We start from the raw sequence: 109,299 nt of genomic DNA on the forward strand, positions 1-109,299 counted from the left end.
TGGGATTACAGGTGTACCACCATGCCCAGCCTATAAACTCTTATTCAAAATCTGAAATACTCCAAAAATCTAAAACTTTTTTTTGTTTTTTGAGATCGAGTTTTGCTTTGTTGCCCAGGCAGAGTGCAGTGGCACAGTCACGGCTCACTGCAGCCTGGATTTCCTGGGCTCAAGCCACCTCCACACCTCAGCCTTCCAAGTAGCAGAGACTACATGTGCACGCCAAAAATGTCTGACTAATTTTTATTTTAGTTGAGTTTTTGTGGAGATGGGGGTTTCAGTATATTGCCCAAACTGATCTCAAACTCCTGGGCTCGGGCTATCTTTCTGCTTCTGCCTCACAAAGTTCTGGGATTACAGGCATTAGACAGTGTACCCAGCCCCAAATTTGAAATTTTTGAGCACTGACATGACACCACATGTGGAAAACCCTACACCCGGGTTTAGGTGGTGGATTGTAGTCAAAATGCAAGTGCACAACACGCAGTTTATTCAGTAACCCCAAGAGAAAAATAAAGTTATCTTCAGGCTATGTGCAGAAGATGTGTATGAAACATAAATGAATTTCATGTTTAGATTTGGGTCCCATCCCCAAAATAGATCATTATGTATATGCAGATATTCCAAAATTTGAAAAAATTTGAGATCTGAAATACTTCTAGTCCCACACATTTCAGATAAGGGATACTCAACTTGTGTATACACAATATATAGACAGTCCCCAAATTATGGTGGTTCAGTTCACAATTTTTTGCCTTTACAGTGGGTTTATTGAGACAGCAAATGCATTTTAGACCCACAATGAGTTGTATTGGGAAGTAGTCCCATCATAAGTCTAGGATCATCTGTATATATGTTTTATTGTATTAAACAGCCCATTTTAGTATGTTGGCTATTTAAGCATTTCAGTCTGTCCTGGTGATGATAGCAGAGTAGATTGTAATCAAAGAAAACTGTTTGCCAGCAGGCAGATGCAGATCAGAATAAAGGTGAGGTTGGGTGCTTGTCGGAAAGACCGTCTCAGCCAGAAATCAGAATGAACTACATTTTTCAGGGTCGTGTTCCACATATTAAGGATATGCAAATTAGCTTCTCCATCAATTAACACAACCACAGAAGTCCAAAGAGGCAAAATCTGGAGCAGCAGGTGAGCAAGAAGAGGCACGGCTTGGAGCAAACCAGGGGGTACCTAGAAGATGGCTTGTGGTCATCACAGTGATGAGCAAGAGATGTAAGCCAGAAATATTCACCAGCTGGTTAGTTTAGCCTTAAAGGCTACTGACTGTGGGCCAGGCTAGACAGAAACAATCTGGGTTAATCTACTCAATTTAAATCCAGGCAGCGGGGAAAATGGATACTTTCATATGTCTCTGTACCCAACTATAAACTTTTGGTTCTCATGCACCATTTTCATTTTGCCTTCTCACTCCAAGTACCACTGATTTTACCAATTACTCTCATAATTGACTTTGCTACTGGAAGAAACTCTTAGAATGTTGGAATTTCTCTATTACACACTTTGCCTCAAAGAATGTGTCAGTCAGGACTAAAGCAATAGTCTCAGGGCAGACAGCCAACCTACATCTGATGACAACATTGCAGTACAGTAGTCACAATATGCTGACTTCTGAGCAAGCCCGTGGCACTACCCTGGAAGGATGGCCCCAGAGAAGCTGGGATATGCAAGCTACCCGCCTCATAGTTCGGAGACCATTGAGTGGAAAGTGCTTCCCCTTTGTTCTTTCTGTTTATTCACAAGTGGGTGAAATGGATTTCTGAGTCTCCTAGCCTAAAGCAAGTTTTGGCTTGATGACTTTTATGGGCATTTATGTTTACTTTGTAAAAGTGTAAGAAACAATAAGTTATAGTAATATGGGGGAGTGGGAGGTTAGTAGTTGTTTAAATCTTTTTAAAAAGAATGCATTTGCAAGAGATTAATGTTTATGAGTGGCTAGGACATTCAGAGAGCATAAAGTGCTTTTAGGGTGTGTTGAGATGGGGAGTTTTCAAATGAGCCCAGAGTTTCTGAATTCCTTGAAGCCATTCTGATAATTTCTTTGAAAGAAAACTTGCCCCTGTAAACATGTTTGCTGTGTGTCTGTTCCATCGTTGCAGGGCTGGTTCTAACGCTACATCAGGAAATGGAATTCTTGGGCACAGTAATAATAGAGAAGTGAGTCATTGGATTAGAAGGTCACCTATCCAGACGAATCAGTGGGAAATTAGTTCTATGGTCTGTTTGGTTTGGTAATAAAAGGAAGTATATTTCTCCAATCGATAAAGTTCCTAGTTCTTTAAAAATTTCTCTCAAATCCTTGGTAGGACATACTTAAGACTACAAACTTGTCATTTTCTAGCTGGGGAAGATGGTTCCTTAAAAAGGATCCTGTTTGTCACCACCCTGTGGGCACTTTTTTGAATTCTTCATTTGAAGGGCCTTGGAAACCATTTCATCATGCCTCACCATATGAATATATAATGTTTCCTAAGTACTGAATAGTTTTCCTTCATTCTGGGTCCAAGGGGTGGCAGTTGAAGACAGGCTGGGAACTGCTACCAATCATCACAGTGGCCTGGTTTCAGAAGGGCTCTATGTTCATCTCCCCTCGTTTTTCTTCTCTTACCTCTGTTGGGAGATCATCTGCAGAAATCCTTCTGTGCCCTTCAGTAGACTTGGCATCAAGGAAGACTGAGGTTTTCCAGCTCTCCAGTGGCAAAGACCTGGGGCTGTCACTGGGGAGGCTGCACCTGGGCTGGACCCGTTTGTACTGATGGCACTGGGTCCTGCACTATCTGTGCAGCCCTAAAAATAGCTCTCAATTAACATTGCATTTCAAGAATTGGAAAATTTCCCAGAAGTCCATTCTTTCTTCCTTTTCTATTTCATTACATTTTGCAGTAATAATACACAAGCCTCCAGAAAACATGACGGGTAATGAAAAAATGTAATTAATATAAGCAGCGTAAAGCATGTTTTTTTTTCTCTGTTGTCCTTGCAGAAAATTGCTGCTTTAAACCAAGCAGGATATGAAAATGCATAAACCCCCCCTAATCTGCTGTGGTTTGTAAATATCTTATGCAAAACAGTTAAGTCAACTGTCAGATTTTTTTTTTTTAACATTAAGCCACATATTCTTGTAAAATTTGTTTCCCCTGCAGGACAAGTGGAGTGATTTAGATAAGTATTTGTGAGGGGGAAGAAATGGCAGTGATGGTAAGGTTTTTCAACAATAAACCTAAAAGCAGAAAGAACCTCCTTTTTGAATTGCTGGTCTGTCCATTGGTTTCATCTGAATGGCATTGTGTGCTGCCTCTAGGTACACTCAATTTTGGTATAGTACTTGCGAAAAGTAAATGTCCTTGCTACAATTTCACACCAGTACACCTTATCCCATTCATTGAAATAAAGTGATTAAGACGCCAAGAGGCTGTGGTATAGTCAACATGCTGGAGACCATTTTGGTTGACTTATCTGTACCACTAGTAATTATCTATAGGTGTTTGACTAAGAAGCCACAATAGAATTTCAAAACTGAAATACAGAGCATTATTCTGAAAACATCTTCCAAGGCCAGTGCTTACGGTTTGTTCGCATTTGTTCTTTTCTTTGTCCTTTAACAGCAACAACAACAAAAACTACAGTTAATATAACTTATGGGTCATTGTTAATTTCTATCTTGTCCTGAGTTCTAAAGGTTTCCTACGGCCTGGATGTGCGTGAACTTTCAGATTTCGCTCTCTGTGGAAACTCCTGGCCTTGTCACCACTGTGCCACTAGGCTCCCTCGTGAAGGTAGGGTTCCCCCAGCTGAAAAGCAGCGCCTCTCTCCTGTGGCCTTCTGAGCTGCCGTTTGGAGTCCCAGATGTAAGAAATGAAATAATCCACGCTCAGACAGTCACAAAGTGCCCATCTGGCACCCAGAATGCTTGTGAGATAGAAGCACACAGGCGTGAGCTCACTTTTGCTGTGGCATTTCATAAACAGAGCTGCAGCCTGCTAAAGAAAGACGTTGGGATGATAATAATCACTTTCCACTCCCCTCCCTTTTGTGCCTGCTCCCTTCAAAACACACACACACACACACACACACACACACACACACACACACAGCCTTAGCTTTTTTAAAACATAGGGGCTAGGGAGAAAAAAATAGAGAGCCATCCTCAAAAAGGTAACATTTTTTTTCAGAGGGTCTGAAGGAGAAATTTCCATTAACAGCTAAATCCCTCCCCACCACCTCTCCAGCCTGTGTTACTGTTTTTATGCCCTCCATCCTAGGATGCACAGGCAATGATGTGAAATGTGACCAGTCAACTATTAGCTAACTCACTCCTTGTACATCACCCTAAAAATCAGGAAAAGCAGCAGTGGGAGGGATTACATAAATCACGCACTGCTGCATTGCTTTCTAGTCCTGAAACCAGATTCACAGGAGAGCCTAATAAAGGACCTCAACACTTCTTCTTTAGCTTCCTTTTGTGTATTTGAGCCAAAGTAGGAGTAACAGAAGCCCAACCAAGGGGGTGTTGTTCAGAGAACACCTCGGGATGAGTGTGTTCATGTGTGAATGCAGAAGGGTGACCGTCCCTACAAATGCTTGCAACTGACATTCAACCCCAAGTTATAATTAAGGAGCAAGGCAGATGTGTAAACTAAGCCTGCTGGGGCAGGGTGTAATTGTTATATCAGATCCCCATTACTCTATGGCTCTAACTCTATTATTATTATTATTATTATTTATTTATTTTTTTAGACGGAGTTTTTGCTCTTGTTGCCCAGGCTGGAGTGCAATGGCGCGATCTCGGCTCACCACAACCTCCACCTCCCGGGTTCAAGCAATTCTCCTGCCTCGGCCTCCCAAGTAGCTGGGATTACAGGCATGTGCCACCACACTTGGCTAATTTTTTCTATTTTTAGTAGAGACAGGGTTTCACCATGTTGGTCAGGTTGGTGTCGAACTTCCGACCAGGTGACCCACCCATCTCGGCCTCCCAAAGTGCTGGGATTACAGGCGTGAGCCACCGCACCCGGCCAACTCTATTATTTTTAAAAAACACAGATTTCTAAAACATGTAGTACCCAACGACAAGAGTGAGACCCCTAAAGTAACAGATGACTATGGACACTGTGAAGAAGTCGAGCAACAAGCATGGGGCTTCAATGAAAGACTGGTAAAGTCATGTTCTGATTTGTATTATCATAGCATTAAAATGAGGAATAAAATCACCTTAGACATTTCACTTGATGTTGTTCTGAACTATAATAAAAAAAAATCAGGTTGCATTATCCTTCCCAAATATCACATCCGCTCTCTCAGCAGGTCTAGCCTTGCAAGGAGATATTTTCAAAGTAACCAGAGTTTTCGGCCCCAGAGCAGAGAATGATCACCATAACACAGGCAGCGTCCATCCCTAGCCCCTGCTGACCAAATGGCATGCAGGAGAAATGAGGTGGCTGGAAGATGTCTCCGTGGAATAGAGGTTCCTAGACTCATGAACCTTAGGGAGGAAGAAACAAATGGCTCTCTCCTTGGGGAACTTTCTCACTCTTCTCCGGCACCGCTCCTGCCTTTCCAGAGAATGGGGTCTGCTTGTTTGCAAATCCAGAGTACCAAGTGGGTAGCACAATGCGATGTTTGTAAATATGATAAACCATTACAATATTATAGCTTTTCATTTGGAAAGCCATTTAGGCAAGAAATGATTACTGACCCATGATATGTAAATGATGGAAATGCAGAAATTAGTATTTGGGTCAACTCATGTATTTTTCAACCATGAAATGAAAATCTCAGTGCTCACATTCCAATTCATACATGAAAGCATCACGGTGCTATTAGTTGACTATTGTGTTAATTTATTATTGTCTTAGTTAATGTTTTCAGAGCCACCCTGAAGTTATACCTCTACTTTCAATGCACTAATATCATGGCGAAAAGAGGGGCACATGTTCCTCTGGGTCAGCGGGTCTCCTGAGGGAATTCTATGTTAGCTGAGGGGAAATAAAGTGATTTTGAAGGAAGGTGAGGGAATCTCCACCCCAAATATTTCAAATATGGGATCAGTCTTACCCACCCACCGCCTTTTTTGAGTTCATAAAAACTACAAGAATGTGTTGGACACTCATATTACTGTGACAAGTTCCTAGGTGCTCTTGTGAACACAAACGAATCCAAAAGAGACCTTAGTATTCAAGGTTAAAGCAAAAGAGACTCAATATGAAAATGGCACAAAAACTCAAAGGGAGAGCATTTAGGAAGGCTTCCTGGAGGAGGCCATATTTAAGCTGTTTCTGAAGGGCTGTTAAGACTTGAATAGGCAAAAGGATGGCAAAAAGTCATCCTAGGTGGAAAGCAAGAGAAAAGATTCCAAAAATGGAGTGGATGCCATGCGAACAGATATCTCACCTTACAGAAACAGAACATGGGTGCAGCAGAGCAAAGAGTACAGGAGTGCCTTCAGAAATGTCAGGTTGCAACTGAACTTACATGCCATACATCTTGGAGACCCCTCAGAGTTCCTTCCCAGAGAGAACCAGAATAAGCGTGATGGAAAAAGTCTGGCCTACTTACACCATGTAGACATGCAGCCATCCTGGGGCTGAGAGAGACCGAGGTGGGAAGGCAAGTGGAGAGGGAGAAAGAGGAATCCAAAGACTGGGGAAAGAGAGTCTGGAGTAGGGGTGTTTTAAGGGATGGAATGGAAAGGGTGAGTTTGAGAGACAGGAAATGAAATGTAAGAGATGAATCTGAATGCTGCATGCAGAGGGATAGATTTACTGTCAACCCTTAAATTCGATGAGTTTAAAGAGCAAAATGAGTATATGATGCAGAGAGTAAGTGGAGTAAGGAAATGCTGATGGTTTTGCTTTTTAATCTAATTAATTGGCTAGAGGGAAACTTCCATATTTCCACTGTGCTACTAAGACTCCTCTTGTAACCTCAGGGCATAACAGCCTCAAGATTGGGTAGTGCTGAGATCTTTGGCTCATCCAACCTTGACCTTGGGTTATGATCTGGGTTGTGCCAGCACCTTCACAACAGGCACTCACTCAAACCCTTTACTCAGGGTGTCAAGGTCAGAAGAGATGCTCCGCCTTCAATAGGTTCTGAATGTAGGACAGTTTTTAATAGGTAGGTTAGATCAGTAGTTCTCCATGGAGGTGCTCTTGCCCACTACAGGGTGTTTTGGGAATTTCTGACAGCGTTTTTCAGATGCCACAAAACTATGTGGGAGCCAGAGATGCTAGACTTCTGCTATTCTCAGGACAGTCCTACTCAGTGAAGAATTGTAGAATCGTGCAGCATCCCACATAGCTTTTGAATGCACTGCCAGGCTTTCATGTAGGTGAAACTGTTTATAATGATCTATACCTATGACCTAACTCCAGTTGACATATTTTGTTGCCCAATTTTAATACACACTAAAATTTCCATGAATTTACATCTAACTTGTAAGTTAGGGGAATATTCTATTTTGTTTGGTTCAGAACTTTGCCAAGAATTAGACACTGAGAAAATAACATCACTGGCAGCAATGCTACTCTGATATTTGAGTGGCATTTGTGGCTGTGATTTCACAAATAGATACAAGCATTTGACCACTTCATCATGCCTTTCATATGTACATATTTAAATATACACTTTGTTATGAATTAGTTTCCTTTTGTTTCTCTTTTATATTACATTTTGGTCATTATATTGATATTTAAAAAATATACGTGTGGGTAATATGCTATTATAATATATATGTTCAGGATAGTAAAGGGAGGATTATAAATGTTATAAAAAGGAGATGTTGGGTCTGATGGGTGGGAACCACAAAGTTAGAAACACAAGAAACTTAGATATGACCTACTATGAATTGTGACCATCTTTTATCTTATTTTTAAAGCTGGGTCAACCGATGGATCTTTGTGGAACTCCTCTGATAAGCCTACAGTGGTTCAAGCACCGTACAGGCAGACTGAAGACAGAAAGAAGTGTGAGTCACAGAGTCTCTTCCAAATTTCAGACCTGTGGCAGCTTCCCAGAGGCTGGAGTAGACCAGAAGAGAATGACTAAGGCATGATGTTCTGGGAGTTACAGTCCTGGCACGTAATTGTGAATATGGCACAAAATGAGGCGGTGGGTGTCCAGACTGCACCTAACAATGGGAGCCTGAGAGCAAATGGCTGGAAGGTCAGGAAGGCAGGAGACTGTCAGTAGCAAGAGCAGGTGGGTGCACATTATGTAGCCTCGAGCACCAGGCTGGGATGAGAGATGGGACTCCACCCCCTGTGGAGGGGCAAAGTAGAAGCCAAGCCTGGACTCAAATCACCAAGATTGGGGCCCAGAAACAAAGGAAGAAAGCTGAAAGTCAGTACCCAAAACATGGGTAAAGCAGGGACCCTGGGCTCAACCTAGCAGGCAGGAACTCAGAGGGGCTGACGTCCAGGGCAGACCAGCAGCAGACCATGTTGGGTCATGGCCTAGGGGTTAGAGTGGCTTAATATGTTTTGCTGAAAGGACAGATGGATTTCTGTGCCAGGTTTTAAAGAGGAAGCCAGGTGTGGAGTCTGGGAGCCACGCTGGATCTGACACTCAGGCAGTTTGTCATCTAATTGGAAGAACCAAAGTATGAATACATAACAAATGAGTCACCTGAGCTGTTGTTAACTGAACATGGGGCAATATTTCAAGAGTACCTGAAAGCCCTATATTATGCATTGTCTGGCTTGGGCCAAGGAGGGCATGTGACTCTAGGATACAAAAGAGTCCTCTGCGTTGGAGTGGTTTCTGAAGGTTTCATGGAAGGGCAAAGGGTTAAGCTGACCCTTGAAGAGTGGATGAATGGATAACTGAATTAATTCAGTCACTCATTCACTCAAAAAAATACTTAGAAATCCCTGCAGTGAGATAGGTGCCAAGAATAAAGAGGTGAACAATAGGGACACTGACGTTGGCTGCATAGAAATTGCAGGCTCATGTAGGTTTGAGAGAAGCAAACAAGCAAGCAGGGAAGATGCAATTTCAGCCGGGACTGGAGGAAGTACATAAGGCCGGTGAGGCACACCTAGAGCCAGCTTCTAAGGAAGTGTTCTTTCTGCTAACCTGGGCTGCTGCCAGGCCCAGCACTAATTGTGCATACTTTCTACCTGCTTTAAGGCTTGATCCTAAAGAAAACTAAAAATGTTATTAATATAAACTCTTTGAGCTAGGGGGTGGCAAACACTTTCTGTAAAGGCCCGGATATTAAACATTGTAGGCTTTGCAGGTGTGTCATGAAATACTATTCTTGTTTTGATTGTTTTCAAGCATCTAAAAATGTAAAACTCATGTTTAGCTTACAGGCCAGATTTGGCCTGCAGGCTGCAGTTTGCTGACCCTGGTCTAGGTCAATACAGTTACTTTTGTTCATAGACCAACAAGGTGTTCAAGTGCATTGGTGGATAATAATAAGCACTATTTATTATAAGTAACATTTGTAGAACATGAAACATTGTCCAATGTTTTTCATATTTATAAATATATATATTTACATATATCCCACCTGGCTCCTGAAACAATAGAATTGGAGAAGGTAAGCCATATAATGTCTTTATTCCTCATTTCAGAGATAGTTTGAAGCTCAGAAAAGTTCCCTTGTCACATTAAGTTACAGGGCCACAAAAACCACTGGGTCTCAGATCCAGTGATTCCAGAGCATGTCCTTGATCTACAGCTACTTTGAACTGGCCATCCAGCCAAATAGTCGCAACTTTCACAGGACGCTTTAGTTTTGAGTGTGAAATTCGAGGCTTACACTTAAAAAACAAACAAATAGTGGATATGGTCTGAATTATTGTCAGTGCTATTAAGAGAGAAGGATTGAGTAGACTATTCTATATCCAGGCACTGGCCTAAATGCTGGGAACACATCACTAAATTGAATAGACACAATCCCTGCTTTTATTAATAGTTTGCTTTCTAATGAAAATAATTCTAATGATAATGACACAACAGTAGGACAAGTAGCAGCTACTTAAAAGCCATGTATTGTGTTTGGAGTTATAAATGTCTTATCAGTAATCCTCAAAATAGTGCTATAAAGTGGGTCTTATTCTCCTCATTTTACAAATACATTAATAACAACAGCTAACATGTGGAACTTACTCCATACTTGGAAGGAGCTGTGCAGAGGAGATAAGGGAGCAGGCGGGTAGCCAAGGGGGATTTGAACTCAGGTTTATACACCCTAGAGTCTAAGGCCTCCCTACTTGGTGCTGAAGCAAAACCCTAGGCCATGGCCATTTGACTGCATCAACTCACTTCTACTTGTCCATGCCTAGTGGATTTCAATCAGATGTAGTGTTCCTTCATTTTAGTAGTCTGTCATTTATGAGCTAAGGCAGCCAGAGAGCACTTATTCATTAGTGCTTTACACAGTGATGATTGCTGAGATGGCACTTCCGGAGTCATATAATGCTATTTTCTAAAGCTTATAACTCTGAAGTAATTGCCTCATGGATTACAATTTCATCCATGTTCCTTTTGTCATAGGTTTACTGGGGGAAACACTGCCATTGACGTGTCGTTGGCAATTTTGAGGCATAGGCATCGACCTTAAGGTTTCAGGGGACACTGAGTTTAATTTAAAACTGTTAGAAAAGAAAGAAGATGGGAGTGATGTGCTGGTTGAAATTCTTCCCTTCCTTTGCTACGCTCATTCTCTTTTTACTTGCTCTATTCAAAGTGAGGCCACTGACAGACACCTCTCTGTAGGACTGTTAACATTATTATTTAACTTGCATGAATGTAGCAAAATTCAAGGTTCAGAATCAAATGACCTTTCTTTAGCTTCTCAACTTATTGTGGCACAGGTGCACAAAGGAGGTTTTGTAAGCGCCCTTTTTTCTTCAGTCTGGGAAATTACCGAAGCTTACGCATGAAGGGGGACCCTAGCAGCCTTAATTTTAAACTTCCCAAATTTTCTGCGATTAAGACTTTGGCAGAAAATAGATTCTTTTTTGTGTATGTGTTAAAAAGAAATACTGAATAACGTGTAAATGGTTTTTCCTTATAAATACATTTATCCGAAGAACTTCATTATTGCATAAATTACTTCTTCAAAATTAATTTCTATTTTTTTAAAGAGATGAAACCCATGTTTTCAATGTGCCATTAGGAAAGCTCAGTGATCACATATAATAACAATATATTAAAAGCCATACAGAAAAGAACCTATTTTTTAAAACCCATAACTCAACAGACTAGAAAAATGACAGACTAGCCATTCATGCAAATTAGCTAACTCACATTTATCAGAGAAAATATTTCATAGCATTAACAACGCTGTCATTTAAGAAAAATTAAATGGGGCCCAGAACCACACATTTATTTTTACTGCATTCATTATTCATTTGCATGTTTCTTTCCTCCCTTTAAAAAAAAGTATGTAAGTTTTGAATTCAAAGTTCAGTAGAGGAAGAAGCAGATGATTTTCTCATTTTAGTGACCCTGTGGTTAGCAGCAATAAAGCAACAGGAACAAATCTGGCTTGAAATGTGTCCAAACCCACATCTCCCAGTGTGCACAAAAGGCAAAAAAGTAAGATGTGCAGCGGATATTAACATGAGTAATCTTGGAAATCTAAATATTAAACATATGTCAAAGATTATCTAATACACATCCACATGTCTTATAGAGATGTCTTTCATCTGAGGAGCTCCAACCCATTTCAATGTGCGTAGACTATTTTCTAGCCCTGAAGGCCTCATCAAAGCTTGGCATATCCAGCATCTACAGCACAGTTTTTTAGATGGGTCCTTATGAGGTAATAACTCCTCAGCTCCCACATCTTCCTGAAAGACAGTCTTTTTAATTTCTGCCCCCACCCAGAGATGTTATTTTAAGTCCAAGTTGATTAAGTCATTTGCCCAGTAAACTGTGCAATTGGGGAAATTTCCTGTGGTCTTTGACTTGTGTTCTGATGCTGAGGTCACTTGAACCCATGTTTGACTCCGTCTACAGGACTCTTATTCTAGCAGTCCAGAGAATAATGTTCCAGACGAGACACTGAGAAGCTGTATTGTCTTATCTCCTGGGCACCGTGTGAAGGCTGTGACTTAATTCCTCTTCTCCATTAGTAAAATACGCTTATAATACTTGGCATCTTCTTCCCTCTAAACCTTATTCTTTGGAGTAATTGAAGATATATTTTGGAAGTACTTACAGTTCCTCCTAAAAGGGCGTAATATTATAATAGGGAGCCAGCCCCCCCTTTTTTTGTATATTGGCCATTGAATAATATTATTTTATAAAACATCTTAGCGCAATGTGTCCTTAATTTTTCTTAGCCTCAGTTTTGTCATCTGTGAATTGCAAAAGACAAGCTGACTCTCAATATTTCACAATGAGATCATGTATATGGGAAGACTTTGTAAACTCTAAAGCTTTATACAAATGTAGAAAGGCACATGTTGCAGAAAGAGGCCCCAGCCCCAAGTGATAACTGGTGCACTGAAATCCAATTTCATTTCCACATTCGTCCTTCCTTGGCAAATGTCACAGCTTTGTGTAATTTGTAAAGTCTTCATTATTAGCTAACTGTGTTGTCCTGTGCAGACAGGCTGTGAGGCAGAAACCAGATTACAGTACTTACCTTTGTGCTACTGCCCTCTTGGGGAGTCTGGCACGTAGTAGGGGCTCAACAAATGCGTGCTGAATTGAACTGAATTGTGCAGAGGGTGTGAGGACTTGGAGTGAACAAAACAACTGAATGCAAGATCAGCCACTAGCTTGGTTGACCCTCTCCAGGGAGGCGGTGTTCCAGGACACTGCCTTGAGACAGGTCACTTGAGGACTAGGGAAAGGACCCAGCCATTCTCTATAGCAGGGCAGAGTGCTCAGAGCAATTGTGATGGGTGGGTTGTTGCAATCTGTCCCCTTTTCTCTCCTGTCCGCCGAGGGGAGAAGTTGTTCTCCTGGGTAGCTTTCCTTCTGATGCTTTCTCTCACCTTCCCTTCCATCTTTTACCACTTGGAGGAAGGAGAAATGCTGAGCCTTTACTTATTTGTTGCTTATAGGCTTTTTCTTACTCTGAGAAAGCTTAGATTCTTTGGGGAAATAGCATGGATTCCCTAGCTCTCTTCTTTAGGGAATGCACAGGAGCTAGAAAAGGCGATCTCCAGATTATGTCACATGGTGAGGGTAGGGAAGAAAGGAGAAAGGATGGCATTTTGGGGAAATACGTCAGCACACAGTTTTGGGAGGAAGATTTGCTTACTCAATTTGTCTTTAAACCAAAGCATCTGTTTTGGTCATTAAAGTAAAACATCTTGGATGATTAAAAAAAATGCCCTATTCGTTCATTTTGACCTATATATGCTCCTAGACCACATTTTGAGAAATAATCAAGAAAAATGTATCCTCCAATAATTTTACTTGCTTTGTCAATGTGTTCCCAAATAACATGACTTGATTCTTGATTCTCCCTAATCCATTTGATTACCTTCCTTCCTGCCCTCACCACCTTTGAAATAAAAACTACTGTTATCAGCTAAAGAATCTCAGAACACGCTTTTCTGTTACCAGAACAAAGGGTTAAGCTAAAGGTGTGGTTTACTTTCTATCCTCTGAGTCATGGAGCGTATACATATACTCATCATTGTCTTTTCTGTTCCTGGCTACTTATCTTTCTTTCATCTTCATCTTTATCTGTAACCTACATCTCATAAGCTGAGTATGCAAGATTTTCAGTCCCTCAAAGCATCATCTACCCTGGGTAGAGACACAAACAGATCTGGGGCTGCAGCTGTTGCCTGAGTCTTCTCCTTCCGGACTAAGGGAACTGTATTCTGCAAGAAAAGCCTACATGCAAAAATCACATTTTACCTGCTCTTTAATAATTTCCTTTTCATCCTTTTCCCAGCCACTTTCTCAAAAACACATAGAAAGCTTTGCTTTTGGTTCTAAGCTGTAAGGAATCAAAGAAAGAAGAGAGGAATGGCAGAAGATCTAGATCTGGGGTCATTGAGGTAGAGCATTATTCTTTAGCTGATTCAGGTGAGACTATCAAAAATTAGTGAAAGTTGCTGAATGTGATGGCAGCTCAGAAGTCAAACACTTGTACACTTTCCCACCTCTGTTTTAGGGTAAAATATTAGATGAAGACAGAGAATGTGGCTAGAATGAAACTCTAGTGACTTACAAGTGCACATTTTCAGAGAATGGAGTACATTTAAATGAAAGCATTTATAAAACATTTATTCGAATATATCACATTCAACCCTTGACTCATCAAAGCCCTAAAGTCTGTTTATACTGAATAACTCTTTAAAACAAGTCACTTGTCATTTGCATACATCTGAACATATATTTACTGACATTAGCCAAAATAGTAAACTGCAGCCAATTGGAAAGTCAAAATGTTCATTGCAATTTAGTTTATTAAAGAATGTGTTTGGTTCTTTAGAGACACCATATGAAGAATATCATGGCAAGCTAAAGGCATACATATTTTTGCTTGTGGCTTCATTACTGTAATTCAAGTACAGTTGACCCTTGAATAACATGGAGTTGAACTGTGGGAGTCCACTTAAATGTAGATTTTTTTCAATAAAAGTTACACTGAGTGTGATTGCCTCTCCTGCTTCCTCTTCCACTGCCTCTATCTCTTCCACCTCTGCCATCCCTGAGACAGCAAGACTATATTCTCTTCCTCCTGCTCCTCAGCTGACTCAATGTGAAGATGATGAGGATGAAGACCTTTATGATGATCTACTTCCACTTAATGAATAGTGATATTGTTTGTCTCTGTCCTGACCCAAATCCCACCTTTTACTGTAATAATCCCCACATGTCATGGGAGGGACCCAGTGGGAGGTGGTCAAATCATGGAGGCAGGTTTTTCCTGTGCTGTTCTTGTGTTAGTGAATAAATCTCACTAGGTTTGGTGGAGTTCCCCTGCACATGACCTCTCTTGCCTGCTGCCATGTAAGACATCCCTTTGCTCTTCCTTCATCTCCCACCATGATTGTGAGGCCTCCCCAGCCATGTGGAACTGTGAGTCAATTAAACCTCTTTCCTCTGTAAATTACCCAGTCTCGGGTATGTCTTTATTAGCAGCATGAGAACAGATGAATACAAATACTAAATATATTTTCTATTCTTTATTATTTTCTTTTTAACATTTTCTTTTCTCTAGCTTACTTTATTGTAAGAATGCATATATAATACATACAACATACAAAATTGTGTTAATCAACTGTTTATGTTACTGGTAAGGCATCTATCTGGTCAGTGGTAGGCTATTAGTAGTTCAGTTTTTGTTTGGAGTGTTGGAAGTTAAACTCAATTTTAGGCCAGGCACGGTGGCATATGCCTGTAATCCTAGCACTTTGGGAGGCCGAGTTGGGCAGATCACCTGAGGTCAGGAGTTTGAGACCAGCCTGGCCAAAATGGTGAAGCCCTGTCTCTATTAAAAATATAAAAATTAGCCAGGTGTGGTGGTGCATGCCTGTAATCCCAGCTACTTGGGAGGCTGAGTCAGGAGAATTTCTTGAACTTGGGAGGCGGAGGTTGCAGTGAGCCAAGATCGTGCCACTGCACTCCAGCCTGAGTGACAGAGCAAGACTATGTCTCAAAAAAAAAAAAAAATTCATACTCAATTTTCAACTGCATAGGGAGGGGTCAGCACCCCTAATCCTTGCATTGTTCAAAACTGTTATTCAGAACCAACAAGAAGCTATAGTTGGATCAGATCTTTAGAATCTTTGAAGTTGGAAAGAATATTAAAGATTGTCTAGTCCAGTGTTTTTCACATGCTCCTGATGATGCTAATTCCTTGTTCTTATTCCATTCCTGTTGAATTTGAATCTCCAGGGATGGGGACTGGGAAACTGTTTACACAACATGATATTTTTATCATCAGGGCAGTTTTAAATAGATTTTTAAAATTTTTGTTGCAAATAGAGATGCAAATAGAGATGTGGCCTTACTATGTTGCCCAGGCTCATCTTGAACTCCTGGGCTCAAGCGATCCAACTGCCTCAGCCTCCCAAAGGGTTGAGATTACAGGCGTGAGTCACTGATTCTCAGCCTTATGTGTCTTATATATCAGAATTATCTGCAGAGTTGTTAAAAATACAGGAGGCTGGGTAGTGGACATCATGTCCTTAGATTCTAATTCCATCTATGCATCTACATTTTTAACGAGCTCCACAGGCAATGCCAAAGCAAGTTTGGGAATCAGTGATGTACTTTGATTTCTTACACGTGAGTAATCTCTCCCAAAACATTCTGCTTAAACAAGTAACTCAAAAGCCAAGCTATTTCCTCGTTGGGGGGATGCCTAATTTTAGATATTACCTCTGTTTGTTGGGCCAAAGTATGACTTCCTGTAACCTCTACCCTCAAGTCTCAGCTTATCTTCCAGAGCAACAAAATAATTATTTCAAATGTGTAGCTTGCAGATGGTGCTAGTAAATGTCAAATCTGTTCCCCTGTTTCTACATAATTGTCCTCCAAGTACAACAGACCCTATACTTGACCTATTCCTTCACATGTGATTACTCCATAAATTGTCTCTTTTCATACAAAACATCTCCACTTTCAAAAGCACTTTTTATGGTGTCTATATTCATAGAATCCTCATTACCTGACAGCAGACATGCTGCAACATCTGTATTAAAATTAATTTATTCCACAAATGGTACTGAGCACCCACTATATGTCAAACTCTGCTTTAGACACAAGGGTTACCACAAGGACCAGAACTGAACCCAGGATGCCAGATGGGTTCTAGGTGAATCTAGTGGGAATACAGTTCTGACTCCATTGTTCCAGTAATGCAGCCCATGACTACAGTGGCTATTTTGAAAGCCACGTCAAACTGTTAGTTAACTCTGGGTTAGAATTTAACTAACTAAAATTTCAGGACTTCATATAAGTTACTATTATTATTACCATTACTATCATAAGTACTATAGACAATAACTTTTGTCCAATGACATATAGTTTGTAAAGTTGTTTCTACATACCTAATTCTCACAACATCTCTGTGAACTTGTATTATTATTTCCAGGTTATGGATGGTGTTATAGTCAGTTTGGGATGCTATAACAAAGTACCATAGACTGGATGGCTTATAAACAACAGAAATTGATTTCTCACAGTTCTGGACGCTGGAAGTCCCAGATACCAGCATGGATGAGTTCTGGTGAAGGCCCTCTTCCATATTGCAGGCTGCCAACTTCTCATTGTATTCTCCATGGCAGAAAGAGAGTGAGTTAGCTCTCTGGTCTTTTCTCATAAGGACACTAATCCCATTTATGAGGGTTCTAGCCTTATGACCTAATTACCTCCCAAAGGCTCCACCTCCCAATACAATCATATTGGGGATTAGATGTCAACATACACATTTTTGTGGGAGAGACTACACAAATATTCAGCCCATAAAGACAGAGAAACCGAGGCTCAAATAAGTTTAGAGTGATGCTTGAAATTACATACCGATGTCAGCCAAGCTAGGACTTGAACCTAGACCTTTGACTCCAAATCTGAAGCATTTTCTATTGCCTCACAATGCCGTAATAAGCCAGGGATTCCCTGCTTGTACTTCAGCAAGTGGGACAAATTTGGGTGAAACATTACTTTTTCTCATTTAATTATATATGATTAACTTTGACCCTTTATTCTAGCCTCTTGAAATCTTTATAAATTCATGGTTGACCTATTAGTATATTGGCTGTCCTTGTCTTCAATTGGTATCATGTAGTCTCTATGTCCTTATCCAGGTTATTACAAACTTTGAGCAGGACACAGCCAAAGAGAGAACCCATTGGCATATCGCTGCAACCTTTCTCTGGGTTAACATTAACACAATAATGAACACACTGGGGACCATTTTTCAACCAGCTAGGATTTTATATACCTGTGCCATCATTCTGCTCACATGTCCCAATCTTGACATTCAAAGAAATCATGAAAGCCTTAGTCAAGGGTCTGCTGAAGATGCATTATGTCTACAGAATTCTCCTGATCCACCAAAGAGAAAATGGTCACCTTTTAGCTGAGTGGACAATTTTAACTGTCCCACAAATCAAGTTACCTCATCATTCAAAATAAAACAACTCAAGGTGTTCTTTTACGTCTTGGAAAAGCCTTGTGAGTGCAACCATCCTTTAAGATCCAGCTCAGATGTCACCCTCTCTGGGAAGCCTTTTTCGATCCCCTAGGCAGATTTAGCAACACTCATTGCTCTGTCCCAGCATGATACTCATGCTGACCTAGCACTTCCCACATTATCTGCTGTTATTTGCTTCCTTTTCACCCCTAATATTTCAACTTCTGAGGGCAAAAACTGCATTTTATTCACCTTTGAAATCTTCTGCAACATAGTGTAGTGATTGGTGCATATAAGAAATTCACAATAAATATTTGCTGAATGAATGGGTGATTGAATACATATATAAGTGGGAAATAAAGTTCCCTTGTAACGTTTTTACAAGATAAAGAATATTAACAAGAATCACTTTTCAATTTCTTTTGGACTGTGACACTTCTTATTGAGGATATCTAAAAACAATGGACAAAGCCTGATCAAAAAAGTCCAATATGTATCCAACTTTTCATAAAGAAGAAATAATCCTTTGGCCTGCTAGAGTGGTTGTTGTTTTAAGATTAATCTTAACTTATTTGTAGCCCATAAAACAAAACTAATTGCAGAATTCAAAGCTTTAGAGCATTCTTAGGTGGCTTGATGGGAAAGCATTGAAATAAATACAAACGTTTAGATAAAACAACCATTTTAATAGTATTAACTCTGCCAATTAATGATAATGGAAGAGCCGTCCAATTAGCTAAATCGCTAATAGTTTTATCAAGCAGAGGTTGGTAATTTAAAGCAAACAAATTCTTTCTAATTTTATCCACTTGCACACCAAGATATTTAAAGGATAACAGGGGATCCAATAAAGAGTATTGCTCAAGAAGAGCTATATTTAAATCTCCTAATGGCTATAACACAGAGTTACCCCAATTAGTCAGAAAATCCAAGCAGTCAGTAAATTCTTTCAAGCTTTCACAATTTGGGGTAAAAATAAATGAGATACAAGAAAGGTGCTACTTGCAATCATTAGCATTATTACTGAGGTACATTTGGAAGATGGAGAGTGTCCTGAGACAGTCAGGGGTATAAACTTAACTCATCAAATGCAGCAATTGTGAGCACTCTGCACTCATGCTCAGCCTCACACTGGGGCATTTCTGAGCAGTTTTCTTGGAGGTTACCGCTATATACCCCTACTCAGTACAGAAGGTCAGGGAGAAGTTGATTCCACACCAAGTTTGGGACTGGGACTGCGCCTGTCAAACCTCCACAGAGAATCCAGGCACATAATTGGATAATTCAGGAAGATCTTCTTAGGACAAGAATGATGTTAACATTTCTTACAATACCTGTTTTATTATTCTCAAGAGAATAGACTTTCAAAAACATCTGTGTTATCTGAATATGTGAACTTCATCAGTAGGGACATGGTCAGTTAAGGACAAATGGCAAATGATCAACTAAAAAGGGCCTTTGTTGTCCTTCTGCTTGGGTATAAGATAACCTTAAAATTTTCAGAATTAATGATGCTGTTAACCCCACATTAGGGTACTGCCAACCAAGCCACTGTGCTTAGATGGACAAATGTTAAAGAGAAAAGAACACAATGAAGAGCCTTTCCAGAGCATTATCTTTGCCAGTGCTAGCAGGTGGAAAGTATTATTTGACTATCATAACTTTCTTTTATTGAGCTACTTACTAGGAGCCAAGCACTGTGTCAATATCTTCATATTCCTTATTTCATTAAGCTTCCCATCAATAAAGTGAGCATTACCTGTGTTGTATAGATGAGTTTACTGAGGCTTACAGGTTAAGTAGCTTGCCCACAGCTATTAGTCTGGGAGCCAGGATTCAGCCTTAGGGCTCTCTCACTACAAGGACCTTGCTTTACCTGGATTGTGTCCTGCCATCCTGGTTCCGTCATCTGGCATGTTGTCAGTGTTCAGTGTATATTGCAGGAGGATGATGGTCTCCATGTGTTCTAGTGGTACAGAGAACAAATACCCTATGGATAGCCCTGTGGGGTAAATAAAGAATGAACTGGGCCCAGCTGGGCATTTGCATCAAAGTGCCTCACCAGAGTTCCCAGCTGCTCTGGCAGAGTGCCCAGGCTTGCCCCAGAGCCCAAACAGAATGCTCTTTGAGATGCCTCTGGTTTTCATTTTCCAAACCTTGCCACACACAACAAGTGGGCCTGGGGCTGGCCTCAAAGTCCCCACCCTGCCTCACTTCCTTTGGGGGTTGGGGGAAGGGTTGTAGAAAGAAAAAGAATTGGTGACACCAGTATCTTGGTATGAAGAACTAACTTTTCTCTAAACTGTTAAAGGTCTTGTCAAATCCATCCATAGACTCAAATATTAACAAGGATCTTTAGATAAAAGGTTGTCAGTGACATAAACCACATGGAACTTGTGTTTACCACAAAATAAGAGCAAGGGCATATTTCTTATTTTTGTGTGTACCAAGAAATACAATCAAAGACTAATGGAAAGACTTAAACGTAGTTCAGTTTCAGGACTGAGAGCAGGATGGGCTGAGAAAACACTTCCTAACCCAGACGCCCAAGCAGGCAGGCCAGCCTGAGCAAGGCCTGGTCAATGTTAGGAAGCAATCTTAATTTCTCTCCCTTTATATTGTCTGCTGTTTGGTTTAGGCTCTTTCAAAATTTTTTTTTTTTTTTTTTTTTTGAGACGGAGTCTTGCTCTGTCGCCCAGGCTGGAGTGCAGTGGAGCTATCTCGACTCACTGCAAGCTCCGCCTCCCGAGTTCACGCCATTCTCCTGCCTCACCCTCTTGAGTAGCTGGGACTACAGACACCCGCTACCATGCCCGGCTAATTTTTTTTTATTTTAGTAGAGACAGGGTTTCACCGTGTTAGCCAGGATGGCCCTTGGCCTCCCAAAGTGCTGGGATTACAGGTGTGAGCCATCGCGCCCGGCCCCATTTAGCCCCTTTTCAAGGACAGATCTCATGGAAAAAAGCACCTGGCAGGTCACAGATACTCAATGAGCAGAGTTTTTTTTCTTTCTAGTTCTACTTTTTAGTAGAACTTTTCTAGTAGTTTCTTTACTACTTACAGAACAGTATAAATGAGGATAATTTTATCCTCAGCAGAAGTGGCACTTTGGTTTGAGAAAGAATGAGGGAGGGGGGTGGAAAACAGCTGAAAAATACCAGCCATTATCTGTTTGGCCTCTTGGTTGGTCCTAGAGATTTTCACAGTAAATTCTACCCACCATCAGCTGGTGTGAGGGGAAAACACTGGGCCAGGAGTCAGGATCCTTGGTCTTCTTCCCACCTAGGCCTCTATGGTAGGGTAGATTTCCTGAGAAACAGACTCTGTTACGGAGGTTTTCTTGCAGGAGGTTTACTGGGAAGTGCTCTCAGTAACACCTATGAGGTGTTAAGAGAAGCAGGCTTGGAGAGAGGGAGAAGATGAGCTGTGATGTTGCTATAACAAAGCCTCAGCAGATCCCAAAGGGAGCTCTGGAGCTGGGTGGCCTTTATAATGTCTGGAATGGAGGCAGGGGTCCGGGACTTTGAACGTTGCATTGATCAGTCACTCCATGTAGGCTGCTCCTGGGGAGGCACCATAATCCTAGCTGAGACCGGTTCCTTCCTCTGAGGCACTTCCTGCAGAGGGTCTCAGCTGTGAACCATCGGCTGGCAGCACTTCTCACAGCTGGGAAAATGAGTGCCTTGGTCCTGAAGGGAGGAGGGGTCTGGGCAGTGCATCATAGCATCCACTATTGCTCCCAGATGGGTGAGGCACCTCACTCCTTTGGTCCTCACTATCCTAAAATCGAACAGTCCTTTCAACCAGTACCTGTGGATACCTACTGTGAGCGTATTGTTTCCTTAGCATGGAATGTCTTCCCTTCATACAGAACTACCCAAGAAGTTAATATATCACAATTCTGATAAAATGCCAGGTCCTCTAAGGAGTCACCTTTAACTATAAGGCACAATTAAGACTCTGTCTTCCTTATGTCTGTGTCATCAAAGCATTTCATACAAATTCCTCCTAGGATTTATCTCACTGTATTAAAATTACTGTTCACAGAAGACTCTATTTTATTTATACTTATATCTTTTTCTCTTTTCCTCCAACACAAAACTTTGGTGACCAAGTCATTATTTAAAGTCAGTTTTGTCTGATATGAGCATAGTTGATACCGTCTTTCTTTTGGTATTTGCATAATTTATTTTTTTCATCCTTTCACTTTAAATTTTTCTATATTTTTATATTTTAGACATGTCTCCTACAAATGACATTTAATTCAACTTAAATGTATTATTATCTATTCTGACAATCTTTGTATTTAAACTGTAGCACTTATCCCATTTATTCTCAGTTGAATTAGTGATGTGTTTAGGTTTAAAAAACAACCTTTTTTTTTTTTTTTTAGACAGAGTCTCGCTCTGTCACCCAGGTGGAAGTGCAGTGGCGCACTACAACCTCTGCCTCTTGGGTTCAAGTGATTTTCATGCCTCAGCCTCCTGAGTAGCTGGGATTACAGGCACCTGCCACCATGCCTGGCTAATTTTTTTTTGTATTTTTAGTAGAGATGGGGTTTCACCATGTTGGCCAGGTTGGTCTTGAACACCTGACCTCAAGTGATCTGCCTGCCTTGGCCTTCCACCATGCCCAGCCGCAGCTAATTTTTTGTATTTTTAGTAGAGACATGGTTTCCCTGTGTTGGCCAGGATGGTCTTGAACTCCTGGCCTCAAGTGATCTGCTTACTTGGGCCTGCCAGAGTGCTGGGATTACAGGCGTGAGCCACCGCACCTGGCCAAAAAACAACCGTCTTATTTTGTGCTTTTAGTTTGGTCCACCAGATCTGTGTTTCTTTTTCTCACCTTTCTTGCCTTTCTTTTGAACTGATTATTTTTTCTTACCATCTATTTTTTCCTTTTCTGTTGGTATGAAAATAATGTACTCTTTTTCTATTCTTTGAGCAGTGGCTCTCTGGCTCTAGAAATCACAACATTCCTTTCCTTAGCAAAGTTTTTTTTTTTTTTTTTAATTTAAAGACAGGGTCTCACTTTGTGGCCCAGGCTGGAGTGCAGTGATGCAATCACAGCTCACTACATCCTCAACTTCCCCGGCTTAAGCAATCTTCCCACCTCACCCTCACCAGTAGCTGGGATAACAGGCACACACCACCACACCTGGCTAGTTTTGTTTGTTTATTTTTTGTAGCAACGAGGTCTTGCTATGTTCCCCAGGCTGGTCTCAGACTTCTAGGCTCAAGCAATCCTCCCACCCTGGCCTCCCAAAGTGCTGGGTTTACAGGTGTGAGCTACCATGCCTTGCTTAAAGTCTAATGTTAATCAGTACTTTCACTGTCCTTCTGGAATGAGTATAAGGACCTCAGAATAACTTTTTTTTTTTTTTTTAAGATGGAGATTCACTCTTGTCCCCCAGGCTGGAGTGCAATGGTGCAATCTCGGCTCATGGCAACCTCCACCTACTAGATTCAAGTGATTCTCCTGCCTCAGCTTCCCAAGTAGCTGGGATTACAGGCGTGCACCACCACACCCAGCTAATTTTCATATTTTTAGTAGAGATGGGGTGAGGCAGGTGGATTACCTGAAGCTAGGAGTTCAGGACCTTAGAATAATTTAACAAAACTTCCCTTTCTCCCTAGTTTCTAGCTGGCAACATGTAGTTGCTATAAATTTTAATTCTGTATATTTTAACACGCTGTAAGACATGTATATTACAGCTTTTAAGGCCAATATTTATGTTTACTCATGTATTTACCATTTTTAAAGTTCTTAATCCTTTCTGTGTCTCTGATCCTTTAGCCTAAGTCAGTAGGTTGTGAACTCTCTCAATTCTTGTTTGTCTGAAAATGTCTGTATTTTGCTTTCATGCTTGAAGGATATTTTGCTGGCTATAAAGTTCTTTAATAGTTTTTATTTTCTATAAGAACATGGAGAATATATTCCCATTTTTCCTTTGGTTTTCATTTTTGTGCTTTAGAAATTTAAATCTAAGGCCGGGTGTGGTGGCTCACACCTGTAATCCCAGCACTTTGAGAGGCGAAGGTGGATGGATCACGAAGTCAGGAGATCGAGACCGTTCTGGCTAACACGGTGAAACCCCGTCTCTACTAAAAATACAAAAAATTAGCCGGGCGTGGTGGCAGGCGCCTGTAGTCCCAGCTCCTCGGGAGGCTGAGGCAGGAGAATGGCGTGAACCTGGGAGTCGGAGCTTGCAGTGAGCCGAGATTGCGCCACTGCACTCCAGCCTGGGAGACAGAATGAGACTCTGTCTCAAAAAAATAAAAATAAAAATAAAGAAATTTAAATTTAAATCTTTTTTTTCTAGCTGCTTTAAAGATTTTTTCACTTTTTCTTTTGTTTTCTGCAATATCTCAGGATGAATGTTGGTGTAGATTTCTTTCTTCTTTATCCTGCATGGGATTCTTAAGTTCTGTGAGTCAGTCCTCCAAAATTGTCGGCCATTTTAGTCATAAAAATTTAAATATTGCCTTTGCTCCATTTCTCTCTCTTTTAAAACTGCAATTAAATATATGTTAGACTTTTTCAGGTTGTCCTCCCTCTCTCTTATCCTCTCTGCTATATTTTCTATGTTTTTGTCTCTTTGTGCTATAATAAGGAAAGTTTATTCTGACTTATTTTTCTGTTCAATAATTCTTTCTTCAGCTATGTCTAATATGCCCTTAAACTCACTCAATTAATTCATAATTTGTTAGTATATTTCCCCTTTTCAAAATTATGTCACTTTTCCCCCTCAGTTTCTTTCTGAAATTTTGAAGATTTTCTTTTCTTTCTTTTCCCTTTTTTTTTTTTTTTTTTTTTTTAGGCTTGGTAGGCATAGTTCTTTTATAGTTGATATCTAATAATCCCAATATATGAAGTCTTTGTTGGTCTGTTTCTACTATCTTCTTGTTTTAACTGGTTCTTGCTCATGGTATCTTGTTTCCTATGCGTTTTGTTTTCTTTGTGTGCTATACAATGTATTTTAGGAATACTTTGAGACATGAGATGATAGTGCCTCTTACAAGAGAGTAATTTAATTTGTTTCTGTCAGGATTCTAGAGATGCTACTAATGCAGGACTATCTTAATCCAAGTTCAAGGCTTCAGGTTCCCTAAAAGAGCCAAATGATGAGAAGCTAGGCTGCAAGTCTTTTGAAAGACTGGTTTAATTCTGGTTTACCCTTACCCTTAAGTGATAACCTTGCTAGGCTCTACCTTACAGTGGCAGGTGGTTTATCTGAGTCTTAAACTTCGGTGGACCCTGAGCTTTAGGCCTTGTTTCCTCTGCCCTGAAAGACCCCCACCCGCCCTAAGCAAATGCAGTTTCGCAGTTATTTCTTCGACACAAGCAAATGTCATTAGGGCCAAACAGATTTTAATATAGGGGTTACATTTTTTCTAGATTTTGACTGGGCAATTTCTTATTTGATTAACTTTTTGGTGCTTTTGGAAGGTGTGAGTTTTTTAAAAATATGTTTCCCCAATTTCATTTTACTTTTTCTCAGCAGAGGGGTTACTCTGAGATAACTAGTCTACCACTATAGGAAATAATATATATCTATTATTATATTTCAGTCTTTGGCACAGCTCTGGTCATTCAATATTTGTTAAAGAATGACGATATGAATGGCCATGGGCATTGGAATCAAGTTGTAGAAGCTATGGTTTCTTTCTTCAAGGAACTTATCATTTAATAAGTGAAGAAAAAATCACAAATAAAACTTAAATAATGACTATACTTTCTTAGTAGAAGTGTAAATTAATATACCTTTCTGGAGAAAAATTTGGCAATGCTTATCAAAATTAAATATACCCTTTGGCTAAATTCCACATCTAAGAATTTATCTGATGTATACTCCACACAGAGTTGGACAGGTGCTTAAAGATGTATATATGAGTAGTTTTTATTGATAACAGCATGTTTGTAATACAAAAGACAAAATGATCTAAATATCTATTGAGATGGGACTGATGAAATAAATTATGATATATTATAATATAATGAAATAATGTGCAGCCATTAAAAAGAATGAGAGAAGATTAACATATATTGATAAGGAATAATTTGAAAGATATATTTAAGTGAAAACAAAGAAATAAACAAGAAGCTTGATAGGACAGTTGACCCTTGAACAACTGGTCGTTAGGGGCACCTACCCCCTCAACACAGTTGAAAATTTCATACGACTTTTGATCCCCCAGAACTTAAAAATTAATAGCCTACTATGGATTGGAAGCCTTACTGATAACATACACAGTCAATTAACACATACATATTTTGTGTGTTATATGTATTATATACTGTATTCTTAAAGTAAGTTAAAATGTTATTAAGAAACCATAAGGAAGAGAAAATACATTTACTATTCATTAAGTGGAAGTGGATCATCATAAAGGTCTTCATCCTCATCATCTTTACATTGAATAGGCTGAGGAGGAGGAGGAAGAGGAGGGGTTAGTCTCGTTGTCTTGGGGGTGGCAGAGGTGGAAAAGAATCCATGTATAGGTGGACCCATACAGTTCAAACCCATGTTGTTCAAGGGTCAACTGTGTATATAATATGCTGCACACATGCATGCACACATATATACACTTCCTTAGAAGTTCATAGAGTATCTCTGAAAGACTATCAGAGGAACTGCTGACAGTAGTTATAGGCTGGGCACAGTGGCTCACAGGTGTAATCCCAGCACTTCGGGAGGCCGAAGTGGGTAGATCAGTTGAGCCCAGGAGTTCAAGACCAGCCTGGGCAACATGGTGAAATCCTGTCTCTACAAAAATGTACAAAAAATTAGCTGGGCATGGTGGTGCACACCTGTAGTCCCAACTACGCAGGAGGCAAACGTGGGAAGATCGCTTGAGTCCAGGAGGTTGAGGCTGCAGTGAGCCACGATTACACCACTGCACTCCAGCCTAGGCAACAGAGTGAGACCTTGTCTCAAAAACCAAAACCAAACCAAAACAAAAAAACACAGTGGTCATACCTGAGGAGCACAGTGGTCATATCTGAGGAGAGGAACTGGGACTTGGAGTACGAGAATAGGAAGTAAACTCTTTTCTGGGAGCTTTTGTGTTCTATATTATAGTTTATATTTATTTTTCCCATGTGCATTTTAAAACCATTACCTTAAAATACAAAAAGTGTGAGGACAGTAGTGTATTAGAAGGCATACTATACTGGTGGTCAGTTGACCTGAGCTGTAGTTTGTTTTTGTTACGAAGTCCCATGATCTTTCCAGAACTCAGTGTCCTCTTCTGAGAAATGTGGACACTGACCTAGCCGGTCTCCAAGGCCTCTTTCAATTTTAACATTCCCCCATTCCACTGACTAACACAGAGATACTTTTATTGCAGAAGTGCTTCGGTCAGGCAGTGTCTTTGAAGATAATTTGGCAAATGAAAGCCCTGGTATTGGATGAAAGTGCTAGCTGCTGGGAATGCTACCCCTCCTTTTGGTTCTCCTTCAAGTATTACACTGTGCTTTCCCTGAGACAATAAACTGAAATAACTGATTTGTTTAGCTTCACAGTTTGAAACTGTGGTTTTTAATATAACCTCACATTTGAAATATTTTAGGCCTGTTTTTCTTTAGGATCGGGTAGGTTTAAATCTCTGACAGATTGACCGAATCTCATTACCCCCTATTTACTATACAACGAAAGCTTATTTCCTAAGTGTTTCCACATTTTACGCTCACATAGATCTAAGTGGCCAAAATATTTAATTAAATGGACTATTCATACAATCTTATTTCCTGGCTGGTCATCTATGTCAATGATAACAGTAGCATTTATCCCATGGCTATGAATCTGAATCTTAAAAAAAAAAGAGAGAGAGAAAAATTATTTAAATCTAAACTATGCTCAGACTAGTGATTTGAAAGCTTTTTTAATTATGAAAGTAATTTAAGTTCATTTTTAAAGGTTCAAACAATACAGAAGTGTATAAAGTAGAATTGAAAGTCTCTTCGCTGCTTTAATCTCACTCCTCAGAGGTGATCACTGTTAAGTATGGCATACATCTTTTCAGGTACAAATACACACACACACACACACACACACACACACACACACACACAAACTTCGCTTTTATAATAATGGGATTCTACTGAACATGCTGTTTTACAGTTTGTTTTTGTACTCAGCAATATGTTGTTCTTGGGGTACACATAGCTCTACCTCACTCTTTAAAGGGCTATAAACTATTCAATCACACTGCTGTGCCATCATTTATTTGCATATTTTCTCAGTGTTGGACATCTAGAGTTAGTTTCCATTTGTATGTTGTGAGAAGCCGTGTTGTATTGAACTTAGACATTTGGCTAGAAGTTTTATAGAATGTTTTCCTTGAATTAGGGTTCTAGGTTACATGGCACTTCCTATATATATGCCAGGCACCAGTGTAAACACTTTACAAATATCAACTTTTAAAATTCCCATGACAACCCCATGAGTTATAGATACTATTATTATCTCAGTTTTGCAGATGATAAACTTAGGGTCAGAGAGGTTAAGCAACTTGTTTGAGATCTCATGGTTCTAACTGGTAGAGCCAGGATTGGAATCCAGGATCTCCGAATCCAGAGTCTGTTCTTAGCTCATATGCATTCTGCTGCCTCATAGGATAGGTATATTTGGAATCTTGATAGATACTGCCAAGTTGTCCCTGAAAAAGGTTCTATCAATTTATATTTCCACAAACTGCATTTGAGTGTTCACCCATTTTCCTGTTTCATTACCAAACCCTATGTCCTCACTTTTAAATTTTTTTGCCAATTTGTGGTTGGAAAAATAGTATCAAATTATTGTTTTAACTGACAATTAATGCGCTATTAACATTTGTAATACTTAACTTTTATTAGACCTGTACTACAATAAAATACATAAAAGAATTCTTCATCATTTCCAGATTATCATCCCAGAGCCCTGAAGCCCACACACAGCTTCTTCAGGAAATGCTGACAACATGGTATACACATGGCTTCCATGTTTGTCGTGGTTCCAAAGTTTGCTTTTGAGTTTAATTTCTTTCTTTCTTTCTTTCTTTCCTTTATTGGCTAAACTCCCCCCCAGGACCTGAGTGAGCAGAAGGCTTTTCAGAACAGCCTGAACTATTTCTTGAGCAGTTTGGGAACTCATTTCTAAAGCAGTCCTCGGATTCACACAACATAGTTTGTGTGAGAGGGTATGCCCAGAGCAGGCAGGAAAGGCAAAACAGCATTTTGACACTGAGGGATTTAGCAGAAAGATCTGATGCAACAAGTAAAAACTCTTTTAAAGGTTCAGTCAAGTTTGTTCCCATCACTTTCCTCTGGAATGCCCAACAGGCACATGTTTTGTCAATGAAAATTATTTTCAATCTCATTGATGTTTTGTTTGGCAAGATTTCTTTGAACAATTTCTTATTAATCATCTATAATTTTTCACTTCTGACATTGTTATCACCAGTGCTTTCAGTAACTGCATATTTATACAACAGCCAAACTCCAACCTGTATTCAGTTTTTATCTGTTTCTTGGGAATGTAATTTGGAAAAAAAGTTACCAATATATTTACAACAAAATTTCAGATCTTCAACATTACAGAAGGTAAGAAATGTGAACCCAATGGAATTCTTCTATCATCCTTATTTTGTGAGATCTAATTACTGTATACTCACCTTCCCAGTCATGTCACATTAGCTTTCTCCCTGTCTTTGTGGCTTGTAGATTTCTGTCTCCAGGGGCATGGTTTGCATTGTGGTGATCCAGATATGGATAAGGCAACACCCTGTGTCTTAATAGGGTCCTGCCTCCCAAACAAATAATTCACTGTGGCTCTAAGATTGTGTCTTTCTGCATATGCCAACTTAAGCTGTTTTAGCCAAACCACCTTCTGCATAGGCCTAATAAAAATACCTTCAGGGCTAGATGAAGGTGTTTGGCATGCTTTTTCTTCCATGGTGGGGGCAACATTGGGCAGTGCTGCCTCCCTGGCTGTGAGCAGCTTGTGGGTCCTCAGGGACCGTTTCACTGGACTTCAGCTTAAACATTGTTTATACATGGCCATCGATTTCCTTTACCAAGAGCTGCCATTCCAATGGAATTAGCCATATCTGCCATGCACTCGCACCCCTCCTCAACCAGGTGGTAAGCACAGGAGATGAACTGGTGTTAGGAGAAAAAGCCATACTGATGGTCTAGTGCAGTGGGATCACCAGGGAACTTGTTAGAAATGCAATTCCCTGGCTCCACCCTACATCTCTGGGTGATTTGGGTGTAGGCCACAACATTTGAGAACTGCTGCGCTAGCTTAATACATGAGAATCTTCCACTTTATTGTTTTATTTCCATATTTGTATATCCCTCTCTTCCCCTTTGACATTTTCTGTCATGGTTTTGCTTTCTAAATGTCTTTGAGCTGTCTTGTTGATGGGGGCGCACCCTGACTAATGGCGTGTTGGCAAAGGTTTAACAACAGGCTCCAGAGGAGGGCGGACTTGAAGTGGAGCCTTCAGGGGGCAGTGTGAGGGGTGCTGATTTCAAACAACTCATCTGGTATTACTGAACATGAAGTTGGGAAGAGATGTGCATAATTGAAGTGGGTGAGAGCCAGTCCAGCACCCTGTGGAGAGGTACCAATAATTCTGTAGGTATTTGCTCAAATTTAACTCAATGGGGGTTTAGATTGGGTTTACATTGAGTCATTAGTTGCAGGTCATTTGTTGAATCATTGAGTACTTTTGGTTGTTAAGGTGACTGAAATACTCGGTTGATGTCCTTTAAGATCACTGAAAATATTTAAAATCAGCTTACATATGGCATTTTGGAAATGCCACAAACGTAATAGATTAAAACCCACAACTATATTTGCTGCCTTTCCTATGCATGCCCTGTCAAAATTATTTTTGGTGGACTGTAAGCCCTAAAACAACATGGACCTTGTTTTGCTCTCCATTCTATTCTCATTACTTATATTCAGCATTGTTTAAAAAAAAGTTTATTGATGTAATAAATGTGTAGTTGAGGTAATAATGTAATAAATGTGTACTGCCATAACAAACTACTACAGACTAGGTGGCTTAAGCAACATTTATTTCCTCATAACTTTGGAGGCTAGAAGTCCAAGATCAAGGTGTCTGCAGGTTTGGTTTCCTCTGGGGACTTTCCCCTTGGCTTGTGGATGGCCATCTTCCACCTGGGTCTTCACAGTCTTCCCTTTGTACATGTTTGTGTCCAAATTTCCTCTTCTTTAAGGACATCAGTTGTATTAGTCTGTTCTCATGCTGCTAATAAGGACATACCAGAGACTGGGTAATTTATAAAGGAAAGAGGTTTAATGGACTCACAGTTCCACATGGCTGGGGAGGCCTCACATCACGGCAGAGGGCAAGGAGGAGCAAAGTTATGTCTTACATGGATGGCGGCAGGCAAGAGAAGAAAATAAGAGCCAAGCGGTTTCCCCTTATACAACTATCAGATCTTGTGAGACTTATTCACTACCACAAGAACTGTATGAAGGCCAGGCATGGTGGTTCACGCCTGTAATCCCAACAGTTTGGGAGATAGAGACATGTGGATCACTTGAGGTCAGGAGTTCAAGACCAGCCTGGCCAACATAGTGGAACCCCATCTCTAAGAAAATACAAAAATTACCTGGGTGTTGTGGCATGTGTGTGTAATCCCAGTTACTCGAGAGGCTGAGGCAGGAGAATTGCTTGAACCCGGGAGGCAAAGGTTGCAGCCAGCTAAGATCACACCACTGCACTCCAGCCTGGGTGGCAGAGCAAGACTCCATCTCAAAAAAAATAAATAAATAAGAACGGTATGAGGTAAACCGCCCCCATGATTCAATTATCTCTCACCAGGTCCCTCCCACAACATGTGGGAATTATGGGAGCTACAATTCAAGATGAGATTTGGGTGGAGATACAGCCAAACTGTATGACCAGTCATATCGGATTAGGGCCCACCCGAATAACCTCATCTTAATATATTACTTCTTTAAAGACTTTATCTCCTCATACAGTTATATTCTCAGGCACTGGAGGGTTAGGACTTCAACATATGAATCTGGGGGAGAGGGGAGACATAATTCAGCCCATTATAGTAATGATCAAAACTTCTATATTTTGAGGATCTAATAGCATAAGGAAAAAACAAAACATCAATTGTGTATTAGAAGTATATTACACATGTACATTTATGTTTACCTTGATATGATAACTAGCATTGATACAACCTTATCTAAGAAGTGACAAACTAATATTTTATAGATTGCAAAAGTGTCTCTCCCACCTCTCTCCTCATCTCATAGTGCCTTATTTTTGATGCATGAGGTTTTTATCCTGCCAAATGAGTTAGAAGAGTGGAAGAGATGGAAATGTAGTTTGCATATAGGTATTATGCAATTAGATATTGAAATGTGTGTACACATACTATATATATAACATATATGTATGTTGTGCTGTAAGAATAAAGTGTGGGAACTTTATCCTAGCACATACTTTCACTTTAAGGAAAATATCACTGGGGAGGTTCAATTGCAAAAGTCTGATCTTCTCACATTTCTGAGATTTTTTTTGATCTGATGACTATAAGAACAACAGAGAAGTTCAAAGTGTGGAAAGCTTATAGAGCCTTTGGGGTGTCATTTTCTTGGGAAGGAGTAGGCTCCAAAGAATCTAGAACTTTCTGGGTTGAGACATAACCCCACTGTAGTCTTCACTCTGACCATCTATGAAGAGGGCATCACGACACCTGACTTCAGGCCAGCTTCTTGTTTTTTCCTTATTAATACTCTGTCATCTTAAATCCTGTGGTGACATGAGTGAATCATTACACAACACTTTGATTTTACACTATAGGTTTTTTTTTTTAGGGTAGGCGTAATTTTTTTGTTTCTTTTTGGGATTACTATCAGACTTTAAAAAATTATTTATTTTATTGCTTTTTAAGTTGGTGTTCCCTTTTGATCAGTCAGCTTTCCTTTAGAGATCCCCAGAATAATTTCAACATACCTTGAGGGCATATGTTCTTATAATATAATAGCATGACTAGGTGGTTATTGGCCACCAGCCTAGCACAGTAAGGCATGCTGTTATTACACAATTACACACATCCTGGTGTGTGTCTTATTACGTAATTGTAATTCAAAGATGCTGCTGAAAGCAATTACATAAGTCCTATTCATTTCACAGGGAATCGAAAGGGCAGAAGTAAAGCAGAGCCAAGCTCCTAGGCATTGAGGGCAGCCATTCTTTATTTATTTTTGAGACAGAGTCTCACTCTGTCACCCAGGCTGAAGTACAATGGTGCAATCTCAGGTCACTGCAACCTCTGCCCCTGGGGCTCAGGCAATCCTCCCACCTCAGCCTCCCAAGTAGCTGGGACCACAGGCGTGCACCACCACACCCAGCTATTTTTTTGTATTTTTGGTAAACACGGGGTTTTACCATGGGTGGCCCAGTCTGGTCTTGAACTCCTGAGTTCAAGGAATCTGCCTGCCTCGGCCTTCCAAAGTCCTGGGATTACAGGTGTGACCCACTGCGCCCGGCTGGGCAGCCGTTCTTTAGATGGCATGTTGCATCTCTTGATAGAAGATTAGGTGACCATTCTCAGGGGATTGAATTGTCACATTTTGACCTTCTTATCCAACATTTCTTTTTTTCCCAGACAGCAAGCAGCAGTAGCAGCACCTGTAATTTGTCGTTTTATATTTACTTTTAAGGTTTTCAATAAAGTAAAATGGAGTGATACAGTGATGATATTCTCTGCCTCTCTAGGAGGACTTTGAATTCTTATTCTATGTGTCCAGGGGTGTGACACATCTAGAGTAAATAAAATAAAGCTTACCTACTCCAAGTATAATAGAAACCTAAAGGACAGGGCAAGGAGAGTTGCTTCTATTACTCAGTGCAGCTCTCAGAGTCAGATAGCAAGGACCACTGGTTATACACATTGGGATTCCCTAGTGTCAGACTATCCCTTAAGGTTCTCTTCTGTTGAAGGTTTTTGCATAGGTGTGCACTTCTCTAGAGGGGCTGGAAACTCTGCCAGGTAGGAATTTTTCAACCTGCTCTGTGGAAGTTGTCCAGTTGAGGATGCATTTGTGTGGCTTCTCCTAAAACATATCAAGGAGCCATACAACAGGAGCCAATACTCATTTTTTTTTTTTTTTTTTTAATGAATGACTTGAGAAAGCAAGCTGCTGCTTCTTTCCTCTTTTTCCAATTTCTCCTCAAATCCCAAGGGAGCTTTGAATATCACTGAGTTACTTGGCAGGTTAGCATCAGGTGAAAATTACAAGAATTTGGTTTGGAAACAGCAGGCTGTCTTCCTATGTGATAAGGAGTCCCTAGATACCCACAATTGTGCCTCTGTGCAGGGGATATCCCAAGTCACCGAAAAGAGAAAGCAAAGCATGGAACCAGCTATTGAGTCTGTAATTTTATTGTGAAAACTTGGTACCAGTGTGATGGTAGATCATAAGTTTCTTGAGGACAAGGAGTGTGTCATTAATTTTGTGTCACCAAGGCCAAACCCACGATTTGATATATGGGAGATCTTTAAAATATGGTCCCTGCAATGGTTAATTTTATGTGCGACTTGGCTAGGCCCTGTATGGGGCCCTTTGACCAGATATTTGGTCAAAGATGTCTGAGTATTGCTGTGAAGGTATTTTTTAGAAGAGATTAACATTTAAATCATAGACTGAGTAAAGCAGCTTAGCCTCTGTGATGGTTAATATTATGTGCCATAATGTGAATGGACCTCATCCAATCAGTTGAAGGTCATAAGGAAAAGGCTGACCTCCACTGAGGAAGAGGAAATTCTGCCAGCAGACTGCCTTTGGACTCAAACAGCAACATCATCTCTTCCCTGAGTCTCCAGCCTGCCCACCTACCCTGCAGATTTTGGACTTACCAGCCTCCATGATTGCATGAGCCAATTCCTTATGAATGAATGAATGAATGTCTTCAACATCTTTGCTTTACTCTGATGCTCTCCCCTACCCTCACAATTCCAATGAAGTGAGGAAAACTATTTTGCCAAGTCAAAACTTTGGATCCTTGCCCTAAAATCCCAGAGTCTTCCCTTTAAACAGAGTGAAAGCCCTGATACTGACAAGGATAAGACAGGGGAAAGATAATTTGGGGGGCGGGGGTGAGGGAGGAGAAGAATTCACCAACTCCCCTCAAAATCTTTGATTTTATATTTACTGTTAATATCCATTGTAAAAACCATTGGCTTGATTTAAATATCTTGTTGGTTTCCCAAGCCCCATCACCACCACCACCACCAGCTCACCCTGCCAAGGCCTGAGAGGCTGAAGACCACTTTTCAGCCTGATGTGATTTCTAACAGCTGAGATATTAAAACACTGAAAAACGGGGTTTATAATGGAAATGCTGACAGACTATTAACTATAGCAGCACTGCTCTAATAAATGGAATGGCCTGTCATAATCTCTAGTTCATAAATATGCAAATACAAGACTGGGGATTTGCTCCAAAGGATGTCTCTATAATTTTAACTGACCTTTACTGATACCAAATGAGCCTGTTGCTTCTGTTTTTGTACATTGGATATAAAGTACAGGAAATCCAGCCGCCTGTCGGCCTAAAGTATATAAAGTTTAAACTGCCAGCTACTAAACTCCGGGCTCAGATTCCATTTCTCTTCACATTCACACTCTTTATTGACATTTTCATTTTTTTTTCCCAGGGGGTGGAAGCTGAGTTGGGGGGAAATCAAACATTGTTCATCCCCCTTCCCCCCCACATTACTTCCACATGTCACAGCGCCTGCCCAGCCAAAATTCATGGATTGCCTCAAGGACAAACAGGCCATCTACACTGAATTATAAATTTGAGTTTTATCCAGTTTTCTGCTTTTGGACCAAATGGGCAGCAAATCCAGTGACTTCATATTTAATAACCTAGATGTCATTTGTCCTGTGTCTTTCAGCACAGAGTAAAGAATTGGATGGCTAGCAGTTTTGCAGATTTTTTCCCCCTAATTATTTTAAGCTATTCAGCCTGGTATTCGAACTATTGATGCAGAGCCAAATTGCCAGCAGGGGAGAGATCTGTCCAATCCAGGAGCTAAATGAGTCACTGAGAGTCAATCTGTTTTTCCCTTGCTGCTGGGGTTTCCTCCGGCCCTGGCCTCTCTCTCTCTGCTCCAGTCACTCACAGAGCTGCAGGCTCAGCCCTCGTTGGCGCCCATCGCCTCCCATTCCCCTCCTCAGCCCTGCTTGCTGCAGCTGTTGATGGGGTCTGACCGGCTGGCTGCGGAGATTCAGGGCCTCAATCACACTGTAGTTGAGGCCGTGCTTTGACAGAAAATGAAGACATCTTTGCCTTGTTGCATTTGCTTCTCCAGTAATACATCAGGTATCTGGAGAGGAAGGCCCACAAGCAGAGTGTGTTGGGGTACGATGCCAGTTCATCACTTTCCGCTGTCCAGTTTTCAGAGTGCTCTTCTACTTTTCCTAAGTCCAAATGGAGTCCTTGGAGCCAGAATCCTGCATGTGGTCATAAAATAATAAAAATAAAGGTCTGTGGATATGCTGGAGGTAGCGGCAGGGCGGAATGCCACAAACATAAGCCAGGCCTGCTGGAGCAGTCGCTCTTCAAGCATTGGAGAAGAATTCACAGCGCTTCTAATAACATATATATATTTTTTCCAGTAAAAACATTTTATTTCTAACAACATTTACTTAAAAACAAAATTCTTGTATTCTTCATGTAGGGTCAGTATTCAATTACACAAAAATAGGCAGCCAACTTAAGAACTGTATATAAGATTAAGACAACTGGTATTTCATGGTAAATGATTAAATTAGCTAACACAGTTATATCCTGAACTTTGCCATTAGGACTGACATTTTTGTTCGATGTGCATTGAGGATTGTGGGTAATCTAAACTGGTATGAGCTTTTTCTCTTTGAAACTCAAACAGAATTAAGGAACAGTATTCTCTGCAAATGGAATACGGAGTTTGAGAACAGCCACAAAAAAATTCTCTTGTAGTAAGCTGAACTGCCCTAGGAGTACTCAGGAATTAGAGAATTAGAGAACTGGAGAAATGAGGGGCATGGATAGGAGGGAGAGAAAAATTGATTAATTGATTTACTATAATTTTCAAATGGAAGTATGTGGGAAAATAAGACAAAACAAGCAGAGTTGTTTTTCACAGTGAAGCCTCAGAGGGGTGAAAGCTTTGTTCCTCTGGGTAGCAAGTTGTATTTCCACATTTCCGACTGCATATTCCATATTTATGTTGATTTTTGGTCTCTCTGTTCGTAGCTTGCTAGGTGGCAAGGGCAGTTAGAGGAAAAAAAGGCAGATTTATGAAACACAGAAAAATTTCTCACTGAAATCAGGCTTGGATTTGTGAATCACTTGTTTTTTTCCCTGTGGTCACTCCTGTGATGAGGTCAACTGCTTCAATCCTTTAGGTTTTGTAGAGGGGTTTCCGGATTCCAGGAGTCCCAGAAGGTCCGGGGAGCACTCCCCACATTTTAGCCAGAAGTAATTAACTAAAACATAAAGGCTCCACTTTCTCTTTTCACATTTTGAGCCACAGATTATCTAATTCCAAGCTTAAGACATCAGATTTCAGATCATTAGTGCAAAGCATCTTCCACAGGAGGCAATAAAATGTCACTTTATATAACTCAGCTACAGTTACACTGCTTTCAGAAAGCAGGAATCTCTCTGAAAAGAAATTTACATGAAAACAGTCGCATTGTTTGAGAATTTATGCAAATGTTGCACAAAGGAGTTTGACAGTGATTTTAAAAACTGAAATCTTTATCACTGCCTCAAAGATATCCTGAAAAACTTAGTTACCTCTAAAGAATTCCATTGCACTTATTTTTTAAATGTCTATAATATAGAGTTGTTTTAAAAATTTTCCCTAAACTCCAAACTTCTTCCTCAGCTTCAAAGCCTTCTATAATGAATATCCTACAGAGAACCTAGTGCATATTGGTTTAACACTTACTAGGATCACTCATTACTAGTTAAGAAAATTGAAGATAACAACCATAGCGCCAAGTATTTTGAACAACATAAAATGTTTCTCCCGTGGGTGTAGCTCTTAGGGACCGCATGGGGATACGTACCCCTCAGTGCTCAATCAGCACAAGATGAAGCTCTAAGTGTCTCAATCCATGTTGATTGCCTCTGAACTCCCCGGTGTTAGGAATCTGGATGTGTCCATTACTGCATTTTCAAACAATGAACTGCCTGCGCCAGGAATCTGATTTCTGTAGAAAGACATTAAGGGGCTGGGTGAGGAATAGGGTGTCAACAAAACGTGGTATTTTCCTTTGATTTTCACTTTCTTTAAATTCTTCTGCATTTACTACCTAGCGACTGTCTGGCATTGGTACCCTCAGTTTCTTTTCTTCTGCTTTTCCTCCTTATTCAATGTGGAAGATGATCAAAGTATGACGTTTCTTCTACCCCAGAGGTTGGCATTTCTGCAGGCACAAATGAGCTTGGTTTTCAAGCACCAGTCTTTGAGCACAAGGAATTCCTTTAATGATCACGGGCTAGATAGACTTTGGAATCAGACTCTTTGAATTCCAGCTCTGCCATTTACCAACTTTGACACTTTGGGCAAGCCATTTTAACCTCTTTAAGCCTCAGTTTCCTTTTCTGTAAACAGGAATAATGATAACTAACAATAATAATAATAATACTTTCTTATCAGTTAAAAATAAACTGAGCTGAAACTGCTATTTGTACGCTCTCAACATATATGTGTGTGCGAGTATATATTTGTTTTATATAGGTACTGATATACTATATGCAGTATGATGTAAATAATAAAATGCAAAAAATGTAAATTAAATAGTAAGGTTACAAAATAAACAAAAACAAATAATTTAATATTTTCATTGTATCCTGCACAAATACTGGGAGCATTATTACTTCCACTTTTGAGAACCATAATGCATGTAGTGTGTTTAGCAGACTGCATAGTACCAAGTAGTACTCAGGATGTGTTAGGTTATTACTTATGTTCATGCCTAAGGAAAAGTTTAATTGGCGAAACTTCAGTCATTCTTGCGATAAAGAACATTCCGTTTCATTTTGGCTTCTTTTTTGACATGACTTTGCTCTTATATAAGTAGCAGAGAATGGCTGAGTTGTAAGTCAAACTCTTCCAACATGGAAGAAACTCATTGCACAGTTCTGGTCAGCATTTTTTTTTTCTGCTCAGGTATGCTGTACATTCACAATTATTTTCCACAAGGTTTCCTATTCGAAGGAGGATTGGTGACTTCCCTTCCTTCAGACAAGCAATGATGATAACATCGTTGTGTTCCCTTGTGTAGGTCTGGGGTGACGTTGGCTCCTTGAGAAATGAAAACTTCATCATAAGAATCTGTGAAAATGGGGAAAATGGGTAAATGAGGACAGATTCAAAATTGGAAGAAAACAGAAAAATCTCTGTTCTTTTTTTCTAATTGTTCTTTTAATGAAATCAGTACTGCCCTTTGGCATTAACGATCATATGCAAAAGGTAAGACACATTGATTTTGGATTTTATTGTTGTAGCATAGAATATAAGTCTAGATATTTGTGTAAATATTCTTGGTAGAGATACTTCTAATTTCACACTCATTTATTTGTTCTTCCTAAGCATTGGTATATATGCTTAGCACTTACGTCTATGTCAGACACTGTGCTACTTTGAGTGTGAATTTATCTTCTGAACAAAGAGAAGCAAACCAAGGGAAATCAGGAAGCAAATCTAGCAAATCAGAAGAAAATCTTGCAAATCAGGAACCCTGGATTTGCTAGAAAATTTAATGTGAACCAAGTGGTGATTAACCTCACATTTAAAAATTAGTATCAACCTTTCTTCTTGGAAGATCATTTCTTTTTTCTTTTCTTTTCTTTTCTTCTTTTTTTTTTGAGACAGGGTCTTGCCCTAATGCCCAAGCGGGAGTGCAGTGGTGCCACCAGAGTGAGAGGTGGCAGCTGGACTTCCTGGGTCCAGTGGGGACTTGGAGAACTTTTCTGTCTAGCTAAAGGATCCTAAACACACCAGTCAGCAGTCTGTGTCTAGCTAAAGGATTGTAAACACACCAATCAGCACTCTGTAAAATGGACCAATCAGCACTCTGTAAAATGGATCAATCAGTGCTCTGTAAAATGGACCAATCAGCAGGAAGTGGGCGGGGCCAAATAAGGGAATAAAAGCTGGCCACCAGAGCCAGCAGTGGCAACCTGCGAGGGTCCCCTTCCATGGTGTGAGAGTTTTGTTCTTTTGCTCTTCACAATAAATCTTGCTGCTGCTCACTCTTTGGGTCCACACTACCTTTATGAGCTGTAGCACTCACTGCAAGGGTCTGCGGCTTCATTCCTGAAGTCTGTGAGACCATGAACTCACCAGAAGGAAGAAACTTTGGACACATCTGAACATCTGAAGGAACAAACTCTGGACACACCATCTTTAAGAACTGTAACACTGCAAGGGTCCATGGCTTCATTCTTGAAGTCAGTAAGACCAAGAACCCACGGGAAGGAACCAATTCCAGACACAAAAGCTCACTGCAGCCTCAGCCTCCTGGGCTCAAGTGATCTTTCCACCTCAGCCTCCTGAGTAGCTGGGACTACAGGCACATGGCACTATGCCCTCCTAATTTTTAAATTTTATTATCTTCTGTAAAGATGAGATCTCTCTATGTTGCCCAAGCTGGTCTTGAGCTCTTGGGCTCAAATGATCCTCTCGTCTTGGCCTCCCAAAGTGTTGGGATTACAGGCATAAGCCACCGTACCTAGCCTTGGAAATTCTTTTATCACCTGAAATGTAAATGCTTGGCAAAAATCTTAAAATAATTTTTAAAATCAAGGAATCAAAGGCAGAATAGAAATTTGCATTAATCTTGACAAAAGTACTCAGTAAGTACTCAGTATTTTAATTCTGCTTTGGTTATTCTGGATCCACTGGGTGTCCAGGCTTAGAGATTTCCTTTATGTTCAGCCTTTTCTCTTGGCTTCACTCTTCTTGAAGCATCAAATCTTAGTGTAGTCAATGGTGATGTGCATGTGTTTGCATACTTTTTTTGTTCTTATTTCTGCACACAGAAAAGACCACATTTCCTGGTACTTAGCGGACTTGTGACTTTCACTAGTTAATGGGCTATAAACTGAAGTGGGGTGATGTTCATTCTGGGCCTAGGCATAGAAGAATGCTATGAGATCCTCTTTGTTTTGTACAGTAGGGACATGACCAGATGGTGTAGTCACCTTCAACCTGGGTCCCTGAGGAACTACCTGGAGTTGCTCCTGGTGCTTGAGTAGCCCTAAGAGTAGAATATTTCACTAACTTGTGATGAGCATGTAGTGAAACAAAATAGAAGCCTCTGTTTTGATGATCCACTGGGGTTTTAGGGTTAATTTATTACCTCAGCATAATCCAGTCTATCCTGAGAGTTGCAGGGTTTTTAGTTTTTATGTTTTTGTTTTTCCTAGAAAAAGCAGAGATGTCTAGATCTTTCTCTAAAAATATTCTACTCTGAGAAATTGTGAGCAAAGTACGAAGATTTAAAGCCATCAGGGGACTGCAGTGAGAGCAACTTATGAAAAGATCAAGGAAAAGAACTCAAATATTTGGAATAAACATACATGTCCTGCTGGTCAGGTGTGCACATTGGAGAGTCAACACTGCGTGGTGATTCTTTAAGGGATTCATCTAGGGAATTTGAATTGTGACAATACTTTAACTTCATGAAAAATGAGGAAGGGTGCCCATTCAGGCTTTTAAAAGTGAGAAATAAAGGGTAACTTTTTAGCATGAGGTTTTCAGAACTTGAAAATAAAGAATTTGTACCACAAATATCTCTGGAAATGATGATCACTTAGGTCTCTGAGAAAAAGATCCAGAAGAGTGAACCACAGTTGGAAGCAAACAGAACTTATCAACACAGGAAAGTCCAAAGGGAAAATAACATTTTGGGTAAGAGCTCTCCAGTGTGTATCAAAGAGCTCCTAGTGTAACATTTTTCGTCATCGAGCTAATCTGGCATTATACAGGATGAAATCATTTTCCTAAATTGCTAACTCAGAGTTGTCATGGAATAAAGCCCCTATGAGTAGAGTGGATATAATCAATATTCTAAGTTTGAAAGATAGTGACATTTCTGATTCCCCTAACGGCCTGGAAGTGGTGGTTGCATGGCAGGCTCTAAGGCTGACTTGTTGATCTGTGAGGCTCTTTACAATGTACTTTTAAGGCTGCTTTCTCCCTAATCTTAAACACTTGACCTTTGAGTCTGATATTCTTCAGTATTATTAGATTAGATGATTAGTTATTAAATATACTGTCTCCAGTAAATAGGTAATTGTGTAATGCAATGGCGCTCAGCCTTTCCAGGCCATGTTCCCATGACATTTAGAGTTAGAACACTGAGTCCTTCTGTAGTAGGAATCTTTAACCCTTTCTGTGGGTCGAAGAATGTACAGGGGTTTCCCTAGGTCTCAAAATCAGCTGACTGATGAAGGACAGTAAAAAATGTAGAGTGTCACATGTTTTTGAGAGCCATAGAATTCAAAGATCACAGAACTTTTATCACATTTATGCCCACATAATAAGACTGAGTAATACACCAAGATTTTCCCTGTGACAAGCTGGGTGTGATGAACACAATCTAGGTCCTTCCTAGGATTTATGTTGGGTGTTTGAGAAAAGCTTAAGCACTGTTTTGCAACCAAAAGCATGCAGGTGTTAAAGTTTTAAATGTCTCTATTGCTTCTTGCCAGATTTTGCCTTGCATGAAGGGGTGGGGACGGAGAGGGGAGGAAGAATAGAGGGAGGGACAGGATCTAGCATGTTTTGATTCCTTAATGTGTGCAAAGCACAGTGCTAGGCATTTTACATATACAGATTCATTTAATCGTCCCCTAAATAGAAATAAAGTTTGTGTTATTAGTCCTCATTTTGCATTTAAGGAACCTGAGGCTCAGAAAAGATAAAGTTGCCTAAATCCAAACAGCCAGGGTAGTTGAATTAGAATTTGAACTTGAGTTCGAAGTGCTTATTCTTTTCAATGTCTGACAATGTCTTTATTTTATTAAGTGCCTACTACGTATACATAAGGTGTTACTCATGTTGGCAGAAAAGGTAAGATGGTCAGGAAAATCTAGGAATGAATTATCCATGTGCTGTTTTTTAATTCAGTGTTTTTGGTAGCACATTGTAAGGAACACAAAAGAAGTATTGAGACACAATGATCTCTCCTTAAATTAGAAGCCATAACCTATTTGAGAAGGCAAAGCATCATGTATCAAACAATTCCTAAATTGGGTGCTATGAATGATAAGTCTAAAAGTTCCCAGAGGTAGAGGTAAGCATGGTATGGAGATGACTACTGAAAGCTTAGAGACTATGATCTTGTAAAATAGCCAGGATTTGGATAGAAAGGGCACACAGCATGGGAAGCCATGAACTGAGGCATGATGGTTTTGCAGAAAGACCAGCCTGGCTGGGGAGGAGGAGCTGACTGCTCTGATTGCCTTCCCCTGTCCTGGTCTGGACTGGTCCTCTCTGCTCCTCTCTCATTGCCTTTACCACACCCAGGTAATTAACCACAGGTGATGCATGCATATCCATCTCCCCCTGTGAACTCCTTGGGAATCCGGGCTGCCACCTATTCACCTTTTTATTCTCAGTGCTTAAAGCAGTCCATGGCGCCCATTAGGTGCTCCATAAATAATTGTGAAGTAGATGGATGGAAAGATGGGTATAGATGAAAGGATGAATAGTGGATGATACACTTAGAAAAAAAAAGGGAGCCAAATTGACACAGAGGCAGGAAAAATGTTAAGCCAGATATGACAGTAAAAAGTTCTTGATTGAGTGTGTAAACAAATACAAATAGTATTTATGAGTGGGTTAGAATGATGAAAGACTAGGAGAACTGAGGTGATAAGAGCATGCATCAGTGAAAGCGAGAATGAGGAAGAATGAGGAATTGAAGTCAGAGAGTAGGGAGCAACCATGGGCTTTGGTTAGAGCTCTGATGGAAGGGAAAAGAGAGAATGGGCGTCCTCTAGGAAGAAATGTGGGGTGCAGGGAAAAGGATATAGTTTTAGGAAATAATGAGCACACTTCTAGACACGTTGAAAAATCATAAAATAAGCTTAAATGATGATACTGAGCGTTAAGTTCTAAGAGGGGCACTCTTGGAAAGTTTAATTCATTAGCAATTAAGTATTTTGGAAAATAAATGGAAAGAGGCTGGAAGTAGAGATGTGGATGGCTGGAGAGAGTTAAGATTCTACCTGTTGCAGTCAGAGTCCAGATGTGTCTGGGGGTGAATGATTGCCTCACCAACTCCTGGAGATTATGGATTCTCCCTGGAAGCCACAGGAAGTTTGAGGTATGAAATGATCCACGTGACTTAATTCACCATGAGATTTCCTAAGGCCTTGATGTGGGATTTCAATCTCCCGTTAATCAAACTAAATTGATTTTTGAAGCCTCTTGACTGATGATGAGTGAAGCCCAGACAAAGGCATCCCAATGGGCTACCAGTGCCTCAGATTTCTACACTGCTTGACTTGACCACGTGTGCGTGCATGCACACACACACATACACACACGCAATTAAGGTTAGGGTTGGGACAAAGAGAAAGGCACACACAACACTTAGGGACATTTCTAGCCATTCTGAATTTCTAGCCATTCGAGATGGTCTTACGTCAGCAAAGGATCCTTGCACTCAACATTCAGCCAAAACAAGGCTAGCGTTCTTATCATAGCACACCACACCCGCATAGAGACAAGAAACATTAACCACAGGACGCTCAACTCTCCTAAAGCCACCAGCCAAGCCCAAATCATGACTCAGAACTCCAGATCTCAGTCATTTCTTCTGCTCATGAAGGCATTCCTTTTTTGAACTGAAAACAAACTCATAAATAAACATCTCCTTCCTCAGTTCTCCCAAACAACTTGATGGACAGAGAACTCTGTATTTTATAGGAAATGCTTGTAGATTTTTATGGTAAGTTTCCAAAAATAAAAGCACAAACATTTCTACTCACATATATTTGTTATGATAGCTACTGGTCCAAGTAGGAATACATATCATCCCGAAGGTAGAGAATGCACCAGGATCGGATCTTGCCCATTTTCATAAACACCATGGAGCATAGTTAGCTCAGAATCCTACAGAGTCCACTTGGCTTATTTATAGAACTCAGACCCACACTGGTGCATCAGGATAGTTTAAGGTTTGGGGAACAAGTTCCCTTACTGACAAATAGCATAATTAGGCATAATGTCTTAAGCGAACATATTAGCTCGGGCTTTTAACAGTGTGCAAGCCTCAGCTTCCGCAATAACAACCTAATCTTGTGTGGGAGCCATCCCAGGCTTCACTTGAACACAGGCACTGTTGTCCACCCGCAGATAAAACTTGGAATGGTTTTATTTATATCGTCCTTGTTAGTCATGCAATCTGTGTGCAAACAAAACAACATTATTCTTATCTCCTTGGAAAGTTTAATTCATTAGCAATTAAAAACTGGTGCAGAAGAAGGGCCAGGCACCCGGAAAAGACTCTTCCTAGCACAGCACACCCCGAAAGAGCGGTTTGTGGGAGCAACTTTCACTGATAACAGCACCGTGACATTTGCTGAATTGTTGCACAGCTTTGTTTTTAATAAATAGTTTAGCCATGTAAGGATTATGCCACTGTAATTAGATAGGATAATGTAGCCAACAATCTCTTCAAAAGTACCGTGTTGAAACTTGCTGTCCTCAGGCCCTCGCCAGAGCCCATTCCTGCTGTCTGCTCCCTGCCCCCTCCCTTGTCTGGCTTGTTTTTAGGGGAGGTTGCCTCTGGGTCAGTTTCCTTTGCTGTGACAAAGGCTTCTTAGTAGGAGGAATGGCTTGGCCCTAGAAGCTGGTTAAGGGCTACAGATTGAGTGAGTCCTATTTGGAACAGGGATGGGCCTAACAGTATTCTTTGCCATCTTAAGGTCCGGGAACTTAAGAATAGCAAACCTGGACTACCCTGTCAAAAAGTCATGCTCAGTCGGGCCTGATGGGGTGCTCCTGTAGTCCCAGCTACTCTGCAGGCTGTGGTGGGTGAATCGGTGGAGCCCAGGAGTTCAAGTCCAGGTTGTGCAACATAGCAAGACCTTGTCTCAAAAAAAAAAAAAAAAAAAAAAAAAAAGTCATGTTCAATGGAAGATGTTAATAATAGAGGAAACTGTGGGAGTAGGGGTAGGGTAGGGAGAGGGTATATGGGAACTCTTCGTACTTTCCGCCTAAGTTTCCTGTAAACCTAAAACAACTCTAAAAGGTAGTCTATTATTAAAAACAAAAGCAAGTCAGGCTCACCCATGGCTCTGAGATGTGAGGGGCCAAGATTTATTTTTAAAAGACTTTTCTTCTTCTCCGTAAGAAGTTGAACACCAGGAAGCACTGAGATTTGGAGGGCTACACCCACCATAGGGAATTAGAAAGAAAACAGTCCCCTGGCTGCCTTCATTGGTGGCATTCCATTCATGTGGAAAGTGAGACATGACCCAACTGATGGGACCTCTAGGTTTAGCACCACTTGAGCTTTTGTCTGACCCTGAAATAAACAATACATCTACTCTTTAGTTTGGCATTGCATGCGTCAACTTGTTACTTAAATATTTTACCTTCAACTGCTTAACTTTATATAGGTCAGCCTCAGTGTTGCTGCAAATAATTTTTGCTAAAAATAATAAACAGTTTTGGAAATAGATTATATCTAAAACAAATAAGTTTAATGTAGAATAATACATCTTAGGGCTAGTCGGGACTTCAGTTATCATTTGGTGCAAATTTTGCCTGCTCTTAAATAGGCATGAAAGAGTTAAATAATGCAGCCCCAGCAAGGCAGGTAGTAGAAGTTTTTTAATCCCAGCTGCTGCCTCCGGGGGTAAGAGGAAGAGATATTTGATAGTCCAAAGCAGAAAGTAAATATAGAGTAAATTACTTCCACATAATTGGGGAGATTATTTCAAGTAGATTGCAACTTGGAAATGGATGGCTTCTTTTCAAAACCTAGGGTGACCTGTAAATTTCCCATCCTGGTTTCAAGGTGGCACCAAGGGAAGGAGCAAGTCCTGGCTTTCAAGGGCAGCTATAGCTGATATATTTAGTAAAGTGAAAGCTAACATCTTTAGTATTTGCATTACTCAGATCCGTGCAGTAGTTAATAGGAACAGAAATAGAAAGAGACATAGAAATGTGGCCAACAGAAAGACACTACCTTAAATGTTTGAGCTGTAAACTTTGGTAGATGGAAAACAGAAAACTTTTTGCAATTAATATAATTGCCCTTGCTCAAGGAAATAGTCAATTTGATTTGAAATGGGGTGGAAAAGCCTGGGAAGGGATCTGTGTGAGACACCTAAAAGAATTAGTGTACATTTTTCCACATAGTGGGCCAATTTTCCCATTCTTTGGTTTTAGTGCTCCCTTTTATAGTCAGTATGACCATGCACCAATACTATTTCCAAGTGGTAGTCTTTCTAATATTTGTCTTCTCCTCTTTTTTTTTTTTTTTCAGACAGGGTCTCATTCTGTCAGCCAGGCTGGAGTGCAGTGGCACTATTATAGCTCACTGCAGCCTCAAACGCCTGGGCTCAGGCAGTCTTCCCACCTCTGCCTCCTGAGTAGTTGGGACTACAGGCATGTGCCACCAAGCCCAGCTAATTTTTAAGTTTTAAATTTTTTGTAGAGATGGGGGTCTTGCTATGTCACCCAGGCTGGTCTTGAACACCTGGCCTCAAGTGATCCTCCGGCCTCGCTCTCTCAAAGCTCTGGGATTACAGACATGAGCCACTGCACCTGGCTCTGTCTCCCCTTCCTATGTGTGTTGGCTCTAGAACAAGAGAAGCCTTGTTGAGATTCATGGCTGCCCCTTGCGCCCCATCACCTCTCTGACTTTGGGCAAGTTGCCTGGTCTCTCTCAGCCTTTATTTTCTTTTTGTGAAATGGGGATAATAATAGTACTTTCCTCATAGGCAAAATGTTGTGAGAACTAAATGAGAAAATACATGTAAAGCTCTTGGCACTTAGGTCTTTTTATGATTATGATGATAATCACACATAATAAATTATTTCCCACATCACATGCTGTTTAGCCTATTCACTGTTCTATTTTTCCTGAAGTCAGTTCAGTGTGTAGCATCCAGAATTGAATAAAACACACCAGTTGTGACCTGATAGTGCAAAGTAAACTATCATCTCCTTCATTCTAGGTTTTATGTTTCTATTAATGCAGTCTAAAGGTAGGATATGAGTTGTTTTTGTTTATGTATTTTTTTTTTTTTTTTTGCAGGGATGGGGAATGACTGTCTTCAATTAAACTGCTCAGTAAAATCTCTCCTCTTGTGTGTTGTGCTTTAGTATTTAGTTTTGGATACTAGTGCAGGATCTTAAATTTATCCCATTACATGTGATTTCTTTAGTGTTAGTTCCTTTTCAAACCTGTATAAGCCATTCATTCATTCATTTTAGAAAGTCAAACATATATTTATCATGAGCCAGCACAGTGCCAGTTATTTGCCATATTCTAAGATTTTAAACATTCATTGACATTTAAATTGTGCATGATTTCTATACCTTCATCTGAATTGTTGTGTAACATGTTTGGATAATACAGAGCTAAGGGCACAGGCTAAGAAATATCTTTAGAAACTTTCCTCTAGGCTCACCAGCACCCTTAGGTCACTGTCATTTAAATATTATGAATTCATCTTGTGTGGTATCATTTGGTACAAATTATTTTCCAACATGACCAGCAAAAAATCTTGAGACTTTCTCAGAATTCTTGTTCAAGTCAAGATTCACTATATCTTTCTAGTCACCTAACTCAGTATTCCTATCAAAACAAGATTAATTTGATATGATTTTTTTAAAAAAGTGAAATTAGGCTGGCTTGTTTCCTAATGGGCTCAGAGGACATATTCCCATTCCAGAACTTTGAAGAATTTAAGTGCAAACAGCACAGTGCCTAAAGCATGTCAGCTGTCTGTTTCGGATGCTCGTCCTACCACGTGTAGCATGGCAAAGACAGGAGTCAGAGATTGGGAAGTTTAGCTAGGTGAAAAAGTCTGCCCTAGGGCATGCCCTTCCCACTACTAGAGAGCAGTTGCTTTACATTTTATTTTACCTAGCTTTTTGTAAATATTTCTCCCTGGGTTACTTGTGATCTAGGGGCGTGGACTTACTCATCTCTTGTAATTCCAATCAGTGCATGACACATCATAACTGATCCTCGATTATTTTTTAAGTTAATGTACTCAAGGTTTATTTTTCAATCAAATGCCTAAGCTATTACAATTAAGGAGAGAGAATACTACCCCCTTTCAGTCCAGGAGTATGGCAAATGGAGATGTCTATAGGTATTAGGACATACCTAGAAACTTTTAGAAAAGCATTGGAGGAATGCCTCCTCAAACTGTATGAAACTCCAGTGATTAGCAATGGAGTCTGATGAATGAGAGGCAGTACAATGCCTTTCTCAAAATATTGGGAAATTCGTGATCTTTTTCTCTCCTTTATCATTCCTAGGGTTTTGGAAATCTGGATTGTAGTGGGGCATTGTATGTTAAAAAATCATCTTCCCATTCTGATCTTTGCAAAGATTTTTCTGTTCCTTAAATTTGTTCAGGTTAAGAGATTGCAGATTGCTTCTGTGGACTTATTGAAGGTAAGTATTATCTCTTGATATTTGTATCTCCAGTGTCTGGCACAATGCTTGGCAGTGAGGAGGAACCCAATAAATGTTTGTTGGATGAATAAGTAATATTTGTGAAAGTGTTTTGTAGACTGTGAAACTTTGCACAAATGAAAGATCACAAGGATGATTGCTTACGAAGCTCAGAAATTGAAGTGGAACTCTTTTCTTAATGTAACACACACATACACATTACACACATTTTCTCTTTGAATAGTGGCTGCATTGTTTTTAATGGAACACTGGGCTACTTTTAAACATTGAAATCAAAATGTACATGCCCACTTTTTATTAGTAGTTGCTCCATTTGCTCTTCCAGCTTTGGCTCGAAAACATCTGCTTGTATGCTTAGTATCACTGTCCTTGCTTACCCCCATCCCTTGCCTTCTCACCCATCTTTAGTCTGCCATATGGTCTTGACATAGATTTTCAACTGTTAGACTGTCAGGCTTTCAAGGATGCATTTTAAGAAATCAGTTTCTTTGAAAGCACTTGAACCAGAAGTCAAATGGCATGATGTAAACCAATAGTTTTTCAATGAAGAAATGAAAACCCTCAATAATTACAAATAAGGAATGTAACCTATTGACACCAATTTGGTTACACTGTATTGATTCCTACAAAAATATTATGAGAGAGTAGGCTACTTATACTCTACTGATCAGATTACAAGTATACTTAGTAAAGACAGAAATAGTATAGGCATAAAAGAGTTTACCTTAAAATGTCACCTGATGTTAGTTGTCCCTCACTGATTCAAGTAATTTCCATTATTCAGGTGGATCTGGCTGTTGGTGGAGATCCCTAGACTGCATGGGGCCATGGGCATGATCTGGAGACACAGTAGGTGAGTCCAGCATGTCAAGGGCAGATGACAATGAATGGAAAAACCTGGTCTTGCTACTTTCTCAGTAACAGTGACTAGCAGTGTGTATGAAGAGATCAAAATTCTAAAAGTTCCCACAAATTTCTCAGTTTCCTATTTAGGGCTTCAGGTCTTTGGAGATATCTTCCAGATATGGTCTTTGTCTGTTTTCCTTATTCTTCTGTGAACTGGTATAAATGAAGGTGGGTTGGGTGGGGTGGGTGGGGCTCTGAGGCCTTCCATTTCATCTGAGCTAGATGTGCCAGGAGGAGGCCCCTGAGAAGCTCAGGCAGTTCCACATATGTCAGCTTCCGCACAGCTCAGCAGGACTTGACAATGATTGCACTGTGTGGCTTTCATCCTTCTGGGCAATTGGCAAATCCAAAATTTCTAGGTAGAGGGGTTTAGGGTGGCATTCTGGAGAGGAAGAAGGATCAAGGGCATTGTCTTGAAGCTGCTTTGCCTAACAAGCACCATTTTTAAACTTAGCTTTAATGCTTATTTTGACATATCTTGGAGTTAAGTACATGGAAATTTTGGAGAGGAACCCTAAGGAAACTCCAAGTCACCCCTGGGTATTGCCAATAGAACCCAAGTGTGGTAAACACTTCAAAGCCTCCATAGTGTTGTATGAAGCATGGAATCCCTCTTTTGAGGGTCTGAATTCACCCTCCAGGGAAATGTTTTTCAAAGCGTTGTCCTACTGAACCATGCAATCAAGAGTCAGGATGGGGAGGACTTCTAGTGAAGGAGAGCCTTCACCTGTAATAAGCATCTTGGACAGAACTAATGCATAGTAAAATCTGAAACCACTATCCTTTGAAAGAACCTCAAGAGCTCTTATCCTTCTGATGTATGGAATTTCTTAATTTTTTATTCCTTTGTATCTCCCAGTGGTGTTTTGGAATATGAACACCTCCACTGGATTACTTTCCCCATTGTGACTATGAAGTCTGTATCTTTTTGAGTGAATCAAATTATCAAAGGGCATCCCTCAAAGCCTTTCATGCTGCATCTAATTACATTTATAGCACACGGTATTGGCAGTCCTTGGGCAAAATAAAAACATGACAACAATATTAATACCATATATCTGAATAATAGTCTACCATTCACAGTTACATAAATTAAATTGCATGGTTAAATTCATAGCAAATTCATAGTTAAATCATATCTCATCAATTTTTACAATGTGCTGTCAGGATAAGGCCATATTATTTCTATTTTACAGATGAGGAGTTTGAGACTCAGAGAAGGCAATGATGTATCTTAGGTCAGCTGACTAGTGTACACAGAGGAATTGGCGCTCAAGTCAGATCTTCCAACCCTAGTCCACAGATGCTAACTCATGCCATCAGATATTCTCCCGAGTGGCTTTCAGGGAGATTTGTTGATGTCAAATCACCTGAGTTCTGACATTTGTAGTCCCTTTGGGAAAATCTCCATTTAGATTGCCATGGACATCCACTTGATGAGTGACAGTTTTCTCCAAGGGAAGATGCTTCTTAGTTGGTCTTGCTCCGCCCTTACCTGCCAGCTTTACCCTAGGCCTCAACATTCTTGATACAGAGCACATCCTCTCCTACCTTGCTTGCCACTGTATTGCTCATATCAGGGAGGGTGTAACTCTAAAATTTCACAAAAATCCTTTTTCTCATATCTGATTATGCCGTGTCTATAGACACTCTGTAGACATGTTGTCTTTCTACTTCTTTGTTTCAATCGTCTTGATTTAATCCCTGTGAGCTCATATTCCTTCATTAATGTCATCAAATTAAAAGAGGAAAAGGGATTTTGGAGGCTTATGCTGGATTTCCCAAAGACAGGCACAATAGTGGTCCACTCAGGATCTGCTGTGCCCTTCCTGTGGCAGGGACACACTATCAGGGAATGCAGCCTGCAATAACTAGACCCCCCTCATTGTCACATAGGTCTCCCTTTTGTTCAGCTAAAATTTTCAGCTTTTACCTTCCACACATTGGTCCTTGCCTTGTCCCTTCTTCGTGTGAAAGTTTTCCAAATATATGAGCCAGTCATCATGTAGCATTAAAGTTGTATAACTGGAAGTTGTTGTGTTCTGAACCATGTCTCCCCAGATTCATATGTTGAATTCCCAACCCCCAGTGCCTCAGAATGTGACTGTATTTAGAAACGGGTTTGCATTAGTTCGTTTTCACACTGCTATAAAGAATATCTGAGACTGGATAATTTATGAAGAAAAGAGGTTTAATTCATTCACAGTTCTGCAGGCTGTACAGGAAACATGGCTGGGGAGGCTTTAGAAAACTTACAATCGTGGTGGAAGGTGAAGAAGCAGACACATCTTTGTGTGGCTGGCAGGAAAGAGAGAGAGCAAAGGGGGAGGTGCTACACACTTTCAAACAACCGGATCTTGTGAGAACTCTATCATGAGAACAGCAAGGGGAAAGTCAACCCCCATGATTCAGTCACTTCCCACCAGGCCCCTCCTCCAACACTGGGAATTATAATTAGACATGAGATTTGGGTGGGGACACAGAACCAAACTATTTTATTCTGCCCCTGACACCTCCCAAATCTCATGTCCTTCTTACATTTCAAAACACAATCATGCCTTCCCAACAGTCCCCCAAAGTCTTAATTCATTCTGTCATTAACTCAAAACTCCATGTCCAAATATTCATCTGAGACAAGGTTAAGTCCCTTCCAAATATAAGCCTGCAAAATCAAAAACAAGTTAGTTACTTCCTAGATACAATGGAGGGTACAGGCATTGGGTAGATGCTCCCATTCTGAAAGGGAGAAATCAGCCAAAACATAAAGGATACAGGCCCTATGCAAGTCTGAAACCCCGCAAGTCAGTCATTAAATCTTAAAGCTCCAAAATAATGGAGCTTAAAGCTGTTGGTGGATTTACCATTCTGAATCTGGAGGATGGTGGCCCTCTCCTCAAAGCTCCATTAGGCAATTCCCTAGTGGGAACTTCGTGTGGAGGTTCCAAGACCATATTTCCCCTCCATACTGCACCAGTAGAGGTTCTCCATAAAGGCTCCGCCCCTGCAGCAGTCTTCTGCTTGGACATTCAGGCATTTCCATACATCTTCTGAAATCTAGGTGGAGGCTCCCAAGCCTCAACTCTTGCCCTCTGTGTACTCACAGGCTTAATACCACATGGAAGCCGTGAGGCTTGCAACTTTCACACTCTGGAGCAGTGGCCTAAGACATATCTGGGGCCCTTTGAACCATGGCTGGAGCTGGAGCAGCTGGGATGCAGGGAGCCATGTCCTGAGGCTGCACAGAGTAGCAGGGCCCTGGGCCTGACCCATGAAACCATATAACCCCCCTATGCTTCCAGACCTGTGATAGGAGGGGCAGCTGCAAAGGTCTCTGAAATGCCTTGGAGGCATTTCCCCATTGTCTTGGCTATTAGCCTTTGGCTCCTCTTTACTTATGCAAATTTCTGCAGCTGGCTTGAATTTCTCCCCATAAAATGGGTTTTTCTTTTCTACCACATGGCCAGGGTGTAAATTTTCCAAACTTTTATGCTCTGCTTCCCTTTTAAATGTAAGTTCCAGTATCAAATTATCTCTTTGTGCATGCATATGAGTGTATGCTGTTAGATGCAGCCAGGCCACATCTTGAATGCTTTGCTGCTTAGAAATTTCTTTTGCCAGATACCCTAAATCATGTCTTTCAAGTTCAAAGTTCCACAGATCTCTAGCACAGGGGCACAATGCCACTAGTCCCTTTGCTAAAGCATAGCAAGAATGACCTTTACTTCAGTTCCCAGTAAGTTCCTCATCTCCATCTGAGACCAGCTTGGCTATCTCTGTCCATATTACTATCAGCAATTTTGTCAAAACCATTCAACAAGTTTCTAGGAAGTTTCAAACCTTCCCTCATCTTCCTGTCTTCTTCTGAGCCCTCCAAACTGCTCCAACCTTTGTCCATTACTCAGTTCCAAAGCAGCTTCCACATTTTCAGGTTTCATTATAGTAATGCCCCACTATTTGGTACAAATTTTCTGTATTAGTCCCTTCTCACACTGCTATAAAGTCATACCTGAGACTGGGTAATTTATGAAGAAAAGATGTTTAATTGACTCACCATTCTGCAGGTTGTACCAGAAGCATGGCTGAGGAGGCCTTAAGTAACTTACAATCATGGCAGAAGGCAAAGGGGAAGCAGTTACATTTTCACATGGCCAACAGGAGAGAGAGAGAGCAAAGTGGGAGGTGCTACACACTTTCTGACAACCAGATCTGGTGAGAACTCTATCACGAGAACAGGAAGGGGGAAGTCCGCCCCCATGATTCAATCACCTCCCACCAGGCTCCTCCTTCAACACTGGGAATTACAATTCAACATGAGATTTGGATGGAGAAACAGAGCCAAACCATATTAGGGTCTTTAGGAGGTAATAAGTTAAAATGAAGTTATTTGGGTGGCCCATAATTCTACAGAACTGATGTCCTTGTAAGAAGGGGAAGAGACACCAGAAGTGCCAGCACAGAGGAAAGGTCATGTAAGGACATGGGGTAAAGACAGCCATCTACGAGCCAGGGAGAGAGGCCTCAGAAGAAACCAAAGCCATAAATGCCTTCTCTTGGACTTTCAGCCTCCAAAGCTGTGAGAAAATACATTTCTGTTGTTTAAGCCACCCAGTCAGTCTGTGGTACTTTGTTATGGCTGCCCTAGCTGATGAATTCAGAAGTCAAATGTATATGGCTTTGAAGCCACAGAGGAAGGTGAGATTATCTGGCCAGAGATCCAAGGTGAAAGGGGTGGAGAGCTTTGGGGTAAATCACTTTACAGAGTGGGTATAGGAAGAAGGGCCTGTGAACAACACAGAGAACAATCAAGAGAGAGCAGAGTTAAAGATGACAAGGGAAGAGAGAGTTCCTTGCTTCTTTTATTTTGGGTTCACATCTCTTAATCTTGTGTTCACTTTTGTCAAGGTCATCCTCAGAATTTACACTCTCTCTCCTTTTGTGCCCCCATGGACCAAGTTAAGAAGGTGTAGGCTTCCAATCTGAAGATTGGTCACCACAAAACTCAAAGGTAAGTGAAAGGGTTTATATTAGTGTCACTGAATCAAGGGCCAATCTCAAAATTTACTTGGGGATTTTTCAAAGTGCACATTTATGTGACATACACTATGAAATTTCATTTTAGTATAGATTTGTGGTGGGATACTACCATATATTTTGAAAACAAACAAACAAGCAAACAAAAAAATGTTCCCCAAACTCACAGAATCCCCAGGTGCTTCTGATATACACATTGACGGAGATAAACTAATCCAGATGAAAAGACAAATGAATTTTTTTCTACATGCCTGGAAATAATGTCAGATGATTATAGATTTCAAACTTCATGAAAAATTGAAATTTCACCCTTTTGTAGGGGGAATGTTTTGTTAATCTAGCATACACAGCCTACGTTTTCTATTCTTATTATTTTTAATAAAATTTTTTTCTTTTCTTTTTTTTCACAGGCAAGGTCTTTGTTGCTCAGGATGGAACGTAGTGGTGCCATAGCTCACTGTAACCTTGAATTTCTGGGCTACTGGCATACACCACCATGCTTGGCTAATTGTTTCTTATTTTTTGTAGTGACAGGGTCTTACTATGTTGCCCAGGCTGGTCTCAAATTCCTGACCTCGAGTGATTCTCCCACCTTAGCCTCCCAAAGTGTTAGGATTACAGGCATGAGCCACTTTGCCCAGTCTCCTTTTTTTTTTTTTTTTTTTTTTTTTGAGATGGAGTCTTGTTCTGCAGCCTAGGCTGGAACACGGTGGTGTCATCTCGGCTCACTGCAGCCTCCCGGGTTCAAGCGATTCTCCTGCTTCAACCCCCAGGTAACTGGGTCTACAGGCACCTACCACCACCCAGCTAATTTTTTGTTTGTTTGTTTTTGTTTTTGAGTCGAAGTCTCACTGTGTCACCCAGGCTGGAGTGCAATGGTTCAGTCTTGGCTCTCTGCTTCCTCCACTTCCCGGGCTCAAGCAATTCTCTTGCCTCAGCCTCCTGAGTAGCTGGGACCACAGGCACCAGCCACCACACCTGGCTAACTTTTGTATTTTGAGTAGAGATGGGGTTTCACCATGTTGGCCAGGCTGGTCTTGAACTCCTGACCTTGTGATACAACCGCCTTGGCTTCCCAAAGTGCTGGGATTACAGGCTTAAGCCACCATGCCCGGCCCACCAGCCTACTTTTAATGGTAATTTTGAAAATGACAGTTGACCTGGTAGCCTTTGGGGATGTTTGTGTTCCTCCTCCCAGCAGATTGCCTTCCTTGGGCAACAGGCACTGCTCCTCTCTCATGTGTCAGAAAATCAGTGTGAAACTAGCTATCAAAGCGTACAACCGTCTATCACGTTGACCATCACATTATTCTTTGTGACTTGGGAGAACTCCCCTGTTTTCTCAAATCTCTATCTGCTGAGAATTAGGAACCATTTCTATACAATAAAGAACTATTGCTCACCAGAAAGTATATTCTACTTTCTTGTGGAAGAAAACTTATGACATTGAACTTGACAAAAAGGCATTTTCACAAGCTCAAATAAAACCAGTTTTCTCCATCTCCCCTCCCGCCTCTGTTGGCTCAAGTAATGAGCAACTGAAGGATACCACACTGCAAAGGAGATGTTGGGCTTCAGGCTGAAGCAAATCTGGGCTAACCAGAGTTAATCAAATTCTTTATAAATAAAATGAATTGTGCCACGCTAACTTAGATGTTTCAGAGAAACACTAACATATTTTTTTTAACTGATTTCTTGAATTTTTAAAAAAACTACTGCTCCTTTCCTTTGGGTAAGTGAGGAGGCAATAGGGTCTTGAGAATCACCAGGACAGCCAGACTCTGTTAGTTTACTTTCAGGTGAATACATTAGGTTCTGGGTAGATAGGCAGAGCTACTATACACTGCGCCTAAAACATCACAATGGAGAGGTGTATGTGTGTTTGTTGCGGGTGGAGGGGCCTGGTCCTGAGATTTATCAAGCCTGCCTTATGGGTACTGACTTGACTGGTTCATCTACTTTAGGGACGATGAGAATATACTCCCCTGCCCCAAATTATATTTTATCCAGGTGCCATGGTGTCTGACACTCCATCTGTAATGGTTCATTCCTTTGGCTTTCTTTCCTGCTTTTAAAATGAACATTCTCTTGGTTTGTGCAAAACACTAAACTACTTTACAAAGGCAGATACGCTAATGTAGGAAACTGCTTTGTTTTCCTTTGGTTGAAAAGGACTAGTGGAGCTGCAGGAAGCTTGGAAGTTCATCAGTGGGAATGGAGGGAGGCTGCCAAGAAGGTGAGGGGAAGGGGAAGGGCCACAGACACAGATTTTGTCTACTTGGGAATTTTGAATGGGATTGACCCTACCACTCAGTAATAGTTAAAAATGAAACAAAACAAAAAACAAGGGTTTTGAGTGTTGTTTGAATCCAAGTGTACTATTTCAATAGTGGAACTGAGCAAGACTTATAAAGCTGGCATAGGGAAGGGTGATTAGGATTGCAAACATAAGCATGAGGTGTAAATCATGACATTTATTTTGGCATGGAAGCCAGATCATTGTTTGAGGAACACCTTTTGAAACCCAAATGTAGAGGGCAGAAAATGGTGTTGGCTTTTTACACTATTTCTCTCTTTTTGAGGTAAGTCAGAGAGTTGAGTTATGAAGCATTAAAAGATCATTTTTTTCCCACATTCAATTTTCTTCTTTGCACTTAGGGAAAACCTTTTAGGCCAAAGACCATCTGAAGTGGCCCTGGTTCCTCCATGTTTAACTCACTGGCCCCTAATTTCTGCTGGACCTTCATTTCAGTCGACTGTGTTTCAGGAGGTAAGTGATTCTGGTGACCTCACTGTAGGGAGACAGGAGCCTCTGGCAAGTTACCAAACTGCTGGCCTATTCTACATGAGCCAGGCTCTTTGCTTTGGCAGAGGAAAGCAGTGCTGTTTTAGGTCAACAGTCAAATGTGTCCCGGAAGTTGTTAAGTGCGTGGGGCATTCTAACCACTGCTGCTGGTGGAGAGACCTGGCTGTCGCCTGCATCTCACTTTCAGAATGTGGCCCTGATTAAGCTCCGCAGGTAGAGTTCTGGTTTCTAAGAAGGGTACAAGGCCTGAGGACATGCTGGTATTTCTTCCTCATGCTGCTGCTGAGGACACAGAGAAGGGTGTTCTGGCCAAATTAGCCAGTTATTGGTTCCCCAAATAACTTTGGTTTTAGACACCTGACTTGACTCTGTGAGTGAGTGGGAGGCTGTTTTCTCTGACTGGTTTTGCATCTTGGCTTTCATGTCTCTACATGAACATTCAGCCCACAAATTTCTGTTATCTAATCAGGCGCATCAGTCCGTGATGGAGATGAGAGGGGAGGAACACCCCTTTGACTCAGATTTTGCACAAACAAAATTCAGTCTTGTTAGCAATGGCAGGAAGAGTAGCCACGGCTGCTCAGATCAGATCTTTCCCTGACAATCTGCAGGGCAGTGCAAGTGGGTGAAGAGTTTTTATGGCAAGATAAGCAATGCAAGGGCCCCAACTTGGTATACTAAATAAAATTAAAATGTCAATATTTACACATGACCTTCAAGGCTCTTCCACTCTTGCTTTCTTAGTATTCAGTACAGACTGCATTTTCTTTAGTCCGTTACCAACAGCTTGGAAATTCAGTTAGAGGACATAACCCAAATGTTCTCCAAATGTTGCTTCCAAATGGTCATCTTGAAAAGTGCTGTTTTAAGGCATGCAACCTTTCTGCACCGAGAGAGGGCTGTCGCTCTGCCTACCCAACTGTAGGGGAATTATCCAAAGATTAAAACCACTGATGATAAAGATAGTGCCACACAGCATATTTTAATTTGTTGATAATGAAAGCACAAGAGGCCTTTTTACAGGCTTCTTGAAGCCTTACTATTGTGTGTTGCACATTCAACCCCAGCTTGTGTGCTGACACAAACAAATAAACGTGATCATAACGGTTGAAATGTAGTTAGAAACACAATTGAGAACATCTGTATTGTAAGCAGAAATACATTAGAAATACTGAAGTGTTTTGTAGCTGTGAAAATGAAGGAATAAAAAAATAACCCACAGTACCTGGATTAAGCAGTTATAAATAATGTATAAAGCAAAAATCTCATTACCCCCTGTGTAAACTCCCCCCCAATGAAATATATTTTATGAATGTAGTAACACTGTAATAACCAAAGCATTTGTTTTTCCCCACAAACTTTCCATTTCATAACTGTGAGATTGTTTGGATTTACAGATTCGGGCCACAACACCCCTGAGTTTACCGGTTTTGGTTTCTTCCTTGTGACCTTCGGCTCCAGGATGCAGCACAGCTCCTCACTGCACTATTTATCAGAATGTTGCTCTGCATGCTTGAAAGTTTCCCCAAACAGAGGTACATAAAAACAAACAGAGGCGAAACACAAATCCCATCAGCCCTGGAGGAAAAGGCCCTGAAGCTCTTCCAGTGCAGAGGCCACGCAGAGGACAGGCTCCTACCTGTGCACATCAGCCACGCCTGGGGCGCCTCCTGGAGTCCAGGCTGCTGGCAATGGAATTCATCATGTTGCTGATGTCACTGTAAGTTAAGTCGCAGCTGCCAGCTGAGCTATGGGACAGTTTGAGGGATGGCCAGAAGGTTTCTCCTGGATGCCATCTTCAGCATACCTAGGAACCAGAGAAAATGCAATTCTTCGCATGCCCATCTCACTCCTGCAGCCTGGGGTCCCTCTTCAGTTTATTTTTTTATTTTTTTATTTTTTTATCATAAGCACATAGTCAGGCTCTGGGACATCATGGAACCCAGCAGCCTGCTGAAAGGTGAAGCACAAGTCTAAAGTCCTGTTAGTTATGAAATCCAGCTCTCCTGGATTAGGCAAGGGGAAAACCACATCTTTAAGATACACTAGGGCAAGAAGTAAAGTATGGAGAGCTGGCTCAACGAAATTTTGTGTATAATAGGAGCCGTCCTATGACTAATTGTCACCTGTCTCAGAGACCTCATGATTATTTCTGAGCTTTAACCAATGAATTAATGTGGGTTCTACCTGGCTCTTCTAACGTCTTTGGAATGGTTCCTCAGGGAACCACAGCTATCCATAGAGATAACAACCTGAATACAAGCCCATCGCCCGATCAGATGCTGCTCTTACTTGCATGACTTGGTTCTATTCTTGCCCAGTCCCACTGGGATAGCAGTGGTAGCTAAACAGCTAAGCAGAGTGACCTCATTAGATTCTCCTCTAGTATAAAGTCACATGTTAACTCATTTTTGGACTCATAGTCAGAAACTTGTAATTTTTCCTCATTTTGGTATGCAGCTATTGCACAGTGGGGGAAATATGAGTCAAAAGACTTGCTCTTATATTCCATCTTCCCCCTCATTGCCTGGGTGTCTTTGGACCAGTTAATCTTTGAGCCTCAGTTATCTAGAAAATGGGGACACTGCTACTTTATATATTTTTTTTTAGTGGGACCTAGATAAGGTAATATAAATAAAGGGGCTTTATTTATATATTGAATGGCATGATGTTAGGATTACCAAAAGGAAATAGCTATTCTACTTACATTACAATGTGGTTTGAGGATCAAATTCAATAAAATATGTGAAGAGGGCTTTGAAAACTAGAAAGAGCTAAGCAATGCAAAATGCGTCGCTGCACTTGAATGTAATGGCTGGTGTCATGTCAGCTGGATTAACTGTGGTCACTAGTTCTCATATATCCATTTGCTAGAGTAGCTGAGTCCTCTGGACTACGAAAAAGGGCACAGAAGCTACAGATACGAGATCTGGTACTATCTTTATCACTACCTTTTTATTGTGAGCACCTCAATCATTTTGAGATATTTGTCTCATTTCTTTTACTTTGAATATGCAAAAACAACAGTCACCTCCTAATATGGCTGTTGGGAAAACACAACTGAAATGGATTCAGAAAATAGCTTTTAAGGACAAAGTTATGTGAAGGACATAAATTGTGCATGAAGTCTTTCAGCAATGAATAGGCACATCTCCACATACCCCAGGATCTTAAGCTGATAATGTAACAACAAGAACCTATTGAATCAGGACAAGGTGATGGTTCTGCTCCTGTGGCAATCTAGGTCTCAGAATCTGGTATGCAGGCAGGGTGTAGAGAGCAGATTGCATTTTCAGGAGAAAGGTTAAGCTTGAATGTTTTGGACAGGAGGTGGTTAGATGCATTTTTAAAAAGTCCTTGAATTTACCTGATGATTTTTGTGTCCTTGTGATGGTTGTAGCCCATTCCAGGATATGAATAAATTTAGCAACACAAAGGAGGTCATTTAAAAATCTTTCCCTCAGATGCTCCACTTCCTCTTCCTTCTAGCTTTCTCCTCTTCTTCACTAATTTGGCAACCTGCAAGGCTGCCCTTTTGATCACTGGCAGTTTAGAATAGTGATAAGTGGTTTTGGAAAATGTTATTGAAACTTTTATAGGAGAGTGGTGGAAAGATGGAGATTTCTAGAAAACCCTTAATAGAAGAGATCCATTTTACTTAATTATTTATTTATTTTTAGTTTTAAAACATTATTTTATTTTGAATTAATTTTAGACTTTAAGAAATTGCAAAAATACTAGAAAGTGTTACTTTAATCCCTCACCCTGCTTCTGCTTATGTTGACTGTCTCTCATCATCTTAATATGATTATCAAGAATAGGAAATTGATGTTGGTACAATATTTTTAACTAAGCTACAGACTGCATCTGATATTCACCAGTTTTCCTGCAGATATCATTTTTCTGCCATCCGAGTACTAACCAGACCCGACCCTGCTTAGCTTCCAAGATCAGACAAGATTGGGTGTGTTCAGGGTGGTATGGCTAGAGACCCAAATATCATTTTTCTGTCTCAGGAGCCTATCCAGGACCCCACATTGTATTGAGTTGTATTTCTCCCTAGTTGACTCCAATCTGTGACAGTTCCCTGGTCTTTCCTTGTCCTTCATAACTTTGGCACTTTTCGAAGGATACTGATTGTTACCAGTGGAAGGTATCCGAGTTACCAGCGGCAAATCCATACGGGTCTGCAGCAACCTCAATTCTTGCCCCCTCAAAAGAAATAATTTGACTGAGGGGCATAAAGCAGAAAAAGAGATCAAGGCAACTTTCAGAGTAGGAGTGGGAGTTTATTTAAAAAGACTTTAGAAAAGGAAAGAAAAGAAAGTACGCTTGGAAGAGACCCAAGTGGGCATGTGAAGGTCAATTGTAGTGTTTAACCTTGATCCTAGGACTTTATAGGCTGGCCTCTTTCCCATGATTCTTCCTTTAAAGGGGGCTGCCCTCATGCACAGTGCCCTCCTTACCCTTGGGAGTTGAGCATGTGCACTGTGTTTAGGAAGTTGTATGCATGCCCATTGGAGGCTTTCTTCCCTTTTCTCATGGCATGACCCTGGAAGGCCATACTCTGCCATTTTATCTCCTAATGCACATGTCTGGGAAGTTGTGTTTCCCTGGTACCTACATTAAGTTCACACTTTAGTGCAACAGGTGCAGACAATCAGGAAATGGCCTCTCCCTGGCGCTGGCTGCCAATTTATCACTTTTAGAGAGGCAATGTGATAATTGCCAAACCATCACCTGACATTTTTAGTGGGTGGGGGAAGAGCCCTCTCCTGCCCTGCTTATGCCTGTCTACCTATAAATACACTGATGAGTAATTTGGTAGAATGTCCTTCATTTTAGGTTTGTCTAACGTTTTGTCATGATTAGAGTGAGGTTATGCCATTTTGGCAAGAATACCACAGAAATGATACTATATCCCTTTTCAGCACATCATGCCAAGGGATTCATGATGTTGATATGCCTTATTAATGGTGATATTTACTTTGAGCACTCCATTAGGTTAGTGTCTGCTGGTTTCTCCATTATAAAACCACCTTTGCAAAAATTATAACAGTGAGAAAATTATGACAGTGAAAGAGATCTGATCTAACCAACCCCCATCTTGCTTTTAACCTCCAAAATGCCTTACTCATTTCTGGGCTTAGGCCAAGTTAACTTTGGGAGAAGTTTAGTTTATAGTTTAACAGATTATATCCCTTCCTCAAAACTAAACCACCTTTGTGTAAAGCTGATGAAAGACCACCAGATTAGGAGGATGAAAGGAACCTGAATTCTGTTAACATGTAGATATAAATGATTACCAGCCATTATTCCAGAGGTCACAAGATTTGCAACTTCCCAATTACTCCTGCAGATAACATCACTATTGTAGAACCTAAGATTGGCCTTTTGAGATGACTTTTCAGATTTTTGTGTTTCTGAAAATGGATGGCTCCACCCAGACCCACCAACTGGTCCTGGCTCCACCCAGAAGTGGACTTAGCTTCTCATGAGGACCATTTTCCACACCCCTATGATTGCACCCCCAACCAATCAGCAGCACCCATTCCCTAGCCACCCCCCTCTCCTAAACTATCTTTGAAAAACCATAGTCTCCAAATTTTCAGGGTGGCTGATTTGCATAATAATAAAACTCTAGTCTCCTGTTTATCCAGTTCTATATGTGTAAAACTTTCTTTATTGAAATTCCCCTGTCTTGATAAATTGGCTCTCTCTGGAGAGCAGGCAGGAAGAACCCATTGGGTGGTTACAACTATACAGTTACTGTATTTCTCTTTGTAGCTGATAAGTGTTTTGAGGGAGATACTTCGAGTTTATTCAAATCCTGTTTATTGTTCTTGATTTTTTTTTTCCATAAAGGATCAGATACCTGTGTGTTTTCTTATATCTGATTTCTTACACAAAGAATCACATAACCCAAAATCACATCTTTTGGGTTTTGGGTTTTGTTGTTGTTTTTTTTCCGTTACTTAATATGTCATGGAAAGCACCCCATATCCACTCTAGAGACTTTCCCCATTGTTTTATACATTTGCATAGTACTCCATGTTATTGTACCAGCTTATTCAAGCACTCTTCCATGATGGGCATTTAAGTTGTTTCCAGTGTTTTGCAATTATAAACAATACATAATGAGTAAGTTTATGCGTATGCATTTTTGTATTGTCAGAGATACATACCCTAGAAGTGGGATTGCTAGGTGAAAAGGGAAATGCATGTGTACTTCGGTTAGATATTGCCTAATATCCCTCCAAAAGGATTGTACCAATTTGCATTTCTAACAGGGAAAGTGCCCATTTCCCCATAGCTTCACCAACAAGCCTTAACAACAGAATGTATTCTCATATTTGTTTTATTTTTGCCAATTCAATAAATGAGAAAGGGATTTCCTTAATTATCAGTGAGTTTAACCATTTTCTGCATGTTTAAAAGCCATTTTGAATCTTTGTCTTTTTTTTTAAAATGAAATTATCTGTTTATGCCTTTTCCTCATTTTTACCTCAGGATTTTGTCCTTCAATTTTAAAGATTTTTTTATGTGTAAGGAATATTAGCCTTTTTTCTCTAGTTTATGTTACAAATATTTTCTCCCAATATGTTAGTTGTTCTTTGATTTTGTTTATGGTGGTTTTTGTCACACAAAAAATGCAGTCAAATTTATTAATCTTTTAAAAAATTGCCCCTGGATTTTAAATCATAGTTAGAAAGCCTTTCCTTACCAAGTCTAAATAATAATATAGCCATTTATTTTCTATACTATGTGGTTTTAGTTTTTATATTTACATCGCTAATCCACTTGGAGTTTATTCTGCTGCTATATGGTATGTTTTACCCTAGTGGTTTGAGATGCCACTTTTGTCATATACTAAATTTCCATATGTATTTTGGTCTAATTCTGGACTATTCTCTTCCACTGGCTTGTCTATTTCTCTGTTTATGCTCCAGTACCACACTGTTTTAATTATCCAGGCTTTAGCAAATGTTTTAATTTCTGATAAGCCTAATCACCACAGCTTTTCTTTTTCAGTGTTTTTCTACCTCGTTCTTACATGTCATTTGTTTTCATATGAACTTTAGTATCAAAATCTCTAACTCCAGAAAATAGTCTATTCATATTTTGATGGAATTGTATTACATTTATAAATTAACTTGGGGGAAGTGGTATTTTCATAATGTTATAATTCTATCCAAGAACAGGGGGATGTCTTTCCTTTTATTCAAGTTTTTATTACTGTCTGTTAGGAGTGTTTTGATATTTTCCATGTATAGGTTTTCATACCTCAAGTTAAATTTATTCATAAGTACTTACTATATTTTGATGCTATTTAAATGGTGTTTTTTTTACCATTATGTCCTGTTTATTGTTTGCTTATATGAAGTTATTGATTTTTATGTTGATTTTACATCCTTCTTCAGTAAATTATTTTATTTTTTGAATTGGCTTTATTATTGATTCTCTGGGATTTTCCACATATATTATATCATCTGCAAATATAGAATTTTACCACTCATTTAGTCACTCTTCTGCCTTTCATTGATTTCTCATATCTAATTGCACTGGCTAATATCTCTAACAGTATCAGAGATAGTAGAAATTTATGTATTGCTTCTGATGTTGATAGAAACATCTCTATTGTTTCTCCATTAAATAAGATAATGACTTCAGGACTATGAAACCCCAAAATTTGAGACAGGTATCAGTTAATTTAGAAAGTTTATTTTGCCAAGATTGAGGATGTGCACCTGTGACACAGCCTCAGGAAGTCCTGATGACATGTGCCCAAGGTGGTCGGGGCCCAGCTTGGTTTTATACATTTTAAGGAGACATGTGACATCAATCAATATATGTAAGAAGTACATTGGTTCTGTCCAGAAAGAAGGGGACAACTCAAAGCAGGGAATAGGCTTCCAGGTCACAGGTAGATGTGAGACAAATGATTGAATTCTTTTTAGTTTCTGATAAGCCTTTCCAAAGGAGGCAATCAGAATATGCATCTATCTCAGTGAGTAGAGGGATAACTTTAAATAAAGAATGGGAGGCACATTTGCCCTGAGCAGTTCCCAGGTTGAATTTTCCCTTTAGCTTAGTGATTCTGGGGGTCCAAGATATTTTCCTTTTATAGGACCAATTATCATGTTGAGCAAGTATCCATCATTTCCTACATATAGGAGTCGTTTTATGATAAGTATGTGTTAAATTTTGTCAAATGCTTTCTCAGCATTTTCTTGGTCTATGGAGATGATTATATGTATTTTTTCCTTTAGACATTATTATGTGTAGTGGGATGAATAATGGCTACCCATAGACATTGGGTTCTAATCCTGGGAACTTGTAAATGTTACCTTATATGATAAAATTTTGGCAGATGTAATTAAATTAAGGATCTTTTTTTTTTTTTTTTTTTTTTTTTTGAGACGGAGTCTCGCTCTGTCGCCCAGGCTGGAGTGCAGTGGCGTGATCTCCGCTCACTGCAAGCTCTGCCTCCCGGGTTCACGCCATTCTCCTGCCTCAGCCTCCCAAGTAGCTGGGACTACAGGCGCCCGCCACTACGCCCGGCTAATTTTTTGTATTTTTAGTAGAGACGGGGTTTCACCGTTTTAGCCGGGATGGTCTCGATCTCCTGACCTCGTGATCCGCCCGCCTCGGCCTCCCAAAGTGCTGGGATTACAGGCGTGAGCCACCGCGCCCGGCCAATTAAGGATCTTGAAATGAGAAAATTGTCCTGGATTATCTATGTGGGCCATGTAGGAGGATGATAGAGTGAGATTTGACAGACACATAGAGGAGAAAGTGGCATGAAGATGGAGACAGAGATTGTAGTGATGTAGACTCAAGCCAAGGAATGCTAGAAGCCACCAGAAGCTAGAAGAGGCTATCGTCCCGAGCCTATGGAGAGAGCATGGTCCTGTCAACACTTTATTTATTTATTTAATTTGACAGAGTCTCCCTCTGTTACCCAGGCTGGGGAACACTGGTGGAATCACACTCTTTGCAGCCTCAACCTCCTGGGTTTAAGCAATCCTCCTACCTCAGCCCCCTGAATAGCTGGGACTGCAGAGGCATGTCACCATTCCTGGATAATTTTTAAAATTTTTTGTAGAGATGGGGTCTCACTATGTTGCTGAGGCTTGTCTTGAACTCTTGAACTCAAGTGTTCCTCCTGCCTCAGCCTGCAAAAGTGCTGGGATTAAAGGCATGAGCCACCATGCCCAGGCCCTGTCAACACCTTGATTTCAGACTTTTCGCCTCCAGAACTGTGACAAAATAAAATTTTGTTGTTTTAAACCACACTTGGTGGTAATTCATTACAGTGGCCATAGAAAACTAATACAGGTTTTGGTACTAGGAAGTGGGATGCTGCTGTAACAAATACCTAAAACGTGGAAATGGCTTTGAAATTGTTTAATAGAAAGAGGCTGAAAGTTTTCAGGTGCATGATAGAAAAAGCCTAAATTGTCTTAAAGAGACTGTTGTTAGAAATAGGAATGATAAAGCACACCAGCTGAGGACTCAGAAGAAAATGAAGAGCACATTATAGGATACTGGAGGACAGATGATCTTTGTCATACAGTAGCAGAAAAGTTAGCTGAATTGTTACCCATGGTTGTGTGCAAAAGAGAATTTGAAAGAAATGAACTTGGATATTTACCCGAGGAGATTTCCAAACAAGGTATTGAAGGTGTAGCCTGGTTTCTTCTTGTCGTTTATGGTAAAATGCCAGAGGAAAGAGAAAAATTGAGGAAAGAACTGTTAAACAAAAAGGTACCAGCACCTGATGATTTGGGAAATTCTCTGAATTGCAATCAAGATTGCAAATGATGCTAAAAGGGAGAAGTTCACTGTTAGGAAGTGTGATCTGGAGAGAAGGCCAAAGGTGTGGCTGGACAACCTCTTGCTAGTGTTGAAGAGATTTAGGTGTATGAGTTGTGGATTCACTCAAACATCTCAGCAGAATCCAGGAATAGAGATGGTATTATTCAGGAAAGTTCTGTGGAGGACCCTCTTGTTTCATGGTGGGAATGTCTATAATGCACGCAGGAAACCCACATGGTTTTTGAGAATATTATAGCAGTAGAAGCACTCCCAGCTTGGACTACAAATGACAAGGACAGAAGAAAATTAAAGAAGGTTGTTGGACTCAAAATATTATATGGGCAGGAAACAAGCTGATAAAACTACCGAGGTGCAAGCATATGCTAACTCTCAAGAAAAAGGATGACTCTGAAGCTGGATCTACAGGCACAGTGGCTGCATCCATGGGTGTAGAGGGCAGAGCAGTGGGTGCAAAGGGTATGTCCTTGGGCCACAAAGGATGATTATCCTCAATCCTTAAAACCTAAGAGATTTCTTCCTGCTGTACTTCAAAATTGCTTTGGAGTTGTGACCACTTTCTTTCTTCTATTTTCTCTCTTTTTGAATAAGAATGTCTATATTATCTTATGCCTACTCCACCATTGTATTCGAAAGCAGATAAGTTGTTTTATAGTTTCATGATAGAGAGGAATTTTGTCCCAGATAGATTATACCCAGAGTCTCACATATACCTGATTTAGACAATGAGATTTGTAATTTTGGAGCTGATGACATTTAGATGACATTTTGGACTCAAGTTGAGGTGGTGATGGGTTGAGAGCTTTGTGGACTTTAGGATGGGGATAATTGTATTTTGCATGTGAAAATATTTGTGTATTTTCCAGAGAATGGAATGTGGTAGGCTGATAATGGCCCCAAAGATAGGTCTACCTTGTTACTCTTTGAAACCCACAAGCATTGCTTTCTTTGGACAAAAAGGGTCCTTGAAGATGTGATTAAGTTATGGATTTTGAGATGGATTATCCTGAATTATCTGGGTGGGACCTGAGTGCCATCACAAATGTATTTCTAAGAGATGGCAGAAAAAGACTGGACACATACATAGAGGAGAAGGTAATATGAAGATGGGGTCAGAGATTGGAGTGAAATGGCCATGAGCTGAGCAATGTGTCTTGGTCTATCTTGCATTGCTATTACAGAATATTTGAGACTGGATCATCTATAAAGAAAAGAGGTGTCTTTAGCTCATGATTCTGGTGGCTAGAAAGTCCAAGAGCATGGCACCTGTATCTGCTCAGCTTCTGGTGAGGGCAGTGAGCTTCATCAAGACATGGTGGAGAAACAGAAAGTAAGCAGGCACATCAAGGAAAGACCAAACAGAAAGAAGACTCTCACTTTATAACAACCCACTCTCTGGGGAATGAATCCATTCCCATGAGAGTGATAACTCATTTCTGCAAGATGGTATTAATTCATTCATGAGAGATCTGCCCCCTTGACCCAAACATCTCCCACTAGGCTCTACTTCCCAATACTGTCTCACTGGCAATTAAACTCTAACTTGAATTTTGGTGGACACAAAACACATCCAAACCAAAGAAGAAGGTGAAAGAATATGATAGGCACCAGAAACTAGAAGAGGTAATAAACAGATTATGTCCTATCGCTTCCAGAGGGAGCATGGCCTTGCTGGCACCTTGATTTTGTATTTCTGGCCTCCAAAACTGTGAGAGAACACATTTCTGTTATTTTAAGCCACCAAGTTTGTGGTAATTTATTATTGGCCATAAGAAACTAATATATAATGATATATGATATTAATGGATCACCTATTAATGGGTCACCTAATAATAGATCACCTAATCACACTTGCATTCCTGGCATAATTCTCACTGTATCATGTGTATTTTTATCTTAATGTGTGTTGGATTATATTTGCTAACATTTTGTTTATAATTTTTGCATTGATATTTATGAGTGATGTTCTGTAGTATTATTTCTTGATATTTTCTTTATCTGTTTAGGTGTGAGCATTATAGTTGTTTCATAAAAAGGATTAGGAAGTTTTCCTTTATTCTGAATGCTTTGGAGCAATTTATATAGCATTGGAACTAGCTGGTATTTAAAGGTTTGGTAGAATTCTCTTGTGAAATCATCTGTGCCTAGTGATGTTTTTGTAGGGGGAGTTTCTTAATAACTTTTTCTATTTCTTAGATGGAAATTTATCTGATTTGTAACCCTAATGAGATCAATATGTATTTTTCTAGAAAATTATCTACTTTAACTAGGTTTTTGAATGTATTTGCATGGAAGTCTGCAAATTAGACTCTTATGATTTTAAGAATTTGTTCTCTTTCAATGATGTTTTCCTCTTTTCATATCTTATTTTATATATGTGTACATTTTCCCCTTTTTGGGTCAAGTTAGCTAATGGTTTACTTATTTTGTTAACTTTTTCACAAAATCAGGATTTTGATCTTTTAAAATCTACTTAATACCTATACAGCAATATAGGCATATCGACTTTTTTCCCTTCTCCTACAGTATTTGTACTTTATCACAATACACAATAGCTGTATTTTAGTCTTTCACCTCAGTTCCAATCTTTTAGTATTATACATACATGTATATATATTTAAGTGCTCACTATCAGTCCTTTAGTTGATGTTTTGCCAGGTATCATTTAGTTGAGTGAAACTCATTTTTAGTAGATTCTTCAAGAACAGTTTATTGGTATATAATTCCATAAATTCCTATATATTGAAAATTGTTATTTGATACTCGAAGCATAGCTTGGCTGCATGTAAACTCCTTTGCTCACAACTTCTTTCATTGAGTTTTTTAAAAATGTTATTCTATTGTTGCCTTCTTTGTATGTTTGTTTTAAAAACTCTGTTGCTAATTGAATTTGTTTGCCAACACAAATTATTTGTTCTTTTTGCCTGGAGGTATTGAGGATTTTATCTTTGTTTTTGAAATTTAGTAGTTTTACCAGGATATGTATCAGTTTTGATCATTCTAGGTTAATATTTGATCATTCTAGGTTAATATTTCCAGGTATCAACTGAGGCTTTTCAAATATAGACTCAGGCCTTTTCAATTGCTTGGATTACAATTTTAAAGAGTAGCTGGTTTGTTTTTTTTTTTCCTTCTTTAAGGAATGCAATAATACGAATTTTTCTGCTTTGCTTGTCTTCTATTTCCACCATTTTTTCTCTGGTCCTCTTTATATCTTCCTTTATGTTATTTTCATTTTCTTGGTTGTTTCCTGGCCTTTCTTCAACGTTCCTTATTAGATTTCCTTTTGAGTCAGTTTTCCCTTGGGTATGTTGTAATTTATCCTTTATTTCTGAGGTAGTATTGTCTTTTCCTTTGCCTTCTTTCCTGAGTTGTTTTTTTTTTTTCATTCCTCCCTGCTTTTTGTCCATTTCTGTTCTTAGTATTTGAATTTCTAATTTGAGGTGGTTTTTCATATCCACAAATGCTTGTTAGGATATATATAATTCAGTTTGGAGTATAAACTTAAAATTTTCTTCTACTTCATGTTAAATTTTCCTCAGGTGATTTGTGTGAAAATTCATTTTGCAATTGTCCTTTTTGGATTTTACTTTTCTGTTATTCAAAAACACATTGTCATATTGGAGTATTTTACATGATCTTGGTTAAATGGCACCCTTTTCTGTTAGTCTAGTGAAATTCTGGTACTTTAGCAGGTTTTCGTTTGTTTTGGTGGTAGTGGAGGAATTGTGAGTCCTCCAATTTTGTTGATCTATTTTTTTCTTACAGGAATCTACATTTTTCATTTTGTTCTGCTTTACTAACCAATTTCTAAAGGGCCAAAATGTATATGAACAGGTGCTCAAAATGACTAATCAGAAGGGAAATGCAAATTAAAACCACTATGAGATAATCACCTCACATCCATAAGGATGGTGGCTACTATCACAAAGAGAACAGATAACAAATGTTGGTGAGCATGTGGAGAAAAGAAAACCCCAGTACACTGTTGGTGGGAATGTAGATTGGTACAGCCATTTCAGTATGGAGGTTTCTAGAGAAGTTAAATATAGAACTGCCATATGACACAGCAATCACTTTTCTGGGTATATACCCAAAAGAGATGAAATCATTGCCTCATAAAGATATCTTCACTCCCATGTTTATTGCAGCATTATTCACAATAGCCAAGATATGGAAACAACCTAAATGCCCATCAAAGGATGAATGGATAAAGAAAATGTGATATATATGTGATAAAATATTATATTGCTTTAAAAGAGGAGCTATTGCCATTTGCCAAAACATGGATGGAATTGAAGGACACTATGCTAAGTGAAATAAGGCAGACACAGAAAGAAAAATGTTGCATGATCTCACTTAAATGTGGAATATATATTAAAAAGCACACACAAAGATAGAGGATAAAATGGTGGTCACTACTCGTGGAGGGGGAGAGGAAATGGGGAGATGTAGGTCAAAGGACACAAAGTAGCAGATATGCAGGATGAACCAGTCTAGAGTTCTAATGCGCAACATAAGGTCTAAAGTTAATAAAATTGTGCCATATTAGGGATTTTTGTTAAATATATTTTAGCTGCTCCTATAATGCGCAAAAAAGTAACTATGTAAGGTGATGGATGTGTTAATCTGCTTCACTATAGTAACCATTGTACGTCTATATGTATCCTGTAACATCATGTGGGTAAATCTCAAACATAAACAATAAAACTTACTTTTTTTTTTTTTAAAGGATACCTCTTTCTCCTTTTTCTTTTTTTCCTTTCTCCATGTCACAGAAGCTATGTGTTTGGAGAACTGTCCCTTTAAATCATGCTTACTCAATTCAAAAGGGTACTGTCTGTCCCTTTTAATTGTGTGCCTGGCCCTTTAAGTAGCTGCCTGCCCTTTAAAAAGCACACACTTTGAAATTCTATTCCTGAAGTCCTGCTCTATGTAAGCTTTCTGGTGCCCTCTCCAACTCTCTCTAAAGTCCTCTTGCCTGTGTACCTCCTCTGTCTTCCTAGCAATTTTTATTGGTGGGCCTCTGCTTGCAGCAAAGCTCTATAAGTGGAGAAAGGGAGGATTTGTTTCTTTTTCCTTTTTACTCACTTAAAAAAATACACTTGGCATTCTCTCCAAGCAATATTGAGAGTGTGGTTTTGCATAGTACTTTCATAGTTCTGACGCAATTTTGTATCGTTTGGTAGGGTGCAGTGGGACTGGGGAGGGGGGCTGCGGGTTGGGAGGTTACTTACTACACACCTGTTACTGTCTTCAGCTACTTGAAAGTCTCCAAAGAATGCATGTTCATATGTTAAAAGAGCAATCTCATCCATTGCAATGGCTTTACTTATCAATTATATGACTGATGGTTTTCATCTATGGATTTTAAACCCAAACTTTTTTGTGACCCTCAGATCCGTATATCCAACTATAATCACACAATCTCAAGCTCACCATGTTCAGAATTCAACATTTTTCTTTCCCCAGAAGCCTGATCTGCCCTTTCCCCTCTCACACATTCTGTTTCTTGCTGATAAGTTGCATGTACCACTCAGGGACACAAGTCAGGAATTTGGGAGTCATCTATAGTCATCTATCTCTCTCACCCATACATCTAATTGGTACTTAATAAATGGTATTGGATAAACGTCCTTATAATTTCTGGAAGAAGATGAAAAAGAAACAAATTTCTCTCCCTTGACATCACCTGGCCTAAGGTTGGATGAGGTGTTCTTTGCTACTCAGATGTAAATCTTGCTAGTGATGGAAGTAACAGCACAGAATGCTTATAATTTAAAAAGGCATTTATAGGAACGATAAACTTCTTATTAGAGTCTAAGATCTTGGAGGCAGGTACTATATCTTATTCACTTGATAATCTTTCACAAGTGACAGAAAGCCTAATAAAGGTCAGTAAGGATATTTTAACTAAATCAATGATAAAATGAATGAATGACTATCACCTGTGAAAAAGAAAAAGAAAAAAGTGATCAGAAAGGTCACTGAACGGAAGCAAAGCAACTCAAAATCCTATAAGCATTAAGAATGCTACGAAAGTGAATGATGTGGCCACTCAGGAACTTGGGTAAACCGGGAGATCTAAAGGGGGCTTCCTACTCATTTTTCATGCATGCACCTGGTGAAGCCTGTGGACCCTCCTCAAAATAATGCTTTAAAATGCATAACACAAAATACATGTAATTACAAAGGAAACCAATTACACTGAAATATAGTTATCAAAGCATTAAAAAACACGAAAATTGGTGATGTAGTAGTATATGTGCTTCCTTATTAATGCATTAAATAACAAGATATAGCAGACTAATAACTACCATATTTTCAAGTAGCCATGAATATAAGCAATTTTTCAAGACAGCTGAAAGCACTGTAATATGATACAAAAATATTTGTGATTTCTGTTGGTGATACAGTTAAGGCACTGCTAATACCATAGTAGTTTCTTGCCTATATTCATAATTGAATAAAATGCTAAATTCCAATTAGACATTGGTAAAAATAAAGATGCGATATATTTTTTCCCATTCAAGTTCATAGCCATCTAAATTCTATCCATTCATTTCCATTCATCCTTAAACTCCAGGTTAACAATCGCTGGTTAGAAGGTGCAGCTGCTGCTCAATGCTCTGATTACAGCCATCTAGAGCTGGGAGCTCAGAGGCCTGTGAGTCCTCAGATTTTTGTGACCTCAGACCTAAGCCCTGAGGTCCATCATGTTACATTCTCTCTTTAAGGGTTACCCTTATGAAAAAACAAAATAAAAGACCAGAATGTGAGAGTTGAGTTGTCCCTTGACAGGTAGAAAAGTCTATTTTGCCCAGGACAAAATGGATTTGCATTTTGTAAAGTTAAAGGTAATACCTGTAAGCCATTCTCCTCAAACACTAGTCTGAAGAAGCTCTCAGAGGCCTGGGCCATGACGGAGCAGAGTATGGAAGGTGATGGAAGAGGGCTGGAACCTGGAAAACAAATTCTACAACCTGTAGATAATTAAAAAAAAAAAAAAGGGTAAGTACATCCCCCTGGTTGATAGAAAATGTCACAAACACAAAAAACATAATAAAGCTGGGTTTGAGTCCTTGGTGCCTTCCCTTCATGATTAATGATTGGTCTCAAATAGGATGGGTAAGGGAAAGTGAAGTTCCTCTTCAAGTAGCTTTAAAAATGCCACAGCTTAAAAAAATTATTGTAACATCAATTTAAGAAAAAAAAAAAAACTCTGCTAAAATGTAAAGGTCAAGAAAGATTTGGGTGTTTTTAAAGGCTGTCTTGAAGAAATTCTTATAAAGGTTAAGATGTCATGTAGTTTCAGAGTTATGGGCATGGGGGGGGTCCAGCACAAAAAGAGCACCACCTCGGGGCCCTTGGTGACTGTGACCCACGCTGACAGTGGGCAGGGGCAGCTGGCGGATCACAGCGTGTCACCATGTCAGTGGGAGAAGCCACGCACTGCTCTCTCAGAGCCTTTAAAGAAATGGGAACATGTCACTTCCAGAGCTCTGTTCTGACTACCCGCAGGCCTTAAGATTATCTGCCCCTCATAATCCCAAACGGCAAGGTGTCTCCTGCTGCCAAGAGCGGCACTCAACACAGCACTTAAAATCACCCAGGTGAGGGAATTCTGAGCGCCTGCTATTTCTCTTGCCTTCTCTCACTGTGCCCTGAGCCACTCAATTCTTCAGCAGAAGTTTCAACAGATTTATGGGGGATGGGAGAATCTCCTGACTTCCACATATAAAGTGTTCTGGAGACATTGCAGAGGTTTCCATGACTCCACACCTAAGTGTTCTGGGAAAAGATGTCCACTTGGTCTCAGGTGTTCTAGTCGAAAGCGCCTATCAGGCCCCTAAGGAACAGTATCTTGGTCAAGGCAATTCTTCCCAGGGAATACAGAGTAGAGTGCCTACACACCAGTGCATCTGAGCAGGACTTCACCTTATGGGGCTTGGGGAGTCTCCTGATCACTAGGTAGCAGTGATTCTCAACCAGTCCCCATGGACATGATACTCAGATCACCTGGAAGTTATCCACTTGTATCTCTCAGTGTGGTCTATGGAGCAGCAGCTTCAGCATCACCCAGGAGCCTGTTAGAAACGCAGAACCGGCTGGGCGCGGTGGCTCATGCCTGTAATACCAGCACTTTGGGAAGCCGAGGTGGGCGGATCATGAGGTCAGGCGATCGAGACCATCCTGGTTAATATGGTGAAACCCCATCTCTACTGAAAATATAAAAAATTAGCCGGGCGTGGTGGCACGCGCCTGTAGTCCCAACTACTTGGGAGACCGAGTCAGGAGAATCACTTGAACCTGGGAGGCAGAGCTTGCAGTGAGCCAAGATGGGGCCACTGCACTCTAGCCTGGGGGACAGAGCAAGACTCCATCTCAAAAAAAAAAAAAATAAGAAACACAGAACCTCGGGCCTTGTCCTAGACTTACTGACCCTGTCCTGGAGATACGTATTTCCATTCAAAGTCTAAGGAGCACCACTTGCTCAAGATCTCTTCTGCATCCAAAAGTGCATGCATGTGTGTGGGCACACACAGGGGCCAACTCTCCCACTGGAAATCGCTGCTGAATGATGAGAGTCGGTCATAGCCTTCAGAAGAGAAGGATGGAAAGTATCATCATAGAGGATTCTAATTTGTCTTGCCAACACCTATGAAAGGAAGCAAGAGCAAATGTGGGTAGTTACCCTAGTGAGACAACCATCCACATTTACCTGGACAATGTAGGTTCTCTGAAGAGCAAATCAAGTCATTTGACCCATTAGGTCACCTCTCTCCAAAATATTCCTTGTGACACTCACTGATCTTATGTGGCAGGGCTTGACCCAGAGGTAGGTGGGCTAGGCCTTTGCAAAACATAACTTGCAGGGCATCAGGAAGTGATTCTGAAAGTGCTATCTGAGTGACTTATTGAGTCTGAACTCCACCATCAGAATTGGTCATTTGGGTTAGCTTCGGATGTTTTGTTAAATATTGAGTCTACTGTTGCTGCTCAAACTGCTTCCCCTCGCGTGGGTGAAGTGCTTTCTCATCTCTCTCTTCTGGTGTCTCTCCCAAACTCTCTTCCAGAGCCAGCTCAGTTACCCTGACACTTCCTCCGATTACTGCTTAGTCTTGTTTCTGATTATACTAATTTTATATTACATTCATTTGGCTCTGAAAAGATACTCTTGTCTTCTTCTTCTTTTATTTTTTTCTTTGCAGCTCCAGCTCAAAGAAATCCTCTGTTTTATTATAGTCGGCCCTCTTTATGCAAGGGTTCTGCATCTGCGGAAAATACTATTTTTGATCTGTGGTTGGTTGAACCTGCAGGCACAAAAGGCCAACTCTACTACTCCATTTTATATAAGGGACTTGAGCATCTGCGGATTTTGTTATGGAGGCGTAGTGTCCTGAAACCAGTCCCCCTCAGATACTGAGGGATAACTGTATTTCATATAGGCTATCTTTCTAATTAAATTTTCAAGTCCATTGAGGGCAGAGGCCTATCCTATTTGTTGTATCCTAGCCTTCATCTCAGGGCACTGTATCTAGAATGGGGTCCAATAAACTTTTTTTTTTTTTTGACACAGAGAGTCTCACTCTGTCACCCAGGCTGGAGTGCAGTGGCACAATCTTGGCTCACTGCAACCTCCACCTCCCGGGTCCTCCCGGGTTCAAGCGATTCTTGTGCCACAGCCTCCTAAGTAGCTGGAATTACAGGGGGGGCGCCACCATGCCTGGTTAATTTTGTATTTTTAGTAGAGATAGGATTTTGCCATGTTGGCCAGGCTGGTCTCGAACTCCTGACCTCAAGTGATCCACCTGCCTTGGCCTCCCAAAGTGCTGGGATTATAGGCATGAACCATTGTTCCAGGCCCCAATAAACTTTTAAAAGTATATATTAATAGTATCATCATCAGTTGTTAATGGTTCTGTGTGCTGGTGTTTTCCAGGTGCTGGGCATTTCCCACATGTCAGCTCACATGATCTTCACAATTAACCTGTGCAGTTCCTGTCATCCCCATCCTGAGAGGAGGAGATCAAGGCCCAGGGACCACAGGGGATTTGGCAAAGTCACAGGGCTAGGGTAGGGCCAGGCCAGATTTGAACTCAGATGATCGGCAGTGTCTATAATATTATGGGAATTAATGTTCCCTTTGCTGCCTGGTGAGAACACCTCAAATAAGGGTGCTAGGAGGAAAAGTCTGGTTTGGGAGAGGGGCAGAGGACTAGGTCCCAATGAGAAAGCATTGCATATATCATATCAGGAAAGTGGTTTATTTCTCTGCATCCCAGCTTCCCAATCTCTGAAATGGGAGTGGTTATCCCTAAGTCACTGGAGATCCAAAAAAAACTCAACAGACTAGTAGGGTTCAGGAAGCATCAAGGAAGGAAAAGGGCACTACCTGTAAATTCTGACCTCGGGGGCAGTTCTGGGAGTTGGGGTCCTTAGATGCTCCCGTGGGGGAGGTTTTGTTTATAACCAACCCACTGCAGGGCTGTGCTTTTATTTATTTATTTCTAAAAGGAATAGAGGCTCCTCTAGGCTGGCTCTCATACCTGGAGGAGCACACCACAGAGGTCCATCTCCCACCTTATGACATCAGAAAGGGCAGCTTTATTCCTCACCCTCAAAGCGCAGAAGCTGGAAATTGCTCCTTTATGAAACTACTCTTGAGAAAACTCACACTAAAGGGGTCTGGGTTACTTCCTTGACGCCCACCGCAAAAATTTTTGCTTTTTCATAAATCAAAAAACAGAACAAAACCCTCCAAAACTATGATATTCTGGCTTCAGGAAGAAGTGGACCTAATGTAATTCTTCTCTCAATCAATAGTCAATGAGGGATTTTAATTCATGAACACAATTAACATGATTACTGTGACCCCTATGGAGTCATTGCATTTTATTGCTCATTGCATGAACTGGATTTCCATATTTAGGAAGGAAAGCAAATAATATCAGCAGTCTTGTGTAGCTACATAAAATTCTTTCCTAAATATGTAGTGCTTTTCTAAGGATCCTTTTTGACTAAGTGATTCAACCTAATGTCAAAATGTTTTACAGATATATATTCATCCCCCCAATTAAAACAAATGTTAAGGAAAAGGAAACAAAGTGAAGATGTTCAATCTTTCTGTCAGAGCTGACCATGCATATAGTCTTCTTTGAACTGGTCGCAAAGGGAGATTCTAACTATTTGAGCAATTCTGACCATTAGAGCAATTTATTTGGAATAAGGCATTGTCTCTAGAAGGAATTTATTAAAAATACAGGTTATGTGGGCCTAGTAACACAATTCCCACAATAATCATTATTCTAGCTGCATGAATTACTTTATCAGATTAATAAGCTGTCACCTATCAGACAATATGGCTCTGAGGAAATAAGACATATTTTAATGGACATCATTGTCTTAAATATGAAGCAGTTCTATGAGACTGGCTGGCTTGCTTGGGGGGCCTGTGCTGGGGGTCTGGCAGGCTGGAAGACCAAAAGTCACTGAATAAAAAGAAGAAGCAGAGGAGCGAGAAGTGAGGGGAACAGTAAAATCCAACTTCTAGTCTCTTCACAATTTTGCCTCATGTCACCCTAGTCTTGTTTAAATGTTTTAATATACAAATGACCAATATGGTCTCTTTTTTTGGCCCATACCTCCAAAAAATAAGTTACTTGTACCAAAATTAAAAGTGAAATGACTCCCCTGCCCATTCCTTTCAGGAATGTTCATCGGTATCTTGTTCTTTTCTCTGGGCACACAGCTGAGCAGAATTTCCCAGCTCTCTGTGCCTAAGTGGGGGCAAGCAACTGAGGGCTGGACACCAGAGTGTGGCCATATAACACTCCACACTGACTTCTATCTTCCCTCTTTCCTCCCCTGAATGCCCAGAAACCAAGGACTGCAAGACACAAGAAAGATGAAGGAAGCCCTTGCCAGTGGAAGCCTGGGTCCCTGTGTTACCACTTGGAGAAGGGCCACCCAGGATTGGTTTGTCTTAGTCCATTTGTGCTGCTATAACAAAATACCACAGCCTGGATAATTTACAAGGAAGAGAAATTTATTTCTTACAGTTCTGGAGGTTGGGAAGTCCAAGATCAAGGTGCTGGCAGGATCAGTATCTGGTGAGGGCTGCTGTCAGCTGCCTTGTTGCTGCATCTTAAGAAGGGATAGAATACTATGTCCTCACTTGACAGAAGAGATGAAAGGGAAAGGGAATGAACCCACTCCCTCAAGCCCTTTAAAAGGGCCCTAATCCCATCCATGAAGCCCTGCCCTCATGACTTAATCACGTTTCTGTTTTTTTTTTTCTTGAGACAGAGTCTCTTACTCTGTCACTCAGGCTAGAGTGCAGTGGTATGATCTTGGCTCACTGCAAACTCTGCCTCCTGGGTTCATGCAATCCTCCTGCCTTAGCCTCCTGAGTAGCTGGGATTACAGGTGCCCACCACTACGCCTGGCTAATTTTTGTATTTTTAGTAGAAACAGAGTTTCACCATGTTGGCCAGGTTGGTCTTGAACTTCTGGCCTCAAGTGATCCTCCTGCCTTGGCATCCCAAAGTGTTGGGATTATAGGTGTGAGCCACCATAACTGGCCTTAATCACCTCTTAAAGGGCCCACCTCTTCATGCTATCCCGTGGGCAATTAAATTTCAGCATATGACTTTTGGGGGACACATTCAGACCCTAGTAGTGGCTAGCCAGGAACACCCACCTTGGACTTGGCATTTGTGAAAAACAGAACTTGATTGGGCTAAGCCATTGAGATCTAGGGGTCTTTTATCGTGTCATGCAGTATTATTTACCTTTACTACTGCAACTTACTATATTGGTGTTTGTCATCATTCTATTGCAGGATACTTAAATCTTTTGTGCAAAAGAGGTCTTTAAAATGATTTTTAAAGAAAGAATAGGATATATATATCAGTAGCTTCAGTTTGCTAAGGACTTTCTATCAGACACTTTAAGTGCTTTGCATTCTTATTTAATCTCCATAACAATCTTTGGGGGTAGATTTACTATCCCCATTTTACAGATGAGGAAATAGACTTAGAAAGTTTATTGAAGAACTTGCTTCAGCCAGACTGCTAATGAGTGATGGCACTGCGATAGTGATCCAGCCAATCGCGTTCACACTGAGCTCCTTACCAGTGTGCGATTCTATTCTTATGGTTACTCAGGGAAAACAGGATGAGACCATGGAGCGACACGACAAGATCACGCCATGAACTGAGGAAAAGTCCTGGCCTTTAGAGGAAAAAATTATCATATCTCTCTGCTCACAAAATAGTTGAGAGAACGTTTTCTTTATCTCCATTCCACACCTAAAAAATATGGAATTGATTTTCTGTGATTTCCCTTTTCTGCCCTCCATTGAAAGCCTTGATTATGCCCCAGTTTTCTGCAAGGATAAAATTCTTACTGCTGAGTTATACATTCTGCAGATGAGGAAGTTATACCTAGGTTTCAACTGTGAAACATTTACTCCTCCATTGATACATGTGTGTAACTCCCATCAGGGGAACACTTTTCTTAGAGGAAAAAATACTTAGTTTCTATAGAGGCAAAACAAGGAAAAAGGTGGACATGACGTGTGGCAAAAACAAGCACCCTGAAGGGCGAGGGAAAAGAAAGAATGAAGCTAAGTACATATAGTTTATTTGTTGTTGTTGTTGTGGATAGGGAATGTTGAATTTCAAGTTTTCTTTTTTAAGCAGAGAATGCAGAATTTTGCCTAACTGATCGCTATCATTATTGCTGTCATTGGAATTCAACAAGAGAATGCATGTAGAAGGGGCTTCGTAAGACAGTGGTGCACCACACATGAAAGATACTATGATTATAGCCTTTATTATTAGGATGGTGCAAAAGTAATCATGGTTTTTGCCATTAAAATTAATGCAGAAACTGCATTGTGATAGGATGTGGCAAAGTAGAAGTAAGTGGTAGCTTAGAACATAGGCTATGGAGGCAGAGTCTGGGCTTAACATTTTGGTGCTGCCTTTACTAGCTCTGCAACAGTTTGGTCAAGTTACCTAAACTTTCTAAGCTCCAGATTCCTTCTTTGTCAAATGCAGATAATGTTATCTTCCTCATTGTGTTTTGAGAATGACACATGATAATACGCATCTGTGAAAGGTTACTTGTTTTAAGGATGGTGATGTTGACTCACATGAAAAACAAGGAAACAAGTGAGTCAATAATAAAAACATATAGTTACTTACATGCTTTTATTATATAAGTTAGCATCAGTTTTATGGATTGGAAGGATAAAAACAAACTCAGAAGGAATCCTAGAGAGATTTGGCTAGGCAGTGACTCAGAGATCAGGTAGATAAGGCTCCCTGCGGAGTTGGGACTTGAATAGTGGGGAGGTAGAAGGAAACCACAAGTGAATCCAGCCATTTTGCATGACCTTCAGTGTAACTTCAGATTTGGTTCAGGTCTCAGTAAGCACCTGCTCGCCAGAGAGGGAGTGAGGCTTCCATAGCACTTGGCTAGAAGCAGAAATGGGCATGTAGGGGAAGACAGGGCTCATTGTAGGCCTGAGAGAGAGAGAGAGGACAGTTAAGACAGTCTCATGAGATCCGCTGGAGGTTCAGGGAGGTCCCAGACCACCCTGGACTTTCCCTGTAGGCCAATCCTTCATGTTCCAGTTATTGAACGCCCATTCTACTGCAGGAACTGATCATAGTTATTAGAGTTCAGAAAATAAAGTTTCCCTGTTATTTATTCTGGAATTTGTCTTATCCTTTCAATATTCTACAAGTCTCCCACCAGTCTGCTAAAGAATATCACTTCTCTGAGGAACAGAATGGTCTGCTTCTGATACTAAAAGTAAGATGTTTGTTTTTGAAGCAACATAGATTCAAATAGGGATAACAATTCTTTGTGGAAAATAAAAGCATCTTTATATTTACTTGAGTAAACAGAAAAAATAGTGCAATTGAAATGATTTCCCACCTGCCAAACAAAACAGTTTTCTTTTGTAAGTCCTATTCCATATACGAGGGTGGTCAAAGCAAAAGGCTGCACAAAGGGAATAGTGATGAATTCAGCTAGTGGGAGCCACTGTGCCTGCCGACAGTTCACTCGCTCCATTATATTCCACTGCGGCAAGAGAAAGTCACCCTGCAACCTGGACTGACAGGCTCAGCTGCTTGGCAAATGTCAGTTCTCTTCTCAAAGAGCCATGTTTTTCCTGGGAGTTAATTTGTGGGCGTTTCATGTTGGTTGAATTGGGCCTAAAGTCAAAGCAAAACTTTGGAGAAGCTGTGATGCATCCCAGGTTAAACCAGAACTATTTATTGCAGCTTCCCTTTTTGGCCACGTAGTTCTTGTCCTACAGAGCGGCTGGGATTTTCCACTGAAAGTGTCTGCTTATATCTTGGGAGGTAGGTCGTGAGGACCTCTAGCCTTCTTCTTTTCCTGTGGCTCTCTTTGGAGGTCGGGACAAGCTGACCCACCAACGCTCCGCAGGACCAGCCACAGGCAGAATGCTGCAGGACATGAAGTTTGCCTTTTACAGCCCCATACCTGTACTATTTTCACCTTTCTCAATCCCTAGGCCTTCCCAGACCTACCCAGGGGCTTCTGGCTATGGTGCCTGGCTCCTTCGCTATGGCACTAAACCTAGCCCGCCTTGATTTTTAAAAATATAGCAACAATCATCACCACAATTACCATTTACTGGCCCTTCGTTATGTGCCTGACATTATGTCGCACATTGTATTCATATTTTTCTCCGTGACTGTGTGAGCTCAACAGCTATAAGAAGTGGCTATACATGCAGTGAATACCTTTGGTTTCCTCTCTGTCTCCTTGCCTACTCCAGGAGGTCTCGTGCAGGCCAGTTGGCATGACAGCTGCGTCCCTTTGCCTGAGGGGGTGCCCTCGCCTCCTGAGAAGATGGTAAATTGAGGGCTAAGCTAGAGGTGCTCAATCCAGGAGTGATCCTCAGCCTTTGAGGGGTAGGAATTTCTGGGAAAATTTATTGACTTCCTATTCCCCACGGTGGGACAATTCTGGGGTAGGTTCCCAGGTCTCCCAGAGGGTCTTCAAAAAGATTGACAGCAGTGGCCTCATGGTAACCTCATGGCAACCACTTTCATTGGTTTGTCCCCTGTCCCTTCTGTCTCACTTACCAATTCCCTCTCATTGCTCTCTGGGATTTCTGCCCAAACTTGTTCTCAATCCTTGTGTCATGATTTGTCCTTGAAGGAATCTTCACCAAGATACTGCATGATTGTCCTCCCAGAACAGGAGAGAAAGAGAGCTTTGGGATGCTGACGTGCATGAGGACATGTAGCTGGTGAGTGGCCAGCAGGACTTGAATCAGGACCATCACTTATGTTTCCATCAGAATCAGTCTGGGCGTATTTTTCTAGTTAGTTAATCAAATTAATTAGTGTGTAGCTTTTTTGAAAATGATTTAAGCCTTTAGAACATATCCTAATACTTCCTTCTTCTATCAAATCTATTTGTCCTGTATCTCATTCCATTGAGACTCAGGATTTAACCAGCAATATAATTATATACAAATATAATAAATTAATTAATATTGCAATGCTATAGCTGAAAGTGATGAAATGTAGTATGCCTCTAGATGTATTCATACTTTACACTAGACTTTTCCAATTGCAGTGCCTTAACTTAAAGGAAGAACTGTTAGTAGAATTTCAGGCATCTAAGTAGTCAAGGAAACCCCCTCTCCATGCTCTCCAATGGACTTTTCCTGAGCCCCTTATACATCTTTCCATTTGCTAACTCTACCTGCTGACACTGATGCTTTATCTAATCATCAGTGGGATTCCTCTTGAATTGGAAGGCAAAGTTCAACCCTGAATGTGTGCTGGCCTGGTTCCTTCTCAGTGACAAAAACATGCAACTGTCTCTTCTTTACCTCTCTGGCTCATCAGGGGACATGGAGGAACTGTTTACGTGCCTTGGTTTCCTAGCCTGTGAAAGGAAGATAACCCTTGTTCCAACATGCTTTTCAGCGGGTGATGTGAAGATAAATGTGATAACGTCTACAAAGTCCTCCGAATTCTTGGGATGAAAGGCGCTATGTAAATGGAGCACAGCCCTGTTATGATTAAAGTTTAATGCAGCAGCTCTCAGGCCTATACAGGGAATGCAGTCTGGCTGGAAGATAGGATTGCTGAGTTGTCCCCTCTAATCATTGTCCCCATGGATTCACCATCCAGCAGCCTCATCTTAGAAATGCCCATCCATTCCGTTCATTCAATTTGGTTTTTATTTTCAAGAGACCAGTTACACAGTTACGTTTTGCCCTTCACATTCTTCAGCTATGGGGGTCAGGTTTTAGAAAACACATATGTACAAACGTACATTGCCACCTAATTTATGACCCAACTCCTGGAGGGCCTGAGGACTAGATCAGCAACTAGACATTCAGATATAAATTCTGCACTGAAAAGAATATCCTTGAACCTCTGCATGTTTGTGTGTGGCCTGAAACACAATCATGCATCGGCCATTTTCTTTTCTTTTCTTTTCTTTTTTTTTTTTTGAGACAGTCTCGCACTGTTGCCCGGGTTGGAGTGCAATGTCGCCATCTTGGCTCACTGCAACCTCTGCCTCCTGGATTTAGGCGATTCTCCTGCCTCAGCCTCCTGAGTAGCTGGGATTACAGGCACCCACCACCACGCCTGGCTAATTTTTTGTATTTTTAGTAGAGACGGGGTTTCACTATGTTGGCCAGGCTGGTCTCGAACTCCTGACCTCGTGATCTGCCTGCCTTGGCCTCCCAAAGTGCTGGGATTACAGGCGTGAGCCACCGCACCTGGCCCAAGCATCACCCATTTTCAAAACAACAAGCTATACAATTTTCCTTTTTGTGACAGAATTGGAACTACTGGATTTCTCAGTAAAAGCAAAACAAAACAACCATAGAAAAATACCACCGTCTCCTTCTCAAATTAATTCTTTCAGTTTATGCTCCTAACTCCATAAAAATGTGGTTTAGCTTTTGAAGTTTTTATTAATATTTATAATGCCCTTTTGGTGCCCTTGAACCACACAGAAATAGAGCCCTGATATAAATACCTATCTTCTAGGTGGATTGTGGTATACCTAAACTCAGCCATTAACTTTGAAGTTTTTATGTATATATATATATATTTGACTTTGCTTTGTTTCTCTCATTTCTTGATGCAAAAGTTTATATTTTAAATACTTTTTAAAATGCAAATTTTAATAGCTTATATTTTATTTTCAAAAGTAATGCATGCTTGTAAAAATACACTGATATGGATATAGAAACGAAGGGAAAAAAACCTCTTCTTCCAGACACATGTCTAAAATCCTGTTGCCAAGGGTAAATCATGCACTTTAAGTCCTTTTAAATTAGGGCCTTGTTAGTTTGAGGGATTGAAATTGTCTTAAGAAGCTACTAACTAGTCATATTTCTTTATTTCTAAATATTGAAGTAAAAAAACTGTGAAAGATTTCAAAAATACAGAAAACTATACAAAATTATAATCATCCATAAGACTACTGCCAAAAGGTAATCAAGTTGTAACATTTTAGTGTACTTCTTTCAATATTTTTCTCTGCCAATATGGTAGAGATGGTACAATGGTCCCTTCAATCCCTCCATATTATATTGTGACAATTTTCTAATGTTAAGAGACATTTTGTCATTGGGCGCAATGGCTCATGCCTGTAATCCCAGCACTTTGGGAGGCCAAGGCAGGAGGATCACTTGAGGTCAGGTGTTCGAGACCAACCTGGCCAACATGGCGAAACCTCGTATCTATTCGAAATACAAAACTTAGTTGCGCATGGTGGCACGCAGCTGTAATACCAGCTACTTGGGAGCCTGAGGCAAAAAATAAACATTCTTTCAAAAAAACATAATTTTGAATGGCTGCAAAATATTCCTTTGCAAATGCTTCGTATTAAACTTTTTCCAGACAATGAGAGGGAATATTTAGCCCTCTCACCTCGTGTTTTCCTTGTGAGGGAGGGGCCCTTCTTCAATGACCAGGAAGGAGACATATAAATGGAACCGTCATTTGTCACCTCTCTGAATCCCCTCCCTCCTTCCTTCCAAAGGCAGAGTGACTCCTCTGGCTGCTGAGATGGAAAGAGGTGTCAGTTCAGTCACTCTCCACAGCAATCCTGCGACACCCTGAGGCTTGTGTTTCGTCTCCTTGGAATGGCTAGTTGGGCCCCACCATGTGGCCAGCTTCTCTGTCAAGACTCACTTATTCTGGCATGTTCTTGCTCCTGCAGAGGGCAGGCCTGCAGTTGGGGATGGAAGTGTTTAATTCTGAAGGAAAAGTGGTAGGCTTGTAGCCACAGGTTGAGCTGCTTCTCTAATGCAGTTTAGTCAACCTTTAGGATTATAGATAGATGTTCATCAGCTGGATTCCTGTATTTGTCTCTCAACTTGCTCCTAACTTAGATGAGGGGAGATAGTGAGTCAAGAGAAAAAAATGTAATGATTAATAGTTATAGCCCTATACCTCAACTAATGTTACTATAGCTAACATTTATTTAGTATTTATTCTGGATCAAGCTGCATTTTCTCATATAATTCCCCCAACAACCCTGTGAGGTCATGGTATTATTGTTATCATTTTACAGATGATGGAATTGAGGCATGATGAAAGCCTCTCGCAAGTGAGGGAGCTGGGATTTGCTCCCTTGCTCCTAGCCACTTCACTGTATCATCCTTCATCTATTCTACATCATAAATAACACATTAACTTTTTTGCACATTAATTGTAGCTTGACTTGTAAACTCTACCTGATGCTGTCTTCTATAGTTGAATATGTCCGTTATTTTTTAAATAATATTTTATTGTAGTTATTGAATGTCTTTTAATATCATTTATAATGACTTGGGATATACAGATTTTTATTTTTATGCAGTTAAATCTATTCTTATTTTCCTTCATGACTTATTCCATCTTGATTTTGTGTTTAGGAAGTCTTTGCCAACCCGATAAATAGACTTTCACCTATATTTTACTTTAGATTCTATGGTTTTATTTTAAAAGTATAACTTTTACCATCCAGAAATTATTTGGTATAAGAGAACCGTTCTAAGTTTTTTGTTTTGTTTTGAAGAAAAACAAACAAACAAACAGTTGACTCAACACCATCCTTTCTCCACTGGTTTCCAAACCTGTTTCTGGTTTCTGTTTTTCTCCATTGCACTACCTGCTAATTTTTCTGTAATCTCACTCTGTTTTTATTTGTTTGTTGAACTTTTTACTGTAGCTTTATGGCATATTTTAATATTTAGAAGGATGAGTCCCACCTTGTTACTCTTTATTTTTAGAAACTTGTTGTCATCATGTGATATTCTTCCACATACATTTAAAAATTATTTTATCAAGTCTTTGCCCTAAAATCTTAATGGGAATATAGTTAGAATCTAGTTTCATCTGCAACTCAGTTTGGAAATATTTAATATCTTTACAGAATTCCTTTTTTCCATCTAGGAACATGTAATTTATTTATTCTTAAATATTTTCTTTTGCATGTCTCAGGTACTGAATTTGTCCTCATGAATGTGGCATTCTTTCTTGTTCAGGTTATTTCTATTATTTTATATTTTTGGAGGCTATTGGGAATAGATTCTTATATAAATAGTTATTATGATTTCACATTGTTTAAAACAACTGGTTATTGTTGGCATATGGACAATGTGGACAATTTTTTAATAGTATTTTTGTTTAGTTTGTAGTTTCTTTATTGACTTCATTAATTTTAAAGTTTTTCCTTTGATCCTCCTGAGCTGTCTGTGCATAAATATACCATTGAAAATAATGATTTTCATTGCTTGCAATTTTTATATATGTTTCATTTTTATTTTATTGACCGGAACTCCCAGAATAATGTTAAATAACAATTATAATGAACATCCTTGTTTTGTTTAAATTTTAATGGAAATGCCTACAGGGTTTCACTGTAAAACATGACAGCTCTTGTTGCTTTAGAATAGATATTTAAATAAATAATATTTCTATTTGTAAAAAAATGTTTCCTCTTTAACAACCAGGACTAGATGTTGAATTTTATTATATTATTTTTCTTTGTCTTATTATATTTTCAAACATTAAACCATCCTTGCATTTTAAGAATAATATTTAATGATGTGTCCGGAGACAATTCTCCATGGGTCTCTCACATTTCTGTACTCCTTGTGAGCAGAGGCACTGACTGCTCTTTGTTTGAGAGTATGTTTTCAAGGGTAGAGGCTTTTCCTCCATAAAAAGGGTAGGTTTGCTTACAGACTTAAAAATATAGTGCCTCTCCCTGGTGCAACAAACAGACATTCTTACTGGTCCAGTGTAATAAAGTCTCCCTCTGGAGCAGTGGGCAGTGGGCAGATGTTTATTGCCCATTTTAAAAGATTTGAGTTTCCTGTCAGGAGATCGAGACCATCCTGGCTAACACGGTGAAACCCCATCTCTACTAAAAATACAAAAAATTAGCCTGGCATGGTGGCGGGCGCCTGTAGTCCCAGCTACTCGGGAGGCTGGGGCAGGAGAATGGTGTGAACCCGGGAGGCGGAGCTTGCAGTGAGCTGAGATCACGCCATTGCACTCCAGCCTGGGCAACAGAGCGAGACTCCATCTCAAAAAAAAAAAAAAAAAAAAAAGATTTGAGTTTCCTGAGCTCAGGCTTCCTCTCCTGTAATGCAATCCACTGAACGTGCGGGTGTCCACCTGGTCCTATATCACATGGCCCGCCTGAGAATGTGTGGGCGAGGGGTCAGGAGCAGTGATGAACATACTGATGCTCATGTTGTTTCCTGTGTATGCCAAGAGCAACAAAATCCTTTGTCTCTGACCCTAAAGTCTCATTTCTTCTGCCACATGAAACTGTGGCAGGCTAACTTGTTAGCTTGCAAGTAGGGTAAGATGTCAGACCCTTTACAGTTGTTTGTTTGTTTTTTGGAGACAGGGTCTCATTCTGTTGGCCAGACTGGAGTGCAGTGGCACAGTCACGGCTTACTGCAGTCTCAAACTCCTGGGCTTAAGTGATCCTCCTGCCTCAGCCTCCAGAGTAGCCAGGACTACAGGCATGCGCCACCATGCCTGGCTAATTAAAAAAAAATTATTTTTGTAGAGATAGGGTCTTGCTGTGTTGGCCAGGTTGGTTTTGAACTCCTGGCCTCAAGTGATCCTCCTACCTCTGCCTCCCAAAATGCTGGGATTATGGGCATGAGCCACCACATCCAGCCAGTTCTTATTGTTTAAGTAACACATTCAGTTTTCTACAAATTTACTTATGGATTTACATCTACCTTCATAAGTAGTATTGGTTTGTAATTTTTTTCTTCCACACTATCTTTATTAGGTTATTATGGTTATGCTAATGCTACAAGAAATTTGTAAGTTTTCCATCTTTTCCTGTACTGAAACAGTATATATGATGTGCAAACTATTCCTTTAAAATTTGCAAAGACTAAGACTGAGCGTGGTGGCTCACACTTGTAATCCCAGCACTTTGGGAGGTGGAGGTGGGAGGATCACTTGAGGGCCAATGGCTTGAGTCCAGGAGTTCAAGACCAGCCCGGGCCACATGGTGAAACCCTGTGTCTACTAAAAATACAAAAATTAGCTGAGCATGCTGGTGTGTGCCTGTAATCTCAGCTACCTGGGAGACTGAGGCAGGAGAATCACTTGAACCTGGGAGGCAGAGGTTGCAGTGAGCTGAGAGATCATGCCACTGTACTCCAGCCTGCGTAACAAAGTGAGACCCTGTCTCAAAAAAAAAAAAAAAAAAATTGCAAAGACTAGTAAAATGGTTTTGGCTTAGAAACTTTATTGGAATTAATTATTTTTTCAACTTTTTTCTATTCACAAAAGCCTATCCAGATTTACTACTTATCAAGTTAATTTTAGCTATTTATATTTTCTCAGAACATAAGTGAATTTAAAAAATTTAACTGTATATAATATTGTTTTATCATTTTAAAAGTCTCTCATATCTATAGTTATATCTCATTTCTCATTTATTTGTTGTTGTGAACTCTCTCTCTCTCTTTCTGCCTCTCTCTCTCTTTTTCCTGGACTTTCCAGAATTTGCCAGAATGTTATAATTTTTAGTGTCTGCTTTCATGAATCTTTGCTTTTATTTTTGCTGGATTTTTTTGCCTTCAAAAGCTAACTTCATCTTTTGACTTCTTAAATTTAATTCAGCTTAATTATTTTGTGTTACTCCTGCTCTAATAAAGCAAGCACATAAATCTGCTTTTTCTACTGAATAGTTTTAGTTCCATCTTGTAAGATTTGATATGTAATCTTCTAATCATTATTATTTTTTGAATAATCTGTAATCATAATTGTTCTTTTCTTTAGTCCAATAGTTATTTATGTGCATGTTTTCTAATTTACAAATAAACTCTTTCCTATTTTAAATTCTTGTTACTATTTTCTGGTTTATTTTAGAATAAACATTTAGAATGTGGGCTGTGTGCTTTTTCTTTATGGGATTTTATGAAAATTATAATTTTGTTCTATTATACCATTAACTTCCAAAAATATTCCAGAGATGTTTGAAAAGTATATGTACTCATGTAAGTGTAAAAATTAAATTATGACAATTAGAATAACTAAAACCTATTAGCTAAATCTGCTTTATTTTAGGCCTACTTGATTTACCAAGGCATGAAAACACTGTCTGAAGATTCCAATTGTGTATATACCTATTTCTCTCAGTACATTGAAGAGCTGTGTACTTTAATACTAGTTTCTAAGTACATAATGGTTTCTACCTATTATATGTCTATTGTGAAGTCTAACTTTTTTGGCATTCTAAATTTACATTCTTTGTTTTATCTAGTGAATTTTGCCTACACTTTGCCTTTTTATTTACCTAAACCTTTTTATTATATTTTTATTTATATAAACCTGATAGATCTTTGCTAATCTTTTTACTTTAAATTTATACATATAATTTTTAATCCATTATATAGCTGGAATTTTTTCCAACCCAATTTAAGAACCTTGATCTTTTAATAAATAACTTTAATATATTTATATTTATTTTCATAACTAATATTTTTGCTTTTATTTTTTAATCTTAAAAAAGTTTTTTAAAATTATTAAAACAAATTTTTGTGGGTACATAGTAGGTATATATATTTATGGGGTACATGAGGTGTTTTGATACAGGCATGCAATGTGAAATAAACACATCAAGGGGAATGGGGTATCCATCCCCTCAGGCACTGATCCTTTGCGTTTCAAGCAATCCAATTACATTCCTTTTTTTTATTTTATTATTATTATACTTTAAGTTTTAGGGTACTTGTGCACAATGTGCAGGTTTGTTACATATGTATACATGTGCCATGTTGGTGTGCCAATTACATTCTTTAAGTTATTAAAAAATATACAACTAAATTATTATTGACTATGGTTACCCTATTGTGCTATCAAATAATAGATCTTATTTATTCTTTTTATTTTTTTTGTACCCATTAACCATCTCCACCAGCCTCTCAACCCCCAACTATATTTTCCAACCTCTAGTAAGCATTCTTCTACTTTCTATGTCCATGAGTTCAACTGATTTGATTTTTAGATCTCACAAATAAGTGAGAAGTTGCACTGTTTGTCTTTCTGTGCCTGGCTTATTTCACTTAGCATAATGACTTCAAGTTCCATCCATATTGTTGGAAATGACTGGATCTCATTCTTTTTTATGGCTGAATAGTACTCCATCTTGTATAAGTACCACATTTTCTTTACCCATTCATCTGTTGATGGACACTTAGGTGGCTTCCAAATTCTAGCTATTGTAAACAGTGCTATAACAAACAGGAATGCAGATATCTCTTCAATGTACTGATTTCCTTTCTTTTGGTTATATAACCAGCAATGGAATTGCTGGATCTTATGATAACTCAATTTTTAGTTTTTTGAGAAACCTCCAAACTGTTCTACATAGTGGTTGTACTAATTTACATTCCCACCAACAGTGTATGAGGGTTCCCTTTTCTCCACATCATTGCCAGCATTTGTTATTGCCTGTCTTTTGGATACAAGCCATTTTAACTGAGGTGGGATGATATCTCATTGCAGTTTTGATTTGCACTTCTCTGATTGTCAATGATGTTGAGCACCTTTTCATATGCCTGTTTGCCATTTATTTGTATGTATTCTTTTGAGAAATGTCTATTAAAATCTTTTGCCTGTTTTTTGATTGGATTATCGGATTTTTTCCCATAGAGTTGTTTGAGCTCCTTATATATCCTGGTGATTAATCCCTTGTTAGAGGAGGTGGTTTGCAAGTATTTACTCCCATTCTATGAGTTGTCTCTTCACTGTGTTGATTGTATCCTTTGCTGTGCAGAAGCTTTTTAACTTATATCACCCTTTTTAATCTTGTTTTATGCTTTCTCTCATTCTGCTTCTTTGAGGCTGCCTTTTTTCTTTCTTTTGGTATATGAACTAGGTTTTCTTTGTTCTTTTTCCTCTTATGATGATTGGAGTGTTTTTATATACCTAAAATTTTAATTAACATACATAATCCCACATTTCTGGAATCATGCCAAGAATGAAACAATCTCTTAACTTCTTATTTTGTTAAATAATAAAATTAGCATATATCATTTTTTTTTAAAATTATCTGTGCTCATAAAAAATAATTTCATTTTCAGGTATTTGCCATAGGACAACTCTGAGATCTTTGCTTAATTTCAGGAGCTAGCCAATATTGCTAAAATTATAGAAAATGTAGCTAGAAAATTTTAGATCCTCAATATCATCTCTTCCAAATGCAGTATTACAGTAATAAAGCCACTGAAGCCTTGAATAGTTTAAGACTTGTTGTAGGTCCCCAAACTAGCTAGTGGCAGGATTAGACCTAGAACTCAGATCTCCTGCCCAAACTAGTACTCTTTCTACTGTATTATATATTTTATGAGCGGCAATTGAGGCAGTGAACTAGCTTAAATTTATCTGGGGTTAGTGAAGACATGGATAGACGAATAGAGCTCTGAACATTAGAGAAAGGAATGATGGAGGAAGTCAGGAGTATTTGATTTTGAAAAGGAGATAAGATGTGGCTTATGACTTCAAAGGAAATAAATATAAAACAAAACACAAGCTTTTCTTGCCTCCCTCTGTCACCTCAGAAGGGGTTTGGAGTTGGTGAAGAAATATTGTAATGTGATCATGAGTCTAAGAAGAGGACTTAGGTTGAGTCTATTTGGGTTATTTGGCTGGTCCTATGCTCTGGATTTTCCTTCTGTTCACTTTTATTGAGTTTTAATAAGAAGCCATCTGGTAAAATATTTTAGACTTAGGATGATATTTAACATGTAGAGCAGGCTGGTTTAAGTGAATACCCAGCCACCAAATAATAAGATAAGAAAATAACCCAAACAGCATCATATTTTAATGTTTCCTGATTGACATTAAGATGCTGGTGAGTTATCTTTTAGTCTAAAAATGTAATTTTGGAGGAACATCAGCTCAGAAAATCTCTGGCATAAGGAAATAGGTCAGCTTTTCTTCCAACATGAAGGATTTCCAAATTCAGCCCAGAAAACTTAATAAAATGTCCCTAAGGGAAGTAGAAGACAGTGAAACTGGAGTTCATCTTCCATGAACATGGATACACCCTTTGATCCCTATGTTTCCTACGACCCTCTGGGCAGAGCAATCAGACAGCTAGTCATCTATGTAGGATTCAGTTTATCATTAAACTTTTGTCTTAACAGTATATAATAAACACTTGATGAAGTTTTGAGATTAGATCTCGAAGAATGCCTGATCTTTGTGATTTCTAAAGCTTATATGGGAGGGCGTCCATGTGTTTTTAAGGACTATATTGCTTTTACATTTCACCCCTTTCCTCACGTCTTTTTCTGCCAACAAGTTGAGTGTGGTTGTAGATTATAATTTAATAATTGTCAAACATTCTGTAGACAAAGTTGTTAGCTCCATTTTGAAAATAACACTTGAAAAATAACTACTGAGGTTCACACACAGAATTTTTCTCTAAATTGGCAAATGATTTGTGTGCATTTACCTGCTGGCTTGCATAATCCTTAAGTTTTAGAAATGGTGACACTGGACTGTGCCTACATAACCTTCAGCCCTTTACAGATGGTATCATTGGTCCTTTGATACATATATATTTACTATGATGGTCTGGGTGATATTCATGCTTTAATGCTTTAAAATATGACCCATTCCTTTCTGACTGGTGGCATCTCTTCTACACTGACTTCAGGGGGGTTTGACAGTGGTGAATAGCTATAACTCATTTCTTCATATAGATATATTACTGTTTTTGTCTTTGGACTCTCTTCAATACATTTAGCCCCTCAAGTTCAATTTTATTACCTGTTTAGGAATCATGTCATGATCCCAGCTCAGTAAATCTATCTACTAGGATACAAGTTTGGTGTTCATGTACTGATCATGTATTTGGGTCTTATTGATCATGCTTCTTCTTGACTTTGGGGTGATTCTCAAGTTGAATGTGATTATCCCTACCAGGGATGCCACTACTAAGTAGGTTAATTCTACTGCTTTCTAGACTTTTACTACAGTTTTAAAATTGATGCCATGGCGACAGCATTCCCTTTTCTACAGGAAAATAATCTGTAAATATTTTTTTTCCACCTACACACCATGTAATAATATATGGCCAAGAAAGGCAAACTTGGTGTGTTACAGCTCTGCCTTATCCATGAACTTACTCCTTGGAACAGAGGTCGTGAGGCAGGCTTCGGTCATCCTCTTGGTTTCAGGGCATGGTTATTTTGCCAACCCTGCAAAGTGGTCTGAAGCAGTGATTCCCAAGCCTAACTTCTCTCCTGAAAAAGCTGGGAAGTGTTCACAAAATATAGATCCTCCAGCTTAAACCTGATTAATTCTCAATGTTCCCAAAATCTAAGCTTTGAAACAGCTCTTTAAGCAATAACAACGTTGTTGGATAGTGAGAAAAACTACTGCTCTAGAGGCTCTTGAATTCTACATGTGTATATGTGCATAAGTGTTGGAGGCATTAAATAGTAACACCTTAGAATCAGAAGGTACCCTTCAAGCTCATGTCTCACTTCATGGAAATGATGTAGAGGTATTTGTAGGTTAAGGGACATGTCTAAGCGCACATAGCTAGTCAGTGGAGAACTGTGAAAAGCAAAGGAAAACAAAAGCCAAGTGTCCTGATTCTTAGTCCAGACTCATTTTCTCTAAATTAAGCTATCTTTGATATTTTCATAAAGTGCTACCATTTATAAGTTCAATAATTTTCCCAAGAGAGATAAGTTAAATATAAGTTAAATGTCTTTTTCTCCTGAGCATTAGAGCATAAAATGGAATTTGAAAAGCAATGAGTTAACTCAACAATACAGCCTCACCCCATTAGTAGCTGACACATGTTAACTGATTGTTGAAAAAGTCATTTGTGGCACAGGTTGACATAAGCTGTTGTATTGAGAGAGGCAGGAGAACGGTGTGTAACTATCACAGGTTTTGGAATCATAGGCCTTAGATCAAATCCCAACTTAACTATGTGATTCTAGAAAATCCTAGGCCTCAGTTTGTGCATCTGTAAAATAGGTGTAATATTTTCCTTTTATGGTTAATGTTAGGTTAAATGAAACATGAATACATGAATGGTGCCTGGCACTTAGTCACTACTAATAATTAATCTCTTATGCTTATTAAATGCCAGCCGCTTGACAGATTATTAAAATTCACACCAACCCCACAAGTGAGTATTGTAATTATTCCCATCTTAAAATGAAAACTTGAGACTCAGCTATGTTCAGTAACCTGTCTGGGGTCATGGAGGTATTTAGAAATTGAGACGGAGCTCTGCCCGTCTTAAATTTCTCAGATTCTCCGCTCTTATGCTGTCTTTCAACAAATGACAGCTGTCATTATTGCCCTCATCCTCACCCAGAAGCCAGTATAATTCAGTGGCCAGGCACATGGCTCAGGTTTGAAGTCCAAGGAGCTGGATGTTTCTTTCCTTTCAGTAAATGACAGCCATGTGACCTTGAGTGGGCTCCTCAATTTCCCTATTTCTTGGTTTCCTCATTTGTAGGATGAGGATGATAATCTAGGTTATAGGGTTGTTGTGAGGATATCCAGTAAGCTCTCAATACTGATGTTGCTTTTTACATACCAGTCAGTCTAACATGCTAAATGAGAGTGAATTCTGGGTCTTGTCTTGCCCATGTTTTTGAAGCTTCTACTAAAGGTTTTTATTTTTTAGCACTTTCCCTGAATTTCAGGTGTGAGTGCAGTAAAAGTGTTGGCTGAAGGCGGATGGAAACAAACATTAGTTACCCCTTCAAGATTTCTCCAGTCAGAGTTTGGTCTTTCCTCTAGTAGGTGGTAAACCCTCTTCAGTTATATGGCCCTAAAAATCCTTGAAGCTCCATATATTGAAGGGAAAATGGGCCAATATCTGAACAGCATCTCACCACCCCTCTTGTGATGTGCTTGGCAAACATGCTCACAGAGACAGGGGCTCAGGATTTTTGGAGTTCTATCTGCTCTGCAGAATGGAGCCCAACTCCAAAGAGGCATTGATATTCGGAGCTGATGCACAGATGACTGTGTGGTGTGATAGCCGAGATACTCAACCATTCACTGTGTACTGTTCATTCAAATGCAAGGTTAGAATTAAGAGCAGACACTGCTAGTGCTACAAGCGATCATTTTTTGTATGCACGTGTGCTCGTGTGTTTATATGCTTTTAGCTTTCTTTTTGATAGTAAATATAGGAAAAGACCTTTCAAAGACTATACATGCTAACTTTCTGACAGGGAAGAGCTGTCATTAAAAACATAAAACATCACATTATATCTGAGTTCAGTAAGCTGAAGTTCAGCAAGTTTTCCAGTCTCAGCTTTCCTAACAAGAAACAATGCACGTGTCTATTTCTGTGCTTTCATAATACTTTGTTCTGTGCTACAGAATAAAGTATTTTAACACCCCTTTATCTCTCTCCTTTATGCGCAGTGTGTTTCTCATCATGAACCAAGATGAGGCAGAACCACAGCCCAGGGGTAGTTCCCATTTCAAGCTAGCTGTTTTCTACATCCTCCCACCTCCCTCAAGAGTTGCGGGCTTGATTGAATTAACTAATACCAGTTGTGCTTTACATATTTGAGTTAACATACATGTGTTACATGTCAACATTGCGCTAAAATGTATTATTGAAATTTTATTAACAAGCATTGCTTTAATTTAGTACTGAAGAAAGTCTACGTTTATTGGACAGCAATTTTATACCTGCGTATGAATACCTGAGTATGTAGAAGAATCAGATATGTGATTAGCTAAACTTACAAAGTTGATAGAAACTAGGTGATTATTTAAATTGCACAAAACCCCGTATTTTACTTAAATTTCTATAAAAGTAATAACGTGTTACATTTGCTTAATGAGAAGTGCTTTGCAGATGCCTTTGACATATGTTATCTCATTTGTTCCTCTCAAAATTCTTATGAAATAAGGGGAGAGTGGCTATTGTCTGCATGTTTTATGGATAAGAAAAAGAGAAAGCATCCTTAGCACATTTGAAATGTATTACCTTTACAAAAAGGTAACTCATCATCACCTCTTTAGAAAGCACAATTTAATGTGGAAAGTATGCCTACCTCTGTTTACTCATATGCATGTATGGTTAGTGTCCTGGTTATCTCTTGCTATGTAACAGATTATCCTAAAACTTAGTGGCTTAAAACATCATTTTATTATGTCTCACTATTTTTTTGGTCAATAGTTTGAATAGGGCTCAGCTGGGTGATTCCTTTGTTCCACGTGGAGTCAGCAGAGATAACTTCATAGTACCCAGCTGCCAAATGAGCTGGTCTGGAGATTCCAAGATGGCTTCGTTTACAAATTTAGTGATGGGGAAGGCTGAAAAGCTGGTCTTGGCTGGGACTGGCAACTAGAGTGCCTACATGTAGTCTTTCCAACATGATATTAAGATAGTCAGGGGCTCAGTGTTCCAAGAGAACTTAAGTGGAAGTTGTTGGTTCTTAAGGCCTGGATCCAACAACTGGCCCAGCATCACTGCTGCCATTTTCTGTTGAGCAAAGCAAATCATGGAGCCCACCCAGATTTGAGGGGAGGGAATATCTGCCCTACCTCTTAATGGAAGGGTATCAGAGAATTTGTAGCAACCTTTAATCTGTCACAGTGCACATTTTGGCCATTGATTATGTTTCTTGCCTATGCAAAAATACATTCACCCTTTCTAAGAACTCCCAGACTCTCAACTCATGATGGCATCAGGACCCAAGCAGCATCAGGATCAGGCTCAAGATGCAGGATCTTGTCATCCAAATCAGGTCCACACATGGATGAGACCCTTCAGGTATGTTTCTTCAAGTATGTTTCCTCTCGACCTGTGAACTAAAGAAACAACGTTATTTGCTCCTCCATCCCCAATACACAATGTTGAGATGAAGGTAAGAAAAATGCAGTTGGCATTCTCATTCAAAAATAGAATGAAAAGCAAAAAGCAGCCCCTAGTCTGTAGTATTTCTGAAATCTTACTGGTCACATGTCCACATTCTTTGATTACATCTCAGTCCTGCTTCCTAGGAATTATGCAGTAATATGACAAAGTAATATAACTAATTATTTAACTACAATAATTTCACATTTCATTTCTAAGCTCACCTTTTTCTGTACAATATCATACATGCATAAAACAAATCATTTGGCACTTTTGGCATTCCTATCAGAGACCCAAACCCAGCCAAATCCGTCAGCTCATTAGGTATATATATTCTATGGTCTAGATCACAACAGGCAACAGTATTGTCAAAATTTCTGCCACTTCATAACCAGGGTCACTTTTTCTCCAGCCTCCAATAGTAATTCCTATACTAACTTCCTCTAAGTATTCACTAGAAGTCTCCTTCAGGTTTTTCTGTTCTCATTAACAGTGTCCTCAAGGTATTTGCAGTGTTTGCTTGTCATCTGGTTCCAAAACCATGGCCACATGTTTTAGATAGTTATGGCAGGACTCCATTTCCAGGTATCAAATTGTGTTCTTATTACCTACTGCAGCATAGCAAATTACTCTAAAACTTAGTGGCTAAAAATAACAATCATTTGATTATATCAGGACCTTGTTGCTGGGGCATTTGGGCATGGCTCAGCTGGGTGATTCTTCCACTCCATTTCAAATTGACTGAGGACACTCAGTAGTTTTCAGCTGGTTGTTGGGCTTGTCAGGAGGGTCAGGATGGCTTTCCTCACATGACTGCCACTGGCCCAGAAGGTGGGGCTCAGCTGGGCTTGTTGACTGGAGTGTCTACACATGGCCTCTCTAGTAGGGTGGCTTTAAGGTAGTAGAACTTCTTACATACTGATTAAGGGTTTCCAGAGAGAGTGTTCCAAGAGATAGAAAGTGAAAGCTACCAGTTTCATAAGGCCTAGACTTGGAATCTGGGCTGGCTTCACTTTTGCTATGGCTTTACTGGCCAAACAGTCACAGAGGCCACCCAGATTCAAGGCCATGGGATATAGACCCTATTTATCTGTGGGAACAGAGTCAAAACCTTTTAATATGAAAGAAAAATAATGTTTAGTTTTTCATCTTGAATTGCTTACTAGTGCTTACAAGGCTGACTGACTCAATGAACTAACTCATGTTTAGGAATTAGACATTTGAGCTTCTGGTTCCATGTCTCCCATTGCTTGGCTGTGCTTAAATGGAGGTAAATAACCTTTAGGCTTTAGTTTATATCATAGGCAAAATGGAGATGATGATAACTGTTGGCACCTACTGGTTCAGGGAGATGTTGTGCCTCTTTTTATTTTTTTTTAAATCAGTATTCAAAAAGTATTCTCTAAAGTGCTCTAGGAAGTAGAATAATAAATTGCCATGACAAATTGGACCATTACAAATTCACCACGTATGTTTTTATTAAGAGAGAAAATTGGGTCTTAATATTGTGTAACATCAACAGGGATACGTAGGAACTCTAGTACTTACAGAAGTCTCACACCCCACACACACCAACCTGTGCCATAGCATACGCTTCCTCTGTCTTTCCTGTATGCCAGGCAATGTATGTTTTCTCACTGAATCTTTGCCACACTTTTTGGAGAGTTAGGTGCCATTATTAACATGTTAATCAAGTTTTCTGAAACTTTTTTTTTCCTGGAGTTTAAATTCTAACACATCTTTTGCATATTTATACTTAATACATCTTAAAAGAATCTAATGAAACCTTTAGTAGAGTCTGTAGGGGTTTTGTTTAAATTCTGTGGAAATCATCCCTTTTTATTTTTATACAAATATTCTTGCAAAATGAGATAAAAGCACATTTATGAAGACATCAAGATGACATAACTAAGATGAGATACAAAATAAAAGCAGAGGCATTAGCAGAAGCTAGTTTTACTCATGGAAGCCAGAAGGAGGATGGGGTGGTTGGTACCGTGGGAGGAGAGACGGGCTGGGAGCCAGGGCATCTGGCCCTGCTGTGCCATTAGCTTGGAGCTAGGTGTGCAACCTCAGAAAGCTTATTTCCTCCTCTAGGCCAAAGGTTTCGTGTCATATGAGAGTATTAAAGTACATTAACTCTAAAGCCATCACATCTTTAACATTCTCTTATTATTCCAAGTAAAGGGGATGAAACACTAAATCAACATTTCCAGGCATTAAGAAGGTGATTTGCAAAAACATTTCATTTATTCTTTCAACAAGTCTTTGTTGAGTCTCCTATGTGCCAGGCTTTATTCTAGGTATTTAGGGGTACAGTAGTTAATAAAAACTCCTTTCCCTCATGGAGCTTACATTCCAGGTTGGGGGATACAGACAATAAATAATCTCAGTAAGTCAAACATGTGATATGCCAGAAAATCATAAGTGCTTAGCAGAAGATAAAGAGGGGAAGGTGGGTACAGCATGCTGGGTGGGGTTTGCAACATCAGGTAGGCTAGTCTGGGAAGACTTCACTGAGAAAAGATCTGAAGGAAGTAATGAGCCATAATGACTTTGCTGACTAGTTCATGGAGAAAATGAAAGCATTTTCAGGGAGAGGAAACAGCCAATGTAAAGGTGCTGACATCGAAGCATGTCTGATATTCTCAAAAAATAACAAGGAAGCCAGTATAACTGGAGTGGATGGAATAAATGAGGAGCAGGGTACCCGGAGGCATCAGAGAAAATATTCTGGGAAGATGTTGAGCAGAGAGTGCCATTTGGCATTTTTTAATGAAATAACTTTATTGCTATATAGAGAATAGACTAGAAAAGTCAAGGATGGAAAGTGGAGGACAGTTAGGAGGCTACTGCACTAATCCAGGCAAAAGATGATGGTGGCTCAGACTATAACAGCAGCAGTAGAAACAATGAGAAGTGATGGGATTCTGGATATATTTTGAATGTAAAACCAATAGGATTTGTTGGATGGTTAGAATGGGGGTATGAAGAAAGAAGACTCAAGGAAACTGCAAGGAGTTTTGACTTGAACTAAGAGATGGGGAAGACTGTGGGAGATGCAGTTTTTGTGATGCTGCTGTAGGCTATTAGGAGTTTAGTTTAGACATGTCAAATATTAGATGCCTGTTAGGTATCCAATCCATGCATGTATCATGTCTTATAAAGACATGAGTGTGGGTTTCAGGGGAGAGAGCCAGGCTGGAAGTACAAATTTATTACAGCTCTGAGATTGGATGAGCTTCCCAATGGAGTAAGCATAGATTAAAAAAAAAAAGACAGGTTCAAGGACTGAGCCTGGGGAGTCAAACTGCAGAGATGAGAAGAAGCATCGAGGGAAACAAAAAGGAGTGACTAGACAAGTAGTAATAAAACTGAACAAGCAGAGAGTCTGGAAGCCCAGTGGAGGAAAAAAAGTGTTTCAAAGAGGAGAGAGTGGTCGTGTCCAATGCTACTGATTGGTTGCATAAGATGAGGACTGGCTGAGAAATGACCACTGGCTTAGCAAAGTAGGGGTTTTGGTACCTTGATCAGAGCAGTGTCTGCAGAGAGGTGCAGGTGAAAGCCTGTTTAGAGTGAGGTCCACAAAGAGCAAGAGGAAAGAAATTGGAGACGGGGTATGGACACTCTTTCAAAGAGTGTTGCTATTAAGGAAATGTGAGAAAGGGGAATCGCTAGTGGGAATTTGAGTAAAGAGAGTCTTTTAAAAAAAGATGAGAAAACAAGGTGTTTAAATGTTGGTGAGAGTGATGAAATAGAGAAAAAATAGGTAAAGTAGAAGAAATAAAAGAAAATCACTGGAACGGTGTCCTTCAATAGATGAGTGAAATAAGATCTAGTGGCAAGCTAAGGAGTTAGTTTTGACTAGGAACATGGCTAGGAGGAAAAGTTGAGCAGATGGGCACAGATGCAGGAGAAGAGGAGATGTTGCTGGAGGCTGATTGGAGTTTGCTTTTGATTGCTGTTATTTTCTTCGTGAACTAGGAAGCAACATAATCAGCTTGGAGTGAGGATGACAGAGGCATTTAGAGATTTGAGAAGGGAGGAGTAGGCATGAAACAGTTTTCAGAGGAGTAGGAGAGTTAATGGACTAGGGAAATATTGTACGTTTGCTGGAGAGTATTAAGGACATAACTGAGGTCAATACAGAACTCTTTGGTCTTCTGAAGTCATCTGTGGCCAGCCCTTTTCAAACTGGTGTTCTTAGAGCAGGGTATTCCTTGCAGCACCAACTGAGAAGAGAGGAAAGCTTGGAAGTGAATAAATATCCTAAGATGCAACTGTTGTAACATAGCCACTTCTTCTAGAACACCACCAATATTTCCTTGGGAAATATTGAGATTTCTTTCCCTAACCTCTTTCTTCCTTTCTTTTCTGGTCCCCTGCCTTATTTGTGCTAAGATACAGCTAGAGTGATTGTGTATGGGTTTCAGGGAGCAGATCCACTTCCTGTACCTGATGGGTTTGTTTTACTGTTGTATTGGATAGCTTTTTCTATGTCATACTCTGGTAACAAACAATCACAAGTTCTCAGTGGCTTACAACCATCTGGATTTATTTCTCTCCCTTGTTACCTGATGGCTGTAGGTTAGTTGCAGCTCTACATATCTTCATTCTGAAATTGAGTCTCTATTTAGGTCATGCTATTCTTTGGGCAGAGGGAGAAGAGCAATTGTGGAGCCACGCGATGGCGCTCAGTTTCTATTGGGAAGTGGTAATTGTCACTTTTGCTCACATTTCATTGGCCAAAGCAAGTCATGTGACTGAGCTTGATGTCAATGGGATGGGAAAGTATAAGCTTCTTTTAGGGAGGAGAACTTATAATTTGGAACAATCATATAATTAACTGCAACTTTTTCCATGTGTGGCAGTAAAAAATCATCCTCAAGCAAGACAGTGGGGCAAATTATCTCTTGCCAACCATGATCAGCACTGAGCCCACAGGAGTAACCCCAAGTGACTTGACACTTGGTATGAATTTCTGGGTGCAATTTTATGTCTGGCCCTGTGGGCTAGATTATTTAGCTTTAGAATTTAGAAACTATCTTACCTTCAGGGAGGCAGGTCATGTATTTAATCACATACATTTTAGTATTATAGTATAATAATAAAAGCAGCTATGCTAAATTTTACAAAGTACATCTTATAAGCTGGAAGAGAGAGGCCCATCCAGATCTGTCTTTGGAGACTTTCTTAAGTTCTACATACTCAAGATCAATTTTATAATAATATAAATATAATAGGAGAAAGAGCTCTGCTTGCAACTAAGTAAAATAAAAATTCAGAGATGATAGGAAATTCCATATTTATTCTTGGTCTAGCAGGAGGAATTTTATAGCTTGAGAAGGAACTGGGATATTTCTCTAAGACACTGTGTAACCAAATCTCGGGCCCATGATTCACCACTTTCCATACCAAGTACGGTGCCCTGCAAAATGCCATGGGTTGTTCTGAGTGATTGCCTCGCCGTGGCGTGATAGACATGAGAAACTCAAGACGAGCAATGAAAGTATCATGATTGACACAAATACCAAGTATGTTGGCTTAAGTATTTTCATGTTTCTTCTGTTAACACAGAAGAGACCAGGTTCTGCTGCTGTATGTTCTTTAGTTTCATTTTAGTGAGACTTTTCCTCTCTGTTTATGAATATAGGATTCTGACAGCTGACAAATGACATTCCAAGAACTTAGCCAGAGCTCAAATTGTGCACTGTTGTGGGAATTTCTCCTCACAGATTTGTCCGACAACTCTGCTCTGGAGAAAATGCTCAGGTGATGCATTCCCAGTGGTAGCTCAGTTCCCATCAACTCACCACCGGTGCCCTCATTAAGGTGTTTTTCTTTCTTCAGGTATTTGTTTTCGGTCCATCTTCACCTCCCACCACAGTGCCTTTAGTGTCCGTGAAGGGGACTGGGTAGCTCTCCCCTGAGACTACCCTGGGTTTATTTTTAGCACAGGCAGTTTGGAAAAATTACTTTCCCTTGCTGACTGCACCAGGACTGTCTTAACTCTGACACAGAATTCTGGACCTCTCACATTGGATTGAGAATGAGTGGGTAATCCATGCCTTCACTTTAGAAATGGAGGAATCACATTACAACGGGGATACAAAATTTACCACGAGTTACCCAGACAACCAATTGAAAGAGCTTTTCTTTGGTCTGTTGGTCTCAGATTTGTAAGATGTTTAACAGTGTAAAAATTGCAAGTTAGTCTGACTAAATTGGACAGATTGCAGGTAAAAGCCCCGCTCCCTAAATCCCAATTGATCCCCTGAGCCATCTGTACTCCCTAAAAGTGTTATTATTACTTTCAAGCTACATGCTCAAAAATTATTTCCCTTGGGAACACACACCTAACCCAGACAAAAAGATTACTACTTTTTTTTCTACTCATTCAATACACTTTGTCCCAGCTATCTTGTTTGTTTCTTTCTTCCTATGTCTCATTCAACATTATATTCACATGCTATGATCTCCCCAGTCCCCTGTCGACTATTAGGTTGAACCACATGAAATTGCCAATATTCAGCTGGTTTTGACCAATAAAGATGGTGATTTCATATAATTCAAACAAACCCTATTAGAATGAGGTAGCAAATTGTGAAAATTCTCATGCAGAACAATGCAAGTTATTGACCAAGTCAACTACGGCTCCATCATATGGAATCGAGTTGGATGTGTATCCAAGCTCTAATACAATCTATTGTAAAATGCAGGCTAATTAGCTTGTTAAATGAGAATTTAATATTTGGAATATTAAAAGGGAATTTCAACTTCTGATAGGGAAAAAATGTATAACTGATGTGCACTCAGGTATGTTAATATGCCAAGATTCTCTGTGTGCAATGGCTGTGGCCACTACTCAGCATATGCAACTTCCTCAGGTCTTTGAAAACCAACTCTTTACATACTTTCTCTCCTCCACCACCCCCAACTTCCCCACTCTCTTTCTCTGTCTCTAGTCTCTCATGGTCAGACTTCTGAAAAGAGCAGTCTACACTCACTTTTCTACATTCTCTTTCTTATTCATCCTGTAGCTCACTGTAATCTGGTTTCTGTTCCCAACACTCCACTAAAACAGTTTCTGCCAAGGTCACTAATGAACTTTGATTGACAAATTCAATAGAAATGCTTCTGTCTTTATCTTTCTTAACTTCCTTGTTGCATTTAACAGATGTGCCAAGATTTGCTTCTTAGTATTTCATCTCTTTCTCTGTCTTGCATGATCTCCCTTTATTTTGATTTACAGATATTTTCCTCAAACCAGATTTTCAGCCTTTTGAGGTCATAGGATTTGTGTCTTATTTAGCTGTGTATCCCAGGGCCTAGTTTAGTATAGCCTCTGCAAGGTGCTTATCTATATTTGTCGAATGAATGAGAAACAATGAATTAGTGAAATGACAGCACTTTGTTGATTATTAGTCATTGCAAATATTTAGTTTCTCTTTGGTTTAATCCCTATTTCTAGCAACTTCTCTACCTGACTTTCTGCCATACATATTTTTAATAATGTATAGCTGGCAGGGTGCCACAATCTTCATGTTTTCATCTCAGAAATCCTACTTGATAGTTGGAGACAAGGTAGGTAAGACTGAAATCCCTACTGGTTCCTTTTCACATGGCTTCCTCTAATTATGAGCACTTATAATACGCTGGGCCAACACTCATGAATTTTAGTAACTCCTAACTCCTAGGAAAAAAGATCTCTGTGTCTCTTTTTTTCTTTTCCTCCCCAAAACGTGTCACTTTGAGGTCCAATAAAGTGTATAAAGAAAAAGGCCACTTGTTGCTTGCTTGACATACGACCTGAAAAACGGGGGATAAAATCTAACACAAGACTCAAGGAGAACAAAAGAAACACGCCAATAGAAAATATGATACACACACACACAGTTTATGCAAGTTTAATTTCTGTTGTTTTGGTTGGAAAACAGCTGCAGGTGTCCTCTAATTATAACCCCATTTTCACAAATATCAACTGTCATATTTAATCTGCTGTATTCACCATATAGCCTACTGTTGCAGCACATTTCTTTCATTACAAATTTAGTAGCAGAGTTTCAAATGCTCAAACTAACATTCAGGCTAGTCAATTAATGCATTATTTACAAGTTAAATGTTATTAAAAACAGGTTCTTAATTTGCTAATGATTTACTAGACCCAAGGCAATATTCCATTGTTTTTGTTGTGGTGGTTGTGGTTGAAAATGGAAGAACATTGATAACAGTTGGGATGGGAGGGATGTCCGGGATACTTTGGCCTTTCTCACCAATTTCTGAATCTCTTTTCTGCGTTCTCCTTCTTGCGTGCTGTGTTTGATGCCTATATTAACCAGTTGAAGCATGGTTGAGAAGAAAGACTTATGAAAAACAAGACCAGCATAAATACTATTGTGAGGAGTGTTTTAAAAAATCACCAGGCAGTTTGGAAAGACTAAATACACATGTTCCCCATACAGTTCAGCATATTTTGATTTACAGTCCCATTCCAGCAGCACAACAGGTTAAGAAGGTTAGAAGTCAAGGAAATTAAATGTTATTGGCATTCCACTGTTGTCAGACTACACACACTGAATATATGTCTTTTCAAATACACTTTGAAAGAGTTTAGAGTTCCTAAGGTTCTAGGGCCTCAGAATCATCCCAACAATCTGGATTTTGTTCTTTGTTTTAGTTTTCTTCCTCTTTTTTGTTTAACCTAGATCATGTTCTAAATCCATACCTTTCATGTTCCATAATGGCACACTACTTATTTATGAAAGATAATATGGGGGGGGGTTGAGCTTTTTGATGAAAAATAATTCAGGTTCCATGAAGCCAGTTACCTCATCTTTATGCTTTTCTCTTCAGCTGTTTCCTTGGCCTAGAGGAATCCATTTTCTCCTTCCCGCTTTTCTCTTAAAATTTTTTAAAAACCTAACCTTCTTAATAAAATCTTGTTAAATTTAAGTGTAGCTCACAAGAGTCATTCACTTCTATGAATTCTATTTATTTAATTTTTTGTTTATTTATATTATTATATCATATAAATTTAAGGAATACAACATGACATTTTGATATATATACATATAGTGAAATGATTACTAAGGTCAAGCAAGTTAACATATTCACCATCTCACATAGTTACCTTTCTTTTTTTACAGTACAAGTACCTAAAATCTACCGTCTTAGCAAATTTCCAGTATACAATATAGTATTATTAACTATGGCCCTCATGTTGCACATTGCCTTCTCTGAATTCCTATAACTCTTCACAAGAAAGTGTTATGTAGTCACTCACTTAAATTTATATTGCCCTGTATTTTCCTCACATGTAATTGTTTCTCTATAGGACAAGCTGTAGAGTCAGAAAGATCTGCTATGAATTGATGGTGTTACCTAGGCCAAGCTATTTCTTTTCCCCAAGTCTCAACTTTTCTCATCTCTTAAATGGAAATAAAAACTTGTATTGACTAGTTGTAAGAACTGGTGAGAACATGCGTGTGAAGAACCTG

The 109,299-nt window shown here is 39.7% G+C and overlaps 2 long non-coding RNA genes and 1 pseudogene across 4 annotated transcripts, besides 1 other annotated feature; 2 read left to right on the forward strand and 1 right to left on the reverse strand.

Annotated features, from left to right (window-relative positions):
• The first annotated feature begins 362 nt into the window (after positions 1 to 362).
• LOC105378833 (uncharacterized) lies at positions 363 to 39,599 on the forward strand. 3 transcript variants are annotated; one of them, XR_001738133.2, is made up of 4 exons: positions 363 to 3,792; positions 5,318 to 5,614; positions 7,893 to 8,215; positions 39,412 to 39,599. It is a non-coding gene; the product is annotated as an uncharacterized LOC105378833 (long non-coding RNA). The 3 variants fall into 3 exon arrangements; XR_947562.4 differs by lacking the exon at positions 39,412 to 39,599 and having other exon boundaries at positions 7,893 to 9,421; XR_947564.4 differs by lacking the exon at positions 39,412 to 39,599 and having other exon boundaries at positions 5,321 to 5,614; positions 7,893 to 9,421.
• A 10,272-nt stretch (positions 39,600 to 49,871) lies between these two features.
• On the forward strand, positions 49,872 to 64,194 carry LOC105378834 (uncharacterized). The gene is made up of 4 exons (XR_947565.3): positions 49,872 to 50,659; positions 55,615 to 55,717; positions 58,402 to 58,513; positions 59,947 to 64,194. It is a non-coding gene; the product is annotated as an uncharacterized LOC105378834 (long non-coding RNA).
• Positions 58,761 to 59,140: an enhancer, noted in NCBI's record as "active region_1288". NCBI's record gives its function as "activates an Ori minimal core promoter by ATAC-STARR-seq in GM12878 lymphoblastoid cells {active_cell/tissue: GM12878}" and the evidence as "EXISTENCE:reporter gene assay evidence [ECO:0000049][PMID:35858748]".
• Positions 62,408 to 62,541, reverse strand: RNA5SP52 (RNA, 5S ribosomal pseudogene 52; annotated as a pseudogene).
• Positions 64,195 to 109,299: the final 45,105 nt, after the last annotated feature.

The sequence above is a fragment of the Homo sapiens genome, chromosome 1, assembly GCF_000001405.40.
Source record: "Homo sapiens chromosome 1, GRCh38.p14 Primary Assembly".
Classification (NCBI taxonomy): domain Eukaryota; kingdom Metazoa; phylum Chordata; class Mammalia; order Primates; family Hominidae; genus Homo; species Homo sapiens.